At 43.2% G+C, this 130,714-nt stretch overlaps 1 protein-coding gene across 1 annotated transcript; it reads right to left on the bottom strand.

The window, feature by feature from the left end:
- Positions 1–88,650: 88,650 nt before the first annotated feature.
- LOC307121617 (receptor-type tyrosine-protein phosphatase eta-like) lies at positions 88,651–125,772 on the bottom strand. The gene is made up of 16 exons (XM_079809254.1): positions 125,592–125,772; positions 124,094–124,357; positions 123,522–123,773; positions 122,993–123,253; positions 106,301–106,564; positions 104,102–104,356; positions 103,617–103,710; positions 103,465–103,509; positions 103,201–103,288; positions 102,949–103,039; positions 97,856–97,929; positions 97,632–97,766; positions 97,409–97,525; positions 97,128–97,288; positions 96,869–97,004; positions 88,651–90,127 (listed from the first exon to the last, which is right to left on the bottom strand). Exons 1-16 carry the CDS (start codon positions 125,719–125,721, stop codon positions 90,002–90,004), a joined length of 2,493 nt encoding a protein of 830 aa, XP_079665380.1. The 5' UTR covers positions 125,722–125,772; the 3' UTR covers positions 88,651–90,001.
- Positions 125,773–130,714: the final 4,942 nt, after the last annotated feature.

The raw sequence follows: 130,714 nt of genomic DNA, 5'->3' as shown, positions 1-130,714 counted from the left end.
ATAATATCTATATTATTTATTTTGATGGAAGTTACATTGAAAGTAGGGCTGGACGATATGACCTAAAATCAAAACCTTGGTTATTTGAAAATTTTACCTTCGATTAAGATTAATGAACAATTATTTTGTCTTGTTGTTGTTGTTGTTTTTTTTGCCCTCATATAGTTCACTGACAAGGTTTGTACTGTAAATATGCTTGACTATTAAACGTGGGATATTTCTTCCTAATGAAAGAATACTCTTTATTTTCAAGAAGTTATTTTTTCTATGGTTCGTAACATTTCTTACAGATTTCTGCTCGTTCTAAATCAGATACAGATAAATTAGCACCATGACTACATTTAGTAGTACATTTATTTGAATGCATTTAAAAGAGAGTAGAAGAGAGCATGTGTGAATTAGTCATACCGTCTCTCTAATAATTGTGAAGCTGTGCGTATGTCGTTGCTTTAAAAGTAGAAAAATATATGCTATAACTTTTGAGTTTCTAAGCTACTTTAGTGATAAATCACAGGACAGCGTTGACGATGAGTTTCTGCGCTCCTCTCTGTGACCGCAATCTGTCTACTGTATGCGCGTTCGTGTGTCACAATGCATCAGTACATTTGTTCAATATAATACACATCCAATGGTCTAAAATCACTTCAATGTTCAAACTGGCCAGCCTTAAAACAAAAGTTTAGTGAAGACACTGATCTGGCTTCAAGGCTCGCAAGTTGTCAGAGACATGACCGCGGCTTGGCTCTCGGTCACAGAAAACAGTTTGCGGGCACTGAAGTACTATGTTTTCCATATTGTTGATATTGAATGGTGTAAAATCACTTGATTGTTCAAACTGGCAAACATACAATTGACAAACTTTCGTGAGGACGCTGTCTGCGTGTATTGATTTGGTGTTTGAGTTCGCCTCCGTGTTGCTTCCATGCCGCTGACTGGACGGGGCGGAGTCATGTGATTACACATGCCGTAGTATGGGCTAAGTATTGACAGGATTAAAAACCAAAATAACCGACATGGGAAAATTCTGAGGTTTCGCTTTTCAATTAATCGTCCAGCCCTAATTGAAAGTCAAATCGGTACTTAAATATTGACTCTGTAGCAGGAGCGTTAGATAGCAATTTGGACAAAGGAATAGCTCTAGTGCTTTTAGAAAAAAGAAGAAAAAAAATGTATGTAGCAACATTATGTAACAATGTAGCAAGCAACAGATATTTTATCATTCTACATACTGGTCTTTTCTGACATGCAGAAAGCGTCGCCTTCTGTTGAACTATCCGCTGCCACAGCAGTGACACAAAATGTGTAATTGACTCCAGCAGTCAGATCAGTGATGAGATGGGAAGTGTTACTAGTTTGCATTGCATTTCCATTTCTTTTATTATCAGTCCATTTAACTTTAAAGAAAGATCTATTTCCAGTTGGTTCATTCCATGTCAGAAACAAAGATGATGTTGTGATGTTAGACACTGTGAGGTTTCTGATCACATCTGGCTCTGTGAGGGAGAGAGAGACACATTGTAAATGTTGATTTAAAAAAAAAAAATCACACAGGACAACAAGTAAAGTATAAATACATATAGGATGAAACATAAACTGGTCAGCCAAATTAAGAAATAATAATTCTCTGATGTGTACTCTATAATGGAAGCCTTGGAAGGATATTTGTACTAAAATGAATGAAGACAACAAATGAGACAGAAGTAAATTATTTTAAACATACTATGTACAGTAGCAAGAAACATATATTTTATAATTCTACATACTGGTAAATTGTGAGATGCAGAAAGTTTCTCCTTCTGTTGATCTATCCGCTGCCACAGCACTGATGCAGAATGTGTAATTGACTCCAGCAGTCAGATCAGTGATATTATAGGATGTTTTAGTAATTTCTGTTACATTTCCAGTTGTTTTATCACCAGTCCAATGAAGTGTAAAGAAAGATCTATATCCAACTGGTTCATCCCATGTCAGAAACACAGATGATGATGTGAGGTTGGTTACTGTGAGATTCCTGATCATATTTGGCACTGTGTGTGTGGGAGAGAAAAGTAAATGATAAATAACTTCTTTACAGCATTTTGAGATACACCAGCGCTCAGTGAGTCCGTGAGCATAAGATGTTGCTGTACAGTGTTTTGCTCAAAGCAAATGGGTGAGTCTTGATCACCCCTGAAGGGCATCAAGAAAACATGTAGAGGAAGTCATAGAAAGTAGCCTGCCACAGACCTATCAAAGGTCTGTCTGTTCCAGATCCATCACGCAGGGCTTTTACCCCCCAGTTTTGTTGCCTCAGCCAAAGAGTTCTAATTTTAAGGCTCTGCTTTGGCCCTCCAATCCCATGGCTCAACACTTTCTCTTCAATTCCTTGGCTCTCTTGTCCTCCATTCTTTCGGCTCCACCCCTGTCCCTTGTTCCCCAGCCCTGTCTTTCAATCCCTTGGCTTCTCTTTGGCTCCACTTGGGTACTCCACTTTAGTTTTTAAGTCCATACAAGTGCATCTATCCATAATATAACTGCTCCACATGGCTCTGGGGGGTTAATAAAGACCTTCTGACCTTCTAAAACTTTATAAAGTAAATTATCTAGCTTCCACCAGATCGCCTTCCATATTCAACTTACAGAAAGGGTGTAGTGCCTCTCGCAGTTCAAAATGCTTATACTACGTCTGACGACATTGCACACCAGTTACGTTATTTTTTTTTTTAGATCTGGTGGAAGCTAGATATTTTACTTTATAAAGTTTTAAATATGGATATTTTCTTACAAAAACGCATCGCTTCAGAAGGCCTTTATTAACCCCCCGGAGCCGTGTGTAGCAGTTATATGATGGATAGATGCACTTTTATGGACTTCAAAAACGAAACAACAATTCACTGCCATTATAAAGCTTGGCAGAGCCAGAATATTTTTAATATAACTATGGCCTAATCCAAACGTAAACGGGTATTTTTATAACCAGAGTTTTTCCTCCTCCGTTTAAAAAAAACAATCGCGTCCACACAAGCACAGTTTAAAAAAAATCTGTATCCACATGAAAACGCAAAACCACGCTTTGTTTGGCTGCCTGATTTCCACAAGGGTCCCATCCACGGCACCGATGCACTGAGGGATGCCATGGGCTCAGTGAAACCCTTCTACAAGTTCCTTTACTTTAGACTCAGTGACAGGTAACTGTATCACAGGGGCAGGGCGCAAGTGGACTGTAATAGCTTCACACACTTGCCTTACTATTTTGTATTATTGCATTCTGGCGCCTCTGTTCTGCAATACAATGAGATAACTGCGCATCTGTATACATGTGATAAGCGCTGTTAGCAGAGTTATTAAAAGCTACATCCGCCATTGCATAGACTCGACTCATGTAAACAAAAGAGATCTGTCTCAGAGCACAATCTGACGTCAAACAAAGGAGAGATCGGTGCACACTTTGACTTCACAAGCCGAAATCTCCGGTTTCACCATCTACACGACAACGCTGCAACCGGAGTTTCTAAAAATCTTCACCCTGGCCAGAGTTTTCAAAAAAGTCTGGTTTCAGTAACCGGATACTGCGTTTGCGTGTAGACGAACAGCCAAACCGCGTAGAAAAATCTTTGGTTTTGAAAATACCTGTGTTCGTGTGGACAGGGCCAATGATTGCATTCGTCTGAAAGAAGAATGTCATATACACCTAGGATGGCTTGAGGGTGAGTAAATCATGGGCTAATTTTCATTTTTGGGTGAACTAACCCTTTAATTGTCAAATAATTTTTTATATATTTGCTCCTTAACAGGAATTTTAGACAGAGATTTATACAAAGAGGAAAGACAATAAAATGAGCTCTGGTTGAGTTGGGAACAGGGAACATTTCTACAGAATTTATGAATTTGTAAAATAACTATTCATAAGTCATATTCAAATAGATTGAGCACGTATGATACAGCAAAATATATATATTAAAATTCTACTTACCAGTATATTTTGAGATGCAAAAAGGTTCACTTTCTGTCAAGTCATTTGCAGTAACAGCAGTGACACAAAATGTGTAACTGACTCCAGCAGTCAGATCAGTGATGAGATGGGAAGTGTTACTAGTTTCCATTGCATTTCCGTTTGTTTTATCATCAGTCCATTTTACTTTAAAGAAAGATCTACTTCCAATTGGTTCATGCCATGTCAAAAACACAGATGATGTTGTGTTAGACACTACAAGATTACTGATCACATCTGGCTCTGTGTAAGGGAGAGAGACATCGTAAATGGTGATATAAAAAAAAACATCATATAGGACAACAAATAGAAATACATAAAGGACAAAATGTGAATTGGTGTTACTTCTAATGGATTTACAAATTACTATAAGTCTTTTGGTGGGTTAGAAGTAAATAATTTAAACAAACTATGCAGAAAGAAAAATATATTTTATAATTCTACATACTGGTATATTGTGAGATACAGAAAGTTTCTCCTTCTGTTGATCTATCCGCTGCCACAGCACTGATGCAGAATGAGTAATTGACTCCAGCAGTCAGATCAGTGATATTATAGGATGTGTCACTAGTTTTTGTGTAATTTCTGTTTGTTTTATCATCAGTCCATTGAAGTTTAAAGAAAGATCTATATCCAACTGGTTCAGTCCATGTCAGAAACACAGATGATGTTGTGATGTTAGACACTGTGAGATTTCTGATCACATTTGGCTCTGTGTGGGGAGAAAAGAGCAATTCACAAATGTTGATTTAAAAAAAAAAAAAGCAACAGACAAGCAAAGTATTAATAAACTGGTCGGCCAAATTATTGAATAATTAACTGACAAGGGGGAAGGAATTTTTCCGATATTTACGCTAACAAAATATTTAGATAGAGTAAGGATAAAAAATAAGGGAGCAAAAGAGTCTTGGTGGACATGGGAATAGTTCTAGTGCTTTTACAATTTACTAGAAAAAAATATTTATGGTCAGTATGTACAATGTAGCAAGCAACAGATTTTTTAAATTTTACATACTGGTATATTGTGAGATGCAGAAATGTTCGCCTTCTGTTGATCTATCCGCTGCCACAGCACTGATGCAGAATGTGTAATTGACTCCAGCAGTCAGATCAGTGATATTATAGGATGTGTTAGTAATTTCTGTTACATTTCCAGTTGTTTTATCACAAGTCCAATGAAGTTTGAAGAAAGATCTATATCCAACTGGTTCAGTCCATGTCAGAAACACAGATGATGTTGTGACGTTAGACACTGTGAGATTTCTGATCACATCTGGCTCTGCGTTGGGGAGAAAATAATAATTCATAAATGTTGATAAAAAAATAACAACAGACAAGCAAAGTATTAATACAAAACTGGTGGGCCAAATTAAAGAATAATTGACTGACAAGGGGGAAGGAATTATTCTGATATTTACTCTTTAACTAAATATTTAGATAGAGTAAGGATAAAAAAAATAAAAGAGCAAAAGAGTCTTGGTGGACATGGGAATAGTTCTAGTGCTTTTACAATTTACTAGAAAAAAACATTGATGGTCAGTATGTACAATGTAGCAAGCAACAGATTTTTTAAATTCTACATACTGGTATATTGTGAGATGCAGAAAGTTTCTCCTTTTATTGAATTAGCCGCTGCCACAGCAGTGATGCAGAATGTGTAATTGACTCCAGCAGTCAGATCAGTGATATTATAGGAAGTGTTACTAGTTTTTGTGGCATTTTCATTTGTTTTATCATCAGTCCATTGAAGTTTAAAGAAAGATCTATTTCCAATTGGTTCATTCCATGTCAGAAACACAGATGATGTTGTGACGTTAGACACTGTGAGATTTCTGATCACATTTGGCTCTGCGTTGGAGAGAAAATAATAATTCACAAATGTTGATTAAACACATAACAACAGACAAGCAACGTATTAATACATAACTGGTCGGCCAAATTAAAGAATAATTGACTGACAAGGGGTAAGGCATTCTTCTGATATTTAGTCTTTAACAGAAGCTTTCATTAGAGAAGGGAGCAAATAAAACTTCTTGGACATAGAAATAGTTCTCATGCTTTCTACAATTTACAAGAAAAAAATATTGGTGGTCAGAAGTCAGTTTAAATGTAGCAAGAGATATTTTATAATTCTACATACTGGTATATTGTGAGATGCAGAAAGCGTCGCCTTCTGTTGATCTATCCGCTGCCACAGCACTGATGCAGAATGTGTAATTGACTCCAGCAGTCAGATCAGTGATATTATAGGATGTGTTAGTAATTTCTGTTACATTTCCAGTTGTTTTATCACCAGTCCAATGAAGTGTAAAGAAAGATCTATATCCAACTGGTTCATTCCATGTCAGAAACACAGATGATGTTGTGAGGTTGGTTACTGTGAGATTCCTGATCATATTTGGCACTGTGTGTGGGAGAGAAAAGTAAATGATAAATAACTTCTTTGCAGCATTTTCAAATACACCAGCGCTCAGTGAGTCTGTGAGCATAAGATGTTGCTGTACAGTGTTTTGCTCAAAACAAAGGGGTGAGACTTGATCCCCTTTGAAGGACATCAAGAAAACATGTAGAGGAAGTCATAGAAGACCCTCAGTCAAAGGCCCTCTGTCCCAGAACCAGCGCTCGGGGCTTTTATCCCAACCCCAAAAGCTCTACTTGACATAAACACCGCTATCATTATCCCAGCTAAAGAAGACATTTCTCCTCATCCTCTTCTGGTTCTGTCCAGCATGATTGACTCCATGGTTCCACTCAGGTCCATAACTCCTCATCGTCCTCTGGTTCCATCTTGTTTTCAACCTCTCATGAGTCTTTATTCTTCTCTGGCAGTGCACGCCGGTCCCTCTGCTTTGCCAGCTCACCAAGAAACTTCCCATCTCACTGGCTTGCTCACAGTCTCTTGGCCCACCAGAGTCACTATGGTTCTGTTTTGTTGCCTCAGCCAAAGAGTTCTGATTCTCTGGCTCTGCTTTGGTCCCCTAATCCCACGGCTCCACACTTTCTCTCCAATTCCATAGCTCTACTTTTGTCCTCCATTCTTTCAGCTTCACCCATCCCTTGTTCCCACAGCTCCGTATTGGTCTGTCAATCCCTTGGCTTCTCTTTGGCTCCACCTGAATACTCCACCAGCTCCACCTTGGTCCTCATTTCCAGTAGCTCTGCCTCTGTCATCTGAATTTTCTAGGTCTGCCTTGGTCCTCTGAGCCTCCAGCTCTGCCTTAGCTCCCGGTTCTTTGGGCTTCACCTTGGTCCTTGAATCCTTCTGCTCTGCCTCAGGCTCCAGTTCCTCCAGCTCCCCCTTGGTCTTCATTTCCCTGGAGCTGGGATATGTTCCCCTTCTGTGGTCCTGGCCCTCCTTTCCATTACTGCCACCTACAAACAATGCCCACCTGAACAGTTTTTTATTTTATTGTGGTGTTCCTTGTACGTGTGAGGAGCTGCCCTTGAAGGGAAGAGGGTTTGGGTAATGTCAAAAATCATTTGTTTTTTGCTTTTTTATATTCAAAGACTTATATATATATATATTAGGGATTGACCGATACCGATTTTTTTTCATCAGCCTTAGCCGATGAGTGATACGGGCTGCCGATTTTCTTGAGCCGATATTTGGAGACGATACTGTTTTTGCTACCTCAATTTACATAATAAAAATGACACAATGTTCGTGATGATTACAATGTTACTAGTCTCAATTTAAAAAAGGAACATTTATTGTACTAAAAAATATATATATATTTAACAAATAGTAAAAACAGGCAAGGTAACAAGTAAAAAAAGAGTTCAGTGTGTAAAATAAATTCTGAAAATAAATATTTAATCATATTAAAAATGTAATTAAAAGTATGATGCAGCAAAAAAAAAAAAAAAAAAAAAAAATATATATATATATATATATATATATATATATATATATTTTTTTTTTTTTTTTTTTTATTCTACCTACCAGTATATCTTGAGATGCAAAAAGGTTCACTTTCTGTTAAGTTATTTGCAGTAACAGCAGTGACACAAAATGTGTAATTGACTCCAGCAGTCAGATCAGTGATGAGATGGGAAGTGTTACTAGTTTCCATTGCATTTCCGTTTGTTTTATCATCAATCCATTTAACTTTAAAGAAAGGTCTACTTCCAACTGGTTCATTCCATGTCACAAACACAGATGATGTTGTGATGTTAGACACTACAAGATTTCTGATCACATCTGGCTCTGTGTGAGGGAGAGAGAGATCGTAAATGGTGATATTAAAAAAAAATCACACAGGACACAAGTAGAAATGCATATAGGACGAGAAATGAACTGGTCACCAAATTAAGGAGTAAATGACTGACAAGGGAGGGAAGGCATTTTTTCTGATATGTACTCATAATGTGAGCTTTGGAATGATATTTGTACTAAAATGAATGAAGACAGCGCATGAGTGGGACTGAACATGGGTATAGTTATAGTGCATTTACAAATTATTAGAAAATATCTATTGGTGGTTCAGAAGTCAATTAGTTTAACATGTACTATTTACAGTAGCAAGAAACATATTTTATAATTCTACATACTGGTATATTGTGAGATGCAGAAAGTTTCTCCTTTTATTGAATTATCCGCTGCCACAGCACTGATGCAGAATGTGTAATTGACTCCAGCAGTCAGATCAGTGATATTATAGGAAGTGTCACTAGTTTTTGTGGCATTTTCATTTGTTTTATCATCAGTCCATTGAAGTTTAAAGATAGATCTATTTCCAACTGGTTCATGCCATGTCAGAAACACAGATGATGTTGTGATGTTAGACACTGTGAGATTTCTGATCACATTTGGCTCTGTGTTGGAGAGAAAATAATAATTCACAAATATTGATTTAAAAAATTACAAAAGACAAACAAAGTATTAATGCATAACTGGTCGACCAAATTAAAGAATAATTGACTGACAAGGGGTAAGGCATTCTTCTGATATTTAGTCTTTAACAGAAACTTTCGTTAGAGAAGGGAGCAAACAAAACTTCTTGGACATAGAAATAGTTCTCATGCTTTCTACAATTTACAAGAAAAAAATATTGGTGGTCAGAAGTCAGTTTAAATGTAGCAACAGATATTATATAATTCCACATACTGGTATATTGTGAGATGCAGAAATGTTCTCCTTCTGTTGATCTATCCGCTGCCACAGCACTGATGCAGAATGTGTAATTGACTCCAGCAGTCAGATCAGTGATATTATAGGATGTGTTAGTAATTTCTTTTACATTTCCAATTGTTTTATCATCAGTCCATTGGAGTTTAAAGAAAGATCTATTTCCAATTGGTTCATGCCATGTCAGAAACACAGATGATGTTGTGATGTTAGACACTGTGAGATTTCTGATCACATCTGGCTCTGTGTGAGGGAGAGAGAGATCGTAAATGGTGATATTAAAAAAAACATCACACAGGACACAAGTAGTAATGCATATAGGACAGAAATGAACTGGTCACCAAATTAAGGAGTAAATGACTGACAAGGGGGGGGGGGGGGCATTTTTTCTGATATGTATGATGTTTTATAAACAAAGTTCGGGAGGAGTACGTTCAGATAATTGACACAGGTGGAGAGCAATCAGCTAATCATCAATAAGAGGTATATATACACGCAGCAGTCTTACCTCTGTTCATTGACTGTTTGCCAGCACAGACGGCATTTCCGGCAGTTCGCCCCGCCCGCCCACGCTGTCTACACGGCTCGAAGCATCTCTACAATACTAAAATCTTTTCCTTAAAAATTTATAAGCTATCAAAAAACCCCTTTCGGCCGCTTCCATCAGCATTCACGAGCCAACCGCGAGAGCAGTGCTCGGACAGTGTAAAGGAGTGCACACCGCACAGATTTGCAACAGGGAGAACTACAACAGTTCCTGTCTTAAGATAAAGTATTACAACTCTTTTACTTTTCTTTTCTTGCGATCTTTCCACTTCTGTGTACTACAGTACAGACAGATACTTTTCACACAGGAGAAGTGCGTTCATCATGTACGCGCACGCGGTCGCCGTGGTGATGAACGATCAATATACTTGCTGCTGGTAAAGCGAATTAACGTATTGTGAGGCTAAATCACTAAAATGCTGGCAAGGCAACAGTGCATATTATGCCAAACAATCAGCTACTAGTTGGAATCAGCTGATAATCACTGCCTTGATTCAATATTTCTCAACTTGACACTCACATAAACTCGGTCACACAGGGCTCAACACAGTGCGACCATAATCGCATTTGTGACTATAAATAGATGTGTGCGAACTAAACAATGTATTTGGGAGGACCCGCTTTCTTAAATGTAACATCAATACCTTATAGTAGGGCAGGCTATTGTATTACAAGCAAATCAATGATTTATATACCATCTTATATTTATATATATTTTATGAAATAGAAAAATTCAAAGGCTATGATTTCATTGAATTAATGTGAGATCACGTTTCAAAATCTGAATGTGGCACCGTTGTGCGTTCTACTGGCTGGAACAATGCTTCAGAATGCTTCAGTTCAGAGCATTTCACAATCAATGAATAGCATACATTTATGCAAAGCAAATTTGAATCAACAATGACAACATTTTACGATATAAATCACTGTAAAGAAAACGGTGTATACAGTTGTAAGACTGTATCTTCTATCGCTCGTATGAATTTGAATGAGCTTCTTGCAATAATAAGGCATACACATTTCAAAATAAGAGTCCATTCGGTTACACAAATGTGTTTCTCCATTTGTCCGTCTAACTTTTTCTCCCACAGGTGCTCAGTTTTCTCTGGCTAATTTTCTCCACTGCCACAGCAGTGCTGTTCCCTCTGCTTCCACAGGAGCTGAGTTTCTCTGGCTAATTTTCTCCTACTACAGCAGTGCTGTTCCCTCTGCTCCCACAGGAGCTGAGTTTCTCTGGCTAATTTTCTCCTACTACAGCAGTGCTGTTCCCTCTGCTCCCACAGGAGCTGAGTTTCTCTGGCTAATTTTCTCCTACTACAGCAGTGCTGTTCCCTCTGCTCCCACAGGAGCTGAGTTTCTCTGGCTAATTTTATCCACTGCCTCACCAGTGATGTTCCCTCTGCTCCCACAGGAGCTGAGTTTCTCTGGCTAATTTTATCCACTGCCTCACCAGTGATGTTCCCTCTGCTCCCACAGGAGCTGAGTTTCTCTGGCTAATTTTCTCCACTGCCTCAGCAGTGATGTTCCCTCTGCTCCCACAGGAGCTGAGTTTCTCTGGCTAATTTTCTCCTACTACAGCAGTGTTGTTCCCTCTGCTCCCACAGGAGCTGAGTTTCTCTGTCTAATTTTCTCCACTGCCAAAGCAGTGATGTTCTTTCCCAGAAACCTCGATGCTACGTGACGGCCAGGAGATGTTTAAAGCATTTCACTTCTCTTATAAACATGCCGTTCCTCGATATTTCTCTCCTTTCAATCACCTCATTTATTTTTTACCTTAATACATCAAAGGTTACTTGAGCTGCATCCAGTTTTCCACAATTGATGAACGGCAATTCCTCCCCCGAGATAAACAATTCACCAACCTCTCTCTGATCAAAGGGATTCAAAGATCCCAGCCCACCCGTCCCGACATCAGACAACCTATAATGCTGGTATCCTCAAAGGTATTGACACCCTCCGCACAGACTACCAGCCCCTCAATACCGCCCGAACACTCAACGCCATGTTCTCCTAGCCTTTTCTGGTTTCCTTAGATGCTTGGATTTCATCTACATTTTCAACCTCTCATCGCCAATCTAATCATACCAGTCAGAACCAAATTCGGCATTATTTTCCTGTTTAACACTGTGAAGCTGCTTTGAACCAATTGGCATTTTAAAAAATCGCTATAAATAAAGGCGAGGTGACTGACCAGTCAGTTCTGGCTTAATTTCAATGGAGAAGTTCTCCCCTGGAACCCCAGTTTCAGATGATTCTAACAAACCTGTGACACGCTTTTGGTTCCAGAAACACCTCAAATCCGTTCTCCAACTATCAGGGGTCCCAGCAAAGAACTTTTCAAGCTACTCCTTCAGTATTGGGGCAGCAACCTCAGTGGCTCAAAAAGGCCTCTCCCAACAGCAGATCCAGGCTCTCGGGAGATGGTCATCCGAAGCTTTCCAAAGCTATATCAGGACCAATCGGTTCCACATCAAAATAGCCCACCAAACCCTTACTGACTAGTACACACTGAGAATCTCCTGACCAAACACTCATATTTTTTGTTTTTTTGCTGTTCTCTCTCTCTCTTTTGTGTTCTCAGGTTCCAGTAAGAAATGGAAAGTTTCCATGGACGCAGTACAGCGGGAAGTTCCCTATAGCTTAAAAGAGTGGAACGTTTCCACGCCATACAAAAGAGTGGAAAGTTTCCACGCCATACAAAAGAGTGGAAAGTTTCCACGCAGTATGAAAGAGTGGAAGTTCCACGCAGTATGAAAGAGTGGAAGTTCCACGCAGAATGAAAGAGTGGAAGTTCCACGCAGTACGAAAGAGTGGAAAGTTTCCACGCAGTACGAACGAGTGGAAGTTCCACGCAGTATGAAAGAGTGGAAAGTTTCCATGCAGTATGAAAGAGTGGAAAGTTTCCACGCAGTATGAAAGAGTGGAAGTTCCCCATAGCTTGAAAGAGTGGAACGTTTTTCACGTCGTACGAAAGAGTGGAAGTTCCACACAGTACGAAAGAATGGAAAGATTCCACGCAGTATGAAAGAGTGGAAAGTTTCCACGCAGTATGAAAGAGTGGAAGTTCCACGCAGAATGAAAGAGTGGAAAGTTTCCACGCAGAATGAAAGAGTGGAAAGTTTCCACGCAGAATGAAAGAGTGGAAAGTTTCCACGCAGTATGAAAGAGTGGAAGTTCCATGCAGTATGAAAGAGTGGAAAGTTTCCACGCAGAATGAAAGAGTGGAATTTCCACGCAGAATGAAAGAGTGGAAGTTCCACGCAGTATGAAAGAGTGGAAAGTTTCCACGCAGAACGAAAGAGTGGTAAGTTTCCACGCAGTATGAAAGAGTGGAAGTTCCACGCAGAACGAAAGAGTGGAAAGTTTCCACGCAGAACGAAAGAGTGGAAAGTTTCCACGCAGAACGAAAGAGTGGAAAGTTTCCACGCAGAACGAAAGAGTGGAAAGTATCCACGCAGAACGAAAGAGTGGAAAGTTTCCACGCAGAACGAAAGAGTGGAAAATTTCCACGCAGAACGAAAGAGTGGAAGTTCCACGCAGAACGAAAGAGTGGAAAGTTTCCACGCAGAACGAAAGAGTGGAAAGTTTCCACGCAGAACGAAAGAGTGGAAGTTCCACGCAGAACGAAAGAGTGGAAAGTTTCCACGCAGCAAGGAAATGTTTAATGTTTTAATACTGTTGTCTCCCATGTTTCTCTTTTTACATTTTTCTATTGCAGGCAATCCCCCGGCATGATGTGCCGCAGCAGCCCTCAAAGGCCTACCGGTCAAGCAATCAAGCCCCTTCACGAATGCCAGCCCGCCAAGCTCGGCTCTTCTTGGGGGGTATTTAGCAGGCGGCTGTCCTATGCTTAGCATTTTTGGGGGGTACTTTGGGTTCGGGCCAAAATTCCGAGCTCGAAGCCCTCCCCCCGGACAGCACGCCAAATACGCATTTAAACTACTCTCCATAAATTATATGTAAGTGTGAACTCGTGAAACTTATAATGTGAGCTTTGGAATGATATTTATACTAAAATGAATGAAGACAGCGCATGAGTGGGACTGAACATGGGTATAGTTATAGTGCATTTACAAATTATTAGAAAATATCTATTGGTGGGTCAGAAGTCAATTAGTTTAACATGTACTATTTACAGTAGCAAGAAACATATTTTATAATTCTACATACTGGTATATTGTGAGATGCAGAAAGTTTCTCCTTTTATTGAATTATCCGCTGCCACAGCACTGATGCAGAATGTGTAATTGACTCCAGCAGTCAGATCAGTGATATTATAGGAAGTGTTAGAAATTTCTGTTACATTTCCAGTTGTTTTATCACCAGTCCATTGAAGTTTAAAGAAATATCTATTTCCAATTGGTTCATGCCATGTCAGAAACACAGATGATGTTGTGACGTTAGAGACTATGAGATTTCTGATCACATTTGGCTCTGCGTTGGAGAGAAAATAATTATTCACAAATATTGATTAAAAAAATTACAAAAGACAAGCAAAGTATTAATACATAACTTTTCGGCCAAATTAAAGAATAATTGACTGACAAGGGGTAAGGCATTCTTCTGATATTTAGTCTTTAACAGAAGCTTTCATTAGAGAAGGGAGCAAATAAAACTTCTTGGACATGGAAATAGTTCTCATGCTTTTTACAATTTACAAGAAAAAAATATTTGTGGTCAGAAGTCAGTTTAAATATAGCAACAGATATTATATAATTCTACATACTGGTATATTGTGAGATGCAGAAAGTTTCTCCTTTTATTAAATTATCCGCTGCCACAGCAGTGATGCAGAATGTGTAATTGACTCCAGCAGTCAGATCAGTGATATTATAAGAAGTGTCACTAGTTTTTGTGTTTGTTTTATCATCAGTCCATTGAAGTTTAAAGAAAGATCTATATCCAATTGGTTCACTCCATGTCAGAAACACAGATGATGTTGTGATGTTAGACACTTTGAGATTTCTGATCACATCTGGCTCTGCGTGGGGAGAAAAGAGCAATTCACAAATGTTGATTTAAAAAAAAAACAACAACAACAGACAAGCAAAGTATTAATACATATAGGATTCTTCCAGGTCTATTTTCATATATTTTTACATGAAATAATACAACATTCTGTGTAGTGCAAATAATTTTTGAGGCATTTCAACTATTATAATTTTTTATCTGTTTGAGAATTATCAACTCTGATTGCTTTTTAGTAGAGTCCCAAGTGTCTTCTTTCCAAAGATACCTTAATTGTGCCTGTAGCACACTGTTCTCAGGAGCTATAATTGTTTTAATTCAGGTAGGTCGTTTTCAGCTGTGAGCCCCAAAGTGGGGTTGCAGTTTAACAGGTTAAAAAAAAAAAACACACAACAACAGACAGGCAAAGTATTAATGGAGCTTGAGTGATCGAATGGAATTCAAGCGTAGTTCAGGCAGACCACTGATCGCTAAATGATATCAGCTGACGCTCAGCTGATTTGTTACTCCACCTACTCTAATCAACTATAGTATTTAAGCTCATTCAAACTCATGTTCCTCAGTCTGTCGCACAGACAATAAGGCTACAAGCACTTAAGAATCAGCCCCACACCACCTTTTCTCCGATTCACAACGCTTCAGGAAATCACCCACAGGCGACGCTCGCTGGTGATGTTACGTCTCGCAAAAGCCTCGATTTCCTGCTAAGAAGAACACTCAGCTTTGCCGTTCCAACAGCTTCTCCTGGAGTGCCATTCTTCCCGTTTTTATTGGTTATTGCGTCGTTTTGCGCGGTACCGGAGGTCTGATTGGTTAGCGTTACAGCGCCTCCAGACCGCGGCGAAATAAAGTGAAACTGAGGCGTGCACTGCAGTGATGTCTGTAATCACTGTGATCATTAAATGGTTAGTACAAGATGTGCAGCGCCAATCTGTCATAGCCTACATAGCATTATAATGAGAACACGATGGAAATTAGAATGCTGTAAATGATCTGTGCTTAGTTCCCCGTGTATCAGCTGATCCACAGAGAAACTAGCGGGAACACTCAGACTAGCGCGTGAAGTTCATGTGCGCATTCGCGTCCTTTTCTGCAGATGCACGTTGTAAGATTACTTTTATGTTGTCTATCTGATTAATCTAATATAAGAAGCGTTTGGTTGAGCTTAAGCTAGCAAAGCGCTGCCGTTATACCGGCTGTTGTTCATTCTCTTCAGTTTCAGCTCAAACGCATTTCATGCTCGACATGATGGTTTAGAGACAGTCATATTCTTTTTAGATAGGCTATTTCTTTCTCAGAATCATTGACATAATGCAGCAGTGCTATACTGTTCTCGTATTTTTTAACAGTAGACCTAGTTTATTTAAAGTTGTTTTTCGTTATGAGTTCGAAAACGCTCAGTGATGTCTGTAAACACTTCGATCATGAATAATAAAAAAAAGTGCATGATGTGCAGAGTCAATCTGTCATAGCATTATAATAAAAACACGATTTTAATAAAATGTTGTTTCTGTGTGCTTTCGTTGTCCGTGTATCAGCGTTGTTAAGGGAAGAGCGCATTCAAAATGTTCCGTTTCAAACCATAGCCTGTCAAATAGCTCGCTGAAGTTCACGTGTGCATTCATGTCCTTTTGTGTTGATTTATGTCGTAAAAGGTTCATAATAATCTTCATATTAATATTGATATAGGGTGCGTTTGGTTGAGTTAATTAACCAGATAGCAAGCTCTGCAGGGTGGTGTTATTTCACAGTTTCAGCTCAAAGGCAATGCTCGATATTACTGACTTGGTTATTTGAGACGGTCATTTTATAAAGATGTTTCTTTTTCAAAGACATTTATGCATCATAATCTAGCAGTTATTTTTTGTTTTATATGTTCATGTTTTCATATACCTGTTTTCATGTCACTTGTATTTGTCAACAACCATTTTCATAACCGTTTTCATTATCTCAATGACGGACAAGCCCCGGCCCCTGCACATGCCCCGCCCCCGAGTACTCGAGTACTCGTTTTTGAGACCTATCGATGATCGAAATGAGAAATTGACAAAAATGCCCATCCCTACCTTCTACCCGTGAAAGTGGACTGGAACGGCAGCCAAACCCGTGACTTCCCACCCGTGAACTCGTACTAGATCGATGTACTCCCAGTTACGAGTTTTGACGTCACATAGCCCGAGAAACAACAATGGCAGCCCCCTACGGATGCAGTGTTTATGAAACAAATAACGTAAAATAAAAGGTATAACAGCTTTTTTGCTGTCTGCGCTGTTTTTCTCCTCCGTTTCCCTCAAATAAGCAAGGAGTAAGCACCTTTGGCGATAGAAATTATTGTAAATGCGCATACACCCAGTACAGTCCGACATGCTTTGTTAACATCAAACTACCACACAATTCCTTCCGCTCAGGCAGTTTGGCGTGACTTTGCCTGGAACACTATACAGAGTTGTGGTTTGAAGTTGTAATTTACGGGCTCAAAAACCTGCCTGGAACGCAGCATTAGTCTCGCGAGATCTCGTCACACCCCCAGTAGATAGTTTATTAGCAAAGGAAGTAGATAAAGTTTATATGATCGGCCCCTTTCATGAACCTCCTTTTAACGTGTTTCGTATAATCCCTATCGGCATCGCAATGCGAAAATACTGGTAAAAAAGCGGTTATTGATAGATCTTCTCCTATAATTATGGAGTTAAAAGGATCAATAGCTTGTTTCCATCCGAACCCTTTTCTCTTTTTATGCATCCATCGATCATGCCATTAAATTAATTAAAACTGCTGGCAGAGGTGCTTGGTTACGTAAAGCTGATATAACCGATGCGTATAAAATTCTGCCCCTTCACTCGTCCTAGTGGCACCTTTTTGGTGTTAGGTGGTGGAACAAGGCATATTTCGCCGTTAGGCTTCTTTTCGGTTGCAAAGTAGCCCGCACATTTTTAACACTTATCTGAAGCCTTGTGCCGGATATTATCCAACAATTGTAAATTGCTGTGTGCTCCACCTACTGGACGATTCTTAGTATTGCTTATCAGAGGAGGTTTGCTTGATTGCTTGGCCAGAGGAGAACTGGCACCCCGACTGAGCCTGGTTTCTCCCAAGGTTTATTTTTCTCCATTAGGTCACCTGATGGGGTTTTGGTTTCCTTGCCACTGTTGCCTCTGGCTTGGCGTGCTCAGTTGGGGACACTAAATTTTTCAAATAAACATCGAAATAAATCTAAATAATAAACTAAATTAACCATTTAAACTAAATTACTGATCGAATTATTGATCTAAAGCCCACACTGTCGCTGTGTGATGGTTGAGATGGGCTGATGACATCAGCGTTTTTTCCGGAGTGGCTATGCGGCTGAATAAAATTATGCTGCATTATTTTCCTGTTTAACACTGTAAAGCTGCTTTGAAACAATCTACTTTGTGAAAAGCACTATATAAATAAAGTTGACTTGACTTGACTTGACTTATCACATTCTCAACCAAATCACTCCATACTCGCACTTAAAGAAACATTTGTTAAACTCTGAGTTCCTTTGTCGGAAGAGAGAGGTCCTGCACACAAATTAGATTTTTAGGTATCGTACTGGATTCTACAATATGCAGCCTCCTTCTAAATGGTCTTAAAAAGGAAGTCCAGCCATTAATGATAAACGTTAACTTTCACACTTCCTCTAGTCCATCTTATGGTTTCTCAGCTGCGCATGGGTTTCTTTAGACAATATACTAAAGCACTCCTGGAAGCGGTATTTCTTTCGGCTTTTTATGGTTTTCTGAGATGTGGGGAATTTACTGCACATTCAAAAAAATTATATCCTTCCCAAGACCTCTCATTAGAAAATATCTCTCTAAAATCTAACTCTGAAGAGAGAGAAAAAAAAGAAAGAAAAAAAAACACGGTAAAAGGTGTTTGTAGCAATTTCTCGTACTAATTCTGAATTTTGTCCCCTCTCTTTCATGGTCCGGTATCTGAACTACCGTGCTCATTCACATTCCAACGAGCCTCTGTTTCCACTGAGGATGAGAACATCATCATGACAAGATGCTGGTTCACACATCACCTACGTCTTCTTTGCCAACATTGTCGTCTCGCCCCTGACCTCTACACAGCGCACTCATTTCGCATTGGAGCGGCCACAACAACTGCTTCTACCATCCCTGCTCCTATGTTCCAAAGAATGGGACGATGGACATCTTCTGCTTTCCAGTGCTACATTTGCCCAGGAACTAATGACATTTTGCAAGCACAGAAATCCATGAATCATTACAACCTATAGACTTAAACTGTTATGATCAGTACCGATAATCATCATGCATTAATATAAGTTTTTTTGGGGTTTGATAAATTCAGAGTTATCCTAAGTATCACGCATGATCGGATTCCGAAATTAGCTCAAGGAACAGCGTTCCATACCCTATTTGAGGTACGTTACCTCCGGTGATATTGAGGAGCCGCGCTCCTCTTAGACACGCTGTCTCTAGTAGTTACGTTCTGACGTATAGAATTCAACAACGTTATTGTGTTGGGGGATTATGTTTCAAGGATGTATCTCAAGCTGTTTAGTATGGCAGCTCGAGCATCTTTGAGCCTAAGCCTTTCGCCAAATCAAAGATTGTCAATAAATTTCATTCTCAAAGTGGTCCTGACTGAAATACATATAGGAGGAAATGTGAAATGGTCGGCTAAATGAGTGAATAATTGACTGACACGGGGGAATGCATTATTCTGATATTTACTCTTTAACGGAATATTTAGAAAGAGATTTACACAAAAAAATAATAATAAGGGAGCAAAAGAGTCTTGGTGGACATGGGAATAGTTCTAGTGCTTTTACAATTTACTAGAAAAAAATATAGATGGTCAGTATGTACTATGTAGCATGCAACAGATATTTTACATTCTACATACTGGTATATTGTGAGATGCAGAAATGTTCTCCTTCTGTTGATCTATCCGCTGCCACAGCACTGATGCAGAATGTGTAATTGACTCCAGCAGTCAGATCAGTGATATTATAGGAAGTGTTAGTAATTTCTTTTACATTTCCAATTGTTTTATTATCAGTCCGATGAAGTTTGAAGAAAGATCTATATCCAACTGGTTCATTCCATGTCAGAAACACAGATGATGTTGTGATGTTAGACACTGTGAGATTTCTGATCACATCTGGCTCTGTGTGAGGGAGAGAGAGATCGTAAATGGGGATATTAAAAAACATCACACAGGAGACGAGTAGAAATGCATATAGGACAAAACGTTAACTGGTCACCAAATTAAGGAGTAATAGACTGACAAGGGGGAAGGCATTTTTTCTGATATTATGTACTCTATAATGTGAGCTTTGGAATTATATTTGTACTAAAATGAATGAAGACAGCACATGAGTGGGACTGAACATGGGTATAGTTATAGTGCATTTACAAATTATTAGAAAATATCTATTGGTGGGTCAGAAGTCAATTAGTTTAACATGTACTATTTACAGTAGCAAGAAACATATTTTATAATTCTACATACTGGTATATTGTGAGATGCAGAAAGTTTCTCCTTTTATTGAATTATCCGCTGCCACAGCAGTGATGCAGAATGTGTAATTGACTCCAGCAGTCATATCAGTGATATTATAGGAAGTGTCTCTAGTTTTTGTGGCATTTTCATTTGTTTTATCATCAGTCCATTGAAGTTTAAAGAAAGATCTATTTCCAATTGGTTCATGCCATGTCAGAAACACAGATGATGTTGTGACGTTAGACACTGTGAGATTTCTGATCACATTTGGCTCTGCGTTGGAGAGAAAATAATAATTCACAAATATTGATAAAAAAAATTACAAAAGACAAGCAAAGTATTAATCAATAACTGGTCGACCAAATTAAAGAATAATTGACTGACAAGGGGTTAGGCTTTCTTCTGATATTTAGTCTTTAACAGAAGCTTTCGTTAGAGAAGGGAGCAAATAAAACTTCTTGGACATGGAAATAGTTCTCATGCTTTTTACAATTTACAAGAAATAAATATTGGTGGTCAGAAGTCAGTTTAAATATAGCAACAGTTTTTATATAATTCTACTTACTGGTATATTGTGAGATGCAGAAATGTTCTCCTTCTGTTGATCTATCTGCTGCCACAGCACTGATGCAGAATGTGTAATTGACTCCAGCAGTCAGATCAGTGATATTATAGGAAGTGTTAGAAATTTCTGTTACATTTCCATTTGTTTCATCACCAGTCCAATGAAGTTTGAAGAAAGATCTATATCCAAATGGTTCATGCCATGTCAGAAACACAGATGATGTTGTGATATTAGACACTGTGAGATTTCTGATCACATCTGGCTCTGTGTGGGGAGAAAAGAGCAATTTACAAATGTTGATTTTAAAAAAACTGCAACATATAAGCTAAATATTAATACACAGGAGGAAATATGAACTGGTCGGCCAAATGAATGAATAATTGACTGACGCAGTAGAAGGCATTATTCTGATATTTATACTTTAACAGAATATTTAGATAGAGATTTGCACAAAAAATAAGGGAGAAAAAGAGTCTTGGTGGACATGGGAATAGTTCTAGTGCTTTTACAATTTACTAGAAACAAATATGGATGGTCAGTATGTACTATGTAGCAAGAAACAGATATTTTACATTCTACATACTGGTATATTGTGAGATGCAGAATTTTTCTCCTTCTGTTGATCTATCCGCTGCCACAGCACTGATGCAGAATGTGTAACTGACTCCAGCAGTCAGATCAGTGATATTATAGGATGTTTTAGTAATTTCTGTTTCATTTCCAGTTGTTTTATCACCAGTCCAAAAAAGTTTAAAGAAATATGTATTTACAACTGGTTCATTCCAAGCCAGAAACAAAGATGAAGTTGTGAGGTCGGTTACTGTGAGATTCTTGATCATATTTGGCACTGTGTGGGGGAGAGAAAAGTAAAGGATAAGTAACTTCTTTACAGAATTTTCAGATTCAGATCTGTGAGCACAAGATGTTGGTGTACAGTGTTCCCTTTCGAGGGAACTCGCACTGCATCGGGACGACGCTTTGGGGGATACTCCCTTAGCATCAGCGAATCTGAAACCAGAATGCCAACTAGGCCAATCCGATTGGCGTGCGTGATGACGTCATCGTGACGGCATACCCGGAAGTATAAAAGGGGTGCTGGAACGTAATGGCGGTAGTTATTGCTCTTCAGCAAGCGCTATCTGTCAAACTGTCTGTCTATTTACTGTTGTATGTCAGTGAAAGTGTGTGATTGAAATGAAGTGTGAAAAAGTGAGAGAGTTCAAGCAGTGTGTGCATCCTTGCCCTCGCTACATGTCGGGCTCGGATACACACCTGCTGTGTGTGCACTGCGTGGGCGTTCAGCATGCTCGAGCGGCTCTCGAGGGAGCCGCTTGTGAGCATTATGAAAGCTGACGCTCAGAGTGCTCCGCTCTCGGCGTGAGCCCCGTGGATCGGTCCCGCATCCGCCGAGGCGGTGCGGCGAGGCTGGTCATGGGGCTCACGGATGGACTGTCAGCGGGACTGGGACTGCTGAGGCATCTTCCCAGTCTTTATCTGACAGTTCAGATGTTCTCCTTCCCCGTGTGGAAGCCCGCGCTGCGGCTTCTTCCCCCGGGGCGGAGGACGCGATGTGTGAGAGGTCTGATTCTGAGGAATTAGACGTACTCAGCATCGAGGCAGTCAAAGTCATAAGCACTTCTTAAATATACAAGATTCCATCCACGCGATTGCTGAAAAAAAAGAAAAAAAAGGCAGCGCGCAGGTTATGGGTCTGCAATTAATGTGAACACACGCGATCGGTGTGCATGAGATACTGGTTGGCTTAACGGACGAGTCCGTATAGTAAAATAAATCAGTATTTGTCTGATATGGCTGCATTTAAGTCTGAGGATTTAAATGAGATATTATCTGACTCTGAGGAGTTAGATATTCAGTCATTTCAGACCATGTTTCACTGTATTGTGTGACACTGTTTGGCTTTTTTTTCTCGAGGGATGAAAGCCAATTGTATTATGACGGCTTGAACCACGTTGCTGAGGCAACGCGGGGTCTATGAGTCCGTATAAATACAAATAAAACAGTGTCGTCTGATTAATTACGGCTACATTTAATTCTAAGGAATTAAAATTAAATATAATCTAACTTTGAGGAGTTAGATATTCAGCCTATCATTCAGACTATGTTTCACCTTATTGTGGCTGCATTTAATTCTGAGGAATTAAATTAAAATATTATCTGACTTTGAGGAGTTAGATATATTTTTTATTCAGCCTATTATTCAGATCAGGTTGCACGGGTTTGGTGATTATGATGGCATTTAATTCCGAGGAATTGAGTGTCATGTTATCCGACTTTGATAAGTTGGATACTTTAATTCTGTCACCCAAGCGTGTTTAACTTGTGAACTGGATATTCATCTAAGATGGAGCCCTCCTGAAGTTGATGTCGTTCTCGCCGCCTTGTGGCCTGCGGGACACATCAGTTTCAGGCAATTGCTAATCGCAGTGTCCGCTCTAGGGTTGTGGCCCTGTTGAGCTGCTCCCTTAGATGAGGCCCCCTGCTGGCCAGCCCCCTCTCCCGGGTAGGAGCGATCGAGGTCGCCTCCCCTGTGGAGTTTTCGGGAATCGATGCTGTGTTCCCGCCGTCTAGTACGCTTCGGGCCACATCGTTTCCCCGTGCACGCGTGCTGCACCAGCCGCCTCTAGCAAGACTTGCGGTGGTCCAGCAAACGCGTACGCACACCGAAAATCTTCCTCGATTTCGCCCTGCCGGTAAGCCGCTTCAGGGGGTCGGGGAGGAGGCTCGGTTGACACCCGAGACTGGCCTCGAGAGGCTGGTTCCCTTAGCAGATTATCTCGGCGCATGGTTATGCCTCCGAATATATCAGCTTGGGGCCTGCGACTGTAGGAAGGGGCATACAGACTGCAGTCCGGTTACCTTCCCCTGAAGTTCAGTGGGGTGGTCTGGACGGCAGTGGTCCCTGGGCAGGTTCGGGTAATGGAACAGGAAGTTCACTCCCTGTTGGTAAGGAGGCCACAGAATGTGCTCCTCCACCAGACAGGGAGTCCGGGTTCTACAGCCAGTACTTCATAGTTCCTAAGAGGGATGGCGAGTTGCATCCAACTTTAGACCGGAGGTACTTGAATCGTTCTCTGAGGAGATTCAGATTCAAGATGCTTAGCATTTCCTCCATTGTGATTCAGATCCAGTCTGAGGACTGGTCTGTCACGATGGGTCTGAAGAGGACGCATACCTCCCTGTATCCATCCTTCTGTGTCACAGGAAGTTCCTGAGGTTCGCTTTTTGGGGCAAAGCGTACCAATATCGGGTTCTTCCAGGCGGCCTGGTCTCTAAAATGAAGCTAGGCCACAGCATCACTGTGAAGCAGTTTAAGGTCTGCTGGGGCTCATTGCGGCTGCGTCCAACAGAATATCTCTTGGCCTGCTGCATGAGACCCTTACAGTGGTAGCTGGGAATCAAGGGGTTTTCCTCTGGGGGAAAACCATTCTGTATGATCAGGGTAACGCGCAGATGCCTTCGTTCCCTAGTCATATGGAAGAAACCTTGGTTTCTGTCCCAGGGGCCAGTGTTGGGAGCGTTCTGTTGCCGGGAATCCGTTTCAACAGACGCCTCCCTCACTGGCTGGGACGTGGTTATGGGAAGTAAACCAGGTGGCTTTCCTTGAGGGGAAATCCATTCTGTATGATCAGGGTAACGCGCAGTGGCCTTCGTTCCCTAGTCATATGGAAGAAACCTTGGTTTCTGTCCCAAGGGCCAGTGTTGGGAGCGTTCTGTTGCCGGGAATCCGTTTCAACAGACGCCTCCCTCACTGGCTGGGACGTGGTCATGGCGGCCGCTTTGCGAGAGGTCTGTGGGAGACCAGGCATTTCTCCTGGCACATCTACTGCCTGGAAATGCTGGCGGTCTACAAAGCTCTGAGGAGCTTTTTCCCGGACCTCCGCGGCCACCATGTCCTGATATGGAAGTAAACCAGGTGGCTTTCCTTGAGGGGAAATCCATTCTGTATGATCAGGGTAACACGCAGTGGCCTTCGTTCCCTAGTCATATGGAAGAAACCTTGGTTTCTGTCCCAAGGGCCAGTGTTGGGAGCGTCCTGTTGCCGGAAATCCGTTTCAACAGACGCCTCCCTCACTGGTTGGGGCACGGCAGGGGGGTTTGAGGTTGCGCCCTCTTTGCAGACTGGCGCATCACATCCTCCTGTGGTCCCAAGGGAAACTGTTGTCCATCAGGGCAATGTATGTCCCGGGGGTCCAAAATCAGGGAGCAGACATCCTGCTGAGGCAGGGGCTGAGGCCCGGGGAGTGGCGACTCCACCCAGAGGTGGTGGAGGCCATATGCAAGAGGTTCGGCCCAGTGGAAGTGGATCTGTTTGCGTCTCGAGAGACGTCCCACTGTCCACTGTGGTTTTCCCTCACGCATCCAGCTCCGCTGGGGCTGGATGCCATGGTGCAGACGTGGCCGAGGCTGCGTCTGTACGCATTTCCCCCGATTGCTCTGCTCCCGGGAGTCCTGGAAAGGGTCCGTCGACAGGGGGTCAGTCTACTTCTGGTAGCACCCCGTTGGCCGACTCGAGTTTGGTTCTCGGATATCATAGCTCTGCTAGCAGGTCAGCCGTGGGAGATTCCTCTGAGGAGGGATCTCCTATCTCAGGCGGCGGGTACGATATTTTACCCCCGCCCGGAGATTTGGAACCTATGGGTCTGGCCCCTGAGGGGACCAGGTACATAGAGGCTGGCCTATCGGCGGAGGTGATAGAGACCTTACTCAGCTCCAGGGCTCCGTCTACGAGGAGACTGTACAGCCTCAAGTGGAATGTATTTTCCACTTGGTGCAGAGAACGTGAGGTGGACCCAGTTAACTGCCCAGTGGCTTCAGTGCTGGAGTTCCTCCAAGATCGTTTTTCTGCAGGGCTTACCCCGTCCACATTCAAGGTGTACGTGGCTGCCATTTCGGCTTTCCACACTCCTCTGGGTGATGGGCCTCTGGGTAGGCACCAGCTGGTTGTACAATTCCTCCGTGGGGCTCGGAGGATGAGGCCTGCGGCTCGGACCAGAGTTCCAACCTGGGACCTGGCAGTGGTTCTCGAAGGATGGCTGAGGCCCCCTTCGAACCATTGGAGTCGGCTGGACCAAAGGATCGGACTCTTAAGGTGGCTTTTCTCCTTGCCATTACCTCTCTCAGGAGAGTGGGAGATCTCCAGGCCTTGGCGGTAACGCCGACCTGCCTGGAGTTTGCCCCGGGAGGAGTAAAGGCCATCTTACACCCTAGGCCGGGCTACGTGCCTAAGGTGCCATCAAGGGTGGTCAGGTCATTGGTCCTGCAGGCATTTCATCCTCCGCCTCATGTGACGGCGGAAGAGGGGAGACTTCACCTACTCTGCCCGGTTAGGGCGCTCAGAGTTTATTTGGCGAAGTCTGCACAGTCGAGGAGATCACAACAACTGTTGGTGTGTTTTGGCTCACCTAAGAAGGGATTGCCTGCGTCTACTCAGACAATCAGTAATTGGATTGTCCAGGCGATTACCATGGCCTATCAGGTGCGCAGTTTGCCTTCACCTGTGGCTGTGAGGGCTCATTCCACCAGAGGCATGGCCTCTTCGGTGGCCCTTCTTTCTGGGGTCCCCTTGCAGGATATCTGCGAGGCGGCCGGGTGGGCTACCCCACACACTTTTATCAGGTTTTATAGCCTGGATCTCCCTACGACGCCTGGTGCTAGGGTGCTCCAGTCCTAGCTGTGCCCGGTTTCCGGCTTCACACTAGGGCAGGCGCTACCCTTCGGTGTGGCCTAGTGGGTACTCGTTCCCCAAAGCGTCGTCCCGATGCAGTGCGAGTTCCCTCGAAAGGGAACTGCTCGGGTTATGTATATAACCCTTGTTCCCTGAGAAGGGGAACGAGCACTGCATCCCGACGCCACACCTTGGCGTGCCTGGAGCGCATGCTTCAGAGCAATTACTACCGCCATTACGTTCCAGCACCCCTTTTATACTTCCGGGTATGCCGTCACGATGACGTCATCACGCACGCCAATCGGATTGGCCTAGTTGGCATTCTGGTTTCAGATTCGCTGATGCTAAGGGAGTATCCCCCAAAGCGTCGTCCCGATGCAGTGCTCGTTCCCCTTCTCAGGGAACAAGGGTTATATACATAACCCGAGCAGTTTTGCTCAATGAAATGGGTGAGGTTTGATCCCCCTGAAGGACATCAAGAAAACATGTAGGGGAAGTCGTAGTAAGTAGCCTGCCACAGACCTTCTGTAAAAGGCTCTGTCTGTCCTGGAACTAGCGCTCACGGCCCTTTTTGACATAAACACCGGTATCATTCTCCTGGCTATAGAAACCATTTCTCCTCATCCTCTACTGGTTCTATCCAGCATGATAGATCCCTGTTTCCAACCAGGTTGTCTATAGCTCCTCATTGTCCTCCAGTTCCATCTAGTATACAAACTTCCCAGAGTCTTCCTCATCTTCCTTCTCTGGCAGTGCACCCTGGTCTTTCTGCTCTGCCAGTTCTCCAAGAACCTCCTGCTGCACCGGCTCGACTTGAGCCACTGTGGTTATGTTTCTTTGACTCAGATTTCTGATTCTCCTGCTCTGCTTTGTCCCTTCAATCCCACGACTCCACCTTTTCTTTCCAATTCCTTGGCTTTACTGTTGTCCTCCATCCTTCCGAATTTCAGTCCTTGGTCCTTTGATCCTCGAACTTTGCCTTAGTTTCCGGTTCTTCGGGCTGCACCCTGGTTCTGCGATCCTTCTGCTCTGCTTCAGTCTCCAATTCCTCCAACTCCCCCTTGGCATTTATTTCCCTAGAGCTGAGATATGTTCTCCTCCCATGGCTCTGGCCCTCCCTCCCATTACTATGTAGTGATTTTACTTTAAGCTACCCAGGGACCCCATTTATGTAGTGATTGGTACTCGCGTCACCGCTGACGTTGTTTTTTAGATCACACGTCAGTGAAGAACCAGGAGGTCGACCAATTGACCGTTCGCAAAGACCCGCCCCCTTTAGTTACTGTTGCTATGTCCGACAAGCCATGGCGCTCTCACACCACACATGTTCTCACGTAGAGAAAATACATCACGGAGCAAAGAGGACACTGACAACACTCAGACAGACAGGACAGAGCAAGTTACTTTTGATATGAAACAAAGTCTCAACTTTGAAATTGTCACATTTTTAAGAAATTTAAATACAGTTTTGTGGCTCTTTAATGTATCGTGATCGCTGTAGCGCCTCAGTTAAAGCTGCTCACGAACTGATTATATCTTCCTTGTAGTTCATTGATAAGCATGAAATAAACATGAATGAACACTAAAATAAATGTTGTTTCAACCGCGGAAACACTTCAGTACACACCATTTTTCCAAGTTCAAGTCCACCAACGTTAATCTACTAACTCTCCTGACTGCTTTGTCGGACAAACAGCAGATTCGGCGATGTGATTGGTCAGATCGTCTGTCAATCAAACTTCAATACAGTTGAAAAAAAAAGGCTAAGGGTGAATTGATCAATTGATCAGCACTAATAGCTGATTGGTCAAACAACCGGTAAGGGGCAAAAATCAATACTGATTAGTTTTTCTGGGTTGCGCCCATTGCTGGAGCGGCTGAGAATGGTCCGCTGTCATCATACAGTATGAGAGCGGCCTCTAGAGGCGAAATCACTGACGCCTTGTGCTGCTTGTTTTGACACATGATGCTGTGCACTGCGCAGAGAGCGCTGACACATCAGGTGTGCATTTAAAGCAAAAATGTGTATACAGCACACTACAGTACATGTTGCCATTTCATTATAAAGAAAACATTTTGATGACTAGATGCAGCATTAGCAGAGAAAGAACAACAGTATGTTTGTTTGCCGTCGAGGCTGAGAGGACGCTAACATTAGAAGTACCTCAAGCATTTAAAACAATGTGACAAAAATACACAAAAGTCCGACCCAAATGTTTAATGTCACAGTTGTTACCATCTATTTGCATTAGTTTATATCCAGATGGTCACTTTTTTGCATTCATTAGCTGACGTGAGAAAGCAAATTGATATGTTCATGAAGCCGACAGAAACATATACACAAATCAGAAACACATTCGATTTCAGTTTTTTTTTTTAATCATAATTTTAATTAGATAATCATCAAGTGTTTGAAATGCCTTTGCGTAGATACATTATATTGCCAAACGTTTTGGGATGTCTGCCTTTACATGCACATGAACTTTAATGATATCCAATTCTTAATCCGTAGAGTTTAATATGGAGTTGGCCCACACTTTGCAGCTATAACAGCTTCAACTCTTCTGGGAAGGCTTTCCACAAGGTTTAGGAATGTGTTCATGGGAAATTTTGACCTTTCTTCTAGATTTGTGAGGTCAGGCACTGATGTTGTAGAATAAGTCCTGTCAAAATTATTTTCTGTAGAATTTGTTCTGTGTAACTTTTGATCCAGTATCCACTTAAAAAATATTGGTTGATAGGTTATCGGTAACTACGGCCAACCTAGTTATCAGTGTCGGTAAAATTCACTTTCAACCTCTACTTATTATGCATCAAACAAATGAATGAAAGATTATTTATAAACTAGCATCAGCTATATTACCTCCAATGAAAATTAGAAAATCATATACTGATAAAATACAACAATGCCAAGGTCTCCAGAAAGAGGTTTGGTTAAGTGATAGTGTCTTTTTCCACTGGTTGTGCTGGGTAACAATGCAGCGGGGAAAGGGGCCAGAATCCATTTCAACAGCCTTGAAAATTAAGTTCTGTGGGATGCTGATCTCCTGGAACATCAAAAGGGTCCTCAAATCTGGAACATGCAGATGAGGCCCTGAAGTGGGTGCAGAAGATCCTTAACAATCTGGACCACGCAGACAAAGGTACATTGAAGTGAAGGTTTGCTCTCCTGAGCTTGACCTTGTTGCAAATGTCTCTGTGTATCTTCTGCCTCTCTGGGCCAGAGACTTGGTGAATCCACTTTTGTCTCTCTAGCATGGAGACTTGGAATCTGTTATTGCTTTGCTGGAAGAAGAATCTAAACATCGTCTTTGTAAATGTCTCTTTCCTCACAGACTGGAGGCTCAAAACATAGTCATATCTGTTGCTGCCTCACAAGCTGTAGATTCAGAGCATGGAACCAGGACGGCATATCTGTTATGTCTCCCCCGATGGGAGACGCAGAACTTGGTTGATCTGTTTCCGTCTATCCCCTTACCGGACAGACACAGAATGGTATATCTGTTATGTCTCACCCGATGGCAGACTTTGAACTTGGTTGATCGGTTTGTGTCTCACCTTTGCAGGCCAGAGACTCAGAACTTGCATCTGTTGCTGCCTTCCTTGTAATGGGCCATAGGCTTACATCAAGGAGTGTCTTGGCGCTTCTCCTCATTTTCATAATGCACACAGTAAGAAGTCTTCAAAATGTATTTTACGAAGTGCATGGATGCGGCTCTCTCCCCTCTGAAACAAATGGGAATCTGCATTCTGAATTATCTTGACGACTGGCTCATTCTAGCCCACTCAGAGACAGAGCTAGATGCACACAGATCCTTGCCTGGAGTGTCTGAGGCTCAGGGTCAATTTTTCACAGTCGCACCAGAGCACACTCTGAAAATACAACAGCTGGCTGCTTCCTTCGAAACTGGAGCCGCTTACCCACTCAGAACATTTCAGAGGATGCTTGGCCTTATGGCCTCTGCCTCACCAGTACTTCAGCTGGGTCTAATGCGCATGCACCCCCTTCAGTACTGGCTAAAACCTCTAGTTCCAGCCCATGCCTGGCATCACAGACACCTTCGTACCAAGGTGAACCAGGCCTGTGTCATGGCCCTGGCCCCTTGGAGGAACCCTTGTTGGTTCCAGTCTGGCGTGGCCTTGGGAACGGTTTCCAGAAGGAAGGTAGACTTGACAGATGCCTTCAACACAGGTCGGGTAGCTCTGTGCAAAGGCAACCTGACCTTCAGCTTCTGGTCAGTCAAGGAAAGACAGCTGCACATAAACTGCCTTGAAATACGGGCAGTTTTGGTGTCCTGCAGACAATCCTGGCAGATCTAAGGGGACACTACGTCTTGGTCTCCTCAGACAACGTGACAGTAGTGTCCTACATACAGTTAAACCAAAATGTATTCAGACACCTTTAACATTTCTCACATTATCACAGTTTTTTCGCTATAGTTTAGAAATGGTAAAAAAAAAAAAAATTACAAGAACAGAGTTAAACTGTGTCCGAACAAATTAATCTTAGATAAATTTAGATCAAATGAATCAGATAACTTTGATAGAAAGGTATGTAATGGATTACAATCAACCAATCAGCTGTTAAATTTAAGCAAACAATTAGATAATACCAATTTAGGTCAACCAATTACCAAGCAATGCTTAATTTTGTTCCGTCTGTGGTGTAAATCAGGCGAATCAGGGAACACAAACACTCGGTCCTCCTAGTGGCCCCTCTCTGGAGGAACCAACCTTGGTTCCCGGAGTTGATTCAGCAGCCCCATAGCCCATTTCCCTGCGTCAGGACCTACTTTCACAGGCATTTGGCATCCCCAACCTGAGTTGTGGGCACTGCATCTCTGGCCTCTCAACAAGAGCCTTTGGACCTCCCCGTGAGAATGCTTAATACTATTTCTGGGGGTAGAGCCCCATCCACGAGATACCTCTATGCCTTTTAATGGTCTGTCTTCTCCATCTGGATAGTAGATGCAATTGCCTTAGCCTACTCCTTATTGGGCCTGGATTGCCCCATCATAGTGAAGGCTCACTCCTCATGGCCTCATCTTGGACATGATCCAGTGGTGTGACCATTGGCAATATCTGTGCAGCGGTCGGCTGGTCCTCGCCGTCCACCTTCGCCAGATTTTACAGCATGGATGTCCCTGCCATGCAGGCACGAGTCCTGTCTGTATAACTACGACCTCACCTCTGTTGAGTTTGGTCCACTAGAACCCACTCTTCTGCCTAGCGCGGACACTTGAGCTGACCTTTAACAAGTTAATCTCACTATGTTTCCCTTGTGACTCTGGCGTATGTCGGAGCCCATGGTTTAGGCATCTGCCTCCCCTTGCCTAAATTGTCTAGGGCCCTCCCCAATGTGCGCTAAACAATGTAGCCCATAAGAACAATTGTATGTGTGGCCCGGCCTTGACCTCAACCCACTGTGCCCTCGTAGTCTTTACGTTAGGTTACGTTAGCATTGATATGCCACTCGTACTGCATCACTAGACGCTGGAGGGGAACCCAGTACATCATGCCGTGCTATGGCTGCGAACGACTGTCAATAACCGCCTTAGACTGAGGCACCGAGTTAAGGGCCAGCAGATACTAAGACAATGCGGCACGACTGTCTTAGTATCTGCACTGTCTTAGTACCTGCTGGCCCTTAACTCAGTGCCTCAGTCTAAGGCGGTTATTGACAGTCGTTCCCCACCAGTGTCTTGTGACGCAGTACGAGTGGCATATCAATACTAACGTAACCTCTGTTTCCTGAGACACGGGAACGAGTACTGCGTAGATGGCCATCCTATTATGCTGCACAGCTCAGTGTTCGTTGCTTCAGTCGAATTGATCTGAAATCCTATGGCAGAATGCCCGATTATATAGCCAGATGGCCCCAGCCATTTAGGCGGGCTCTGGCAGGCTTTATCGCCATAGACTCGTGCAGATCTGCTGCCTTGCCATTGGTTCAAACTGCTTTCACTGCACAAACCAAATCTCACAGTGTCTAACATTACACCGTCAGCTGTGTTTGGTCTTGCAATGGTCGTGCAACCAATGCCCTTACGGAAGGAAAATATATTTACCAATATATTACTTGAAATATATTATAATATATTGTTAATATATTGATGGTACATATATACAATATATGTAATATATTGCAGTATATTGTAAAATATACAAATGATTGCCGCTTTCAATATATTGCAATATATTGGAAAATATAAATATTAAATCCCATATATGAGAATATATCGCCTAATGTATTACATGATATTTTCCAATATACTGCAATATATTTTTGTTTCATAAGGGTGGTCTTGCAGTATCACTGCATGATAAAAAAGGCTTCAGGAAATCAGAGAAATAGAGTTTTCCCCAACAGTACTCATTCCATCTCAGGGAACCGAGGTTAAGTTAGTAACCGAGTACATTTTCAATTAAACGATACCTTCCTTTTGACTCTCCTTGCTAAAGTTTTGGAGTTTTGAGTTTTTACTTTTTTTTCAGAAAAAACAACTCAAAAAACGCCTTTAGGCCTAAAGGGTTAAGAGGCTGAGGGGGTAATGTCACAAATCATTTGTTATTTCAGATTCAAAAACATATTTTGATATGTTCACAGGTTCTTGGATGTATTTCTGTTTCCGGTCATATATTTCCTGTTTAACATTATAAGGTGTTTCTAGTTTAGTTTCTATCTGTTGTGTATTCATACCCTTTGTCCTCATCAGTTCTTTGTCAAATCTTGTTTAACGCAATCCCTATTCATGTTGACATCTTGAACTCTAATGCTGCAAAGATTTAGACTTTGAAATTGTGTGTTTCCTGGATTCCAGAGTTTTGGATTTCATTATTAAAGCCAGCAATTAGATCCACATCTCGACTCCTTTCCTTCTGCTCCACTACCCCATTACAGATGGAGGTTACATTAAGAGTCAAATTATTTGACAACAACTTAGTAGAATAATGATTCTTATGTCATAAGTCAAATAGTTTGAGCTTGTACATTGCAGAAAAAAATTATATTGTAAAAATTCTACCTACCAGTATATTTTGATATGCAAAAATGTTCACTTTCTGTTAGGTTATTTGCAGTAACAGCAGTGACACAAAATGTGTAATTGACTCCAGCAGTCAGATCAGTGATGAGATGGGAAGTGCTACTAGTTTCCATTGCATTTCCATTTATTTTACCATCAGTCCATTTTACTTTTAAAAAAGATCTATTTCCAGTTGGTTCATTCCATGTCAGAAACACAGATGATGTTGTGATGTTAGACACTATAAGATTTCTGATCACATCTGGCTCTGTGAGAGGGAAAGAGAGACATAGTAGATTTTGATTTTTAAAAATTCATACAGGATACAAATATGAATACATATAGGACAAAACATGAACTGGACGGCCAAATTAAGGAATAATAGTCTGACAAGGAAAACCAGATATTTTATAATTCTACATATTGGTAAATTGTGAGATGCAGAAAATTTCGCCTTCTGTTGATCTATCCGCTGCCAAAGCAGTGATGCAGAATGTGTAATTGACTCCAGCAGTCAGATCAGTGATGAGATAGGAAGTGTCACTAGTTTTTGTGTCATTGCTGTTTGTTTTATCATCAATCCATTGAAGTTTAAAGAAAGATCTATTTCCAATTGGTTCATGCCATGTCAGAAACACAGATGATGTTCCGACATCAGAGACTATGAGATTTCTAGGGCTGTAATCAACCAAAGAAAATCTTGGTCGACTGAAGTCCTGAAATTTTCGACTAAAAATCAACTAAAAATCGACTAAAAATGACGTTAGGAAAAAAAAAGTTTAATTAATTAGCTGCGCACTGTGCACAGTACTTGGTATCCTTGTTGTCTGCATAAATGAATTATAAATAAACATAAAAAACTAGTAGGCTATTTGCAGTATATTAAATCGTTTTTGAGCTGATTATTTTGGACTGAAATGAGTCTGACACACGAGTCTGTCAGCTCTGACAGCGTCGCATCAAGTGCACCTGCGCAATATCATAGCCTATGATTTCCCAAAATATAGTACTATTGTGAACTAGATATCATCACAAGAACTTTTGAGGAACATGCAACATAATTTAGACAATTGTTTTTGTCATATGTATTATAATAACTGACAGACAGAATAATTTCAGACGCTCTGTGCAGCTCAAACATATGAGCTCAGCTTCGCGGCTGAGACACGAATAGACGTCTTAAAGCTTTTACTCTTAAACACAAAAGGCACGTCCACTTTAATAAAAAAGGAATATTTATTAAACAAGCCAGATCAAGAGCAGAAAAAACGCTCTCACAATTAAATAAATAATATAAGTTACAGAAAACGGCTCGGGTTATGTATATAACCCTTGTTCCCTGAGAAAGGGAACGAGCACTGCATCGGAACGACGAATTTGGGGACACTCCCTAAGCAACAGCGTATCTGAAGTCTGAATGAAATCATGCCAATCTTGATTGGAGTTGCGTCATGACGTAGCTATGACGGCATACCCGGAAGATACATAAGGGGAGCCTGTGCATAGTAACGGCAGTCATCGCGATGAAGCATGCGCTCCAGGCGTGCCGAGGTGTGGCGACGAGATGCAGTGCTCGTTCCCTTTCTCAGGGAACAAGGGTTATATACATAACCCGAGCCGTTCGCTTTCGAGGGAACTCACACTGCATCGGAACGACGAATTTGGGGAACGAGTACCCACTAGGCCACACCGAGGGTAGCGCCAGCCCTAGTGTGAAGCCGGAGACCGGGCACAGCTAGGACTGGAGCACCCTAGCACCAGGCGTCGCAGGGAGGTGCAAGCTATAGACAGCTGTACAGATGTCCTGTGCAGACTTCACTAAATATACATTAAAAGAGCTCTGACCGGCAGAGCAGGTGAAGTCTCCCTTCTTCCGCCGTTACGTGAGGGGGAGGATGAAATGCCTGAAGAACCAAAGGCCTGACTACGCGTGATGGCACCTTGGGCACATAACCGGCCCTAGGGTGTAAGATGGCCTTCACTTCGCCAGGGGCAAACTCCAGGCAAGTCGGCGTAAGCGCCAAGGCCTGAAGGTCCCCCACTCTCCTCAGAGAAGTGATGGCTAAGAGAAAGGCAATCTTAAGGGTCAAGCTCCTTGGGTCTGCCGACTCTAGCGGCTCGAAGGGGGCCTCAGCCAATCCTTCGAGAACCACTGCCAGATCCCAGGTTGGGACTCTGGAACGAGCCGCAGGCCTCATCCTCCGAGCCCCACGGAGGAACCGTACAACCAACTGGTGCCTACCCAAAGGCCCATCACCCAACGGTGTGTGGAAAGCCCCAATGTCAGCCACGTACACCTTGAGTGTGGACGGGGTAAGCCCTGCAGAGAAACGCTCTTGGAGGAACTCCAGCACTGAAGCCACTGGGCAGTTAACTGGGTCCACCTCACGCTCTCTACACCAAGTGGAAAATACATTCCACTTGAGGCTGTACAGTCTCCTTGTAGACGGAGCCCTGGAACTGAGCAAGGTCTCAACCACATCTGCCGGCAGGCCAGCTTCTAGGTATCTGGCCCCCTCAGGTTTCATATCTCTGCCCGGGGGTGAAATATTGTGCCCCCTGCCTGAGACAGGAGATCCCTCCTCAGAGGAATCTCCCATGGCTGACCCGCTAGCAGAGCGATGATGTCTGAGAACCAAACTCGAGTCGGCCAACGTGGCGCCACCAGAAGCAGGCTGGCGCCTTGTCGACGGACCCGCTCCAGGACTCCCGGGAGCAGAGCAATCGGGGGAAATGCGTACAGATGCAGCCTCGGCCACGTCTGAACCATGGCATCCAACCCCAGCGGGGCTGGATGCGTGAGGGAAAACCACAGTGGACAGTGGGACGTCTCTAGAGACGCAAACAGGTCCACTTCCACTGGGCCGAACCCCTCGTGCATGGCCTCCACCACCTCTGGGTGGAGTGGCCACTCCCCGGGCCTCAGCCCCTGCCTCGACAGGATGTCTGCTCCCTGATTTTGGACCCCCGGGACATACATTGCCCTGATGGACAACAGTTTCCCTTGGGACCACAGGAGGATGTGATGCGCCAGTCTGCATAGAGGGCATGACCTCAAACCCCCCTGATGCCGTGCCCCAACCAGTGAGGGAGGCGTCTGTTGAAACGGATTCCCGGCAACAGGACGCTCCCAACACTGGCCCCTGGGACAGAAACCAAGGTTTCTTCCATATGACTAGGGAACGAAGGCCACTGCGCGTTACCCTGATCATACAGAATGGATTTCCCCTCAAGGAAAGCCACCTGGTCTACTTCCGTATCAGGACATGGTGGCCGCGGAGGTCCGGGAAAAAGCTCCTCAGAGCTTTGTAGACCGCCAGCATTTCCAGGCGGTAGATGTGCCAGGAGAAATGCCGGGTCTCCCACAGACCTCTCGCAAAGCGGCCGCCATGACCACGTCCCAGCCAGTGAGGGAGGCGTCTGTTGAAACGGATTCCCGACAACAGGACGCTCCCAACACTGGCCCTTGGGACAGAAACCAAGGTTTCTTCCATATGACTAGGGAACGAAGGCATCTGCGCGTTACCCTGATCATACAGAATGTTTTTCCCTTCGAGGAAAACCCCTTTATTCCCAGCCACCACTGTAAGGGTCTCATGCAGCAGGCCAAGAGATATTCTGTTGGACGCAGCCGCAATGAGCCCCAGCAGTCCTTAAACTGCTTCACAGTGATGCTGTGGCCTAGCTTAATTTTAGAGACCACCGCCCGTATGGACTCGATACGTGCGGGAGACAATTGTGCCCACAACGCCGAGAATCCCATACGACTCCCAGGAACACAGTTCTCTGAGAAGGCGTCAACACGCTACTGCGTATAGAGTCTCAAAGGGCTAGGCCGCCTGGAAGAACCCGATATTGGTACGCTTTGCCCCCAAAAGCGAACCTCAGGAACTTCCTGTGACACAGAAGGATGGATACAGGGAAGAATGCGTCCTCTTCAGACCCATCGTGACAGACCAGTCCTCAGACTGGATCTGAATCACAATGGAGGAAATGCTAAGCATCTTGAATCTGAATCTCCTCAGAGAACGATTCAAGTACCTCAGGTCTAAAGTTGGACGCAACTCGCCATCCCTCTTAGGAACTATGAAGTACCGGCTGTAGAACCCGGACTCCCTGTCTGCCAGAGGGACCCGTTCTATGGCCTCCTTGGCTACCAGGGCTGTACTTCTTGTTCCATAACCCGAACCTGCTCTGGGCCGACCACAGTCCAGACCACCCCATTGAACTTCGGGGGAGGAGAACCGAACTGAAGCCTGCAACCCAGCTCTACAGTCTGCAGGACCCACGTAGACACACTCGGAAGGCATGACCATGCGCCAAGATAATCTTCTAAGGTAACCAGCCTCTCGAGGCTGGCCTCGGGTGTCAACCGAAACTCGTTTCGAGCCCCCTGAAGCGGCTAACCGGCAGGGAGCAGTAGAGAACGATTTTTCACACATTCGCTGCCCAGTCGCAAGTCCTATTGGAGGCGACGAAGGCGGCGTGCGTGCGCAGGAAATCAGTGAGGCCCGAAGCGTCTTTGACGGCGGGAACACAGCACTGATTTCCCGAGAGCTCCTGGGGGAAAACGACCTCGGTCGCTCCTCCCAGGAGAGGGGGCTGGCCAGCAGGGGCCTCATCTAAGGGAGCAGCTCGACAGGGCAGCAACTCTAGGGCGGACACTGCGAATAGCAATTGCCTGAACCTGATGTGTCCCGCAGGCCACAAGGCGGCGAGAACGACACCAACTTCAGGAGGGCTCCATCTTAGATGAATATCCAGTTCACAAGTTAAACACGCTTGGGTGACAGAATTAAAGTATCCAACTTATCAAAGTCGGATAACATGACACTCAATTCCTCGGAATTAAAATGCCATCATAATCACCAAAACCCGTGCCACCTGATCTGAATGACAGGCTGAATAAAAATACATCTAACTCCACAAAGTCAGATAATATTTTAATTTAATTCCTCAGAATTAAATGCAGCCACAATAAGGTGAAACATAGTCTGAATGATAGGCTGAATATCTAACTCCTCAAAGTCAGATTATATTTAATTTAATTCCTCAGAATTAAATGTAGCCGTAATCATCAGACGACACTGTTTTATTTGTATTCATATGGACTCATAAACCCCGCGTTGCCTCAGCAACATGGTTCAAGCCGTCATAATACCATTGGCTTTCATCCCTCGAGAAAAAAGCCAAACAGTATCAAACAATACGGTGAAACATGGTCTGAATGACAGACTGAATATCTAACTCCTCAGAGTCAGATCATATTTCATTTAAATCCTCAGATTTAAATGCAGCCATAATCATCAGACGATACTGCTTTATCGTACTATACGGACTCGTAACCCACACGTTGCCTCAGCAACGTGGCTCAAGCCGTTAAGCCAACCAGTATCTCATGCACATGATCGCGTGTGTTCACTTTAATTGCAGACCCATAACCTGCATGCTGCCTCGGCAATCGCGCTTATAGAATCTTGCATACATATAAAAGTGCTTATAACTTCTACTGCCTCGATGCTGAGCACGTCTAATTCCTCAGAATCAGACCGCTCAAGCATCGGGTCCTCCGCCCCGGGGGAAGAAGCCAGCGCAGGCTTCCACACGGGGAAGGAGAACATCTGAACTGTCAGACAAAGACTGGGAAGATGCCTCAACAGTCCCAAGTCCCGCTGACAGTCCATCCGTGAGCCCCATGACCGGCCTCGCCGCACCGCCTCGGCGGATGCGGGACCGATCCACGGGGCTCACGAGGCTGGCCGGCCTCATCGAACACGGCCAGCCGAGAGCGGAGCAGCCTGAGTGTCAGCTTTCATATAATGCTCGTAAGCGGCTCCCTCGAGAGCCGCCCGAGCATGCTGAACACCCAGACACTGCACACTCAGCAGGTTTGCATCCGAGCCCGACATGTAACGGGGACACGGATGCACACACTGCTTAAACTCTCTCACTTTTCAGTCGCCATTTCACACACACTTTTACTTTTTGACAAACAACAATAAATAGACAGACAGTTTCACAGAGAGCGCTATGCTGAAGAGCGATAACTGCCGTTACTATGCACAGGCTCCCCTTATGTATCTTCCGGGTATGCCGTCATAGCTACGTCATGACGCAACACCAATTAAGATTGGCATGATTTCATTCAGACTTCAGATACGCTGTTGCTTAGGGAGTGTCCCCAAATTCGTCGTTCCGATGCAGTGTGAGTTCCCTCGAAAGGGAACTAGCCTTCTTCAATCTGTCTCTCTTCTCAAGTGGGTTGGGCTAATCCAAAAGTGAAAACAATGGGGGTGTTCTGAAGACAGACTGTTACCTGTGAAACAGGGGTGCTCTGAAAAACACCCCCATTAGCAATTAGTGCTTTCCACCTGATGAAATGAACGCGGCGCGGCAAAACTGATTAAATGAACGTGGCAAAACGGACAGTACAGATCCACTTAGCGCGGTGTTGTGACGCTTCCCCTCATGTTGATGGGCGTTCCTCAAGTTTACCACTATGGGCGTGCGTTTGAGCCAGCGGGGAATGAAAAACAAAGGACCGGCGAGAGACTTCTCTTCGCCAGTTGGTTGGGCTAATCCAAAAGAAGTGAAAACAATAGGGGTGTTCTGAAGGCAGACTGATACCTGTGAAACAGGGGTGCTCTGAAAACACCCCCATTAGCAATTAGTGCTTTCCACCTGATTAAATGAACGCGGCGCAGCAAAACTGATGAAATGAACGCGGCAAAAATAATTAAATGAACGCTGCAAAAAATCGAGCAATCAGAATTTTGGTCGAGCCAGAACGTATCGACCAATAATCGACTGGGAGATTACAGCCCTAGAGATTTCTGATCACATCTGGCTCTGTGTGAGGGAGAGAGAGATCGTAAATGGTGATATTAAAAAACATCACACAGGACACAAGTAGAAATACATATAGGACGAGACATGAACTGGACAGCCAAATTAAGGAATAATAGTCTGACAAGGAAAAGGCATTTTTCTGATATTTACTCTATAATGGGAGCTTTGGATGGATATTTGTACTAAAATGAATGAAGACAGCAAATCTGTGGTGATGGGCATGGGTATAGTTATAACGCATTTACAAATTACTAGAAAAAAAGTATATTGGTGGGTCAGAAGCAGGGCTCCGAACCGGTTCAAGGAACGAAAACGAAAACCGGAAACAAACGAAATTTTAAGAGGAATAAAAACGAAAACGAAATCAAAATCAATTTGAATCGTTCTGAACAGAAACGTTAATTTGAAATGAACATTAACCAGTTAATAACGTTATTTTATCGTTCTCTTTAATATTTTTATTCGGCAGTGACCAATCATGAGTTGAGTAGTACAGCATGTGACGTTGATGGATCAAGCGTGAGTGAAATGCCCGCGCACCAGTCATCTATAGCCGCGTTTCCACCGCAGGAACTTTACCCCGGAACCAGGAACTTTGGGGGGGAACTCGGTGTGTTTCGACCGCAGGAACCAGGGTCTAAATGAAGTTCCGGGTAAATATTTCCCCCTCCAAACGGCCCTGCTTGCGAGGTGGTACTTTTGAAAAGTTCGCGAACTTTCGGGGGTGGGACTTGGGCGCTGAACATGCTGATTGGTTGAGCTCTCGCAGCATTTTTTTTTCCACCGCCATATTTACAAGTCTTTTGCGAGGTGGGTTTCGTGGGTTCTGCGTTCAGTAAATATTTTCTTTGCAACAATGGAGTTCAACAAAAAATTCGACCGATGGACCGACGACGAGGCTCAGGCTTTATTGAGCATATAAGCGGAGGAGGACATCCAGCGGGAACTGGAAACTGTGACCCGCAATGAAAAGGTATAATGTTACCTGAAGATATCGACTCGGTTCCAGTCACACTGGAAAACAGTGCAGAGAGAAGTTGAAGAAATTAAGACAAGATTACAAGAAATTAAAGGATAACAACCGGAGCGGTTCCGACCGGCGTATTGTTGGGACACAGACCATCCTTTTCTGGTACAGCGGTAGAGAAAGACTCGGCTAGTGCGTTGTTGGAAACCATCCAGGAATCCGAGTGGGTTGAAGGTAAATATCTCATCTTGGTATCATCTATTAAACTCGTTGCAGTGTTTAAACACGTTGCAGTAACTTTTTTCAACGTGCTTTTTCAGGTGTAACGAGTGGCCCTGATGAATTGCAGGCAACGGAGACCAGCGTGTTTTCCCCCGCGGTCACCAGTACGTTAACCCCGTGTCTCCTGCCGAAACACACACACACGCAGAGGTATAAAGCTGACAAAAATGTGTATATATTTAAAAACTGATGTGTAATCCTTAATGTTTTTGAGTAGTTTTGTTGTTTTTAATTGTAAACTTAAATTGCCCATGATAAAAATGGCACACTGGGCATTGTTCAAGCTGGGCAAACAATTGTTCATTATTTGTAGTGAAAACACTTTAAATAATTAATTGATGGTTTCTATTGTTTCATGGTTGCCTTGTGTATTAATTTCCATGTGTTTCAGTGCAATTTTTCTACTTAGAGAAAAGGAAAAGGGACTGTGACTTTCTTGATGCACTGAGGGACATGGAGGATGCTAACCGGGCTGTCCTGCAGCATGGACAAGAACTGACCAATATATGCAGCTGTTACTTGTGAGCCAGGCCGAGGAGAGATGAGGAGGCAAGAGTTGGCATTCCACCAGTCAGAAGCGGAAGAAAGCAGAGGGACTTTCAGACCGGGTTTCTGTCTGTTCTTGGACAGTTTGTCCAGTCGTTCAAGAAGTAGCCACAATGACCAGCCGCTTGAATGAAGCATTTGCACTACCACATTTGTACTTTATATATTGTACGTGTTGGCACAGCTCTTGGACAGGTTACTGAAAAATACACTTTTTTTTATATTGTTGTTTTCACATTTTAAAACGGTGGAAACGCAGATTGTAGCAGGTCTGGGGGAGAAAAAGTTCCTGGGAAAAAAGTTCCTGGTACAAATAGTTCCGGGTAATTTCGGTGGAAACGCGGCTTATGAGTCTACCGTCAGTGTAGAGCGCTCATTTTCATGCCTCAAGTAAATTTATTTCCCCGCTGAGGTCTACTATGAATGTGCAGGTATTGGAGGACATTCTTTTCTAACGGTTAAATAAGCAGTACGGACTTTAAGCTCAAATAGACTGATTTAGGCTAGTTTATGGATTCCGTTTAAGCCTATCCTAGTAGGTTACTAGCATCTATCAAACATTTTTCCTATAGTCTTTCAGATTGCCAATACAGGACAGGTCAATGTTTTCTATATACGGTTGATGCTTCGTATTAAATGGTATGTTATATTGCATTAATTGATCAAGCTTTATAAGCTGACTGAATTTGATTATGTGATGCAAGGACGTGTTGCGCAGTGTTTGCTTTGAAATTAGAAGTTGACGGTGCATTAATGGTTATCCAGTTTATTTATTCTTTATTCATACATTTTTTAAAACAAGTCGTGTTGAAAAATAGTTAAGTAACGTTACAAAGAATGTTATCACTCTTCTGAAAAGAATTAGGCATAAGAGGGCCACTTTCGATTGTCTAACGCTCCAAAACAGGTCCGCTGTTTATGCTTTGTAAGTGCATGTATTTCTGTTGTGGTTTTAAAAATGTTATGAAATAAATATTCAAGTTTAATTACCATGTGTTGTATTATTATTGAGTCAAAATAAGTCTATTTATACATATTTGTTTAAAGTATAGGCTAAATTAAAATAACGTTATTAACCGGTATTTTTTCAAATCAAACCGTTTTCGGAACAGTAGCCAAATGTTTATTGAGGAACGCAAAAACGGAAACGCTATAATATCGATTCTGCTCGGAGTGAACCGATTGATATTTTTTTCCGTTTTTAAGCCCTGGTCAGAAGTAAATTAATTAAAACAATTAATATGTACCGTAGCAAGAAACAATTTTTTTTTTTTATAATTTTACATACTGGTATATTGTGAGATGCAGAAAAGGCCGCCTTCTGTTGATCTATCCGCTGTCACAGCACTGATGCAGAATGTGTAACTGACTCCAGGAGTCAGATCAGTGATATTATAGGAAGTGTCACTAGTTTTTGTGTCATTGCTGTTTGTTTCATCACCAGTCCATTGAAGTTTAAAGAAAAGTCTATTTCCAATTGGTTCATTCCATGTCAGAAACACAGATGATGTTGTGACATCAGAGACTATGAGATTTCTGATCACATCTGGCTCTGTGTGAGGGAGAGAAAGATCGTAAATGGTGATATTAAAAAACATCACACAGGACACAAGTAGAAATACATATAGGACGAGACATGAACTGGACAGCCAAATTAAGGAATAATAGTCTGACAAGGAAAAGGCATTTTTCTGATATTTACTCTATAATGGGAGCTTTGGATGGATATTTGTACTAAAATGAATGAAGACAGCAAATCTGTGGTGATGGGCATGGGTATAGTTATAACGCATTTACAAATTACTAGAAAAAAAGTCTATTGGTGGGTCAGAAGTAAATTAATTAAAACAGTTAATATGTACCATTGCAAGAAACAGTTTTTTATAATTTTACATACTGGTATATTGTGAGATGCAGAAAGTTTCTCCTTCTGTTGATCTATCCGCTGCCACAGCAATGATGCAGAATGTGTAATTGACTCCAGCAGTCAGATCAGTGATATTATAGGAAGTGTTTGTAATTTCTGTTGCATTTCTGTTTGTTTCATCACCAGTCCATTGAAGTTTAAAGAAAGATCTATTTCCAATTGGTTCATTCCATGTCAGAAACACAGATGATGTTGTGACGTTAGACACTGTGAGATTTCTGATCACATCTGGCTCTGTGTGAGGAGAAAAGAACAATTCACAAATGTTGATTTAAAAACACAACAACGCACAAGCAAAGTATAAATACATATAGGAGGAAACGAGAACTGGTCAGCCAAATTAGTGAATAATTGACTGACAAGGGAGAAGCCGTTATTCTGATATTTAATCTGTAACCAAATCTTTAGATTGAGATTTGTACTAAACAAAAAGAAAGGAGCAAATGAGTGGTGGTGGGCATGGGAATAGTTTACAATTTACTAGATACAAATATTGGTAGTCCGATGCCAATTAGTTGAAACATACTATGTAGCAGGCAACAGATATTTTATAATTGTACATACTGGTATATTGTGAGATGCAGAAAAGAGCAATTCACAAATGTTAATTTGTACAAAGGGGAAGGCATGCATTATTCTGATATTTAAAGGCAGGGTAGGTGATTGGTTCCAGAAACATTTTTTATGGTGGTTGAAAGTCTCTTCACATTGTGATAGCAATCACTAACTGGTCTAAATGTTCTTATACACTTGTAATCAAAATTATTCAACCCCCATTGCAAATAAGGTTTATTGGCAAAATGTCAGCTCTTTGCAAGGAAAAAATCAAATAAAAAGTAATTCAAATAGCTCAACACAACAAATGTTCAAGTGGTTTCCCCAAATTTAACTAAAAATGCAACTTTTAATGGCTTCTGCAGACTCAATTATGCAACTTCTTCATGGCAAGCATCTTTAGTACTTAATAGAACATCCTTTTGCTGTTATGTCCTGCTGTTCCTGAGGAATCGTAGCGCATTCCTCATGAGCCTCCAATATTCTTTTGTTTGCATGCTTCAACTGCCTTCTTCAAATCCCAACAAAGATTTTCAAGTCAGGTGAATGTGATGGCCACTGTAGAATCACTGTAGAATCTCAACCAAGCCTTGGTGGAATTTGAGGTATGCTTGGGATCATTGCCCTGAGCGCAGTCCAGTGTCGGCTCCAGCCCCTGAGCGCAGTCCAGTGTCCTGTCCCAGAGCCTGCTTCAGAGGAAGCTGTCCCAGAGCCCACTTCAGAGGAGGCTGTCCCAGAGCCCCGCTCTCGAGTCAGTCCTCGAGCATGCAAGTGCAGCCCAGGAGGGCGTTTCCGTGTCTGTCCCTGAAGTCCTGGAGGGCTTTTTAGCAGCCCCCGAGTCAAGTCCTGTGTCTGTCCCTGATGTCTTGAAGAATGTTAAGTCACTTCCTGAGTCTGTTCCCCAAGGATCCACCTTCCCTGCCAATGCAGTCATGGCCCCTGAGTTCTTCCCTAAGTCTTTCCCCAATCAAGAACTTATCCTCAAGACTGTTTCTGACACTATAAGGGCAAACCCATGCTCCCAGTAAGACTCCTAATTTTGTCCCTACTCCTCCCATCTCACCCTCCCTGTTACCTGGTCCTTATGGGTTCCCGAAGTCGGCACCTCTCTGGTAAGCCCCTAACTACTCCCCTGGATTATTTTCCTCCCTTCCAGTTCTGCCCCCCCCCCATGTTTCCTGGCTGCCCTAGAACTCCCAGTTTTGTTCCCCACCCACCCTCCCAATTGTTGCCACCTTTGTTTCCTTTGCCCAGTTTGGACCCCGGAGGCGTCCGTTGGGGGGAGGGTACTGTCAGGATCCTGCCCTAACAGTCTTGTCTGTTGTGTCCTTGTTTAGTGTTTCTTTGCTTGTTTTGGGTTGCGCACATGGCTGTGTCTTTGTTCGTGAGTGCCATTTGTTCTGATTGCTCCACCTTCTTGTTTGCTGTTTCCACGTCCCCTTGTTTAGTCTGGTCTAGTCCTTGTTTCACTAATTGTGCTCACCTGATCCTCATGTGCTCTGGTCCTTTTATATTGTGCTTTTTTCCCTCATGTCCTTGCTGGTTCGTTGCGTTTGTGTGTATTTGTTGTATGCCCCGTGTCTGGCTAAATCACGTCCTAGTGAGAGTATTTGATCTTGCCAAGTTATAGTTCTTTGCTTTATTTTCCCTAGCCTTATTTTTTGGATTTCTCTAGTTTTGATTTTGTTACTCTCTCGTTTAGTGGTCTTATTTTTCTCACTCTAGTTTCCTTCAAGGTTGCCGTTTTGACCTCCAATTTTTGCTCATGTCTGTTTATCTCTTGTTGTCTTGTATGGTGTATTCTAGAGGTCGACCGATAGTGGATTTTACCGATACCGATAACTAGGTTGGACCGCACTTGCCAATAACCGATTAATCAACCGATAGTTTTTAAAATGAATACTGGATAAAAAAATAAAAAAATACATAAAACCATAACACTCTAAATAAAACAGTGCTGAAACCATGAAAAAGGGCTGAATGAAATACATATGTAAATATGAATATATTAAAATGAGAAGTTCTAACACAACAAATTCTAATAATTCTAATAAATAATTTAAACATTAAAATAATATTATAAATAAATGTTTTTTTAGCTATAACCTAGAAACATGTACATTTTATAGGTAACACTTTGCAGGTCCCATTTTCTAACATGGATATATTAGCTAGCTTACATGAACAATATGCATTATGCAATATACATTTTACAGCATGTATTAATATTTTAGCAATACAATTGTACCTTGATCATCCATGTTAGTTCATAGTGCATCAACTAAGTTTAACAGATCAAATTAAAATGTAAACTCAATTTAAAAATGTATACAATACTTTTACAGCCTTTATTAACCTTTGTTAATGTTACTAATGGAACATTATTGTAAAGTGTTATTTCAAATAAATCCAAACAGTCTGCTTTTTTAGAACACTAGGCGATTATCTAATCAAAATAACAAAATATGTATTGAAATTGAATGCATTTCTGATTTGTTTATATTTTTGTCAGCTGCATGACGATACAGTTTGCTTTCTCGAGTTGTTACATTGTTTTAACTGCTTGAGGTAGCCTACTGCTGATATTAGCATCCTCTCATCATCTAGACCAAGTACATACATACTTCTGTTCTTTATCTGATAATGTAGCTTCTAGTCAACAAATTAATTACTTATGATTTGGCAACATGTACTGAAGTGTTCTGTATTCATACCGTTTCACTGTCTGTGTTTTAAACGCGCATCTAATGTGTCAGCGCTCTCTGTGCAGCGCTCTCTAGGCAGCGTTTGCTTTCCGTGCAGCTACACGTGTCAATGTAAACAACTTCAGTGCGTTTTCATTTTCGCCTCTAGAGGCCGCTCTTGTGCTATATAATACCAGCAGACCCTTCTCAGAGCTCTCGTACTGTGTAATGAGAGTGCACCCTTCTCAGCCGCTCCAGCAACAGACGCAACCCGGAAAAACTATCGGTATGGATTTTTGTAGATAACCGATTGTTCCACCAATCAGCTATCGTGCCAATTAATCGGCAAAACCTCTATTGTCTTCTGTCTTGTGTGTTGTCTTGTGGTGGTTCCTGTCCTGCGTCCTGTTCCATCCTGGTCATTGATTCTCCTGGCCTGGCAACTAGTCTGGTTCTACGGCTAGTCTCATCACCTGCTGTCAAGCCTGGTTCCCTTGTCTCCATCATTGGCCATCACATATTTGCTGTCTCAACCCTGACCAGCCAGTTCTCCCATTGTGTTCTGCCCCTATTGTTTGGACTTTGTTCCCGCCTCACTATTTCTTGTGCTGTCTCTTATTGTTAACCCCTCGAGTCGGCGGTTGCGCCGGCGCGATCGACTCGCTTTTTTTCTTATCAGTGCCAAAGAGATTCAAATAACTCTGTCGTTTTTTATCATTCAGGCAAGTGTCATACATCATTATAATCTGTTAAGTTTCTATTTTTTTGTGTACAGTCAAAATAAAAACAAAATGTGTTTTTGCAAAATAAAGAAAACAAACATGATGCGCGATCTGCAGCCTCTCTGTCAAAGACGTTCATTCAGATAGTCTTCAGATAAGGAACTCTAGCTTAGTGAATACTTGTCTCACAAACATGATACATATGTCTAAAGAAACATTGAAATGTCAGGTTTTAAATAATGTAAACCAAATCGAAATCAAATATTCTGCATTTATGTAATCTGTTTGAAAACAGAGAGATGTCAGTCATTCGTGAGCTTCTTCATTATCCGCTAATGCAACCACACCCACAGAGCGCACGTTCTTTAGAGATTCAAATACTGACGATCCATGCGTTAACGCCCATATCAACTCAAATTAACACATCAAGTACTGCTATAGCCTACTCCAACTACATCGTTTTGAGGCGCATTGAATAATCCTGGAATAACCTCATGAAAAGCTGTTAATTTCTGAAAGCAACGGATTCCGCCGCTGAGTGTATATGTAGGCTAAGTTTATTCTGTTAGTATCTGTGAATATTAAACGCAAAAACCTGCGTGATTACGAGGACGCACTGAAGCTTTCTTTGTTTAAATTAGCTCAAAATTACTGTCAGATGTAAGTAATTACCTTGACAAACTAAACATCATTAAAAAGATGTAAGACTCAAGCTTCTATTTTTTAACTCTGTTTTTTTCTCAAAGTCTTTTAGTGACCGTAATTTGTTCATATGTGTCAGGAGTTATGAATATGAAAACTGGCGTCGGTTCCTTTTTGATTGTAATATTTGCGTCAGCTGCTCTCATTCATAAAAAAACTCCTCTATGCTCGTCATGAAGACTTGCAACAAAGCAACATCCCTCAGGGCTTTAAGTTCAAAAGTGTGCAGATGAGGAGAAATATTGATAGATTCTCATATGTCTGTGTAAAATTTCAATACAGATAAGTATTATTTATTCAATCTTAACCCAAAATGCGCAGATTTAATCATTATGAGCGCTGGATACTCTAATGCACTGTGTTTTCAGTACATACTAACAGCCGGAGGGCGCTCCGTGCACATGTAGTCCATATATGGTACAGATGAAGAAGATATATTCCATGTGACATTCCAGGAACTCCCTGACATAAACAAAGCTTCCTGAGATCACTATAACATGCAAATAGACACGTTTGATGACAATAAACACACAATCGCAACAATATATGGCTTATCTGTGTTATTTATACCATGTTGGGTGTATTCATTATAGATTACATTTATAATGCAATGCTATTCGACATAGCTTTTATAATTATGCAGAATATTGTAAAATTATATATTTTCTGTCAGATTTTTGGATCCGAAGCCAAATGAAATCACAGAAGGTTATTTAAAACATTTGACTTGTGATATAAAGTAAGTTTGGAGTAAAAATATGGTTTTAATCTCATAAATTGTTGTGGTTTAATAAATAATAAATTATGGTTTAATAAATCATAAATTGTTGTGGCAGATAATTTAGCTTGTTTTTAGCAAAAGCTCACTTCATTTAGATTTTTTTCCCCCAGAAAATGTTTACTTATCTTGTAAATTAATCTTGATTTAAGAATTTCAAATATTTGGACTGGAAACAAGAAAAAATACTAAATAAGAAGAGCATTTTTTGCAGTGTAGTCAAATATTTTGATAATTTAAAATATAATAGGCCTTTGTTGACAACATTCTAAATAAACTACAAAAATATATATTTCCTTTGTCCTGTTGCTTAGCTCCCTCTCAGTCACATACCTGAAGCTCATTCATTATGCAGGTCATTATGCGGCCCATTATGCATTCTTTTGTTCTCTCAGGTGTGATACCCATTATTATTTATGATCTTACACGCCTCCTCGCATACTGGCTTTGTAAAGAAAACGTTTTTAAATCAGTGTATTGTTTTATGTGAATGTGTAGGCTCAATGATTAACATCTGAATCCACTCATACAGTTATCACTCTCATCTGAGACAATGTCACACTGAGTGAATCATTTGAGGATGGCTTTAATCCACATCCCTTTCCTTTCACCTGAAACTTCCCCAAACTCCTACTCCCTCTCCTGCTAAGATCACCTGAAATACACCCAAAATCTATTTGATTTAAAGGTCAATTCTTCTTATACAGTATTATAAGTGTTGATATCGTTTGAAATGTCTCAGTGTGACTGGTACAAAGATCTCATCACCACAGAAGTAAACAAGAAGATAATAAGAGTTTTTAGAGTTTAGAGATATTTTGCTTATTACGGTGGGTGTGGCTTTTGGAGCCATTTGGTCTCGTCAATACAGGTCATATGGGTCAGTGATTAAATGTAAATTACCATTGTTAACATGTGTATCCATTTGAAAGAGATTTCTGTCTTGGTCTGAGCAATATAAGGAAGTGTGACAAAAGGTTCAGGGCTGGATACTGTAATGAGTTAATGAGTTAATGAGGCCTATAATGCGGAATGTCTAAACGCTCTGCATTATGTAATATTCAGAAGTCAGGTATGAATCTTAAACTCTTTAGGCTACTTCAGAGTATTTGATGTTATGTATGGATTATCTTTGAATTGATTATGTAATTGGCATTATACATTTACCTGACTGTTAATAAATTGTTACATTTTGATCCATTCTGACTTACTCTGTAATTATGAATTATCTCTAGTAGATTATGAAACGAGTATAATTTCAACAAAGGGTTAAACAGAATGATTAAATGTTTGACTAACTATAGATATAAATGACCAAACAACCAATTGGCATTCTATCCTAAATTCGAGATTATGATAAATGGAGTCAGATAAAAGTTGAATTGGAATTAAATCCCAGCTGAAAAGACCAAAACGCGCAGCGACCTTCAACCACGATCATTACCTTCATTCAACGAATTTCAGCGGCCTTACAGTTTTTGCAGGTTTTAATAAAATGTTATTTAATAACAGTAGTCATATAAGCATAATTCCAGTAGCATACGTCACCCCCTCAGACTTGCGTCGCCAACTCAATCATCAGAATCCTTGGTAATCCTCTGCAAACTTCGACAGCTGTTTGAACCAGCTTTTTCGGTTCTTTTTTAGTCGGATGTGCTACTTTGACTTTTGCGTCTTGCGACATCAACCCGGAACTAAAGTTTGATTCAGTCCGATTAATGAACCGACTGAACCGGTTACTTGCTGAGAACCGGCTCAAAAGAACGATTAGTTCAAGAACCGAACATCACTTGTGTCAAGCCAAGCCAAGCTAAGCCAACTCTAAGTTTTATTTTGTATCTGTTCACATTGGGATTCAATAAACTGCTGTGTTCATCACTTCAACTTGCCTCCAGTGGATTCCGTTACAATACCACATTAAAAATAAACCTTTTAAGTAATATTTTTGCTGCCATTGATTACAAGGACCTTTTTTGCAAACAATCAAATTATATTCTGCAAAATGTTATCAAAATACAAGATTTTGCTGTAAACTGTATGAATACAATTAGTGACCTGAAAAAAAGTACAATTATTATTACAATATACCACATTAATACTAAAATGAGTAAAATCCAGGTATAATTTCCTAGTAAACATGTTTACTCGATTGTCCATTAATTTAAATACTCACTTGTAGGAGCTGAGGTTTCAAAAAAGCGTGTAGTGGCAGGGAGTGCTGAAATATTTAGATGAATGAAGAAGTGGAAACAGAATTTATGTAATATTCGTTTCTTAAAAAGACATTTTGCATGCAATAAAATATTAATCAAAGAAGATATGACATTGACAGTAAACTGTATTAATGCAGTTTTTCATATTCAAATGTCATACTTGTCAGTCTACTCACCTGTATCAGTGATCTGTGCATTCAACCCCTGAGGAAAAAGGTGATGTTAGTAAGTAAGAGATTTTAAAGAGATGTAAAATTGAGGTCAGAAAAATGACTTGCATCTTGCCTTTGACTCATTAACGCTCAACTTCAGACTTGATTTGGACTTAAATCCAGACCTCAGTGAACAACAACAGTCAGTAGCCATATATACCCGAAAATAATTTCTTCAAAAACCCCCATTTTGTCATGTGCTCCAAGTTCAACACAATGTTAATAAATCATTTTCACAGTATAAAGCCATTAACGACTGGTACAGCACATCAAAAGCAAAAGACCTGTTTTAAACACCTCAATCTGTAAATGTGGCAGGGGCCGCTTGTGCTTTTAGGGGGAACACTTTAACATTTATCTTACAGGTGTAGTTAAAAAAAAAAAATTAAATTTCTGTCATCATTTACTCACCCTCATGTCAGCCTTACCCTCAAAGAGGATATTTTAATTTTGTTCTTATTGTATTCTTTGTTTTTGTTGTTTTATTTTTTCATCCATACAATTGAAGTCAATGGGCACCAAAACGATTTGGTTCTTCAAAATAACTTATTTTATGTTCAACAGAAAAAGAAAGAAACTCAGAAAAATGCAGAATATGAGGGTGAGTAAATTATTACAGAATTTTGATGATGACACTTGACGCATACATTTTAACTCTGATCAAATATACAAAATGACTTTATAATTTTACTTTGCTGAACAAAATTCAAAGTCGTCAAATTAAGTCAATAAAATTATCTGATGTATCACTGCTGCATATATAAAGTTCCCATTCAGTCGGTCACCGACGAATAGGAATCTCGCTAAAATGGCCAATCTACTTCGAGTGTAACTGAAACAAGCCAATGCACATTGGCATGCAATGATTGCACCAGCTGCTCTGCCTCACAGCGCAGGTATATAATGAGAAGCAGGTGCGTTGCATCTTTAGCTTTTCGCGTTGGATCTATTGCTGCATCAGAGGGTGAGGCTGACCTCTCTCGATTCGGCTGCTTTACCTCCTTTGGGAACTGTGGTGTTGCCCGATTCAGATCCAGAGATGATGGCTATGCTTTCCCGGGCCCCCAACAGGGTTTGGCTCATGTGGAATTCTACACTGTGTCCTGAACGCTCGAGGCTGGATGATCAGTTCTCAGCATTACACCCCGGTCCCTTTCTTCCCGGAAGTGCATGAGGACCTCACTATGTCTTGGACGGGACCTTTCCAAGAACTGAGGGCCACAATTGACCACAAGAACGTTACGGAGTGGTAGGTGGATCGTGCAATGTCCATGTTAGCGGTCGAGATGGTGACCGCACCACTCCCTCCCTCGGAGGAGGGAGGGAGTGGGGCCGGATGGAAAATATTTTGTTTCATTTTATTTTTGTTTCACCGCTGGCCTCGCAGCCAGCAGTGCCCAAATTATCAATAAAAGAGCAGTTTCCTATTTCTCTGGGTCCCAAGGGGGCATGGAGAGCAGCGGACGATGCAGATGCTCTCATCCTCCTTTTCCTTCACCAGTGGGTAGCAGCAGGCGGTTCAAGGACACAACCAAGCCTTCTCACGCACCCTCTGACCAACCTTGGAACCAGGTAAGTGTTGCACAGCACACTCAGACCTTGCTGCAGGACGCCTCGAAAAGAGAGCCCCCCGAGTCAGGTCCCTTTGGTCTCTGCGAGCCTGGCTAGCACTCCCCAGTCCGTCTCGCTGGCTCATTCAGATTCATAGATGCGATTCATAGATGTCCCCCTAAGTTCAGGGACATCCAGTTCATTTCAATGAAGGCTATCGATACTTGTGAGCTGAGATCGCAGACCTACTGGCAAAGTATGCAGTAGAGCCAGTCCCTCAAGCCTATACGAAGACAGGGTTTTACAGCCCTTACTTTATTTTACCCAAGAAAAGCGGTGGGTTACAGCCAGTCTTGGACTTGCGAGTTTTGAATCAGAGCTTCAAATCGAGATAATAAATGAACTGAAATAATGAACATGCTCAATATTGTTATCGTGGGCACTTCAAAATACAGTGAATAATTATTTATTACGAATTATTCCGATTTTTTGAATGAATTTTAAGAATACTTTACCCATCAACCGTTTAAAATGAACAACACGTCAAAGAGGAACGCGCAATGATGTAAATAGAATACTTCTAAAAAAATACTTCTAAAGCTTGTATTAATCTTAGGTAGCTAAATGTACATTTCAGCATACCTATTGTTCTTTATAATTATTTTGCACTTTAATCTGTTTTAAATATTTGTTTACTTTATACATTTTTGTGTATTGCTTTATTGTATTTAAATGTTTGGTTCTTTTGTTACAAGAAAGTTATTAGACCTGTTTATATGACAACATTTTTTTTTGCAACTTATTTCAACATCGTGATAATACCGTATACCGTGATAAAAGCTTCAGCAATTAATCGCAACATGAAAATTTGATACCGGCACATGCCTAGTTTGCATCGATAGACCTCAAGGACGCGTACTTTCGATTCTCCCTTGACAGAGGCCGTTTCTGCGCATTATGTTTGAGGGTTGAGCATATCAGTACAAAGTCCTGCCCTTCGGGCTGTCCCTGTCTCTCCGCGTCTTCACGAAGTCGGCTTTAGCCAAACGCTCTCAAACTGTTAAAGGGTAACTTCAGTGGTTTAGCATTAGGCTTTGTATCAGTAGAAACCCGGTAGTATATTCAAATTATGGTACTTTCCCCCCTCATATCCCCCTGAGATGAGAGAATTATGCATTTTATTTCTGAAAAAAAAAGGATTTTTTGGCCAGAGGCTAAAGACTACAGCCACTAGATGGAGCTTTTCCGCATGTTATCAACCTGCCCACAGGGGAGAGATCTCACTCACAGAATGTAAGACACAGACGGCCGCACGGACATTCATAACGGGGCGATGCAGAGCAAAGTGAGTGTTTCAACTTTTCAATGAATTCCTGTGATAATTTAGCTTCCATATGCGATCTGAAAATGCGCCAGACTGGCGATTACCTCAGCTCTGCCCAGCTCTTCGTGAGGAATGAAATCTGACACTGCTGTGTCTGTGACGTGACTTTCGTTTGGCTCACTCACACTTTATTGAAAAGACACGTTCAGTTTTTAATTGTAGTGTTTATTCTCTAACTGAACGAAATTATTGTATTACTATGAAGATCAAAACAACGGTGTACGGAGTGGCCTCGTAGGGCAGCAAAGCAAGTGCATTCTGGGAGTTGTTGTCTTTCATCCACATGAGACAAAAATACATTTTCTATCTTTTCTCAGTCTAGAAGGCACCAAATTCAAAAATAATTTCACATTTCTACTACATAAATGACCCAGTTTAAATACAAAGCTTAATGCTAAATCACTGAAGTAACCCTTTAATACAGCTGCCACAACACATTATAAACAGCTGCCACAACACATTATTCAGTGCGTGGACATTTTACCTTTTTGAATTGAATTTGAATTTGAATTTTTTTATTTCACACACTTCATCATTTTAAAGACAAAATTAACAATTAACAATAGTTTCAGAAAGGTTATTGTGTGTAAAAAAGGGAAACCCCAAAGAAGCTACTGAAAGCTTTTAGGAGGGGGCCCAATAACACCATACAACATTTAACATACAATAAAGCTCAATCCATAAACATACATAAATATAAATACAACAAGACAAACACTATAACAAACAGACGATCCCAGCACAAATGTAACACATTCAAAGTGATCAAAAAGTATATGTTAAAATCAGTTTATCCTTAAGGTTTTTCTTGAATACGGAGACAGAATGCAACAATTTAAGGTTTTCCTCAAGCTCGTTCCAAATCTGAAGACCTCTACAGACAACACTCAGGCTTGTACATTTCAATCGTCGTATTTTACCAGTAATTAAATGTTTTTCCCTTGTGTGATATGTATGCTGGGGTTGGCTGATTGGGACAAGTTCACACAACCTGTAATTTAACTTATGAACAACCTGAAATATCATACAGGCATTTTGAAAAGTATTATATTCAGTAAGTCTTAATAGACCAAGGCGATGAAACAAGGGACGCGAAGGGGTATTTTGCTCAGACCACGTTAATACCCGTATCATTTTTTTCTGTAAAGACTGTATCTTTTTCAAATAACTAGTAAAAGTGTTACACCATATGACATTGCAATAGTTTATATGGGACTCAAACAAGGTTTTATATAAGATGACAAGTGCTGACTGTGGGAGAAAATTTCTTATTTTGAAAAATAAGCCAACGTATTTTGATAATTTTTTTATTAGCTGATCGATATGACATTTAAATTGTAGACATTCATCAATAAAGATTCCAAGAAATTTAGTGGTATTTACTCTTTCAATAATTTGATCATTTATTTTAAGACAAAAATGCTTATTTGCCAATTTATTTTGTTTGGAATGAAATACGATGTAATTTGTCTTGTTTATGTTAAGAGATAATTTACTACACCGAAACCAGATAGCCACATTTCTTAGCTCTCTATTTATTATTTCTTCCATTTCGTCTGGACTCTTATTAGACATAAATAAATTTGTGTCATCAGCAAATAAAACCTTGTGTAAAGACATTGTGGAATTTTCAAAATCATTTATATAAATTAAAAAAAGTAGAGGGCCCAAAATGGATCCCTGAGGGACTCCACATTTAATGGGTTTCCTTACTGAAATTAGTTCATTGATACTTACATACTGTTGTCTACCAAACAAATAACTTCTGAACCAGCTAAGGGCTAATCCTCTAACTCCATAATGCTGTAATTTATACAATAGGATGTCAAAATCAATAGTATCAAATGCCTTAGATAAGTCTAAAAAAATACCAATACCGCTATCACCTTTATCAATGGCATCATTGATCTTTTCAATCAGATCGAGTACCGCCATGCACGTGGTTCTTTTTCTTCTAAAACCATATTGAGAAGAAGCAATTATATTTAATTTATCCAGGTAGCCATATAGCCTATTGTACACTACTCTCTCTAAAACCTTAGAAATTGTGGGCAAGATTGATATTGGACGATAATTGCACATATCATTTTTATCCCCAGATTTGAACACTGGTATCATTCTGGCAATTTTTGTCCTTTCTGGTACAATTCCAACTAACAGAGAGAGATTAATACAATAAGTCAATGGCTCCCTGATATTAAATGCTATGGCTTTCAGAATTTTACTACAAATTCCATCCTCACCAGCAGTGTATGAACTTCGTAAATTTGTAATTATTTTATAGACTTCATCACAATTAGTTGGTTTCATAAAAAAAGAATGTGCATAAGAGCCCCGTAAATAATAGTCGAAAGTGATACCCTGAGGTTGAACTATTTTGTTAGAGAGTTTTTCCCCAATAGAGTTAAAGTAATTATTAAAAGTATTTGCTAAATTAATGCCATGCGCATATTTATTATCCAAATTTGAGGGTATTTGACCTTTATTTTTCAATAAGACAAACATGTGCCATTTTACTATTACTGGGCATGAAGAAACTTTTAAAAAGGTATTTCGCCATAACTGATACAGTATATCCTAACCAGCCTTGTTCAGGACAACAGGATCTGAAATTAAAAGGGGGCTTGGATCAAAAATAACACCAAAATGAACAAAATGCTTCCACAAAATTAAACAAAATCTATGGTGGGTGTCATGATTAAAGTGAACTTGCATGAAACTGCGATTAGATCCTGATATCCTCTTCCTTTGCCTGACCCGTAACAGTAGACAGATTACAGGAGTTTTGTGAAAGTGCATAATTCATGCTCGAATGAAGTCATAGAGTGCTTCAGTGAGAACGTCTCGGTTACGTATGTAACCCTCGTTCCCTGAAGGAGGGAACGGAGACGCCCTTGCAGCTGGCCCTTCCAGCGTCCTGCTTGAGCGCACTGGACCGTGTTAGATGGTACGGAAGTCAGGGCTCCAAGCAGGGAGGTCAGTCACTGCTGTTTCTGCAAGACCCACTCAGTGTGACTATTGGATAACGCTGGGAAAGCGTGCCCGTCTCGGGAGATGGTACGCTGCGGAGCCACGTCCTTCAGTAGAAGGCTAGGTGGCAGAATACACATAAGGACTAACCTGGCAGGGTAGTGCAACATATGGCAGTCTCTGGGGTGGTTCCAGCCTGGTCCCAGCTCTGTCAAGGGAAAGACACGGGGCTAGCCGAGTAGGGTAGCTGGTACCGTGGAAGAATACACATATGGGGTAGCCGTGAGGGGACCGCTACATATGGAACCCAGCCTACACACACGTTACACAAGCATACGGGTGCAGGCCTGGCGTCAGACGGCCGCAACGTCTGGCACCGCAGGGGTGACGGAGGAGCTCAACAGGGTTAGCCGTTTCCGGGGAACACAACTGGAGAAAATAAACGCACGTATCCGGCCCAGAGGGCGGGAGTGGCATTGCAAGCCGACACTTAGAACGGGCACTTAGCGCTACTGGCCACTGGGGGCGAGGATGCGGGAAGATACCGGCTCTACACGGAGGCTATAGAATCTAGCGAACGTGTTAGGTGTCGCCCAGCCCGCAGCTCTACATATATCTGTCAGCGAGGCGCCTTGAGCCAGCGCCCAGGAAGAAGCAACACTCCTTGTTGAGTGTGCTCGCAACCCGAACGGGCAAGGCACGTCTTGGGACTGGTAAGCCAAGACGATAGCATCCACTATCCAGTGGGCTAACCTCTGCTTGGAGACAGCCTTTCCCTTCTGCTGGCCTCCGTAACAGACGAAGAGTTGCTCTGAGGTCCGAAAGCTTTGAGTCCGGTCGACGTAAGCGCGGAGAGCGCGGACGGGACATAACAAAGCCTGGGCTGGGTCTGCCTCCTCCGAAGGCAGCGCTTGCAGGTTCACTACCTGGTCCCGGAAGGGAGTGGTAGGAACCTTGGGCACGTATCCAGGCCGGGGTCTCAGGACAACGTGAGAGTTGGCCGGCCCGAATTCTAGGCACGATTCGTTGACCGAAAGTGCATGCAGGTCCCCTACCCTCTTGATGAAGGCCAATGCCGTCAGAAGCACTGTCTTCATTGACAGGATTTTAAGCTCCACAGACTGCAAAGGCTCAAAGGGAGGGCTCTGAAGTGCTCTGAGCACTAGAGCTAAGTCCCAAGAGGGTAACGAGTTTGGACGAGGAGGATTTAGCCTCCTCGCACCTCTGAGGAACCTGATGATTAAGTCGTGCTTTCCTACGGACTTACCTTCGACTGCGTCGTGATACGCCGCTATTGCTGCGACGTACACTTTGAGGGTGGAGGGAGACAGCCTTCGCTCCAGCCCATCTTGCAGGAAAGAAAGCACGACACTAATCGAACACCTTCGGGGGTCTTCCCGGTGGGAAGAGCACCATTCAACGAACAGGTTCCACTTCAAAGCGTAGAGGCGCCTCGTAGAGGGGGCTCTAGCAGAAGAGATGGTGTCTACCACTGCCTGTGGTAGACCACCTAGAACCTCCGCGTCCCGTCCAGGGACCAGACATGGAGTTTCCAGAGGTCTGGACGCGGGTGCCATAGAGTGCCCCGTCCCTGAGAAAGAAGGTCCCTCCTCAGGGGGATCGGCCTAGGAGGGGCTGTCGCGAGGAGAGTTAGTTCTGGGAACCAGGTCCGGTTGGGCCAGTAGGGCGCAACTAACAAGACCTGCTCCTCGTCCTCCCTGACCTTGCACAGGGTCTGTGCAAGAAGGCTCACTGGGGGAAACGCATATTTGCGTAGGTCCCGGGGCCAGCTGTGCGCCAGTGCATCCGTGCCGAGGGTGCCCCCGGTCAGGGAATAGTACCACTGGCAATGGGTCGAGTCCGGAGAGGCAAACAGGTCTACCTGTGCGGCTCCGAAGAGGTCCCATATCAGCTGGACCGCCTGGGGATGGAGTTGCCACTCCCCCGGAGGTGTCGACTGGCGAGAGAGCTCGTCGGCTGTCTGGTTCAGCGCACCTGGGATGTGAATGGCACGAAGCGACCTCAGATGCTTCTGACTCCAAAGGAGGAGGTGGCGGGCGAGTTGGAACATGCAACGGGAGCGTAGACCACCCTGACGGTTGATGTACGCAACGGCCGCAGTGCTGTCCGTACGGACCAGTACATGCTTGCCACGTAGCGGCCCCTTGAGGCGGCGCAGTGTCAAGTGTACCGCTAACAACTCGAGGCAATTGATATGCCAATGCAATTGAGGTCCCGTCCACAGACCTGAAACTGCATGCCCGTTGTATGTGGCCCCCCAGCCCGTGGAGGAGGCATCCGTGAAGAGCACAGCATGCCTGGACACTTGTTCTAAGGGCACCCCGGCCCGGAGAAACGAAGCGTCGGACCACGGGCTGAAAGTTTGGCGGCAGTAAGGAGTCACTGGGACCCGGTACTGGCCGCTCTGCCACGCCCACCTCGGGACTCGGCCATGGAGCCAGTGTTGAAGCGGTCTCATATGAAGCAATCCGAGCGGCGTTACCGCGGCTGCAGATGCCATATGCCCCAGGAGCCTCTGAAAAAATTTCAGTGGGACCGCTGTCCTGTTCTTGAATGAATTCAAGCAGTTCAACACCGACCGGACTCGCTCTTCCGTGAGGCGCGCAGTCTGGCTGACCGAATCCAGCTCCATACCGAGATAAGAGATCCTCTGAGTGGGACAGAGTTTGCTCTTCTCTCGGTTGACCCGAAGGCCCAACAGGCTGAGGTGACTGAGCACCATGTCCCTGTGTTCGCACAACTGCTCCCGAGACTGGGCGAGTATAAGCCAGTCGTCGAGATAGTTGAGGATGCGAACGCCGCGTTCTCTGAGCGGAACAATGGCTGCCTCTGCGACTTTCGTGAAGACGCGAGGCGACAGGGACAGCCCGAAGGGCAAGACTTTGTACTGATATGCCTTCCCCTCGAACGCAAAACGTAGGAACGGTCTGTGTCGAGGAAGGATAGAGACATGAAAGTACACGTCCTTCAGGTCGATAGCTGCGAACCAATCTTGGGGACGGATGCGTTCGAAACTGCGTTTCTGCGTTAGCATCCGGAACGGGAGCTTGTGCAGGGCCCGATTCAGGATACGCAGGTCCAAGATTGGCCGTAACCCACCCCCTTTCTTGGGTACAATGAAGTAGGGGCTGTAGAACCCCGCCTTCATATCGGCTGGAGGAACCGGCTCGACCACGTCCTTCGCCAGTAGGACATCGATCTCTGACCGCAAGACCTGAGCATCCCTGCTTCGCACGGAGGTGAAGAGGATGCCCCTGTACTTGGGAGGCCGGCGAGCGAACTGAATCGCGTAGCCGAGTCTGATGGTACGGATGAGCCAGCGAGACAGCCTGGGGAGCTGAAGCCAAGCCCCCAGAGACCGTACAAGCGGGACCAACGGCACCACAGACGTACTCGGGGTGGGGCAGAGAAGTGGAATAGACAGACCCGACTCGGGAGGCCCGGAGGGGGCCCGGAGTGTTGTCTGAATATTCCAGGGTGGGGCAGAGTGTGGGTGAGAAGGCCCGGGGGCGTTCTCGGTGCCCACACTGCTGCCCCCTGGCGAGGGGGAGAGGGGAGGAAAGGAGTGGCAAGGCCCGGGGGCGTCGCGCACTGCCAACCTGGCCCTCTTGGAGCCCAGGGAAAATAGAAACTGCTCTTTTATTGAGAATGTGGGTACCGCTGGACTCCGGAGAGCCAGCGGCAGAGATGTTAAACCAGTCAAAGCCCCCCGGTCCTCCTCCGGGGGGTGGGAGAAGGATGCGGACATCATCTCCCTCAGAGCAGCTCCCGTCTTCCCTGGGCTGCCCGTCTCAGGGCCGCTTCCCCTTGCGCTTGCCGGCTGGTTTAGCGGAGCCCTGAGCGGGTTGGGCGCCTCCCTTACGTCCGGCACCCTGCTTCCCCGGTGGAGGCTGCTGCTTGGGTTTCGCAGGGGCGGAGGCGGACGCAGGGGGACGCCCTCGGCGATGAGCAGGCGGAGGTGCTGCCGACGACGACTGGGTGGAGGCAGCAGCGGGTCGTCGGGGCAGGATGTTTTTGATGTCCTCCGTCTGCTTCTGGGCCACCGAGAACTGCTGGGCGAAGCTCTCGATGGCGTCGCCGAAGAGGCCGGCCTGACAGACAGGGGCGTTGAGAAACCGGACCTTGTCGGAATCACGCATGCCTGCCAGGTTCAGCCACAGGTGGCGTTCCTGGACCACTAGTGTGGACATCGCCCGACCCATGGAGCGTGCAGTGACTTTCGTCGCCCGGAGAGCAAGGTCAGTCGCCGCACGCAGTTCCTGCATAACACCCTGGTCGGAACTACCCTCGTGCAATTCCTTTAGCGCTTTGGCCTGGTGGACCTGCAGGAGCGCCATGGCATGCAGAGATGATGCGGCTTCCCCGCAGGCGGTGTAAGCTCTGCCCTTGAGACCGGACGAGAACTTACACGCCCGGGAGGGGAGACGCGGGGCACCCCGCCAGTCCGCAGCGGTCTTGGGACACAGTTGCATCGCCACAGACCGCTCGACTGGGGGGATTCCCACGTAGCCCTTAGCCGCACCACCATCGAGGGTAGTGAGGACGGAGGAGTCAGTCGACCGTGAGCGAGCGTTGTAAGGCGCTACCCACGATTTCGTGATCTCCTGATGCACTTCCGGGAAGATAGGAACCGGGGCGGGGCGCTGAGAACCAGCACGGGCCGTCCCGAGAAACCAATCGTCCAACCGCGAGGGTTCGGGACACGGTGGAGGGTTCCACTCGAGCCCGACACTCGCGGCGGCCCGGGAAAGCATAGCCGTAAGCTCTGGGTCGGACTCGGGCAACGCTGTCACACCCGAAGGGGGCAGCGCAGCCGAATCTTCATCCTCAGAGCCCATTAGCTCGTCCCCCGATGCTGCAATCGACAGCATGTCCTCAGCCGGAGCCCCAAAAGAAACGCCTGGGACCTCCCGGGGGAGGCCAGCGCGCTCTTCTGGAAGCTCCACCGGCGCAGCGGAGGGGGGAGGGGCCCGGGGAGCCATTTGACCCGTCGGGGAAGCCCTCACAGTAACCCTCAGGTCCCCACCAAGGCCATCAGCCAAAGTAGCAGCCCTCTGCTTTGCAGCGGGAGGACCACTAGATCGGGGGATGCGCAATGGTGCTCCGCCTCTTTCGAGGTAATGGAGTCTGGACCGTAAAACTGCGATGGTCATGTTCCCGCAATGGGAACATGAGTCATTCACGAACGCAGCCTCAGCGTGCTGAACGCCCAAACACGTGAGACAACGAACGTGACCGTCAGCTGGGGACAGATATCGACCGCATCCAGAAACACACGGTTTGAATGACATCTTGAAAAAGACGCAGGGTCAAACCGTGTTGCTCTTTTAGAAAGGAAACTGCTCTTTTACGTGCTGAAGCACTCAGGGAGATGACCGCGGCACCACACAGTACAAAGGTGCAAGCCTGTGTGTGCACTCAGAATAGGAAACGCCCAGCGAACCAACAGCTGATCTCCGTCTGAAGCGGCACTCGCTGACGCGCCGTCACACCCGCACTGGAAGCAGCAGATCCTCTCACGAGACTCGTCAAAACACTCTTCGTAGAAACAGGAAACATTCACTGTTCGGCTCCGAAGTAGAAAGCAATGATCAAGCATTCCACTTCCTTATTTATACCCGCGCTGCGGGGCGGTGCGTGGAATGCGTGGATCGCATGCCAATCTCCATTGGCTCGTTTTTAATACACTCGAAGTAGATTGGTCTCTGAGATCAGATCCCAATTCGTCGGTCAGTTCCGACGTACGTCGAACGTGACCGACTGAAAGGGAACAGAAATGTTTCAGGGGAACATTCTTTGCTTTTTTTCTGGATAATTTATTCCCAGTTTTAATATAAAATGTTTTTTTTTCATGCAACTAAAATAATCAATGTGAAGTCTTGATTTCATGCGTAAAAAGCAAACAAATTCATAAACATTTCTTAGCTTGTTTTGTCTGTTTAGCCAGAATATGACATGCCATTTCCCCAAACACAAAAGTATTGCATTCTATTCATCTTTAAATATGTAATAATATTTAGTAATAATTATTACAATATCAAGAGCAAAAATCTATGTTTGTAAAAATAAATTATGAGTTACTGATTTAAAAAAAAATGTATAAGCCTATTAAATTATACATGACATTGATGCAAGCTTTGAGCAGCATTAATCAGTCTGTGTAAATAATGCCATGTCAGATGCATCTTCTGTTCCACCTTTTAAAGTAAAGACAGCTTTTGTTGATGTGACTGGTAACAGCCTATAGTATTCTTATTGATTAAAGCAGTTGCTTAAAATTAAGTATTTGACATAACAGATAACACAGATACATTTTAAGGTCATTATAAAAATACCCCTTACACAAATGCTCTTGGAAATCAATTACAGGAGGGAAATATTGCCTGTTAATGGAAAATGTACATCTGACCATGCAGGAGAAGTTTAATGTACAATGAGCATCTGAGAGTATTAAATAATTAACATTAAATAAGCAAATATAAAGGAACCAAACACTGATATGATTTTCTCCAAAAATCCCTGGTGAAACTTTAAATGAGTGACTTCAACAATTTCCTTGTCAAAACAAAGAGCCTATTAAATTACTGAAACTCACAGGGGGAAACAAACATTCCAAAAACAAACTTTTCCTGCTATATCCATCAACTATTTACTATACTGTTAAACATGATAATCTATTGCCATATTTAGTAAAGGCTGCAGACAAGGACATCCTTGACGTATGCACTTTTTGACATAAAATCTAGGTCCAAACTTCAGTTTTTCTTAGCAACTGGCATTGCCATATTAAGATGAACATACCATAATTAGCCTACATTACAAAAAAAGTACCATATCCAAAACTTTTAAGATCAAAGAAAAAACATTTTTACTTAAAGTATCAAATGCTTAAAAATACAGAGATAGAATAAAACTTTTTACTGAGATAAAGTGAGAATAATCAAAAGTGCAATAAGTAGAAGGCAAGGCAAGGCAAGGCAGGCAAATTAGGTGAATTTACATAGCACATTTAATACACAGTGGTAATTCAAAGTGCTTTTTAGAAAAAAATATTTATATAAAGAAATAGTAATCATAAAAAGGTTAATAGAAAATACAAATACAATAAAAAGTAAGAAGTAAAAAAAAAATTGGTACAATGAAATAGAATAAACATTAAAAGAATAATGAGGGACATAAAAGGAAAAGAGGGTTGAAAAGAACAGTACAGTGTGTAGTGAATTAGCTCAAAGGGGAATTATTAATAATTATTCATAACTCATTATGATTATTCATTATGATTCATTATGAATATTTCGATCAGTTAATGAGATTAACTTGATGTAGCTACATTAACATTACAATCAATCAGTTCATCCTGTGAACACTCAATATTGATTATTAATTAATTCTAAGATCTGTTGAAGAGTGTCTCTCTTTAAAGGTCTGGGACAGGTCACACCCCTCAGGATTGACTTGACCAAAAAGGAAGGCCAAATCTTCCAAGCGCGAAGATTCCTCTGTTGGAAATTGGATGGCTCTTTGTCAGATGAAGAAACTATTGAAGATTATTGTAATAATGTGCTATCGATACATCATATGCATGATCTTTTTAATCTTCAAAGAACAAATTTATAGAGACCAACCATACACATGATTTTAGTTAACCATAGTATGCAATTCTGAAACATAAATCTAAGAGAGATTGAAATAATACATAGACCAAACCCTATAAAATAAAATCATGAGATATGTTTATATATTTCTCAAGTGGTTATATATAGCAGTGGTTCCCAACCTGTGGGCCTTAGTGATCCTCCAGGGAGCAGCCCAAGGCGTTTTTAATCGCACTGAACGGCTCAAAAAACTCAACCGCTTCATGAACACAGGATACGCAAACTACACATTTCAGTTGGATAAAGAAAACCAGTGTTGCTAAAATGTTTTGATGGATGAAGGTTGTCATGAAGGTAAAGACGATTGCAGTGACATGCAGGAGTCATACAAATAGGCACGCGCAAGTATGTTATTTTTGATGGCCAAACAAACCGTGTATGTGTGGCTCACTGATCGCTATAACGTCATATTTCTGCATGAACGCAGTTCAATATATTCACGTAGTTGTCAAAATTAATGGACTGTGAGTGTTTTATAATAGATGCTTGCCGAAGAAGCATGTTTTGGAGAAGTTTTTGAGGATCAGGGGTGTTACCCATCCGAGTTGGGTCCCTGCATGCCGCCTCGCTGCCCCATTGCAGGTACGTCTGTGGTGCCATTGGTCGCGCTTGCTCGGTCGCTGGAAGCTTGGCTAGCACATCCCAGTCTGTCTCACTGGCTCATCCGTACTTACAGATTTGGCTATGCAAATCAGTTCATCCGGCGCCCCCCCCCCCCCCCCCCCCCCAAGTTCTGGGCCATCGACTTCACCTCCGTGCTGAAGGAGGGTGCTCCTGTTTTATGGGCGGAGATCACAGTCCTACTGCCGAAGGACGCGATAGAGCTGTTCCCTCCAGCCAATATGACGACAGGCTTCTACAACCCGTACTTCATTGTAGTCAAGAAAGGTGGTGGGTTACGGCCAATCTTGGACCTGCGGTTCTTGAATCGGTCCCTGCACAGGCTGCCGTTCAAGATGCTAATGCAGAAACGCATCTTCGGGTGCATCCATCCCCAAGATTGGTTTGCAGCAATCGACCTGAAGGACATGTACTTTCATGTCCAATTCTCCCTTGACACTGACTGTTCCTGTGCTTTGCGTTCGAAGGGCGGGCATATCAGTACAGAGTACTACCCTTCGGCCTGTCCCTGTCGCTCTGTGTCTTTATGAAGGTCGCAGAGGCGGCCATTGCTCCAATGAGAGAGCGTGGTGTTCATATTCTCAACTACCTCGATGACTGGCTGATTCTGGCCCAGTTGAGAGAGCGGTTATGCAAACACAGGGACATGATGCTCAGTCACCTCAGCCAGTTTGGACTTCGGATCAACTGGGAAAAGAGCAAACTCTCCCCCTTGCAGAGGATCTCTTTTCTCGGTATGAAGCTGGACTCTCAATCTGACAGCGCGCCTCACAGAAGAGCGTGTCCAGGTGGTGTTGAACTGCTTGAATTCGTTCAAACGCAGAACAGTAGTCCCACTAAAATATTTTCAGAGGCTCCTGGGGCATATGGCATCCGCAGCCACAGTAGCGCCGCTCGGATTGCTTCATATGAGGCCACTTCAACACTGGCTCCACGACTGGGTCCCGAGATGGGCATGGAAGAGCGGTTCATACCGTGTGTCAGTCACACCGAATTGCCGCCAAACCTTCAACACGTGGTCGGACCCTTCGTTTCTAAGGGCAGGTGTCCCCTTAGAACTAGTGTCCAGGCATGCTCTGGTCCAGGCATGCTGAGGCCTCTGCCACCGGCTGGGGGGCCACGTACAACGGGCATGCAGTTTTGGGTCTGTGGACAGGACCTCGACTGCATTGGCACAACAACTGCCTCGAGTTGTTAGCTAGTCCGTTCGGACAGCACAGCTCCTGTTGCGTAGATCAACAAACAGGGTGGTCTACGCTCCCGTCACATGTCACAACTCGCCCGCCATCTCCTCCTTTGGAGTCAGAAGCATCTGAGGTTGCTTCGTGCCATTCACATTCCGGGCCTGCTCAATCGTGCAGCCGACAAGCTCTCATGACAGCAAGTGCTCCCGGGAGAGGGGAGACTCCATCCCTAGGTGGTCCAGCTGATCTGGAGACTCTTCGGGACCGCACAGGTAGACATGTTTTCTGCCCCGGACACGTCACACTGCCAGTTCTTTGACTCCCTGACTGAGGGGACCCTCGGCACGGATGCACTGGCACACAGCTGGCAAGTAATAATAATAATACATTTATTTTGTATAGCACCTTTTAAAAGTTGCTTTCTCAAAGAGCTTTACAACACAAGCAAGCACAACAATATAAAAAAAACACTGATACAAAATCAAATGTCTCTTGATATACTGTTAGACTCCCTGAGTGTAACACGTTAGTGATTGCAACTGAGTGTTGTTCATACATTCCAGAAAACAATGGAAGAGGAGTCCAAAATCTAGCTAAAGTTCTGCATGAACAGGTAGCTAGATCTTTAATAAATGTATGTAATCAAATGTTTTCATATTTGATTAGGACGGGGGAATGAATTATCTAAGGATTCTCAGTAGCAACCTATGCGTGTAACTTCAAGATTTGATGTAGGATTGTGTGGTTTAAAGGGATGTTTGTCTTCATGAGTAAGTGATAAATGAATGTTTCAATTTCAAGATTTTTAACATCACAGGATGCTTTGGGGGAAAAAAAATTATATTAGGTGGCCTTAACTACTATACTAACATTTAAATTAATCATTTGATACATTGCACTTATTGTGTTCATACAGTACATGTTTTTACATTTTACTTACATTTTTAAAAATACCTTCATGTAATTACATCTGTAATTAATTTCTGTAGTTACATTTATAATTACACAGTTGACACTTTCCTTACACCTAACACTAACCTTACACTCACCCATAACACCACACCCATCCCTAACCCTACCCGTATCCCACCTCAATATAAGCAAAAGTGTTTTGCAATACAATATGAACACATTGCACTTATTTTTTTGTGTAAGTAAATAGTAGTTAAAGCCACCTAATATAAAGTGGGACCAAAACACTTGTTGCATTTGTACTGTTCAGACGAAGTCTGAGCATTGAAACATCTCAACTAAGATTATTCAATAAACTCTGCTTGTTTTACTATCATCACTTTGTCTCCTGCTTCTGCTCTTCCCTGGTTTCCCAGTTAAAGTCTCAGGCTGATAGAAGACTGTTAATAGAGTTTTGAGTACCAGACAAGACTTGCTGTTGACAGGTTTTACTACTTTTGGACACCAGACACAACACATGTATAACTTTTGAGAGGATCCGGCTATGATTTACATTTACACGACAAACATTTTGTTCATTAAAACAAATACTACTTTTTTTATGAATACCTTTTAAATCTACCTTTTAAAGTGTCTAAATACATTTTGGGGTCACTGTATAAAACAGGTAATAACAGGTAAATTAAATATATTTTAACTACAACAATGGAGATTTGGGGAAAAACACGCAAAATATTGACCTGCTAAACATTTAAATAAACCACCATAGACCACAAAAGACTGCAAAGCATATCTTTTTGATCATTGATGAGCATTTTTTAAATCTAAACCATCAATCATCATACAAATTCCAATTCATGCAAAATAAAGACAGACTCTTACCTGAAGAATGAAGAAGAATAGAATTCCTGTGCTTTTGAATTCAGAAAGGCATGCCATCTTGTTGCAATTTTTTTTCAAAGTTGGACTACTCTACATCCTCTTTAGTCACTTTAGTCACTCTGGTCTTTGTCAAACCACACGAGCACTGATGTGAGAGATGTGAGGTGGAGCACTGATGTGAGAGACTGTGCTGTGACCAAAGTTAAATTTTACTCTTAATGTGAAAATGAGCGCTAATCCATCCCCTCAACCCAAACAGGAAGTTATAATGGTATAATTTTAAACAGGCAACTTTAGATCCCAATTTTCTTTCTTAATTTTTTTTTTTTACTTGTGGTAATATCTAGTGAGACCCTGCGAAATATAAAATATATATTTATATATTTTACATTGTAATATTTAGGAAATATTATATAGGAAATAATATTTAGTTATTTCCACCTACAGATAGACAGATGAATGGATTTATGACATGTCTGATAAATGTGGGCAAAACTGTTCTCTAAAACTCATCAAATGTAATGTGGTTTTAATCAGATCTCTGTCTTGTAGTAATAATAATTAGGTCCTTATAGTCCAGTTGTTATGAAACCATATTTTGTAATGATTCACTGAACAGAGTACTTGTGCAAATTTGTTGATCTGATTAAATCTCTAGGAGAAGTTTGTTGAAGTACAACTGGAAATGGCACAAACTGCAAATATTTTGCAGAGAAAATTCTAAATATCTCACTTCCTGTAGGGTTTTCAGATTTTGCAAGACCCAAGGTCTGTTTTGTAGGTATTGGGCTTTTACATGTGTCTACCGAATTTCATACTCCTATGCAGGGGCGCGGGAAGTGGGGGTGCTGAGGGTGCTGCAGCACCCCCTGTTTTCAAAGGATTGCAATGCACATTTTTGTACATTTACACTTATTCATTTTTAGGATTTAATCATTTATTTGTAATAAACATTTTAAGTGGCCCATTAAAATGTATTATTTATATGTTGAATTATGTTTTTAAAACATAGCCTACATGAGGTCATATTGTGACCGTTGCGGTGTGTGCGTATAGAAAGAGCGGTAATATTTCCTCCATTGGAGAGCGCCTTTCTGGAGATTCCGTTGATTTCTGAAGCTCATTCCGCTCAGCACCGCGCGCTCAACCCAGAACTCCCTTTGTGACATTCTTGATCAAATATAGGCCTATCTGAAATAGGGCTGCCCCAGACTAAGGTTTTTTTTTTCTTTTCTTTTTTTCTAGTAGTTGTTCATTTAAGCCGTTGTTCACGCAGCGCGCCGCCTCCATGTCATTGTCTGTTATAGGCTATTTGCTTATTATTTATTAAATCCGGGCAATTTGGTTGATCAAATATTTATTAAAATTAAGATACAATGTATACAAAACGAAATTCAATGTAAGGCTTTCAACAAAACAAAACTTATTGCAGTATTATTTAACTTATTGAAGACCCCCGTCTTCTGATAAAGGCTATTATGCATCGTATGTGTCCTGTTCACTTTTCAACGTAGCCTACATTTAATAAAAAAAATAACATTATAATATTTAAACTGAAACTAAATACGTGTTTTAATGGCTACAAGCAGTGTTGGGTGTAACTAAGTAATTAGTTACTGTAATTTTCCCTTGAAAAAGTAAAGAAAAGGGATTACTCTTATTTTTTCTGTAATTTAATTACAGTTAGGCTACTTCTGAAGTAATTGAACTAAATACAATTATATATATATATAATACAATAATGGAACTAACATCAACATTTAAAGTCTAACTTTAAAATGCATGTTTTTATGTATCCTTCTAACATTTGTAATACTTTGGTCAGAATAATTGATGTAGTTTTATATTATTTATTTTAATGAATTAAAAGAACCGTTTCAAGTCTATCCTTGAATCGCTTAACTAGTCGAGGTTGATATAGATTTGGGAAGTAGCCTAATTAGTAATAAGTAATTAAATACATTTTGGAGAGAGTAATTTGTAGCTACAGTAGGCTAATCAAATTACACTATTGAAGATGTAATTAGTAACTAGTAATTCATAACTTTTTTAGAGTAACTTACCCAACACTGGCAATTTGTAACCCCCCCCCCCCCAATCAACCCCCCCAAAAATCACAGCACCCCCAACCTAAAACATCTTCCCGCGCCCCTGCTCCTATGTGAACCGTAGCTCGACCGGTGCTTAATTGAAATTTTGTAGTATATATATATATATATATATATATATATATATATATATATATATATATATATATATATATATATATATATATATATATATATATAAATTAGGAGGGATGCAACAATACAGCTAGTCCACAGTAGGGATGCGCGGTATACCGGTACTGGAAAAATACCGGTATATATTTTATTTCAAACGGTACGATATCATGATTTTGCTCATTTCGGTATATGCTGCTGTTCCGAAGTACACCGCTAGGTGGCAACGCGCTACCCAAACTGACGTGAAACCGGCAAATGTGGCAACAGAACAAGATGAATACAGCAGTTGAATCTCACTCAACACGCACAAAACTCATTAAAAAAAGAGAGGAGTAGACGTGAAACTTGGAATTACTTTGCTTATAAAACTGCTGAAGAACCATCAAACCTTGCCAAGCATCGGTCACTTAATTCCTGACTTGTAAGACATTATGAGATCGACAGGTGAGTGCATAATTCTAACAATCTAATTTAGACATTTTTCTTTTAACACTGATTAACGCACATACATAAGATCGTATCGTTGAAATATAATGAAATCTCCAGCGTTCGTTTCAACCAGTGACGTTACTTTAGACCTAATATTTGCACGCATACTATTGCACTATTTACATCCGCGAAAGACATACCCAACTCTGTTTATGTGACTACTCACTAAAGATTGACATTTTTGACATAATTTTGTGTGTATTTGACTGAGGAAAAACAATTTAATTTGGAATGCGCGAGCTCTTTAGGCCTGTGTGTGTGTGTGTGTGTGTGTGTGTGTGTGTGTGTTTGTTGTTGGCATGAGCGCAAAGAAAGCTCTCTCTCAAAGAGCTCTCATCCCATATGTATTACGAAATGCTATAAAATCGCTTGCATGTTCAAATTGGCGAGGTTTAAAAAGACGTGGGCAGTGATTTCCGTCAGCTGTCCCGCAACGGAAGCGAAAGTGTTGAATCTGAGCGTGCAGACTGCTTTTATAGTCCATGCATGATGTCTTTTGAAGCCAGAAGCAATTTGCTCATTTTGAGAGAATGGAGACGCGCAGTAATGCTGAAATTACTTACAAAAAAGTTTCCAAATGACTGATTAATGTGATAATCTTTGTTGATTAATTTAATAATAAACATTTGCGGTAATTTCCCGCTTCATAAACCCAAAACTTGCGAGAGTGAGTAAAATTATGCGCAATACCCGCATCAAAATTCAGACCCTGTATGGTATCGATTTAATATCGGTACTTCGGTATTAGATTGTGGTACCGTACCGAAGCCAAAATTGTGGTATCGAGCCATCCCTAGTCCACAGTTCAATACATAACTCGGTTTTTAACCACGGTTTTCGGTTCGGTTCGGTTCTGATGGCTTGTCACATCAGTTTTTTTTTCTATTCTATTCTTAGGCGACAGGAACAGAAAGAGGTTAAGGAGAATTTATTTTTATTTTTATTGCAATACCCTTTCATTATTTTACTTAAAAAACCCTTGTACACATTCAGTGTGTTGTATAATATAAAATAAATGTATATAAAGATTTATACTGGCAGCTCAGAGCTTCTCTTTGTCTTTTGTTGTTTAATTAACATTAAAGGGATAGTTCACTCAAAAATGAAAATTCTGTCATCTATTATTCGCACTCAAGTTGTTTTAAACCTGAATAAAGTTCTTCTGTTGGACATAAAATATATTTTGAAGAATGTTAGAAACCAAACAGTTGCTGGTCCCCATTGTAGGAAATGATAATATGGATGTCAATGGCTACCATCAGCTGTCTGGTATTCAACTGTCTGTGTTCAACAGGAGAAATGAATACAGGTTTGGAACAACATTAGATTGAGTAAATAATGACGCCGATTTTACTTTCACTTCAGACATAACCGACTGTGCTTATGTTAACCTTGTGTGTATTTGACAATATTAGCGCAGTAAGACTACTTAGTCCCGTAATCACGTGTTTGACAGGCTTTTAGTGCTTGTGCTCAGCGCATGTTAAAACGAATGAAACGTTTAACCAGCAAGGCTTCAAAACGCATGCAAATAATGAACTTTCGTGATTGTGAATAATAGTGTTCCGTGAGTATAACTCTCTGACATAACACCCCCTAACTTTAGTGCATAGTGATTGGATTTTTGCTCATATCAGCGCGTAGACTCACAGGCACACTCAAACAGAGCCGAAATAAACAGAGAGAAATAAAAAATAATGAATTAAATGCAAAAACGAAAAAAAAAAACGCAATTCACAAGCGCGTATTGAACCGGGAATGCCGTACCGAACGGTTAAATATTATATTGAGAACTGTGGCATCCCTAATATACACTCACCTAAAGGATTATTAGGAACACCTGTTCAATTTCTCATTAATGCAATTATCTAATCAACCAATCACATGGCAGTTGCTTCAATGCATTTAGGGGTGTGGTCCTGGTCAAGACAATCTCCTGAACTCCAAACTGAATGTCAGAATGGGAAAGAAAGGTGATTAAAGCAATTTTGAGCGTGGCATGGTTGTTGGTGCCAGACGGGCCGGTCTGAGTATTTCACAATCTGCTCAGTTACTGGGATTTTCACGCACAACCATTTCTAGGGTTTACAAAGAATGGTGTGAAAAGGGAAAAACATCCAGTATGCAGCAGTCCTGTGGGCGAAAATGCCTTGTTGATGCTAGAGGTCAGAGGAGAATGGGCCGACTGATTCAAGCTGATAGAAGAGCAACTTTGACTGAAATAACCACTCGTTACAACCGAGGTATGCAGCAAAGCATTTGTGAAGCCACAACATGCACAACCTTGAGGCAGATGGGCTACAACAGCAGAAGACCCCACCAGGTACCATTCGTCTCCACTACAAATAGGAAAAAGAGGCTATAATTTGCACGAGCTCACCAAATTTGGACAGTTGAAGACTGAAAAAAAGTTGCCTAGTCTGATGAGTCTCGATTTCTGTTGAGACATTCAGATGATAGAGTCAGAATTTGGCGTAAACAGAATGAGAACATGGATCCATCATGCCTTGTTACCACTGTGTTACCACATCATTTCAAATTGGTTTCTTGAACATGACAATGAGTTCACTGTACTAAAATGGCCCCCACAGTCACCAGATCTCAACCCAATAGAGCATCTTTGGGATGTGGTGGAACGGGAGCTTCGTGCCCTGGATGTGCATCCCACAAATCTCCATCAACTGCAAGATGCTATCCTATCAATATGGGCCAACATTTCTAAAGAATGCTTTCAGCACCTTGTTGAATCAATGCCACGTAGAATTAAGGCAGTTCTGAAGGCGAAAGGGGGTCAAACACAGTATTAGTATGGTGTTCCTAATAATCCTTTAGGTGAGTATATATATATATATATATATATATATATATATATATATATATATATATATATATATACACACACACACACACACACACATTTTTTTATTAGGGCCCGAGCACCGATGGTGTGAGGAGGAACCTATTGGAATTTCTCATGCTATTATTATTCTTCTCCCAAATGAATCACATTTTTGAGGGCCTAAACATGCTCGAAAACTCATGAAACTTTGCACAAGCATCAGAAGTGCTGAAAATGTACGTCTAATATGGGTTTCAGAATTAGGCGTGGCAAAATGGCTCGATAGCGGCACCTACAAAATTTCAATTAAGCGCCAGTCGAGCTACGTTTCACGTACGAGTATGAAATTCGGTAGAAACATGTAAAAGCCCAATACCTAAAAAACAGACCTTGGGTCTTGCAAAATCTGAAAACCCTACAGGAAGTGAGATATTTAGAATTTTCTCTGCAAAATGTTTGCAGTTTTTGCCATTTCCAGTTGTACTTTAACAAACTCCTCCCAGAGATTTAATCAGATCAACATCATATTTGGTCAGTCTATTCTTAAGGTCTTGGTGATGTTAAATTGTGAAAATCTTGAGTTTTCGCTGAAGGGCGTGTCCGTGGCGCAGTGTTAATTTCGTTAATTTTCGTCAACGACCTTTTTTCACTGACGAAAACGAGACGATAACTAAATAAAAACTAGTGTTGGATGACTAAAACTATGACGAAAACTTACTGTCATTTTCGTCAACAAATAAAAACGAGACGAATTAGGGTCAATTAGGGAAGAGATCCAGTCAGAACTGATGTCAAGTCAAGTCAAGTCAAGTCAACTTTATTTATATAGCGCTTTTAACAATGTAGATTGTTTCAAAGCAGCTTTACAGTGTTAAACAGGAAAATAATGCAGCATAATTTTATTCAGCTGTATAGCCATTCTGGAAAAATTTCAAGTATCATACAGTGACAGTGTGGGCTTTAGATTAATAATTTGATCAGTAATTTAGTTTAAATGGTTAATTTAGTTTATTATTTAGATGTATTTCGATGTTTAGTTGAAAAATTTAGTGTCCCCAACTGAGCACGCCAAGCCAGAGGCAACAGTGGCAAGGAAACCAAAACCCCATTAGGTGACCTAATGGAGAAAAATAAACCTTGGGAGAAACCAGGCTCAGTCGGGGTGCCAGTTCTCCTCTGGCCAATTAACAAACAGCGTATTATTATTATTATTCTGGCAGTTTTACAGCTCGGAGGTCATAATAGATCAGAATATTCGAGGGACCGGGGGCAACATGCTGGAGACGGGTTTATTGAGGATGATGTTGATTAAATAATTATTAAAGTGCAATATTCGAATGATCGGAGGCAACACGCAGGAGACGGGTTTATTGAGATGCTGTGTCGATGAGGCAGTTTCAGGGGGAGTCTAATCACGGTCTCCCAGACACTTCGGGGTCCTGTGTTGGTCCTCTCTGGGCGCAGGTCCACCATCTGATCTGGATACGGCCCGGATCCAGCTGACTGCAGTAAACCTCGGGATAAAACAGAGAGACTAACATTAGCGTAGATGCCATTCTTCTGATGATGTAACGAGTACATCAGGTGTTATGGGAAGTGTTCCCGGTTCCGGCTGACCTAGTTAATGCAGCCTAACAATCATTTCATTGAAAAAGTGTTTTATGTGTATGCCACAGTAAAGAGATGTGTTTTTAGTCTAGATTTAAACTGACAGAGTGTGTCTGCTTCCCGAACAATGTTAGGAAGACTGTTCCAGAGTTTAGGTGCTAAATAGGAAAACGATCGACCGCCTGCAGTTGATTTGGATATTCTCGGTATGATCAACTGGCCAGAATTTTGAGACCGCAGTAGACGTGATGGAGTATAATATGTTAAGAGCTCGCTCAAGTATTGGGGAGCTAAACCATTTAGTGCTTTGTAAGTAATAAGTAAGATTTTAAAATTTATGCGATGTTTAATAGGCAGCCAGTGCAGTGTTGACAGAACTGGGCTAATATGGTCATACTTCCTGGTTCTAGTAAGAACTCGAGCTGCTGCGTTTTGGACCAGCTGGAGTTTATTTATTAAGCGAGCAGGGCAACCACCCAGTAGAGCATTACAATAATCTAACCTTGAGGTCATGAACGCATGAACTAACTGTTCAGCATTTTGCATTGAGAGCATGTGCCGTAATTTAGATATATTTTTAAGATGGTAGAAAGCAGTTTTACAGATGCTAGAAACGTGGCTCTCAAACGAAAGATTGGTATCAAAGAGCACACCCAGGTTCCTCACTGACGACGAGGACTTGACAGAACAGCCATCAAGTGTTAGACAGTATTCTAGGTTACTACTTGTGGAGCTTTTTTGTCCAATAATTAAAAATTCATTTTTTTCTGAATTGAGTTGCAGGAAATTACCAGTCATCCAATGTTTTATATCAGCTATGCATTCCGTTAATCTTGTGAATTGGTAAGTTTCTTTAGGGCGTGAAGAAATATAGAGCTGAGTATCGTCAGCATAACAATGAAAACTAACGCCATGCTTCCTAATGATATCTCCCAGTGGTAGCATGTACAGGGTGAAGAGTAGCGGTCCTAGCACTGAGCCTTGCGGTACTCCATACTGAACTTGCGATCGGTGTGACATATCTTCATTTACTACTACAAACTGATAACGGTCGCATAGGTATGATTTAAACCATGATAATGCAATTCCACTAATACCTACATAATTTTCGAGTCTATTCAAAAGAATGTTGTGGTCGATAGTATCAAATGCAGCGCTAAGATCGAGTAACACTAATAGAGAGATACAGCCACGATCGGATGATAAGAGCAAATCATTTGTAACTCTGACGAGAGCAGTCTCAGTGCTATGATACGGTCTAAATCCTGACTGGAAATCCTCACAGATACCATTTCTTTCTAAAAAGGAACATAATTGTGAAGACACTGCCTTTTCAAGTATTTTTGACAGAAAGGGTAGATTTGAGATTGGTCTATAATTGACTAAATCTGTAGGATCAAGTTGCGGTTTTTTAATAAGTGGTTTAATAATTGCCAACTTAAAAGTTTTAGGTACATATCCTAATGACAAAGATGAATTAATGATATTAAGAAGAGGATCTATGACCTCTGGTAGCATCTCTTTTAATAGCCTAGTTGGTATAGGGTCGAGCATACATGTTGTCGATTTTGATGATTTAACGAGTTTAGCCAATTCTTCTTCTCCTATAGCAGTGAATGAGTGTAATTTTTCCTCAGTGACACTACAATGCTCTGTCTGATGTGATGCTGTATTAGACGGCTGCATGGTTAAAATTTTTTTTCCTAATATTATCAATCTTACATGTGAAGAAGTTCATAAAGTCATTACTGCTGTGCTGTTTACAATCATCAGAAGTTGAAGCTTTATTTTTGGTTAATTTAGCCACTGTATCGAATAAATACCTTGGGTTGTGTTTGTTTTCTTCCAAGAGAGTTGAGAAATAAGCAGATCTAGCAGTTTTTACAGCCTTTCTGTATGTGATCATGTGCTCTTTCCACGAATTACGAAATACCTCTAATTTTGTTTTCTTCCAGCTGCGCTCCATTTTTCTGGCTGCTGTTTTAAGGGCCCGGGTGTGCTCGTTGTACCACGGCGTTGGACTATTTTCTTTAATCTTCTTTAAGCGCAGAGGAGCAACTGTGTCTAAAGTACTGCAAAAGAGAGAGTCAATAGTTTCTGTTGCAACATCGAGTTCTTCTATACTATCTGGGATGCTGAGCAGATGATACTGATGAGGGAGATTATTTAAAAAGCAATCTTTAGTAGCGGCAGTGATTGTCCTGCCATTTTTAAAGCGAGGGGGCGGCTTTGCAACCTTAGCTAAATTAAGTATACATGATACTAAGTAATGATCTGAGATGTCATCGCTCTGCTGCAGAATTTCAACGGTATCAACATTTATTCCATGTGACAATATTAGGTCTAAAGTATGATTATGGCGATGAGTGGCTCCTGACACGTGTTGCCTAACTCCAATAGAGTTTAGTGTGTCTTTAAATGCTAATCCCAATACGTCTTTTCCGTTGTCAACATGGATATTAAAATCACCAACAATTAGTACTTTATCTACGGCCAGTACTAACTCTGATAGAAAATCAGCAAATTCTTTGATAAAGTCTGTATTATGCCCTGGTGGCCTGTATACAGTAGCTAACACAAATGTTGAACGGGTTTTATCATGTACACTACATAGCGTTACATAAAGCACCAAAACTTCGAAGGAATTATATTTGAAACTAGACTTCTGAGTAATACTGAAGATATTATTATAAATTACAGCGACCCCTCCCCCTTTATGTCCTGTGTAACAGATGCGCACATTTGATTCGAACGTGCTGATCTAACCGCTGGAAAACACAGCGCTGTTGTGCTTCTCCAGGCTCACGCATCCCCAATACAGCGCTCCAGATCGCGGCTCACAATCAATGAATAACACACATTTATGCCACGCAATTGTATATGAACTAATGCTGATGAATAATGACAATGTTTACTTTATGATGATTATATAGTAATATGCTTTAGACAGTTGTAACAATGCATATTTTATCTCCTGAACTTGAAATAGCAGCTGCAACTGTCTGCAACAGAGGTGCAGCAGACATATCAAAATAAGAGTCCCGGTGTATTTCGAGCTTGTTTATAATTTAAAAGTCACGCATTATATATTCGTATTTGGTTACATAATAAACTGTATTTCATTTAATTCCCATTTAATTCATAGTTCGGAGGAAAGACCAGTATTTGACACATATTCAATAAAGTATCAGGGTTATAATAGTTAACTAAAACCATTTAAAAAAATCATTACTTGAAATTAAATAAATGTTAACTGAAATTAAAAATAAATAAATAAACAAACTTATTTGAAGCTTTAACTTTACCTGATATGGCCAACTAACTAAAATAAATACAAAGTTATAAAAACTATATAGATGTTTTTAAAAAAACAAACAAAAAAAGTGAATTGAGCTCTCTTTCGCATATTTTTACTGTCAAAAACAAAATGATGTAAAAAATTACATGGAGCTTAAATGCTTAATGTATTACAATTTAACTAAACTCATTAGATTTTAGGACACTAAATCTACAGTAGATTTATATAATATTTGGTCGACTAAAACTAGACTAAAACTAAAAACAATTCAGGTGACTAAAATATGACTAAAACTACAAATGGCATTTTAGTCAAAAGACTATGACTAAAACTAAATCAAAATTTGCTGTCAAAATTAACACTGCCGTGGCGGCCTGACAAATCTGATGTTTCGCCATGACAGAGGAAGCTGTTCTAAGTCAGGCATACAATGTCCGACCTGCCCCAAACTTCATATGTTTGAAAAGAGTCCTGGCTTGAAGACATCTACATATGAGTTCCCTTTCGTTCAGTCACTACGACGTACGTTAGTGACTAACGAATGGGGGTTTATCTCCGAGAATTCAACAGCGCCCAATGGCAGTGCCAATGCCATGTGCATGCAGAATTTGCATGCGTAACTCCGCCCCACCTCGTGGGTATATAAGGAAGTACGCTGGCAACGTACTTTCGTGAAGTACTTTCAGCATGCCCAGGCAGCGTTTGTGGATGAGTCATGTTCCCACTGCGGGAACATGACCATCGTGGTGTTGCGGTCAAGACTCCATGACCTTCGTAATGAAGTGAGAGTCCCCTCTACCACACCCCGATTCCCAGAGTCCCAGAGGCCCAGTACTTCGGCTGGTGGTCAGGGTGACCTGACGGTTACGGTGTGGAACAAAGCCCCGACGCTCATGCCTCAGGCCACACCCCCGTCTTGCACACTGCAACACGCGAGTGTCCAGACGCAGATCGCGGGGCCGGCTCCTGCCCCCCCGCGCATCTCGTTTGGCGCTCCGGAGGAAGATGCGATGTCGGTCACTGCATCACAAGGTGGGCTCGAGTCCTCTGAGGATGATGACTCGGCTGTGCTGCCGCCTTCGGGCGCTCCAGCATTGCCCGAGTCGGACCCAGAGCTGACAGCCATGTTGTCTCGGGCAGCCGCGAGCTTAGGGATAGAGTGGAACCCTCCGCCCTGTCCCAAACGCTCCAGGCTCGATGATTGGTTTTTGGGAGCGCGCGCTGACAACCGTCAGTCCCCGCCCCCAATACCTTTCTTTCCTGAGCTTCATGAGGAACTCGCGCGGTCCTGGAAGTCCCCGTTGTCTTCCCGTGACCGTTCGGCGACTTCCTCCGCCTTCTCCGTCCTCGATGGGGCGGCGGCCAATGGGTACATTGGGGTCCCCCCAGTTGAACGTTCTGTTGCGATGCAACTGTGTCCTCAGAGCGCTTCAACCTGGCGCGGTGATCCTAAGCACCCCTCCAAAGCCTGTCGATTCACATCAACCTTGGTGGCGAAATCGCACAGAGCCGCGGGGCAGGCTGCCGCTTCTTTGCATGCCATGGCGATCCTTCAGGTCTACCAGGCCAGGATCCTCAAGGACATGCACGAGGGTGGAGTTGATCCGGGGCTCTTAAATGAGCTGCGTGCCGCCACCGACCTCGCTCTCCGGGCGACGAAGGTGACCGCACGCTCCCTGGGTCAAGTGATGTCCACAAACGTGGTCCAGGAGCGTCACTTATGGCTGAACCTGGCCGATATGCGGGACACCAAGCGGACCCGGTTCGTCGATGCCCCCATATCCCAGGCCGGCCTCTTCGGCGGGGCGGTTGAGGACTTTGCCCAACAGTTCTCAATCGCCCAGAAGCAGACTGCTCCGGCGGCCAGCTGCTGCCTCCACCCAGCCTCCGGCACAGTCGCCTCAGTCTGCTCCACGCCGAGGACGCCCATCTAAGGCTCCCGCCCCTCCCGCCCGGCCCAAGCAGCAGCCTTCACCCGGGCCGGGTGGCAGAGGTCGCCGAAGGAAGGCGTCACAATCCGCTCAGCGCGCCCCGCTAAACACCAGGCCAAGCGGCGTTCCTGAGACGGATGGCTCAGGGATGGAGTATTCTTTCCAGGAGATGGTAGCAGGACCACTCCTTCCCCCGGTGGAGGGCCGGGGGAGAATCCTTTGTTCAGCTGCTGGCCCACGGGTCAGCAGCACCCAAATTTGGTCAAAGAAAGAATTAACACTCCCATCCCTGAGCCCACAGAGTCCGGTGATGACGGTGCGCGCCACCCACGGGTCCCGCCACTCGCATCCCACTCTGTCGCCAGCCTCCTGGCAGAGCAGACCCCAGTGGAACGTGCGTCCTTCCCTGGTCTCCTCTGTCAGGACGCAGCAGTCAACCGTGCCCCCGCACCAGGACGCCCCTCAGCCTCCCATGTCCGGGCCGGTGACGCTGCATCGCTGCAAGCCCACACCGGGTACGTCTGTACTCCGTATGACCCCGCTGGCACAGTTTCTGGGAGTCTGGCTTCAGCTTCCAGGGCTGTCCCGTTGGGTCGCGCGGACCATCAGGCGCGGCTACGCGATTCAGTTCGCGCAGGTTCCTCCCTGCTTCCGGGGAGTCCGTTCCACTATGATCGGGGCCAATGCCCCCGTCATACGAGCGGAGATTGCCACCCTACTGGCGAAGGGTGCGATCGAACCTGTCCCTCCAGCCGAGATGAATTCCGGGTTTTACAGCCCGTACTTCATTGTACCCAAAAAGACCGGTGGGCTACGACCGATCCTGGACCTGCGCGTCTTGAACCGTTACCTTCACCGGTTTCCGTTCAAGATGTTGACAGCGAAACGCCTTTTCGAATGCGTTCGTCCAGACGATTGGTTTGCAGCGATCGACCTGAAGGACGCCTACTTCCATGTCTCCATTCTACCTCGACACAGACCGTTCCTACGGTTTGCTTTCGAGGGGCGGGTATATCAGTACGCAGTTCTACCATTCGGGCTATCTCTGTCCCCTCGCGTCTTTACGAAGATTGCCGAGGCAGCCCTTGCGCCCCTTCGGCAGCACGGGGTTCGCATCCTGAACTACCTCGACGACTGGCTCATACTGGGTCACTCTCGAGAGCAGGTTTGCGGACACAGAGATTTGGTGCTCCATCACCTAGCCCGTCTGGGCCTTCGGGTCAACTGGGAGAAGAGCAAACTTTGCCCCGCGCAGAGGATCTCTTTTCTCGGTATGGATATCGACTCGGTCGCCATGTGCGCGCAGCTTTCGAGCGAGCGCGCGCAGTCTCTGCTGACTTCCCTTCGTCAAATCGAGGGCAAGAGTGCGGTTCCACTGAAACTATTTCAGAGGCTCCTGGGGCATATGGCATCTGCAGCCGCGGTGACGCCGCTCGGATTGCTTCATTTGAGACCGCTTCAGCACTCGCTACGCGATCGAGTCCCGAGATGGGCATGGCGGTCTGGCACGCTCCGGGTACAAGTGACTCGGGCCTGCTTACAGACTCTCACCCCGTGGTCGAACCTCAGCTTTCTACGGACCGGAGTGTCCTTAGAACGAGTTTCCAGGCATGTTGTTGTATCAACAGATGCATCATCCACGGGCTGGGGTGCCATGTGCAATGGACAAGCAGCCGCGGGCTCCTGGATAGGACCCCAGCGCCTTCTGCATGTCAATTGCCTCGAGTTACTGGCAGTACGGTTCGCCCTGCACCGCTTCCGAGCGTTGCTGAGGGGTCAACATGTACTAGTCAGGACAGACAACACGGCCGTAGTAGCGTACATCAACCACCAGGGCGGTCTACGCTCCTGCCGTATGTCTCAACTCGCCCGCCATCTCGTTTTGTGGAGTCAGAAGCGCCTAGGTCCCTTCGTGCTGTCCACATCCCGGGAGACCTGAACCGTAGAGCCGACGAGCTCTCACGGATTCAGCCTCTCCCCGGAGAGTGGAGACTCCACCCCCAGACGGTCCAGCTGATATGGGAACGGTTCGGCGACGCACAGGTAGATCTGTTTGCCTCCCAGGACTCTTCCCATTGCTCCCTGTATTATTCCCTGACCAAGGGCACCCTTGGCACGGATGCACTGGCGCACAGCTGGCCGCCAGGGCTACGCAAGTATGCGTTTCCCCCAGTGAGCCTCCTTGCACGGGTACTGTGCAAGATCAGGGAGGACAAGGAGCAGGTCATGTTGGTCGCCCCGTATTGGCACGGCCAGACCTGGTTCCCAGAACTTCTACTCCTTGCGACAGCCCCTCCCTGGCCTATTCCTCTGAGACCGGACCTCCTCACTCAGAGATGGGGCACCTTTTGGCACCCGCGTCCAGCGTTCTGGAAGCTCCACGTGTGGCTTCTGGACGGGACGCGGCAGGTTTGAGTAGTCTTCCACCTACGGTGGTCGCTACCATCACTTCCGCTAGAGCTGAGTCTACGCGACGTCTCTATGCGTTGAAGTGGAACCTCTTCGTCACATGGTGTTCTTCCCGCCAAGAAGACCCCTGGAAATGCCCGATCGGGTCCGTGCTATCGTTTCTCCAGGAGGGGGTGGAGCGAAGGCTGTCTCCTTCCACCCTTAAAGTGTATGTGGCCGCAATATCTGCCTACTATGATCTCCTGGGAGACAAAGAGGTAAGTCAGCACGACCTGATCATCAGGTTCCTGAGGGGGGCGAGGAGACTGAATCCTCCTCGCTCTCCTCTCGTTCCCTCTTGGGACCTCTCAGTAGTCTTAAGTGCTCTGCAGAGGCCTCCCTTTGAGCCTTTGCGGTCGGCTGAGATTAAGTTCTTGTCTATGAAGACGGCTCTGCTGACCGCATTGGCCTCGCTTAAGAGGGTCGGGGACCTGCAAGCATTTTCGGTGGACGAAGCGTGCCTTGAGTTCGGGCCGGCTAACTCTCACGTGATCCTGAGACCCCGGCCCGGATATGTGCCCAAGGTTCCCACCACTCCGTTCCAAGATCAGGTGGTGAACCTGCAAGCGCTGCCTTTGGAGGAGGCAGACCCAGCCTTGGCATTGCTCTGTCCAGTACGCGCTCTCCGCGCCTACGTAGACAGTACGCGATGTTTCAGGACCTCAGACCAGCTCTTTGTCTGTTATGGTGGAGAGCGGAAGGGAAGTGCTCTCTCAAAGCAGAGGTTGTCTCACTGGATAGTGGACACCATTGTTTTGGCTTACCAACAGCAAGGTCGACCATGTCCCCTTGGTGTGAGGGCACACTCCACCCGGAGTGTGGCCTCCTCTTGGGCTCTAGCGCATGGCGCCTCGCGAACAGACATCTGCAGAGCTGCAGGCTGGGCGACACCCAACACATTCGCCAGATTCTACAATAAGTAGTAAGTAAGTAAAATTTATTTATATAGCACTTATCACAGATAAAGATCACAAAGTGCTTTACAATGTATATACAATTTAACACATCAGAACAAAAACAAAACAAAACCTGAAAGCCCGAGAATTAACTAAAAGCTTAACTACAATCTCCGAGTGGAGCCAGTGTCCAACTATGTACTCGCCCCTACGGGTGGCCGGTAATGGGCCAGGCTCAGGTGTCTTCGCTTGCTCGCCATTCCACTCCAAGGACTGGATACGTGCGATATTTTCCCTCAGGTGAGCTCCCCGAGAGCCCTGAGCTCCTCCAGCACTGCTTACGCCGACATCAGTTCAGTCTGCCCTTTCGAGCCCAGACCCTCATGTCCGGCCAGGTGCTCCGTGTGCATGGTTCCCCTCCGGCGACCCCCACACAAGTATTTCCACCGTAAGCCTCCTCAGCGAGCCGGTGTCTTTCCCTTGGCAAGTCCCTGCCGCCCCTAGGGTTAAAAATCCACCTTCGGCTGGTACCCTAGAGATCTTCCATATGCAGCCCTTATCGGGTCATATGTGTGTTCTTAAGCCCTCCCTACGGGTAGGCATCTTGGCATTCCCTCACTGGGATATGCTTCCCAGTGTACCTTGGTAATCCTGTGATAAGTGGGAGTCCTTCGTCCGTACTAGTCTTACGACAGGGTACTCACACTTACGCAGGGCACTGGATGACAGCTGAGTGGCGTTGTTGTATTGGAACCCCCATTCGTTAGTCACTAACGTACGTCGTAGTGACTGAACGAAAGGGAACGTCTCGGTTACGTATGTAACCCTTGTTCCCTGAGGAGGAAGTAGAGGAGTACATTTCCTTTGCCGAGTTCAGTCTTGGCTCCTGCAGCAGTAACATAATGCGATGTTGCCAGCGTACTTCCTTATATACCCACGAGGTGGGGCGGAGTTACGCATGCAAATTCCGCATGCCCATGGCATTGGCACTGCCATTGGGCGCTGTTGAATTCTCTGAGATAATTGGCTTCTAAGCGAAACCCCCATTCGTTAGTCACTAACGTACGTCTCCGTTCCCTCCTCAGGGAACGAGGGTTACATACGTAACCGAGACGTTTCAGAATTAGGCATGGCAAAATGGCTTGATAGCGCCACCTACAACATTTCAACAAAGTGCCCCTCCCGCTACGTGTCATGTACAGGTATGAAATTCGGTACACACATGTAACAGCCAAATACCTACAAAAAAAGTCTCCTGGTCCGAAATCTGAAAACCAACAGGAAGTGAGATATTTAGAATTTTCTTTGCAAAATTGTTTTGCCATTTCCAGATGTTGTACTTTAACGAACTCCTCCTAGAGATTTAATCAGATCAACATCATATTTGGTCAGTCTAATCTAAAGGCCTTAAATTGCGAAGATCTTGAGTTTTCACCTTAAGGGCGTGTCCATGGCGGTCTGACAAAGTTTGATGTTTCGCCATGACACAGGACGCTGTTGCGGTCTCGGCCATACAATTTCCGATCTGCCCCAAACTTCACATGTTTGATAAGAGTCCTGGCCTGAAGACATCTACATGCCAATATTCAGTTACAGTCATAGCACCACCTGTGGGCAACAGGAAAGACTATGTTTTACCCTGTGATTAACTCCTCTTTGAGATTTAACCAGAACAACATCATGTTTGGTCAGTCTCATCAAAAGACCTTGGTAAATTGTGAAGATCTTGAGTTTTCACTGAAGGGTGTGTCCGTGTTGTCCTGACAAAGTCTGATCTTTCGCCATGACACAGGAAGCTGTTGTAAGTCAGACATACAATGTCCGATCTGCCCCAAACTTAACATGTTTGATAAGAGTCCTGGCCTGAAGACATCTACACAGCTATTTTCAGTTATAGTCAAAGCGCCACCTGCTGGCAGAAGGAAGCGTGGCACATCAAAATGACTTTGCTGTATATGTACCTGGCTTATATGCATCTTGCTCACTATTCACTGTTTTCCTGAGGTGGCGGTGGCCCAGAGTGCGAGGGCCCTTTCATTGCTGCTTGTTCATTTTTGTGTTTTGTTAGGTTTTGAACTTAAGTTTAAAAGTTTTGAAAAGAGTATGTAAACATGTGCAAATTGACCTGTATATTACATAAAGTTTTGGTGGTGTTTGTGTCTGAGAAAATAATTAATGTAATTTGAAAGATGTCGTCATTGAATGTATTTTGTGCCAAAGCAATACAAAATTATCCACAGTTTAGCTCACATAGACTGATTTGATCACTGTGGGAAGTTTCAAAAAAGTGACCTAATTATTGAATAGGTATTGAAAAAGTGACCTAGGTATCGAAAAAAGTGACCTAAGTATTGAAGAGGTATAGAATAGCTAAGTGCTAGTCTTAGCTGTATGACTAACACTTACCTATTCTATTCTTTTTTTTCTTTAAAAAAACAAAACAAAAACAACAGATGTACTGTACTTTCCTACACTTGCATACTGTTGCCCCTTGTTGGTCTGATTGCTTCTATTGCTCTCCTCATTTGTAAGTCGTTTTGGATAAAAGCGTCTGCTAAATGATTAAATGTAAATGTATTGAGAAATGGGTCCTAGCGATTGTAAAAAACTGTAAAGGCCGTATAGTAAAGCAACGCTATGCTGATGCTTTTGTTTGGTTCTCTTGTTTGAATTTGCAGTGCATCATGTCTGCCAAATGCATAAATCCACATTAGCGTTGAAAGCATAAGGCTAAATTCTGTCTGAGAGATGCGACCATGGCAAGTCAAATGCTTTATAATACTGTAAATTAGGAAAGTCATCAAAGTGATCAAATGTAAGCAGTTACATTACTTTAAGTAATTGAAATAGTTACACTACGTATTACATTTACATTTACATTTATGCATTTGGCAGACGCTTTTATCCAAAGCGACTTACATTGCATTCAAGGTACACATTTTACATATTTGTCAGTTCTTGCTTTCCCTGGGAATCGAACCCATGACCTTGGCGTTGCTAGCGCCATGCTCTACTGTTTGAGCTACAGGAAAGTATTACATTTTAAAAAGGGTAACTTGTAATCTGTAACAGATTACATTTCCAAAGTAACCTTCCCAACACTGGTATTCCCAATTCAACCCATGTAAGGGTTCCACCAATAGTGGACAATCAACCAATGTAAGCAATGTTGTAATGTACATCTGAGTCAACGACATGAAAAAGTGCATTGAAACGGCCATTCATTTATGTCCACATGCCCTCAGCTTCTTATTCTTTAACATCAGCAGTTTATGCAACAGGCCACAGACCTATGTTTTCTCAATTCCCCCCCCAAAATGTCTCTAGGAAAAATTAGTGATACAGAGAGCAACAAGAGTTAACATGACTAAGTCTTAAGTTAATGATGGGACACTAAAATGAACAAAGATCGTAGACCCCATTTTGAAACATTTCACAAACCTAATAAATACACCAACATTTTCAACATTTAGCTCTCCAAACCAGTTAAATATAATTAAAACGGGATGCATTTCCTTGATAGCATGGACACTAGTCAAGTTGCTTTCCAGACTTGTGTTTTCTTGTTTTATTAGTCATAGCGCCACCTGCTGGCAACAGGAAATTGCATGCTTTATACTATAATTCACTCGCAGAAACACATTTAAATATGCCATGAAATCCCAAACATGATATAAACACATTAAATCATGCAACACTTGGCTAAGTGCTTATGTATGTGATTAACGCCACGAAACGGGAAGTTGTTGTATACAATGTCCGATCTGCCCCAAACTTCACGTGTTTGATTATAGTCCTGACCTGAAGACATCTACATGCCAATATTCAGTTATACTCAAAGCACCACCTTCTGGCAGCAGGAAATGTGGCACACTGAAGGGACTTTGCCATATTTCTCCTATATTTACCCGCTTAAATGCATGTAGCCCACTATTTGCTGTTTTCCTGAGGCCACCGGGTGGCTGTTGTCCCGGGTGCGAGGGCCCTTTCATCGCTGCTTGCAGCTTTAATTCCTTTTGTGTTCACTCTTTTCAGCATGTATCAAAATCATCCCAAAGAATGGATCACAATTTTATTAAAATCAAAAAGAGGTAAAGACCCTATATGCAAGTAGCTTCATATATACAGTACATAATACACACACACAAATATATGTTCAATTTTTTTTCTCCATTCTGTCAATTGACCAGTGTGAAATGTAAGTGGGAAAAAGATTCTAGTGCACTATTGTTCAAATTAAAAATTAAAAATGTTAAATAAAATTATTGTAAATGTTGACCATAAAAAGGTATAAATAGTAAAAATGCCTTAAACAGTGCTTTATAAAATACATTTAAGAAATATAACACAAGAGTGCAGGTAATCCCAGCTGCTAAGTATAATAACAATACAGTTACAGGTCTGATTGCTGAACAAAAGTGCAGTAAACAGAACATCAATATAAAATTACCTATATTTCAGGCACAATTTGGATAGTTTGTATAGCTGTGTTTGTTAACACTCTTGGAATGTTACTATCAAATCGGATGGCTGAAACTTACAGTATAAAAATAAAATGCAATATAAATTACAAATCCCAAGCGAATGCTCATATCCAGCACAGCAGGTTGAACTTTGTGCATACAGCTAAACTCTTAAAAAACAACAACAACAACAACAACAACATAATAATAATAAAACTGTACCATAACAGTCATATTTTCTTTCTAAATATCACTATAACAGCACAAACATGTTCACAGTTTTATCATGGGCATGGGCAGGTTGAGAGTGCCTTCTAGTGGGGAAAAAAAAAAAATAATTTTGTTTTGCTCTAAATGGTTAAATAATATAAGACATACCCCTCTAAATAACATTAAAGATATAAACATTTTATAAAACATGGGATCTCATAAAGGCCTCTATGAGCAAATACAACCATGGCAGTATTAAAATGTACAGGGGTTTGATATTGCAGTAAATATATTGTGTAAAATTATACAAATATTCATTTTGGACATGCCATTAGAAAAAATAAAGATATCTTGAATTAAATATTATAGATACAATTACTTACACATAATTAGAAAATGTTGCATTCTTTCCAGTTCCAGTGTAATTTTTTACATGTATTATTTAAAAAGTTTTTTTTAGAATCGTGCAAGAAAATAAATTAGATCAAACTCTATGTAAAGTGTGCATTTTTTAATTATTATGAAAGCAAACTTAAAATGTTCTTTTAAATATGCTCTGACTGTTTGATGAGGGCCATCTTGAGTCTATCTTATGATTTCATACATTTTACATTCTGATAGATTGCGTCTGTGTTCTGGTAAATTAAATCCACGTTGGTTCCGGTTCTTGATCGAATGATGTCATACGCACACTGGTGGAGGTAAACATACTGCTCCTGTTGTAGAAAACGAAGAGAAAACATAAAATAGTGTAAAAATATGAGTCTGCTATAATCGGCAGTTTCTTTGTGGAAATACAATATTACAATAAATGTCAGCTCCAATTTCTATGCTAATATGTAATTTTAAAAGAATAATCTGGGTTCAGTTCAACAACATTAGTTGCATAATGTCCATTACCACAAACATCAACTTCCCGTCCCTTCTTTTCATTAAAAAAACATCTGGGTTACAGTGAGGCACTTACAATTGAAGTGTATGGGGCCAAAATACTTGCGCAAGAATAAATATTTTCAAAAACTGGGTACAATTAGGTTATTCTCTTCACCCCTCAACCATCGAACTTTAAAGTAAATTTAAAGCGCAGTAATACCTTCAGCATTCAGATGGACCCTGAAAAGGTGCAAGTCATTCAATCCTGGCCGGCTCCCTAAAAGGTGACATTCACAATCATCCCGATCATAAAGCTCCTCAGCGACATGGTCAAACTTGCTATCAGGAGTTCTGGGCCTCCAGAGCGCCTTTTTGGAGGAGGACTCTCAGCCTACTCTTAGACTGTGTCCGAAATCGCTCCCTTTATCCTTAAATAGGGAACAGCCATTTGTAGTGGGTTCCGAAACCACAGTGGACATTATCAAGTGCACTCATTCAATCCGATAAAGCACCGCAATATCACCCAAGTATCACTTGGTGTATCACCCAAGATGGCGGCGCGAGTAGATCGCGAGGCTCTGGGTCTCTCCAGATTCTGCAATTTTGCAGTATTTTTCTTGCTCATCTCGGGTGTGTTCGTGCAGAACAGTTGTGCCTTAACATCGTACACCCATGGTGAGATTTTGGATATTGGTTTGCGAATTTCCGACAGTTTTATGGACAAACTTCGACTCCTTCCTGAGATCGCTAGGACACCCGAGGCTATGCACTCTACCCGGCCGGGCGGAAGTGCGCGCAGGCGGCGTCGAGACCGTAAACAAAGGCGGGGGAAGCGCGGAGGACTGAGAGCTAAGCTAAGGCTAACACCACACCGGCTCTCTTTACCCAGTATTTTTCTTGCCAATGTACGGTCGCTAGTGAACAAAATGGAGGAGATTCGACTCAGCATCACACACAGCAAAAAACCTAATCTTCACGGGAAACCTGGTTAAACAGCGGAATACCGGACACCGCTATTGAGCTAGCGGGATGACACACGCTCCGGGCGGATAGAACATTAGATGGCTCCGGTAAGACCAGAGGTGGTGGATTGTGCATTTACATTAACAAAGCTTGGTGCACAAAATCTGCTATTGTTGGGAGTCATTGTTCAGCTAACCTTGAGTTTCTCATGGTTGAATGTAGACCGATTTATCACACCAGAGGAAACAAAACCTTAGACCATGTTTACACAAACATGGCTGGAGCTTACATCACGACACCCCTCCCCCACCTGGGACAGTCAGATCACCTCTCTTTGTTCCTCACCCCCAGATATGCACCCCTCATCAACCGTGTGAAGCCATCAGTGAAGACCATCAAGGTGTGGCCTACAGGGGCAGATTCCACACTCCAGGAAAGGTTTCTACACACAGACTGGAGTGTGTTTGCTTCTCAAGCCACCAGTGGCGCTCACACGGACATTGACTCCTACACCTCCTCTGTATTGGATCATATCAATACCACCATTGACAGTGTTACAACCCAGAAACAGATCACCACATACCCAAATCAGAAGCCATGGATGAACAGGGAAGTGCGACTCCTGCTGAAGTCACGCAATACTTCCTTCAGATCAGGAGATGCACAAGCCTACAGCACATCCAGAGCAAACCTGAAGAGGGGTATCAAAAAGGCCAAGCACTGCTACAAGCTAAAGATAGAGGGACACTTTTCCAACTCTGACCCTCAACGCATGTGGCAGGGCATTGAGGCCATCAGTGACTACAAACCCACCCACTCCACCCCCGCAGCCACTGATGTCAACTTCCTGAACGAGCTAAATTACTTTTATGCTCGCTTTGAAAGAGACAACAAAGAAACTGCCACCAAGCTCAAACCCTCAGATGACCACCCACCAATCACACTCTCCTCCACAGATGTCTGCAAGGCACTGAGCTGAATCAGCACGCACAAGGCTGCTGGACCAGACAACATCCCTGGTAGTGTTTTCAGGGCATGTGCGGAGCAGCTCGCTGGGTTTTTTACAGACATTTTCAACCTGTCTCTTGCCCAAGAAGCTGTATCATCATGCTTTAAACGCACTTCCATTGTGCCAGTGCCAAAACACTCTAGCCCGAGGTGCCCTAATGACTACCGCCCTGTAAAACTCACACCCATGGTTATGAAGAGCTTTGAGCGGCTGGTCCTGGAACACCTAAAAGACTCTCTACCATCCACATTGGACTCACACCAGTTTGCCTACCGCAGCAATAGGAGCACAGATGATGCCTTTTCCATGGCACTGCACTCTGTGCTCACTCACCTGGACAATAAGAACACTTACGCACACATGCTGTTTGTTGACTTCAGCTCAGCATTCAACACTGTCATCCCAACCAAGTTAATAGCCAAACTTGGAGACCTGGGCATCAACACCTCAATGTGTAACTGGATTTTGGACTTCCTAACTGACAGACCCCAGAATGTTCGATCAGGACTCACCTGCTCCACATCCATCACTCTTAACACTGGTGTACCACAGGGCTGTGTGCTAAGCCCGTTTCTCTACTCCCTCTTCACCTGCGACTGCAAGCCTGTGTATGGATCTAATTCCATCGTCAAGTTTGCGGACGACACTACGGTGATTGGTCTCATCAGCAACAACGATGAGACTGCCTATAGGGAGGAGATCCAGCACCTGGCCACATGGTGCACTGAAAATAACCTGCTCCTCAACACCACCAAAACTAAGGAGCTCATCGTGGACTTCAGGAAGGAGTCAAGAGGCACACATGACACCATCCACATCAATGGAATGGCTGTTGAGCGTGTCTCCAGTTTCAAGTTCCTGGGGATCCACATCTCGGCGGACATGTCGTGGACAACCAAAACCTCCAGCCTGGGCAAGAAGGCTCACCAGCGCCTCTTCTTCCTGAGGACACTGAGGAAGAATCAGCTCTCCTCGGCTATCCTGGTGAACTTTTATCGCTGCGCAATAGAAAGCATCCTGACCAACTGTGTGGCAGTATGGTATGGGAAGTGCTCTGTTGCGGAGCCCAAGGCACTGCAGCGGGTGGTGAAAACTGCCCAGCATATCACAGGGACTCCACTACCTGCCATCGAGCACATCCAGAGGAAACGCTGTCTGCATCGAGCTCGCAGCATCCTCAAGGACTCCTCTCACCCAGCTCACACACTGTTTTCTCTCCTGCCCTCCGGCAGGCGTTTCAGGTGCCACCGGACCAGGACTAGCAGACTAAAGAACAGTTTTTTCCCCAGAGCTGTCTCTTTACTGAACTCAAACCCTCGTTGATCCACTATCATATACTGATAACTCTCCTCTCCCCCCTCACATCTGCCTTCACTTTGTTATTTGCACTACCGACTGTTTATTACAGTAACAACTGTTTACTTCTGCATTTTGCACTACCATACCTTAATTGGATTATGCTCACTTGCACTGCCGACTGTTATTTACAGTACCTACTGTTTACATTTGCATTTTGCACCGTACTTCTAACTGTAATATGCAATCACTTTCCACTGCACTTTTACACTTTTTTCGGATAGCTTCTGTCCATAATTTATTGCACTACCTTAATCCACTGCTATATTCCTCATTTTAGCCTAACATATCATTGTATACCTCTATCTGTAAAATTCTGTTTATAGTTAAAGCCATCTGTATATTATATTATATTCATAGTACATATTCACCTGTAAATTCTGTTTATAGTAATAGCCATCTGTATATTTATTCACTGTGCATATTCACCTGTAAATTCTGTTTATAGTTATTACCATCTCTCTACTTATATATATTTATATATATTCAGTACATATCCATGTCCTGCACTTATGCAACCGTTGTATATCCTGCACTTGCTGCTATTGCACTTCTGGTTAGACCTAAACTGCATTTCGTTGCCTTGTACTTGTACTTGTGTAATGACAATAAAGTTGAATCTAATCTAATCTAATCTAATATGAGTGTACAACTGAAGTACGGTCAATGGCTAGAGAATACCCAAATGTGCTACCGTTAAACCCGGAGATCGGCTGAATGGATTCGAAAACGGTAAAACTCAACTGTTTAACTCTAGGGGAGTTGGAAAATTAGCCTATTTTCAAAAAAAGTGGCGTGTTCCTTTAAACAGCAAGCACAAACAATGCAAAAGCACCATCCTTCCCAGTGACTCAGGGTCCGAATTCACTCACTCCTTCAAGTGGACTATTAGTGGAGTAATGTAGGGAATAGCAAAAGAGGGTATAGAGGGGAATTTCAAACACAGCCCTACTCTCCGCTCTCTTTCCCTTGACTTTGGATCATGTACACCTTTCCACAATTAACCAGCTCAAGATCTACATATACACTCACCTAAAGGATTATTAGGAACACCATACTAATACTGTGTTTGACCCCCTTTCGCCTTCAGAACTGCCTTAATTCTACGTGGCATTGATTCAACAAGGTGCTGAAAGCATCCTTTAGAAATGTTGGCCCATATTGATTGGATAGCATCGTGCAGTTGATGGAGATTTGTGGGATGCACACCCAGGAAATGAAGCTCCCATTCCACCACATCCCAAAGATGCTCTATTGGGTTGAAATCTGGTGACTGTGGGGGCCATTTTAGTACAGTGGACTCATTGTCATGTTCAAGAAACCAATTTGAATGATTCGAGCTTTGTGACATGGTGCATTATCTTGCTGGAAGTAGCCATCAGAGGATGGGTACATGGTGGTCATAAAGGGATGCACATGGTCAGAAACAATGCTCAAGTAGGCTGTGGCATTTAAACGCTGCCAAATTGGCACTAAGGGGCCTAAAGTGTGCCAAGAAAACATCCCCCACACCATTACACCACCACCAGCAGCCTGCACAGTGGTAACAAGGCATGATGGATCCATGTTCTCATTCTGTTTACGCCAAATTCTACCATCTGAATGTCTCAACAGAAATCATCAGACCAGGCAACATTTTTCCAGTCTTCAACTATCCAATTTTGGTGAGCTTGTGCAAATTGTAGCGTTTCCTATTTGTAGTGGAGATGAGTGGTACCCGGTGGGGTCTTCTGCTGTTGTAGCCCATCCGCCTCAAGGTTGTGCGTGTTGTGGCTTCACAAATGCTTTGCTGCATACCTCGGTTGTAACGAGTGGTTATTTCAGTCAAAGTTGCTCTTCTATCAGCTTGAATCAGTCGGCCCATTCTCCTCTGACCTCCAGCATCAACAAGGCATTTTCGCCCACAGGACTGCCGCATACTGGATGTTTTTCCCTTTTCACACCATTCTTTTTAAACCTTAGAAATGGTTGTGCATGAAAATCCCAGTAACTGAGCAGATTGTGAAATACTCAGACCGGCCCGTCTGGCACCAACAACCATGCCACGCTCAAAATTGCTTAAATCACCTTTCTTTCCCATTCTGACATTCAGTTTGGAGTTCAAGAGATTGTCTTGACCAGGACCAAACCCCTAAATGCATTGAAGCAACTGCCATGTGATTGGTTGATTAGATAATTGCATTAATGAGAAATTGAACAGGTGTTCCTAATAATCCTTTAGGTGAGTGTATACCGACCACATACTCAATTGTCTGGTCCAGGGATGGGTGACTTTGGTACTGGAGGGCCACTGTCCTTCAAAGTTTAGTTCCCTAATCAAACACATCTGCCTGTGATTTTCAAGCAATCCTAAAGACATAGGTAAGGTTTTTCATGCATGTTTGATTATAGATAAAACTAAACTGTCAGGACATTGGCCCTCCAGGACGAGAGCTGCCCATCTTTTGAGTGGTCTTACACACAAGACTCTCTGTTCGCACAGTTTTTCTGTAGAGTTCTCTTCACGATTCACTTGTGAATCCACTGTGAGATATATCCTTACCACTGTACCATCGATTTACCTGCAGTAACATTGAATCATCTTCTACATCTATTTCAGTTTTATACCACCATTAATGCTCCATCTGTTCTGTTTTCAGTGTGTTCAATAACCAATCCAAGCACTTGGGTCCACACAGTCATCCGGCTCATTTTGGCTCAGTTGTGCTTTGATAAATGTTTAAGCTTCATATTTCTGCTTTAAAAATCCTCTAAAAACTGGCCACATTTACTTTGATTGTAAGGCCTAATCTTTTTTTATCCTCGTCTCAAGAAATATCAGCACACATGAAACCACTGAAAACGACTCAAAGCGATGTACTATACATGCCAGATCAGTGTGTGGTGCTGCAATTCTGACACAGAGATACACTGAAAATGGAGAAGAAGACTTGGAGCATGCACATGTGGTGTCTGACTAGGGTTGAGATGTGGGGTGATGACATCCTCGTTTCACAAAATATACGGATTGGCTGTACACACGAAAACGCAAGGGTGTCGTTTTCAGATTTATCCACTCTGGGTTTCAAAAAAGAGCGGTTTCAGGCTCCCAAAACGCCGGATCCATCTGGACGAAATGCCGATACGATACTAAATTTTTAACAGGAAGGAGGTGTAAATTGAAATTATTTTAGTGGTTATTAACATTATGCCACAAATGATGCTGACTGAGCTTAACTTGTACTTGAACTGGGAATGTTCTTCTACAGTCCCTTACCTCAGTCTGCACCATAAGAGGCCTGTGCATGCGCATATCATTAACAATTCCGTAGACGTCCACCATGCTTTCTCGTTCAATCTGGAAAATCAGGTGGTCAATGGCAATGAAGGTCCCTGTTCTTCCCACACCAGCACTGAAAAAGTCAGAGGGTCAAATTATGACATGAAAGTTTAATCAAACGGATGGCAAATGTAATATTTGATGTTTGCATTGTAATATAAATTCATGAGTGCTTGTTTATAGAAATCTTATTTACCTGCAATGCACCAAAGTTGGAGAGTGGCGTGAGTACTGGTTCATGTGTTCTCTCACCAGGTGTCTGAAATCAATGAGGACTTCAGTGGTCTGTGGAACTCCATGATCCGGCCACGCTGTAAAGTGGAACTGGCGTATGTTGCGAGTTTCTGCTGTTTTCACCTACAGCATTATCAATCATATTATTGTAAAATATTACTGATTTTAAAACAACAACAACAAAATTCCCTCCTGTATGCTACTGAATGTACAAATGGAGATATCATGTGCAGGTTGCTTTACATTTTTGATTCTGAAGTCTCTTATGGTCCAGTTCTCCAGTGATATCTCTGAGGTGGTCGTCATTGAGATGTTATGATAATGATTTGTCTCAGATGGCCAGTACTTCTCACATTTCACCTGGAGAAAACACAGTGCTGGTTTTCTTTACTCTGCATATACATTTACACATTTCACTACTTTTCAATGTGACCAATAACATTTCAATATTATATTTTGAACTCACCCGTCCCAGCTCGTTGCATTTGGTCAGCATCACTATGGTGTAGATGTTCTTCTCCCAGTTCATTCTCCAGAATTCATTCACTGTAACGGGCAATGGACCCTGAGCAGCTATAAACTCTTTTCTTGAATTGTAGCCCTTAAGAAAACAGAAAAAAAAACATTTATAGATACAACATACAAAAGTCATGTGACATGCTGAAATGTCCCTTCTGTATATGTACTCACTGGAACGTAGTTGGCATTGATGTAGTCATCAAAGGGGTTGCCACACATTGATAATTTCACTTGTGAAGCATCATCTTAACAAGACAAACGAATGCAATTAGTATCATACAGTAGTTCTTTATTAAGAACAATTTGGTATAAAGTCACACTATATACCTTGGATAAGCCTTGGAAAATCACAAACTGTGGTCACTCCCTCAAGTCAAGTCAAGTCAACTTTATTTATATAGCGCTTTTAACAATGTAGATTGTTTCAAAGCAGCTTTACAGTGTTAAACAGGAAAATAATGCAGCATAATTTTATTCAGCTGTATAGCCATTCTGGAAAAAAACGCTGATGTCATCAGTTCATTTCAATTATCATACAGTGACTGTGTGGGCTTTAGATCAATAATTAGATCAGTAATTTAGTTTAAATGGTTAATTTAGTTTATTAATTAGATTTATTTCGATGTTTAGTTAAAAAATTTACTCCCTCAAGGACTTCATCTTAGAGCCCTGCACGGGCCTCAAAACTAGGCCCTAGCCCGGCCCGTGTCCGACAGCTCATCAAAATTATCAGCCCATGTCCGACTGGAGCCCGTGTTTTTTATTTATCCTCCCTATTACACATTAGTTGCAGCCATTAAAATAGTTCTTAGTGCCGTTAAAATCGTTTTTAATGTCAAAGTAGTTATATTTCGTTTTGTTTCTTTATTAAGTTAATTTAGAAAAATGTTTGAAGCATTTTTTTTGTTTGTTAAATTAAAATTTTTGTTCTTTAAAGTGACGACCAAGCGGCCAGCGGCCGACAGTGAGTTAACTCAGCGCTTTAGCCTCTCAAATCAACACTTGTCAAAGTAGTTAGGCTATATTTCGTTTCGTTTCTTTATTAAGTTAATTTAGAAAAATGTTTGAAGCATTTTTTTGTTTGTTAAATTAAAGTTTTTGTCCTTTAAAGTGATGACCAAGCGGCCAGCGGCCAGCGGCCGACAGTGAGTTAACCCAACGCTTTAGCCTCTCATATCAACACTTGTCAAAGTAGTTAGGCTATATTTAGTTTTGTTTCTTTATTAAGTTAATTTAGAAAAATGTTTGAAGCATTTTTTGTTTGTTAAATTAAAGTTTTTGCTTTTTAAAGTGACGACCAAGCGGCCAGCGGCTAACAGTGCCGTCCTCTAAACACTGTGCGAGTCAGTCTTGACAGTTGCGGACTCGCGATATCATGGTCTCATGTTGTTTCCACCAGCGCAGCACATATCATTGTTTCTTTTAATTATTGAATGTCTAAAATATCAAATGAAGGAGAAGCCTAAAAAGGTCCGAAGCCCGGCCCGCGTTTGAGGTATGACGGGAAAATTGACCCGAAGCCCGGCCCTAGGGGCGTAAAAAAGTCGTGGCCCGTCGGGCTGGGGCAGAAATACAGGGCTCTACTTCATCTCCTATCATCCTTTATCTGGCTACATAATCACTGATTGCATTCTTATTTTTCAGCCTATTTTTGTATTTCCCTGTTTGCCTTTTCCCCTGTTTGGACAGTCTTAGCTGTATTTGACCTTTACCAGTTTTTGGACCTTTTTTGTGGATTATTCTTTCATCAAACAATGCTTTTGGATCCTCAGCATTCGCGTCTCTGAGCAGTAATAACAGAAGACCTAGCCACAATGGATCCAGCGGTGCGTTTAGTTTGTCTACATCAAGGTAATCAGTCCCTCGAGGACCACATTCAAGATTTTCTGGACATTGCATACCTGCCAGACTATGCTCTTATCGATTTCGTCTGTTATGGACTCAATGAACATTATCAATGCTACTCCTGTGCTTTCTGTGCTTTTCTGTGCCTTTCTGTGCCTTCCTAAGCCAGAACCTCCAGTTGTCATGGGTGTTAAACTAGAGTCTCCAGTTGTCATGACCGCTATTCCAGAGTCTCATCCCATCATGGCCGCCACGCCTGTGTCTACGGACAAGATGGCCGCTACACCGGTGTCTTCGGATAAGATGCCCGCTACGCCTGTTTCTTCGGACAAGATGGCCGCTACACTTGTGTATTTGGACAAGATGGCCCATACGCCTCTGTCTTCAGACAAGATGGCTGCTACACCTGTGTCATCGGACAAGATGGCTGCCACGTCTGTGTCTTTGGACAAGATGATTGCAGTGAAGGTTCCAGCCCCTGACCAGAGACCAGTGTCGGCTCCAGCCCCTGACCAGAGTCCAGTGTCGGCTCCAGCCCAAAAACCCACTCCAGAGTCCAATGCAGTCCTTGAGTTAACTCCAGAGTCCACCCCAGCACTTGAATTCACTCCAGAACTGGCTTCAACCCATAAGTCCTGGCCACCGGCTCTGCCTGACCACCCTGGCCACCTTCACTCCGCCTCCCTCTGTGAATTCTCTGACCAGTTTAGGAGGTTCCAGCCCATGAACCCGCTCCAGAGTCCACTGCAGCCCTTGAGTTAACTTCAGAGTCGGCCCCAGCACTTGAATTCACTCCAGAACCGGCTTCAACCGATATTTTGAGAAGCTTAGGAGCACCTGGAAGCCATAGGGTGGGGGGCTATGTTACAATCACCAGCTGGAGTGCCCTTGAAAGCCACCAGGGGACACTCCATCACAGACTGTGGTCACTCCCTCAAGGACTTCATCCCCCATCATCTTTTGTCTGGCTTCATCATTACTGATTGCATTCAGTTGTGGCTCATTATCTAATTTCATCTATCTATAAAAGCCAGGTTCACTCACTCACTCTTCGCTAGGTCTTGCCAATGTCAACTGCATTTCTAAGCCTTTGTTCTCCAGTTCGCCTGGGTCTTAGTTCTTCGTCTTTAGCCTGTTTTTGTATTTTCCTGTTTGCCTTTGGACTGTTTTTACGGTATTTGACCTTTACCTGTTTTTGGACCTTGTTTGTGGATTAAACACTGCTTTTGGATCCTCAGCCTTTGCATCTCTGAGCAGTATGTAACACATTTTGTCTCCCTCATCTAAAACATCTGATTCAACTCATCAGCTCATTAGTAGAGACTGCAAGACCTGAAGTCGGTGTTTAAGGCTACATTCAGACTGTCAGGCCAAATCTTATTTTTGTGTGTATCCGATTGAAATCCGATCAGATTTAGCAAGTGTGAACAGCAAAAAAATCACATGAAATGCGATTTTTTACAAATCTGTTTTGAGCTTCCTTCATACAGTATTCAGTATACATACAGTACCCTATTCAAATTGCATTTCTGGAAATCTGTTTCAGTCTGACTGCTCTGAATGGATTTTGTGTGGTTTATGTGACTTTCTCACACCATCTAAAACGTAAACATGCTGAAAGTCGCTGCAGAAACAAGGTTGTGTTGTTGCAAGTGCTGGACAACACAAAACACAACACACAACAAATGTTTGGAAACCGGCAAAGACGACAGCACATATTAAAGCCGCTCATACACTCTAAAAAAAAAAAGGTTCTATATTGCACCAAAAATGGTTCTTGGCTCGTAATCATAGGGGAACCTTTTTTAGTGCTATATAGCACCAATTTTGGTGCTTCAGTGGTTCTTCAGCGGTTCTTCAGAGGTTCTTCAGCGGTTCTTCAGAGGTTCTTCACCGGTTCTTTGACTAAGGTGCTATATAGCACCTCTGAAGAACCGCTGAAGAACCACTGAAGCACCAAAATTGGTGCTATATAGCACTAAAAAAGGTTCCCCTATGATTACGAGCCTTTTTTTTTAGAGTGTACAAGCCCCCTACAGTTCAGAAGACACAGTAGTCCAGCGCGGCTGCTACAGATTGTCATGTTGTAAATAAGACAACATCTCTTTTGCAAACCACTCTCATGTTGCGGTTGCTGTTGTTTTTGTTCTGTTTTATGTTGTTCCAAATCTGACAAGCAACTTTGTTTCTTTACATTTATGGTTTCTTTTTTCACCAATACATTGATTGATACTGTCTGCTCATAGCTAATAGCCAATTAGTGAATCAATAAACATGCTGTATCATAATTCGACCACCCACATCCTGCCCCCTCCCCTTCACAAAAAAAAAAATCGCATTCAACGTGCTGGCATGTGACGCTGTAATCCCAGCGATGATAGTCAGTAGACGTAAATAGACATTTTCACAAACAATGAGTGGAAACATGGGAGATGATGGATGGAGCAGGGAAGGAGAGGGACCTAACTTAATTTTTTTTATATTTTTATAATGTATTAATAATTACAGTCTACAATAATAATAATAAAAACAATGCTAACAGTAGATACATATGGTTCAAATTAATTTTATTAAAAATATGTGGCTATATTACAGCTCCCCTTAGTGCTCTTGTCTTTTTCTCCTTTTCCATCTCCAAACCTATTCTGCTCACAGGTGATCGGAGGATAGTGCGGCACGCACTCCTGCTCCTGCTTTGTTGCAATTTTAAGATTTTTGTAAAATAATTTTTATTTTTACTTTACGAAGTGGTTTCAGATTAATACGTTTCAGGCTCATTGTTTTGGGTTGGTTTTTGAAGCTGTGGTTGTTTATTTGTCTTTTGAGATTTGGCAACACTGCTCAGGACTTCTTTTTAGCGGAAATTGTGGATCTTCCGCCTGGGCTGGGGGAAGATCCATAATTTCTTCATCATCCTTGATGCCCGTGAGGTTGAGCAACAGGTGCCTCTCCGTGGCGGCCATAGCTGATGAAATGAAACACAGCATTGGGTGTAGCTTTTGACAAGGAACAATGGCAACCACCAACGGTTCACTTCCTTCTGAGGCTTTTAGGTCAAATATTATAAATAAATAAATACACTTAATGTTCCATTTTTAATTCCTGTCTGAGCCACATCCATATGTGGAAATGAACTAAAAATGTATCTTAATTTTCTGCAAAGTGAATAGCCCAGGTTCAGGTGATTTTTATCTTGACTCAAAATTCCTCACAATTCTTTGTATTGTATTAACATTTAACCAGAATTTCAAATGTATTCTTGTTATTTGTATTTATGGAAATTTGCAAAAAAAAACGAGAGAGTGATTGTATTTTCATTGTGTCAATTTCCAGGAAATTTCACACTATTCAAGCTTGTGATTTTGAAGCTTGCCACTTTTTAATTTAATATGTGACTGTCAGGCAGTCAGTCTACTCACAAGGTAAAACATTGGTGAAACGGTTCTTGGCCTTGTTTTCAATAGCCAGGGCAGCGTTCTTTGATTGTGCCGTTCCAACAGATTTTAATTCCTGCAACAACACAGTACTTCTTTAGATCTAGACATTTTCAAATCCATTACATTTTATATATTAATCTATTTGACAAGTCATAAGCAAAACTGTTTGATAATATTATAATAGAAAGTAGGATATGACTTAAAAACTTATATATTTGTATTTCCCATGTGTACCTCATACTCTTCTGCAAAACCACAGTTGGAATCTGCATGTTTCCGCTTAAAGTACTCTTCATAATCTTCTATTCTTAAAGCACAATTACTGTGTATGATAAAAGCAAATGAAAGAATATTGTTACAACTTTAAAACAACTTTTTTTGTGGATTAATAATAAAAAGTAACTTACATTTTATCTCTGGAAATAGACAATAAAAAAGAATTAAATAACAATGTTAAGTTTTGTCAAATAAATGTTCATCTATATCAAACAAACTTACCCAATGCTGTGTATGGGAATATCACTACACTGTTTTTTGGTTTGTCTGGAATAGAGAGTAATACATAAATGTTAATAAGAATAATCTGAATAACTTCTGTATATCTTGAGCTCTATCTAATCTTCATTTATCTGATGATACTGGAAACCCACCTTCTTGAATAGAAGAAGAGAATCAGAGTGATAATGAAGAGAGGACAGATTACTGGCACAACTTTGCCAGCAATCAGAGCACTGTTCCCTTCTTCTAAAATAAATACATAAATATGTTACTAATAAAGTAACTGCAGTTGAGGTGCCACTAATAGTATTGTAACTGATTCCATATTTTGTTGTTCTTTCTTCTGGAATAGGAGGGAGTTCACTTTGTAATGTGTTTTAAAATGTTAAAGAAGACATTACTGTAATTTAGCCATAACTGATTACATTAACCCTATCAGATCTTTTAATGGATGACATGCTAGTGTACTGATATGCAAATAGGTTAGCCTTAAAAAACACTATCTATTTTATTTATTTTGATTGAGGTTACATTAATAGTCAAACCATTATTTTAATATTTTCTCTATAAAGGAGCTGAGGATAATGATCAGATTGTATAAAGAGGAAGAGGACAGATATTTTATAATTCTACATACTGGTATATTGTGAGATGCAGAAAGCGTAGCCTTGTGTTGAATTATCCACTGCCACAGCAGTGATGCAGAAAGTGTAACTGATTCCAGCAGTCAGATCAGTGATGAGATAGGAAGTTTCAGTAGTTATGACATCCATCCTTTTCTCATTACTCCAATTAACTTTAAAGAAAGATATACTTTCACTTGGTTTATCCCATGTCAAAAACACAGATGATGTTGTGACAGATGCTTTTAGATTCCTTATCACATTTGGCTCTGTGTGGGGAGATAATGAAGAGCAAATAATGAGTGTTGGTGAGAAGGGGAATTAAAACAGATGAAAAAAAAAATACAATTATGAATTCATAGCAAACAGAGTCCTATGACTCTGTAAGCATTAAATGTCACAGTACAGTTTTCTGTAAATATAAAATATAAAAAAAATAATAAAAAAATTCCAAAAAGATTCATGTTTTTACAATAACACCTTGACCTATGTGCACAAAACACAACTAAGAACATGTATGTGACAAAATTCTCACATGTAATCAAGAAAACTAAACCAAAAAGATAGTTAGTGTCCAGACAAAAAAAATTAATTCAATTAAAATTCAATTCAATTCAATTCAATTCAAATTTATTTGTATAGCGCTTTTCACAATACACATTGTTTCAAAGCAGCTTTACAGAAAGTGCATTTCATAAATGTACATTGAAACATGTTAGAAAGAAAATGTTAAAAAAAATGTTAGAATAAGTTAATCAATCATGTAGTAATTGATCAATATCAGAACACTTAAAGGATTATTTCACTCTAGAATTCAAATTTCTTGATAATTTATTCACCCCCAAAGCAATCAAGTTTTTTGAGGAAAACATTCCAGGATTTTTCTCCATATAATGGACTTCAACAGGACCAACGGGTTTCTACTAGCGAAACAATCGGCCATTTTCAACAAAAAAAAAGTGTAAGACATGAACTGGATCTTGGATGACATGGGGTTGAGTAAATTATCAGGAGTGAACTAATCCTTTAATGAAAGATGATGTGCTTGTTTGCTAAAATGCAAATCAGCTAGCCTTAAAATAATCTAATCTATATTATTTATTTTGATGGAGGTTACATTGAAAGTAGGGCTGGACGATATGACCTAAAATCAAAACCTTGATTATTTGAAAATTTTACCTTGCCCTCATATAGTTCACTGACAAGGTTTGTACTGTAAATATGCTTTACTATTAAAGGTGGGATATTTCTTCCTAATGAAAGAATACTCCGACATAACTTTTAGAAGTTATTTTATCTATGGTTTGTAACATTTCTTATAGATTTCTGCTCGTTCTAAATCAGATACAGATAAATTAGCACCATGACTACATTTAGTAGTACATTTATTTGAATGCATTAGTCATACCGTCTCTCTAATAATTGTGAAGCTGTGTGTATGTAGTTGCTTCAAAAGTAGAAAAATATATGCTATAACTTTTGAGTTTCTAAGCTACTTTAGTGATAAATCACAGGACAGCGTTGACAATGAGTTTCTGCGCTCCTCTCTGTGACCGCAATCTGTCTACTGTATGCGCGTTCGTGTGTCACAAAGCATCAGCACATTTGTTCAATATAATACACATCCAATGGTCTAAAATCACTTTAATGTTCAAACTGGCTAGCCTTAAAACAAAAGTTTAGTGAAGACACAAGTGAAAGTGATCTGGCTTAAAGGCTCGCAAGTTGTGAGACATGGCGCGGCTTGGCTCTCTGTCACAGAAAACAGTTTGCGGGCACTGAAGTACTATGTTTTCCATATTGTTGATATTGAATGGTGTAAAATCACTTGATTGTTCAGACTGGCAAACATACAATTGACAAACTTTCGTGAGGACGCTGTCTGCGTGTATTGATTTGGTGTTTGAGTTCGCCTCCGTGTTGCTTCCATGCCGCTGACTGGACGGGGCGGAGTCATGTGATTACACATGCGGTGGTATGGGTTAAGTATTAACAGGATTAAAAACCAAAATAAACAACATGGGAAAATTCAATTACTTTTCAATTAATCATCCAGCCATAATTGAAAGTCAAATCAGTACTGAAATATTGACTCCGTAGCAGGAGTGTTAGATAGTGGTTTGGACAAAGGAATAGCTCTAGTGCTTTTAAACGTATGTAGCAACATTATGTAACAATGTAGCAAGCAACAGATATTTTATAATTCTACATACTGGTATATTGTGAGATGCAGGAAGCGCCGCCTTCTGTTGATCTATCCGCTGCCACAGCACTGATGCAGAATGTGTAATTGACTCCAGCAGTCAGATCAGTGATATTATAGGAAGTGTTAATAATTTCTGTTGCATTTCCAGTTGTTTTTTCACCAGTCCAATGAAGTTTAAAGAAAGATCTATTTCCAACTGGTTCATCCCATGTCAGAAACACAGATGATGTTGTGAGGTTGGCTACTGTGAGATTCCTGATAATATTTGGCACTGTGTGGGGTAGAGAAAAGTAAATGATAAGTAACTTCTTTACAGCATTTCATACACACCAGAGCCCTGTAGCGGCTTGACCAATCAGACACAATTATTCATTATTTTTAATGAATAATCCAACAAAGATAATATGTTTTACGACCCAAAGGAATTTCGTATTTCTATGGAAACAGACACCCAAGGCCCATAAAACAGACTTCTCTCCATTAATTCATAGACCAACCTTATTGCAGAGGTATAAAGTAGGCCTACTTGAGTAATTTTTACTTGATTACTTTAAGTATTGTTTTTGGGGATTTTTACTTTTCTTGAGTACAATTAAAAATCAATACTTTTACTTTTACTTAATTCAATTTTTTAAGAAAAAAAAAGTACTTTTTACTCCTTACAATTTTATTTACACTCAAAAAGTACTTATTTTTTGGAGATCACATCATTCTATTTTCCCTTGCTATTAACAAACCAATTGAATTGCGCAGTTTAATTTAAATGTTGTTTATTCTGCCAATGAGATCAGCTTCTGCTTAAAGGAACACCTACTAGAGTTGAACAGTTGAGTTTTACGGTTTTCGAATCCATTCAGCCGATCTCCGGGTCTGGCCGTAGCACTTTTAGCATAGCTTAGCATAGATCATTGAATCTGATTAGACCGTTAGCATCTCGCTCAAAAATTATCAAAGAGATTCGATATTTTTCCTATTTAAAACTTTTAAAATTAAAATTAAAATTTGAGATTTTCTAGGCCGATATGGCTAGGAACTATACTCTCATTCCTTCATATTAATCAAGAGCTTTGAGCCGTCCCATGAGTGCAGCGGCGCAATGATATTACACAGCGCAGGAAAATAGTCCCCAGCACGCTCTCTGTGCAAGCAGGTCGTCACGTTGGTTATGTTTACGGAAGTTAGCCTATTTTCAGGCGCTGCGTAATATCACTGAGACTCCTGCACCCATGGTATGGCAGCCTGGCCATATCAGCCTAGAAAATCGTAATTTTACATTTTTCACTTAGTACACAATGTAACGGCTCGGGTTATGTATATAACCCTTGTTCCCTGAGAAAGGGAACGAGCACTGCATCGGTAACGACGAATTTGGGGACACTCCCTAAGCAACAGCGCGTCTGAAGTATGAATGAAATCAGGCCAATCCTGATTGGTGTTGCGTCATGACGTAACTATGACGGCATACCCGGAAGATACATAAGGGGAGCCCAGGCATAGTAATGGCAGTTATCGCGATGAAGCATGCGCTCCAGGCCTGCCGAGGTGTGGCGACGAGATGCAGTGCTCGTTCCCTTTCTCAGGGAACAAGGGTTATATACATAACCCGAGCCGTTCTCTTTCGAGGGAACTCCCACTGCATCAGTAACAACGAATTTGGGGAACAAGTACCCACTAGGCCACACCGACGGTAGCACCAGTCCTAGTGTGAAGCCGGAGACCGGGCACAGCTAGGACTGGAGTACCCTAGCACCGGGCGTCGCAGGGAGGTGCAGACTATAAAATCTAATAAAAGTGTGTGGAGTAGCCCATCCGGCCGCCTCACAAATGTCCTGCAAAGGGACCCCAGAAAGGAGGGCCACCGAAGAGGCCATGCCCCTGGTGGAATGTGCCCTCTTCCTAGATGAACCAAAACACACTAATAGCTGCTCAGATTTCCTCCACTGCGCAGACTTCTCCACATATAATTTAAGGGCTCTGACCGGGCAGAGCAGGTGAAGCCTCCCTTCTTCCGCCGTCACGTGAGGCGGAGGATGAAATGCCTGAAGAACCAAAGGCCTGACCACGCTTGATGGCACCTTGGGCACATAACCGGCCCTAGGGTGTAAGATGGCCTTCACTTCGCCAGGGGCAAACTCCAGGCAAGTCGGCGTAAGCGCCAAGGCCTGAAGGTCCCCCACTCTCCTCAGAGAAGTGATGGCTAAGAGAAAGGCCATCTTAAGGGTCAAGCTCTTTGGGTCTGCTGACTCTAGTGGCTCGAAGGGGGCCTCAGCCAATCCCTCGAGAACCACTGCCAGGTCCCAGGTTGGGACTCTGGAACGAGCCGCAGGCCTCATCCTCCGAGCCCCACGGAGGAACCGTACAACCAACTGGTGCCTACCCAAAGGCCCATCACCCAACGGTGTGTGGAAAGCCCCAATGGCAGCCACGTACACCTTGAGTGTGGACGGGGTAAGCCCTGCAGAGAAATGATGTTGGAGGAACTCCAGCACTGAAGCCACTGGGCAGTTAACTGGGTCCACCTCACACTCTCTACACTAAGTGGAAAATACATTCCACTTGAGGCTGTACAGTCTCCTTGTAGACGGAGCCCTGGAACTGAGCAAGGTCTCAACCACATCTGCCGGCAGGCCAGCTTCTAGGTATCTGGCCCCCTCAGGAGCCAGACCCAAAGGTTCCATATCTCTGGCCGGGGGTGAAATATTGTGCCCCCTGCTTGAGACAGGAGATCCCTCCTCAGAGGAATCTCCCACGGCTGACCCGCTAGCAGAGCTATGATGTCTGAGAACCAAACTCGAGTCGGCGATACATAAGCAGGCTGGCGCCTTGTCGACGGACCCGCTCCAGGACTCCCGGGAGCAGAGCGATCGGGGGAAAGGCGTACAGATGCAGCCTTGGCCACGTCTGCACCATGGCATCCAGCCCCAGTGGGGCCGGATGCGTGAGAGAAAACCACAGTGGACAGTGGGTCGTCTCTCGAGACGCGAATAAATCCACTTCCACTGGGCCGAACCTCTCGCACATGGCCTCCACCACCTCAGGGTGGAGTCGCCACTCCCCGGGCCTCAGCCCCTGCCTCGACAGGATGTCTGCTCCCTGATTTTGGACCCCTGGGACATACATTGCCCTGATGGACAACAGTTTCCCTTGGGACCACAGGAGGATGTGATGCGCCAGTCTGCATAGAGGGCGCGACCTCAACCCCCCTGATGCCGTGCCCCAACCAGTGAGGGAGGCGTCTGTTGAAACGGATTTTCCGGCAACAGGACGCTCCCAACACTGGCACCTGGGACAGAAACCAAGGTTTCTTCCATATGACTAGGGAACGAAGGCCACTGCGCGTTACCCTGATCATACAGAATGGATTTCCCCTCAAGGAAAGCCACCTGGTTTACTTCCGTATTAGGGCATGGTGGCCGCGGAGGTCCGGGAAAAAGCTCCTTAGAGCTTTGTAGACCGCCAGCATTTCCAGGCAAAAGATGTGCCAGGAGAAATGCCGGTCTCCCACAGACCTCTCGCAAGGCGGCCGCCATGACCACGTCCCAGCTAGTGAGGGAGTCGTCTGTTGAAACGGATTCCCGGCAACAGGACGCTCCCAACACTGGCACCTGGGACAGAAACCAAGGCTACTTCCATATGACTAGGGAACGAAGGCCACTGCGCGTTACCCTGATCATACAGAATGGATTTCCCCTTAAGGAAAGCCACCTGGTTTACTTCCGTATCAGGACATGGTGGCCGCGGAGGTCCGGGAAAAAGCTCCTCAGAGCTTTGTAGACCGCCAGCATTTCCAGGCAATAGATGTGCCAGGAGAAATGCCGGGTCTCCCACAGACCTCTCGCAAGCGGCTGCCATGACCACGTCCCAGCCAGTGAGGGAGGCGTCTGTTGAAACGGAATCCCGGCAACAGGACGCTCCTAACACTGGCCCTTGGGACAGAAACCAAGGTTCTTCCATATGACTAGGGAACGAAGGCATCTGCGCGTTACCCTGATCATGCAGAATGGTTTTCCCCTCGAGGAAAACCCCTTGATTCCCAGCCATCACTGTAAGGATCTCATGCAGCAGGCCAAGAGATATTCTGTTGGACACAGCCGCAATGAGCCCCAGCAGTCCTTAAACTGCTTCACAGTAATGCTGTGGCCTAGCTTCCTTCTAGAGACCACCGCCCGTATGGACTCGATACATGTGGGAGACAAGTGTGCCCCCAACGTAGAGAATCCCATACGACTCCCAGGAACACAGTTCTCTGAGAAGGCGTCAACACGCTACTGCGTGTAGAGTCTCAAAGGGCTAGGCCGCCTGGAAGAACCCGATATTGGTACGCTTTGCCCCCAAAAAGCGAACCTCAGGAACTTCCTGTGACACAGAAGGATGGATACAGGGAAGTATGCGTCCTCTTCAGACCCATCGTGACAGACCAGTCCTCAGACTGGATCTGAATCACAATGGAGGAATTGCTAAGCATCTTGAATCTGAATCTCCTCAGAGAACGATTCAAGTACCTCAGGTCTAAAGTTGGACACAACTCGCCATCCCTCTTAGGAACTATGAAGTACCGGCATTAGAATCCGGACTTCCTGTCTGCCAGAGGGACCCGTTCTATGGCCTCCTTGGCTAACAGGGCTGTACTTCTTGTTCCATAACCCGAACCTGCCCTGGGCCGACCACAGTCCGGACCACCCCGTTGAACTTCGGGGGAGGAGAACCGAACTGAAGCCTGTAACCCAGCTCTACAGTCTGCAGGACCCACGTAGACACACTCGGAAGGCATGACCATGCGCCGAGATAATCTACTAAGGGAACCAGCCTCTCGAGGCTGGCCTCGGGTGTCAACCGAAACTCATTCCCGACCCCCTGAAGCGGCTAACTGGCAGGGAGCAGTCGAGAACGTTTTTCGGTTGGCGCACACGTTCGCTGCCCAGTCGCAAGTCCTACTGGAGTCGACGACGGCGGCGTGCGTGCGCGGGAAATCAGTGAGGCCCGAAACGTCTTTGACGGCGGGAACACAGCACTGATTTCCCGAGAGCTCCTGGGGGAAAACGACCTCGGTCGCTCCTACCCGGGAGAGGGGGCTGGCCAGCAGGGGCCTCATCTAAGGGAGCAGCTCGACAGGGCCGCAACACTAGGGCGGACACTGCGATTAGCCCTTGCCTAAACCTGATGTGTCCCGCAGGCCACAAGGCGGCGAGAACGACATCACTTCAGGAGGGCTCCATCTTAGATGAATATCCAGTTCACAAGTTAAACACGCTTGGGTGACAGAATTAAAGTATCCAATTTATCAAAGTCGGATAACACGACACTCAATTCCTCGGAATTAAATGCCATCATAATCACCAACCCCGTGCCAACTGAACTGAATGACAGGCTGAATAAAAATACATCTAACTCCTCAAAGTCAGATAATATTTTAATTTAATTCCTCAGAATTAAATGCAGCCACAATAAGGTGAAACAAAGTCTGAATGATAGGCTGAATATCTAACTCCTCAAAGTCAGATTAAATTTTATTTAATTCCTCAGAATTAAATGTGGCCGTAATCATCAGACGAACTGTTTATTTGTATTTATATGGACTCATAAAAGGTTCAAGCCGTCATAATACAATTGGCTTTCATCCCTCGAGAAAAAAAGCCAAACAGTTTCAAACAATACGGTGAAACATGGTCTGAATGACAGGCTGAATATCTAACTCCTCAGAGTCAGCTCATATTTCATTTAAATCCTCAGATTTAAATGCAGCCATCATCAGACGATACTGTTTTATCGTACTATACGGACTCGTAACCCACACGTTGCCTCAGCAACGTGGCTCAAGCCGTTAAGCCAACCAGTATCTCATGCACACCGATCGCGTGTGTTCACTTTAATTGCATATATAAGGAGTGCTTCATGACTTTGACTGCCTCGATGCTGAGCGCGTCTAATTCCTCAGAATCAGACCGCTGAAGCATCAGGTCCTCCGCCCCGGGGGAAGAAGCCGCAGCGCGGGCTTCCACACGGGGAAGGAGAACATCTGAACTGTCAGACAAAGACTGGGAAGATGCCTCAGCAGTCCCAAGTCCCGCTGACAGTCCATCCGTGAGCCCCATGACCGGCCTCGCCGCACCGCCTCAGCGGATGCGGGACCGATCCACAGGGCTCACGAGGCTGGCTGGTCTCACTGAACACGGCCAGCCGAGAGCGGAGCAGCCTGAGTGTCAGCTTTCATAACGCTCGTAAGCGGCTCCCTCGAGAGCCGCCCGAGCATGCTGAACACCCAGACACTGCACACACAGCAGGTGTGCATCCGAGCCCGACATGTAACGGGGACACGGATGCACACACTGCTTAAACTCTCTCACTTTCCAGTCGCCATTTCACACACACTTTCACTTTTTGACAAACAACAATAAATAGACAGACAGATTTCACACAGAGCGCTATGCTGAAGAGCGATAACTGCCATTACTATGCCTGGGCTCCCCTTATGTATCTTCCGGGTATGCCGTCATAGTTACGTCATGACGCAACACCAATCAGGATTGGCCTGATTTCATTCATACTTCAGACGCGCTGTTGCTTAGGGAGTGTCCCCAAATTCGTCGTTACCGATGCAGTGGGAGTTCCCTCGAAAGGGAACTACAGAAGAGTCAAGTTTTAAATAGGAAAAATATATATAAGCTATGCTAAAAGTGCTACCACCAGACCCGGAGATCGGCTGAATGGATTTGAAAACTCAACTGTTCAACTCTAGGAATAAGCCTATTTTCAAAAAAAGTGGAGTGTTCCTTTAAGTTAAATCCAAGGTTTTACAACTTTGAGTAACGTGTTGTATACTGGCATTAGGTAGTAGTCTTAGTTTGATAATTAAATACAATTAAATAAAAACAGTTCTAAAGCACGGTAAAACCTTGTATGTGGTTCATTCACTTCATGTTTTTAGAGATTAAAAGCTTAAACAAGAATCTCTATAGTTTTCTTTATTGCTGTTACTTTTACTTTTTAATACTCAAGTACAATTTAAATGTGGTACTTTTTTACTTTTGCTCAAGTATGATTCTGGCCAGATACTTTTACTTTTAATTGAGTAAAATTTTCACTCAGTACTTGTACTTTCACTTGAGTAACATTTTTGAGTACTTTTTACACCTCTGCCTTATTGTGAATTAAAATGCATATCCCCAGGACACTGTGTGTATTATTTTAGTTTTGTATATTGTCTTTTTGTATTGTATACTTTTTTATGCATGCCTTATGATAGAACTATTAGATGCCAAAATAATACCTTCAACTGTCTGGTTACCAAAATGTTTTAAATATCTTCTTTTCAACAGAAGAAAGAAACTCATACAGGTTTGGAACAGCTTGAGAGTGAGTAAGTAAAGAAAAATATTTCGTTTTTGGGTGATCTTTCCCTTTAATTGTGGAGAGCGACGGGCATCGTTTTAAACATTGTGTGCAAGCAGACCCAATATCAAACTTTTGAGTTTGGCTCTTAAGTTTTATCAACATATTAGCTGATAAAATCAGCTAAATCTTGGCTATAGCCTGAATGCACCTTCTTACGAACAGTTAAAGGTAGTTTTTTTTCAATGCTATAATGCATGTTTATATTAGTGAAGAAATCCTAGTTTCAGTTGTTAATAGAGCGTAAATCTTGTCTGACGGAGAACTCTCAGATTAGCAGCACATATACACTGATCAGGCATAAAATTATGACCATTGACGTGAATAACACTGATTATCTCTTCATCACGGCACCTGTTAGTGGGTGGGATATATTAGGCAGCAAATTAAACTTTTGTGCTCAAAGTTGATGTGTTAGAAGCAGGAAAAATGGGCAAGCGTAAGGATTTGAGTGAGTTTGACAAGGGCCAAATTGTGATGGCTAGACGACTGGGTCAGAGCATCTCCAAAACTGCAGCTCTTGTGGGGTGTTCCCGGTCTGCAGTGGTCAGTATCTATCAAAAGTGCTCCAAGGAAGGAACAGTGGTGAACCGGTGACTGGGTCATAGGCGGCCAAGGCTCATTGATGCACGTGGGGAGCGAAGGCTTGCCCATGTGGTCCGATCAAACAGACGAGCTACTGTAGCTCAAATTGCTCAAGAAGTTGGTTCTGATAAAAAGTTGTCAGAATACACAGTGCATCATTTGTTGCATATGGGGCTGCATAGCATAGCCGCAGACCAGTCAGGGTGCCCATGCTGACCCCAGTCCACTGCTAAAAACACCAACAGTGGGCACGCGAGCATCAGAACTGGACCACGGAGCAATGGAAGAAGGTGGCCTGGTCTGATGAATCACATTTTCTTTTACATCATGTGGATGGCCGAGTGTGTGTGCATCGCTTACTTGGGGAACATATGGCACCAGGGAACTAAGGGAAGAAGGCAAGCCGGCAGAGGCAGTGTGATGCTTTGGGCAATGTTCTGCTGGGAAACCTTGGGTCCTGCCATCCATGTGGATGTTACTTTGACACGTACCACCTACCTAAGCATTGTTGCAGATCATGTACACCCTTCATGGAAAAGGTATTCCCTGGTGGCTGTGGTCTCTTTCAGCAGGATAATGTGCCCTGCCACAAAGCAAATGGTTCACGAATGGTTTGATGAGCACAACGAGTTTGAGGTGTTGACTTCGCCTCCAAATTCCCCAGATCTCAATCCAATCGAGCATCTGTGGGTTATGCTGAACAAACAAGTCCGATCCATGGAGGCTGTTTTGACAGCAAAAGGGGGACCAACACAATATTTGGTCATAATGTTATGCCTGATCGGTGTAATGGTACCCGAATAAATGAATCTGAACCTTGAAACCCCCAATCTCAGTTTCAAGCACGCAAGTATTCTAGACAAAGAAAGCTCAGATAAGCAGCATTAATTAATCTGAGTTTAAACTGTTTAAACTAAGGGACAAAGAAATCTCACTACAGTATCTTTAATGGTGGTTTGACCATTGCTCTTTATTTCTCCTAATTAAGGCCTTATTATTTGATAAATATCATTGTCAAGTCATATTGATCTGCTCATCATGTGAAATAATTGCATCAAATTAATGGTGTATTTCTATTTTCTATTTTAGCTAACTCCCAATCTAGTATTGTCTGTGAAGTAAATGTGCTGTTTTGATTTGTGAATGAGTTGTATGCGACACGTCATGACAAACCATGCCTGAGATTCCCATGTGGGCTTTACAGCAACTCAGGTGCTGCTCCACTTGTACTGTGCTGCATGTAGCCAAAACTAGCTCTTTACCAGCTCTACATGTATGCAAGTTGAAGGCCTTTTCCTCAACTGTTAGATATTAACATCAGACTAACGCTTAGATACGGTGTGATTGTAATGTGTTTAAACCTCTCCCCTCTCTCTAAACCTCATCTCTCTTGGTTTTACTTTCTGTGTGAGCTCTCATATTCTGTTTAGTCTTACTTACTCCCTCCCCACATACTTTGGCTTTATTTGTGTTATTCTTATTTCAAATTTATTCTACCTATGTTTTCTTTTACAAAGTGTCTACTTACACTATTTTAGTGTAAATGGCCTGTATTGTTGGCAAAGGCTATTTACAATAACCCCACCCACCAATGTCTGGTTGGGTGACACCAGATTAAAAAAGACACGCGCCATTCAATGTCGACCCAAATTCCAATCCGTCTTTTGGCAAAGTCGCTCTTCTCCCTTATCCCATCACAAATCAGATCGGAAAGGCATTTATTTTCATTTATTATGTACGTCGATATTGACCTATTGGGGTCCCTATGGAGAGAACCACAGCCACTAAACTGTTACAAGTGTCGGAGATGCAGATGCTGACAAGCTGTAGCATTCCATGTTGGCAACTGCTCTCACACAGTTGTAACGCTCATGTAAGCCATAGGAAAAATAGTCCTCCCTACCAAAGGGATGGAAGTGACATGGCTGGAGCCCTGGAGATGGTTGTAGCTGATGTTCCTCTTATGTGATGTTTCACAGGAAGAGTTCCCATATTTTTAGCCATGACCAGTTTTGTTAACGCTGTGCGGGCGTGTCTAGTCCAATGGAGAGGCCACACCATGCCGATAGGGAGGTAACATGTGGTAGATACACATATGGACTGACGTAGGGCAGTCCTACATATGGAAGGTCTCTGCGGTAAGTCCTGCCTTGCCAGGGATGGAACTACTACCAATGCAGAGACAGGGCAGCGTAGAAACTGCCCAGGGAAAGATACAGACAGTTTACAGACTGGGAACCATACCATGGAGGACTACGCATATGGGATTACCGAATGGAATCACAGCATATGGACATCTAGCCCAGTACAAGGGTTGACCGACCAAGCATGCACACAAGTACTAGGCCTGGCGTCAGATACCTCCACCACATTTGACTGCTGAAGGATGCAGGAGGAAATCAATTCAGGGTTCTCTGAGTAGGGAACTCACCTAAAGAGCAAAGTAGGCACTCATGCCCCCCTGCTAGAGGGGAATGGTGCTGCAAGCGAGACATTGAGCCAGACTTCCCACACATTGTCTGTTTGTACCCTACACACTGGAAGAAACTGACTAAATCCGGAGATTATAGAATCCCATGAAGGTGTTAGGTGTCGCCCAGCCCGCAACTCTGCAGATGTCTGCCAGAGAGGTGTTGTGTACCAACTGTTATGTCTGAATAATGAAAACTGAGGTGAGGACTCATGTTCAGATGAAAGTGATATTTATTTAACAAAAAGAAACATAAAGACAAATAAAAACCCACGATGGGGCAAACACAATCAAAGTAACAACTAGAAACACAAAACATACCAAATAGGAAATCACAGGGGAAAACCGGGAGACATAGACATGACAACGATCCGACGAAGACTGAAAACACAAAAGAACTTATAAAGGGGACAAATCAGGCAGGTAATGAGGGAACAACAGGTGGGGCAAATGAAACCAATAATGAGATAACAAGGGGGGTGGGATCCAGACAGAGACAGGAGCACATGGCCCAAAATAACAAAACACCACATGTGCTATACGAGACGGGAGGAAGCAACACCCCGAGTGGAGTGAGCCCTCAATGTTCAGCGATGCCGCAATGCCATGCCCATCTCAGGATTCTGCCATGTAGCCAGTGCTGAAGCGGTCATAGCAGTGCTGATGCATCAATCCCAGCAGCGTTATTGCAGCTGCCATAAGACCCAGGAGCCTCTGAAATAGTTTCAGTGGAACTGCTGTCTTCCACCTGAACATATTCAGGGAGTTCAGCACTGACTGTGCATGCTTGTTTGTGATTGACCATATTGAGTCCAACTCCATACCTAGAAAAGAGATGCTCTGCACAGAGGAGAGCTTGCTCTTCTCCCAGTTGACCTGAAACCCCAGATGATTAAGGTGTCCCTGTGTTTGCATAACAGATCACGAGTGTGAGGTAGAATGAGTCAGTTGTTGAGATAGTTCAGAATGCAAATGCCCACCACCCTCAGCAGGGTAAGGGCAGCCTCCATGACCTTGGTAAAGGCACAGGGAGACCAAAGGGCCTTGTACAGGTATGCCTGGCCCTCGAAAGAAAACTGAAGAAACTGTCTGTGTCAAAGTAATATGAGATATGAAGTACGTGTCGTTTAGGTTGATCGCTGCAAACCAATCCTGGGGGCAAACACACGTGAGGATGCATTTCTGCAGAAGCATCTTGTATGGAAGCTTGCGAAGACTCAATACAAGACAAGCAGATCCACGATTAGCCGTAAATCAACCTTTCTTGGGTATGGTAACATAAACGTTCACAAGGGGGAATCGAGTGGCTGGAACATTCAGACACACAATTATTTGTTATATTTAATAAATAATCTAAGAGACCCCTTACCCAACAACATACAGTAATTGGGTGCTAATGTGTCTGAAAACTACCCCCCAAAGGCCTTTTGGTTACCATGGCAAAGACCTTCCTTTCATGAAAGGAATTTAGAATTACTATTGAAACAGACACCTAAGGACCATAAAATGGATTTCTCACCATTAAATCATAGACAAACCATTCTATGAATGCATATACCCAAGACACTGTGTATTATTAATGTTTTGTATATTGTCTTTTTGTATTGTATACTGTTTTATCCATGCCTTATGATAGAACTATTAGATAATGTAGTCTTATTTGGTGGCTTGCTCAGTGAGTATGTGAAAGCAGGATGTGAGATGAGTAAGATGTTTCATTGCCTCAGCCAAAGAGTTGTGATTATCCGGCTCTGATTGGCCCTCCAATCCCACGGTTCAGCATTTTCTCTCCAATTCATTGAATTTACTGTTGTCCTCCATCTTTCCGGCTTCACCGTAGTCCCTCATTCCCCAGGTTCCATCTTAGTATGTCAATCTCCTGGCTTCTCCTTGCCTCTCTGATTCTTTGGAGACTACTACAACCCACCCAGCTCCACCTTGGTCCTCAGTCCTTCCAGGTCTGCCTCATGTCTGACTTGGTCCTCTCATCCTCTGGCTCTGCCTTTGTTTCTGGTTATATGGGCATAGTAGTCCTTTGATCCTTCTGCTCTTGAGTCCCTTCGCTTATACCCCGATCTAGTCTCTTTTCTGGTGCACCAGAGGGGGGACTATTTTGGCTGATAAGCCTGGGTGCGCTGTTCGTCTTGCCTTTTTCATAAGGGCTTGAGTGTTCAGCGCGCCGTGTGCCGTCTCACGGCCACGCCCACTGTCTCACGTGTCTGCTGGTAGCTTACAGATGGGATTGCTGGTCCTTAAAAGGGGACCTAGCGTAGCATTTGGGGCTCTAGCAGAGGACAGATGTCAATCGCTGCATCGGAGAGAGGGCTGTTATGTGTTGAAAATGAAGATGATGCTGAGATTCCCACCGTAATAGTGGGCGCTCGTGCTGAATCAGATTCATACTTGACAGCCATGCTTTCCCGGATGGCTGAGGCATAGTGCAACGCGTAAATCGCCTTGCCTGCCCCTTGCCTTTTCTCGGATGTGCATTGGAAGGCTTTGGCATTGTGGAACTATTGGTGCCAAAATATGGAACACCAATAGGGCCATAATCTGTATAAAGTTTTCCACTCTCTCACTACCCTCATCGGTGGGGTGGCAGTGCCACTGGCAGGCCACCTCCGCCCTGCTTAGTGCACGAGGGTAGTTCTGAGCCGAGGTTGAGCTGCGCACAGCGCTGGCCCTTGGCTAGACGATGTCCACCCTGGTCCAGAAACACCATTGACCCGGATTTGGTCTGGAACTGTTCTTCCCCGGAGGAGGGCCGGGTGGAAAACCATTAGTAATTCTGTTCCGCCACTAATGTTAAAAACAGCCAGTGGTACCCAAATAAAAAAAGAGAGCAGTTCCAATACCTCTGGGTCTCGGGAGTTCAGGAATGGCAGCGTGTGACGCTACAAAGCCTCGCCGCTTTCATTCCCCTCCCCACAAGAGGGCGAGAATGGCAGTGTGTGACGCTACAAAGCCTCACCACTCTCATTCCCCTCTTCTCAGCGGTGCGTGGACAACAGTGCGCGACGTGCCTCGCCACTCTTGTTCCCCGCTGAGGAAGGAGGTGAGGCAGACCGTGTGCAACGCCACAAAGCCTTGCCACGCTCAGCCCCTCCTTCATTTGGCGGTGGTCGACGCTCCCATGCCTCGCCACCCTCAGACGCCTCTCCCTTCGCCAGCAGGGGGCGCCGGCTGTGGGAACGCACTCAAGCGGCCTCCCCACACTCGCATGCCCCCTCCGCGGACGCAGGTAAGTGTTGCACAGCACACTCAGATCCAACTTCGGGCCGCTCCATGCCGTCCGAGTCGGATCCCTGCATTCCGCGTCGCTGCCCCGCTGCGGGTACGTCTGTGGTTAATCCCCTTGCTCGGTGTCTGGAAGCCTGGCTAGAGCTTCCCAGCCCGTCTCGGGGCCGTACCATCAGACTCGGCTATGCGATTCAGTTCGCCCGGCGTCCCCCTAAGTTTGGGGGCGTTCACTTCCCAGTAGCGAAGGAGAACACCCCTGTGCTCCGGGCGGAGATTGCAGTAACGCCGCTCGGATTGCTTCATATGAGACCGCTTCAACGCTGGCTACACGATCGAGTCCCGAGATGGGCGTGGCACAGCGGTTCCCTCCGTGTCCAAGTGAATCCGAGGTGCCGCCAAACCTTCGGCCCATGGTCGGACCCTTTGTTTCTACGGGCGGGAGTTCCCCTAGAACAAGTGTCCAGGCACTCTGTTGTCTCCAGGGATGCCTCATCCACGGGTTGGGGTGCCACGTACAACGGGCTTGCAGTTTCGGGTCTGTGGACGGGGCCTCAACTGCAATGGCATATCAATTGCCTCGAGTTGTTAGCAGTTCGTCTTGCACTCAGCCGCTTCAAAGTTCCGCTCAGAGGCAAGCACGTTCTGGTCCGTACGGACAACACTGCGACCGTTGCGTACGTCAAAAAACAGGGTGGTCTACGCTCCCGTCGCATGTCACAACTCGCCCGCCATCTCCCCTTATGGAGTCAGAAGCATCTGAGGTCGCTTCGTGCCAATCACAATCCGGGCCTGCTCAATCGTGCAGCCGACGAGCTGTCACGTCAGCCGGTGCTTCCGGGAGAATGGCGACTCCATCCCCAGGCGGTCCAGCTAATCTGGAGTCGTCTCTACGAGGCGCCTCTATGCGTTGAAGTGGAACCTGTTCGTCGATTGGTGCTCTTCTCGTCGAGAAGACCCCCGAAGATGTTCGATCGGATCTGTGCTTGCCTTTCTACAAGATGGGTTGGAGCGAAGGCTGTCTCCCGCCACCCTCAAAGTCTATGTTGCCGCTATCGCCGCTAATCATGAGCTATTAGATGGAAAATCTCTAGGTAAGCACGATATGGTCGACAGGTTCCTTAGGGGGGCGAGGAGGTTAAATCCGCCTCGTCCTCCCTCCATACCCTCTTGCGACTTAACTCTGGTGCTAACTGCACTACAGAGAGAACCCTTTGAGCCTCTGCAGTCAGCTGAGTTGAAAATTCTGTCGTTAAAGACAATACTCCTGACAGCGTTGGCCTCCATCAAGAGGGTAGGGGACCTGCAGGCATTTTCAGGCGACGAATCGTGCCTGGAATTCGGGCCCGGTAACTCTCATGTGATCATGAGACCCCGGCCTGGATATGTGCCCAAGGTTCCCACTACTCCCTTCCGGGACCAAGTGGTGAGCCTGCAAGTGCTGCCTTCGGAGGAGGCAGACCCAGCCCTAGCTTTTCTCTGTCCCGTCCGTGCTCTCCGGACTTACGTGGACAGAACGCAAAGCTTCAGGACCTCAGAGCAGCTCTTCGTCTGTTACGGAGGACAGCGGAAGGGAAAGGCTGTCTCCAAGCAGAGGATGGCCCACTGGATAGTGGATGCCATCGTCTTGGCTTATGAGTCCCAAGACGTGCCCTGCCCGCTCGGGTTAAGAGCCCACTCCACTAGGGGTGTTGGCTCTTCCTGGGCGCTGGCTCGTGGCGCCTCGCTGACAGATATTTGTAGAGCTGCGGGCTGGGCGACACCTAACACGTTCGCTAGATTCTATAGCCTCCGTGTAGAGCAGGTATCTTCCTGTGTGCTCACTTCCCATAGTCAGTAACACTGAAATGCCTGTTCTAGTGTCGGCTTGCTGCGCCATTCCCTCCCCTATGGTAGACGGATGCGTGCGCTTATTCTGCTCCAGTCGAGTTCCCCGGATCGGCGAACCCTGTTGAGTCCTCCGCAACCCACGGCAGTCGGACGTGGCGGAGCGTTCGACGCCAGGTCTAACACTCGTATGCATTGGTGGAACTTGTGTTAGGCTGGGTTCCATATGTAGTGACCCCCACGGCGGTCCCATATGTGTATTCTTCCACGGTACGGCTCCCTACGGCGAGCCCGTGTCTTTCCCTCGGCAGAGTCTCCTCTGCCGTCCCAGGTACGTGTTGTCCCCCTCCACTAATTGGCCGGGGCCACCCCTGGGACTTCCGTATGTTGTGCTGCCCACGGCCAGCCCATACGTGTATTCTCCACATGGTAACTCCCTCTGGGCATGATGTGGCTTCCGCAGCGGCCTTCACAGGCACGCTTTCCCGCATCAGATCGGGGTCTGAGGGGCTCATCGCTGGGCGCTGGAAGTGGTAGTAACTATGGCGTTTTCCACAAGGGATCCCAATTCGTCGGTACGTCCGACGTACGTCGAACGTGACCGACTGAATGGGAACGTCTCGGTTACGTATGGTAACACATGTTTCCCTGAAGGAGGGAACGGAGACGTACGTCCCGTCGCCACAGTTGCTGTACCATCACTGCAGGTTGAGCCACTAAGTTCGGCTCCTCAGTGAAAAACAGCGTGCATTCGCTCTCGCTTCCTGTTTATCCCCACGGCGCGGGGCGGAGCGCAAGATGCAAATCTCGCACGCCAATGGCCCATTGGCCTGTTCTCTATATCTCGAAGCTGATAGGGGCTCCCTGAAGTGATCCCAATTCGTTGGTACGTCCGACGTACGTCTCCGTTCCCTCCTTCAGGGAACGTGGGTTACCATACGTAACCGAGACGTTTGCAGTTGTCTGCAATTTTGCAAAATCTGTGAAAATCAGGGCTAAAATCGTGCAGTGTGAACACGTAAGTGAGCTTTGGTGAACATGAGAACAGGGAGCAGTTCTACAGAATTTATAAATTAGTAGAATATTTACTCTTAGGTCATTCTAAGTACATTAGTTTGAGCATGTATGATGTAGTAAAAAACAAACTAAAAAACAAACAAACAAACAGATATTTTTAAAAAATCCACCTACCAGTATATCTTGAGATGCAAAAAGGTTCACTTTCTGTTAAGTTATTTGCATTAACAGCAGTGACACAAAATGTGTAATTGACTCCAGCAGTCAGATCAGTGATGAGATGGGAAGTGTTAGTTTCCATTGCACTTTTGTTTGTTTTATCATCAGTCCATTTAACTTTAAATAAAGATCTATTTCCAACTGGTTCACTCCATGTCAGAAACACAGATGATGTTGTGACGTTAGACACTGTGAGGTTTCTGATCACATCTGGCTCTGTGTGAGGGAGAGACACATCATAAAGGTTGATTAAAAAACATCACACAGGACAACAAGTAAAGTATAAATACATATAGAATGAAAAAATAAACTGGCCGGCCAAATTAAGAAATAATAATTCTCTGATGTGTAGGCCTACTCTATAATGGAAGCCTTGGAAGGATATTTGTACTAAAATAAACAAAGACAACAAATGAGACAGAAGTAAATTATTTTAAACGTACTATGTACAGTAGCAAGAAACATATTTTATAATTCTACATACTGGTAAATTGTGAGATGCAGAAAGTTTCGCCTTTTGTTGATCTATCCGCTGCCACAGCACTGATGCAGAATGTGTAATTGACTCCAGCAGTCAGATCAGTGATGAGATAGGAAGTGTTACTAGTTTCATTTGATTTATCATCAGTCCATTGAAGTGTAAAGAAAGACCTATTTCCAATTGGTTCATCCCATGTCAGAAACACAGATGATGTTGTGACGTCAAAGATTATGAGATTTCTGATCACATTTGGCTCTGTGTGGGGAGAAAAGAACAATTCACAAATGTTGATTAAAAAATAACAACAGACAATATTAATATTAATAGAAAAGTATTAATACATAACTGGTCGGCCAAATTAAAGAATAATTGACTGACAAGGGGGGAAGGCATTATTCCAATATTTAGTCTTTAATAGAAGCTTTAGATTGAGAAGGGAGCAAATGAGTCTTGGTGGACAAGGAAATAGTTATCGTGCTTTTACAATTTACTAGAAAACAATATTGGAGGAAGATGGATCAGAAGATCAGAACTCAGTTTAAATGTAGCAAGAGATATTTTATAATTCTACATACTGGTATATTGTGAGATACAGAAATGTTCTCCTTCTGTTGATCTATCCGCTGCCACAGCACTGATGCAGAATGTGTAGTTGACTCCAGCAGTCAGATCAGTGATATTATAGGATGTTTTAGTAATTTCTGTTACATTTCCAGTTGTTTTATCACCAGTCCAATGAAGTTTAAAGAAAGATCTATTTCCAACTGGTTCATCCCATGTCAGAAACTCAGATGATGTTGTGAGGTTGGTTACTGTGAGATTCCTGATCATATTTGGCTCTGTGTGTGGGGGAGAGAAAAGTAAATGATAAATAACTTCTTTACAGCATTTTCAGATACACCAGCGCTCAGTGAGTCTGTGAGCATAAGATGTTGCTGTACAGTGTTTTGCTCAAAGCAAAGGGGTGAGACTTGATCACCCCTGAAGGGCATCAAGAAAACATGTAGAGGATGTCATAGAAAGTAGCCTGCCACAGACCTATCAAAGGTCTGTCTGTCCCAGATCCATCACGCAGGGCTTTTACCCCCCAGTTTTGTTGCCTCATCCAAAGAGTTCTAATTTTAAGGCTCTGCTTTGGCCCTCCAATCTCATGGCTCAACACTTTCTCTTCAATTCCTTGGCTCTCTTGTCCTACATTCTTTCGGCTCCACCCTTGTCCCTTGTTCCCCAGCCCTGTCTTTCAATCCCTTGGCTTCTCTTTGGCTCCACTTGGGTACTCCACTTTAGTTTTGAAGTCCATAAAAGTGCATCTATCCATCATATAACTGCTCCACACGACTCTGGGGTGTTAATAAAGACCTTCTGACCTTCTAAAACTTTATAAAGTAAATTATCTAGCTTCCACCAGATCGCCTTCCATATTCAACTTACGGAAAAAGTGTAGTGCCTCTCGCAGTTCAAAATGCTTATACTACGTCTGACGACATTGCACACCAGTTACGTTTTTTTTTTTTTAGATCTGGCGGAAGCTAGATATTTTACTTATAAAGTTTTAAATATGGATATTTTCTTACAAAAACGCATCGCTTCGCTTCAGAAGGCTTTTATTAACCCAACAGCCAAACCACGTAGAAAAAGCTTTGGTTTTGAAAATACCTGTGTTCGTGTGGACAGGGCCAATGATTGTATTCGTCTGAAAGAAGAATGTCATATGCACCTAGGATGGCTTGAGGGTGAGTAAATCATGGGCTAATTTTCATTTTTGGGTGAACTAACCCTTTAATTGTCAAATAATTTTTTATATATTTGCTCCTTAACAGGAATTTTAGACAGAGATTTATACAAAGAGGAAAGACAATAAAATGAGCTCTGGTGGAGTTGGGAACAGGGAACATTTCTACAGCATTTATGAATTTGTAAAATAATTATTCATAAGTCATATTCAAATAGATTGAGCACGTATGATACAGCAATATATATATATATATATATATATATATATATATATATATATATATATATATATATATATATATATATATATATATATATATATATTAAAATTCTACCTACCGGTATATTTTGAGATGCAAAAAGGTTCACTTTCTGTCAAGTTATTTGCAGTAACAGCAGTGACACAAAATGTGTAATTGACTCCAGCAGTCAGATCAGTGATGAGATGGGAAGTGTTACTAGTTTCCATTGCATTTCCGTTTGTTTTATCATCAGTCCATTTTACTTTAAAGAAAGATCTATTTCCAATTGGTTCATGCCATGTCAAAAACACAGATGATGTTGTGATGTTAGACACTGTGAGATTTCTGATCACATCTGGCTCTGTGTGAGGGAGAGAGATTGTAAATATTGATTAAAAAAACATCATATAGGACAACAAGTAGAAATACATAAAGGACAAAATGTGAATTGGTGTTACTTCTAATGGATTTACAAATTACTATAAGTCTATTGGTGGGTTAGAAGTAAATAATTTAAACAAACTATGCAGAAAGAAAAATGTATTTTATAATTCTACATACTGGTATATTGTGAGATGCAGAAATGTTCTCCTTCTGTTGATCTATCCGCTGCCACAGCAGTGAATTATTGGAAGCTAGATATTTTACTTTATAAAGTTTTAAATATGGATATTTTCTTACAAAAACGCATCGCTTCGCTTCAGAAGGCCTTTATTAACCCCCCGGAGCCGTGTGTAGCAGTTATAGGATGGATAGATGCACTTTTATGGACTTCAAAAACGAAACAACAATTCACTGCCATTATAAAGCTTGGCAGAGCCAGGATATTTTTAATATAACTATGGCCTAATCCACACGTACATGGTATTTTTATAACCAGAGTTTTTCCTCCGTTTAAAAAAACAATCGCGTCTACACAAGCACAGTTTAAAAAAAATCTGCATCCACATGAAAACGCAAAACCACGCTATGCTTGGCTGCCTGATTTCCACATGGGTCCCATCCACGGCACCGATGCACTGAGGGATGCCATGGGCTCAATGAAACCCTTCTACAAGTTCCTTTACTTTAGACTCAGTGACAGGTAACTGTATCACAGGAGCAGGGCGCAAGTGGACTGTAATAGCTTCACACACTTGCCTTACTATTTTGTATTATTGCATTCTGGCGCCTCTGTTCTGCAATAAAATGAGATAACTGCGCATCTGCGTATACATGTGATAAGCGCTGTTAGCAGAGTTATTAAAAGCTACATCCGCCATTGCATAGACTCGACTCATGTAAACAAAAGCGATCTGTCTCAGAGCACAATCTGACGTCAAACAAAGGAGAGATCGGTGCACACTTTGACTTCACAAGCCGAAATCTCTGGTTTCACCATCTACACGACAACGCTGCAACCGGAGTTTCTAAAAATCTTCACCCTGGCCAGAGTTTTCAAAAAAGTCTGGTTTCAGTAACCGGATACTGCGTTTGCGTGTAGACGAACAGCCAAACCGTGTAGAAAAAGCTTTGGTTTTGAAAATACCTGTGTTCGTGTGGACAGGGCCTATGATTGTATTCGTCTGAAAGAAGAATGTCATATGCACCTAGGATGGCTTGAGGGTGAGTAAATCATGGGCTAATTTTCATTTTTGGGTGAACTAACCCTTTAATTGTCAAATAATTTTTTATATATTTGCTCCTTAACAGGAATTTTAGACAGAGTGTCACAAACTCGGCCCCTGTGGCTCCCTCCGATCGCCACCAGAGGGCTCCCTCACCTGAATACTGATCTTGCTTGACAACACTTCCCATCAGCCTTCACTCGAGCTCATCACACACACACACACCTGTTTCCCATTACCCGGACTATTTAGGCCAGTGTTCACAAACGCTCATCGCGAAGTCTTGTTTTGCCACGGTTGACATCTCTGAGCATTCTCCCTGTTTATTGTTACTATCGTGTTCTGGACCTTGGACTGTTTTCGACTATTGTGAGTGTTTTCTGCCTGCCCTGAACTCTTGCTAGTGATGGGCAGACCGAGGCTTCGTGAAGCACTGAAGCAGTTGAAGCAAATGTGTCATATTGTTTCGAAGCTTCGAATCAATCTGACAACCGTCTCACTACGGCGCCATCTAGTGGTCATTTCCATGTGTTGATCTGAAATACCTTGACAATGATCCATGTAAAAAAAAATGTTTTTAACATCTGTCTGACAACTACATGATCTTGGTTTTGTAACCTGTAGCCTCGTCATTGTAAAGAACTATATATATTTTGTTTGTTATACAAAATGAACATTAATAAAATAAATAAAGCCACAATGTGTCACATTTGTCGCAAAACATTTTTATTCAAAAATATGAATTGCTCTGCTGTTGAAGGACTCAGCTGACTTCTTTTTTTACATATAATTTCTCCCGCCTTTGAAAAAATCCTCTCACAAGGGACACTTGTTGCTGGCATGCACAAATATTTTTGGATGATGTAAATACATGGATGATGTATTGTTGCAGAAGGCTAGCTGCCTATCACAATACACACATCTCACTTTATTTGGTGCTTCCAAATGGAAATGCTCCCACACCACAGATGTACGGCATCTCTTGCATGCAGCCTCCATTTTTATATATTCTATTAATATATCTATCTATATATTACCTATGAATCTATATCTATATAATTCTATATCTAACTTATGCTGTGCTATCTATCTGTCACTATCTAACTTAGCCTATATGAATGTGTCACTATATCTATCCTAACTATATGTCACTGTCTATACCTATCAGTCAATAGCCTATATCTAATTTAAATCTAGCCTAAATATAACTAACCAAAGCGCACTATAAATCTCACTGCTATCACAAAATCACCGCTATCACAAAATCACTCTTCTCTCACAAAAACCCACGAGGTGAAGATGGATTTACTTCACTTTTAAACTGTGGTGAATTAGGTTTATACAGATGTGTGACTGTGTGGCTTGTTCCCGCCCCCTTTAATCAACGCAGTTTCGGAAGGCGCCACCTGATGAAACACTTTGAAGCTTCATTTAGCCATAGTCACGTGACATGGGTGTTTCGAATCACAGTTCGGAGCAGTGTTTCGAAACATCTGCGCTTCGGGATCTCGGCAAAGCCCCGAAACGTCTGTTTCGCGTCTGCCATCCCTAACTCTTGCCTGTTTCTTGGATTACTCTGCCTTGTCTGCTGCCTGTCCTGACCCATTGCCTGTTCCTGTTCACGATCTGCCTTGCCCTTGATACTGTCGTTGCTGGTGTTTGACCCTTGCCTGTATTATTACGGTTACTTCTTAATAAAGCTGCTGATGGATCCCACTCCCGCCTCGTCACAGAAGACTTCGCCCGACCAAGATCCAGCAGCCATCTATCAGCTGTCAACGGAGGTCTCCGCCCAAGCCAGTGTACTAGCCACCCACCAACATCAACTGGCCCGTCTCACCGCCTTAACCGAGGAATAAGTGGAGACGCTACAGAGCATGCGACTCACCAACACTGATGTAAGTCCGCCAATTTCCTCACCACCCGCAACAAACCCGCGTCTAGCCTTCTCAGAGAAATACGATGGCTCACCGGCAAGATGCAAGGGGTTTCTTTTGCAATGTTCTCTATTTTTATCGCAGCAACCTGCCCTCTACACCACGGATGAGTCGCATCGCTTTTATATGCTCCCTGCTGACAGGAAAGGCACTAGAGTGGGCGACAACGGTATGGAATAACGGTCAGACCACCTTTGCTTCACTAAATCAGTTCTTGCAGCGTTTCCGCGAGATTTTCCAACACGCCGAGGGAGGTAAGGAGGCTGGTGAATTGCTGTTGGCGCTCCGCCAGGGGAGACAAACGGCGGCGGAATACGTGCTCACGTTTCGCACTCTCGCTGAAGCTTTGGTTTCCTTGCCACTGTTGCCTCTGGCTTGGCGTGCTCAGTTGGGGACACTAAATTTTTCAACTAAACATCGAAATACATCTAAATAATAAACTAAATTAACCATTTAAACTAAATTACTGATCAAATTATTGATCTAAAGCCCACACTGTCACTGTATGATACTTGAAATTTTTCCAGAATGGCTATACAGCTGAATAAAATTATGCTGCATTATTTTCCTGTTTAACACTGTAAAGCTGCTTTGAAACAATCTACATTGTTAAAAGCGCTATATAAATAAAGTTGACTTGACTTGACTTGACTCTGGCCGCGCAAACGACATGGGTGGAGGACACGCTTAAATTGCTGTTTCGCAAGGGTTTGAACGTGGACCTTCAATCTGAACTTGCCTGTCGTGATGAGGGGATAACTCTGAATGGTTTCATTGATCTGGCAATCCACCTCGACAATTTAATTCGCTCACGACGTTACCCGAGAAACACCCCGTTATCTTCTGTTCCCAGTCCACCTCTGACCGACCCCGAACCCATGCAAGTTGGCATCACTCACCTGTCTGCCGAGGAGAGGGGCAGACGTATTCAGCACCATCTTTGCCTTTATTGTGGCCAACCCGGCCATCGGAGAGCTTCGTGCCCCACACGACCCACAAGCAGAGACGGCGCTGCGGTGAGTTCTCCATCTACTTCTCTCAATATTGCAATTCCAGCCAGACTTGCAGTAAAGGATAAGCCTGTGAATGTTCAAGCCATGATAGACTCTGGGGCAGCCGGTAACTTCATGGATGGTGATTTTGCTAAGACTCTGAACATCACGCTAATTCCTTGTGATTCTGTTTTGTCAGTGGCAGCGCTAGACGGACGCCCTCTGGGGACTGGACAGGTTCACTACACCACGGGTGATGTATCTCTTCAAATTGGAGCTCTGCACACTGAAATCATTCGCTTCTTCATTATCAGATCACCTCAGAACCCCATTATTCTCGGATTACCCTGGCTATGGCTCCATAACCCCCAAATTTCTTGGGCAGACAACCAGATCACTCACTGGTCCGACCATTGTCATCGTAACTGTCTCCAGACTCCCGGCCCGTCAAGCTCATCCAACCACATACCTACTACCAGCCAACTGCCAGTCGAATATCATGATCTCGCTGAAGCTTTCAGTAAATCCAGGGCAGCTCAGCTTCCTCCACATCGCTCCAGTGACTGTGCCATTGACCTCATTCCAGGTAGTACGCCCCCTAGGGGCCGAATTTTCCCCTTGTCACAGCCTGAGTCTGAAGCTATGAGAAATTACATAGAAGAGGAACTGGCCAAAGGATTCATT

The sequence above is a fragment of the Gobio gobio genome, assembly GCF_949357685.1.
Source record: "Gobio gobio genome assembly, chromosome: 25".
NCBI lineage: Eukaryota > Metazoa > Chordata > Actinopteri > Cypriniformes > Gobionidae > Gobio > Gobio gobio.
This window is presented reverse-complemented; position numbering and strand designations above follow the sequence as displayed.

Bases quoted from the DNA above. Each gene is read 5' to 3' on its own strand.
- LOC307121617 (XM_079809254.1), bottom strand. From the start codon at position 125,721: ATGGAAACTAGTAACACTTCCCATCTCATCACTGATCTGACTGCTGGA. The intron at 97,005-97,127 runs GTAAATAAGATT...TGACTTTTTCAG, and splicing joins CCAACTTTGGTGCATTGCAG to TGCTGGTGTGGGAAGAACAG. The intron at 90,128-96,868 runs GTAAGGGACTGT...TTTCTACAACAG, and splicing joins CTCTTATGGTGCAGACTGAG to GAGCAGTATGTTTACCTCCA.